Source organism: Rhineura floridana, chromosome 15 (genome assembly GCF_030035675.1).
Source record: "Rhineura floridana isolate rRhiFlo1 chromosome 15, rRhiFlo1.hap2, whole genome shotgun sequence".
NCBI lineage: Eukaryota > Metazoa > Chordata > Lepidosauria > Squamata > Rhineuridae > Rhineura > Rhineura floridana.
The window spans coordinates 35,954,326-36,068,123 of record NC_084494.1 but is presented as its reverse complement, the minus strand read 5'-3'; the positions used below and the strand labels follow the sequence as shown (position 1 = coordinate 36,068,123).

The following is a 113,798-nucleotide window of genomic DNA, read 5'->3' as shown; positions in this document are numbered from 1 at the left end:
TAAAGATAAAATGGAAAGGTGAGGGGAATCACATGTATCACCTTGAGCAATTTGGGGGAAAGGTGGGATATAAATGCAATAATAATTAAATAAATATATTTCTGCTGCTGCAATGCCAGGACCCCAGCCAACATGCTGAGCTTTTTTTAAAAAAAAATGATAATCAACAAGCAGCAATGTGGTGGTGATGGGAATGCTGGATTGTGCACTGCAGACAACAGGGTGGATGGATTGAAGGAGGCGGTTAGTGCTTTTAGGCCATGGTATGATAATCAGAACGGATGACTTGGTTAGCATGCACTTGGGGAATGAGAGCGGAGCAGAAGACATTAGCGCATGGCACACACACACCTGCCCCTCTTGCAAGCATCTGCAAGCGTGCATGCATTCAGGCACATGGGAGGGGGGAAGCCGTCAACTACCACAGGGTCTTGGAGAGAGAGATTGGGGTGGCAGAGTGAAGGTGGAAGAAAGGGGGAGATGCTGGCACACATATTTAGCCTCAGAGATGTGGGGCGAGCAAGTCCTGGGCTTCTTCACTGCTCCTTGGCTCCGTCTGGGCCGAAGGTGAGATCTGGGTGATCTCGCAAATAAGAATAATTTTTAAAAGGAGATGACAGTGAATCAGGAGCCAATAAAGGCAGGCAGGTTGGCTGCAGGAAGGAAGGGGGAAAGCAGCCTTTCCTTGCAGCCTTGCTTTTTTTTGCTTCATGAAAAGCCCTCTCTTATTCTGAGTAAGGGCATCAGCATCAGCAGCAGTGCGAGGAGACAGGAGTCGATGATAGCAAGCCCCTCTTCTTCTTGGTAGCTCTACCCTCAGCCACTTTTGGCATATGCTATGTGTTTTATAGGCAGATGCCTGCCCTCAGCACTCTTAAACACTTAAGGCGAACACCTTGAATTGGGTTCGGAAGCCAGCAGGCAACCAGTGCAGTTGCTTTAGGACACGTGTTATGCTTGTTCTGATAGATGTCCCTGCTGCTGCATTCTGCACAAGTTGCAGCCTCCAGCCCATCTTCAAGGGCTGCCCCATGTAGAGCACACTGCAACAGTCTAATCTGGAGGCTACCAGAGCATGAAGTAAAGTGGCAAAGTAATTTCTGTCCAGAAAGGCCACAGCTGGAAATAGACACTCTGGGTCTTAAGTGACAAGATCCAAGAGTCTTACCCACCCCCAAGCTACACTAGGGATGGGAGAAAAATGTCATTTTGTTTGCATTTAATGAGAAAGCTATTTAATATGCACTTTCCAAAGCAACACGCAAACTGAAACATAGCCGTCTTGTGACATTCATACTTGTCCAGATTTTGCAATGTAATTCTCCAACCAGTGTGTGCAAAAATGCTTAGAGAAAAAAGCACACACTAACGCATTCTATTAGGGGGAATGCGTGTCTTAGTCAAAACAGCACACAAAGCATGTGTTTATTCACAGAAATCTGCACTAAAATGTTGGTTTTTAAAATTGCAAACTGCTACGGAAATGTGAAGGGAACTGAAAATGGAAAAAAATAAAAAAAGAAAGGGAGAGAACCGAAATGGCCACTTTTATACACTCCTAAATAACGCAACGCAGTTGTTCCTTCCAGGAGAGCGCATCCCATCCAGGACAGACTGTCTCTCCACCTCACAGACCTGAGACCTTGGCACATGTAGCAGCTCCATCTTCTCTGAATTCAGTCGCAATTTAAATAAATGGCTTAATGCCATTTGATCCTAAGGCCCTTGGAGGCTTGCTGCGACAGTTTTGCTCGGTACTTTAGGGATCTGTGAATCTAGGTGTCTGTGAGAAAGAGCATAGGTCAGACTGCAGTTTTATGTGACGCAGAGGAAGAGAGACAACAGCTGAGATTTGGGGAGCTGTAGAAGACTGGGTGGGGGTGGAAATGGTCCAAAGCCATTAAATGAAATTGTAAACAACGAAATAATGTAATGTTTTCATTAGAGAAAGCTTTAGTTATTAATACATAATTTCATTTGGTGATGTAAATGAAACATGTAACAAATGCATATAAGATACAACAAACAGTGTTCATTACTATCCTCCCACATGTTTGGGATTTTTGGTTTAAATACTCGCAGAAAAATGGTGGTTGAGCCAATCATCTCTTAGAACAACCTTCATCGAGCTGGTGCCCTCCAGATGTTTTGGATTACCATACTGGCTGGGGATGATGGGAGTTGTAGCCCAAAACATCTGGAGGGGCCCAGCTTGGCAAAGCCTGACTAAAATCCTCAACCATATCTATTTTCGAACTGCTGGGACCTCTTGAATTATCCTCCACTGTTCTTCTCAGCAGACGATGACTCATCGGTCATACGATTTAGGCCCCGCAGCAACTCAAACCGCCTTTTCAAAGAGAAGTCCAAATTTATGAGAAGGTCAGAAAAATATTTGGCCTGCTCCACAGTAAAATGGCTCTTATTCAAGAAGACTCTGAAAAGGTCAGGATCTCCATCCAGCTCCAGGAGTTCTCTGATGTTATTCTTAATCTTGTCTAACTCCAAAGCATTGTCCTCGTAAAAGTCCAGTAACGTTTTCTCATCTCTTGCTGGCACTTCGCACTGTTGGTTTCCTTCTCTGCTTTCGCTGTTGCCCTCCTCCAGCTTCTTGAGCTTCTTGAGCTCTTCCTGCTGCCGCTTGTCTTCCTCACACTGGAAAATCCAGCTCAATCGGCAAGGCCAAAAGTGGGCAAGAATAACCCAATCTGTCACCTCTCGGATCACCTTACTGTCCTCTTCCACAGTCAACCCCCCTAGTTTGGGTATAAATCCCAGCTTGAGCATATACAGGATAGTCAGCACTGAGTTGACAACCCGGATCATTTGGACAGAATTCCCAGGAATGTAGTCGTCAAATTCCTCTTCGAATATTTTTTTAAAGTCACAAAGAATGCTCTCTCTGCTCAGTGAGTCTATCTTGCCATACTGTGTTCCTTTATCAGGAAGAGGCTTCACTTCCTTTTTCACAGTCTCTTTGAGCAGCTGCTTCTTGGCCTTAAAACTCATCGGGGGCAAGGAGAAGGGCAGGGACACAATTTGATCTAAGTATAAGTAGCCGTTGCTCCAGGTGTTACTTGACCGCTGGATACTGTCCACGAGGATTTTTGGATCAGCAGCCAAGATGGTGATAAACGGAGCATCTTTGTCCGAAAGAAGGATCTTCATGGCATCCAGAACTGCCACCACTTTGTCTGGAGTGCATAGGTCCAAATTGATGATCTTCAGGACCACCCGGATCTCCTGATTCTCCTCGAAAGCCATGAAACGGAGGAAATCAGTTATTGTTTTCACCTCTTGCTTCACAAGGTGCATGAAGCCCAGCTGGTCACTGAGATTCTTTCTGTTCATTTCTTTCTCAAGCTCCTTTTTCAGTGTGAATAAAAGGTTTTTCATGCAGCATATAAAAGGCAAAGAAAAGAGGCCAAACAGTGATGTTACTGTGTATGCCATGTTTTCCCATAAATGGCCTCCCATTTTTTCCCTCATCAGCACAATAATTAGAGATAAGCCAAGAAGCAGACATGCAAGACAAGACAAGAAGACTTTAGTCCATCCTTTCAAAACCCATTTCTTTTTCTTCCCAGTCTCTTTAGGGAATTCCGCACCAAAAACCCTAAAAGCGCTGAATGAGATTTTGTTCTTCCCTTCAGTCTCATCAAGCAGTGTTGTAACGAGGCCGGCCCAGGTACAATCGCATCCTACATATTCCCAGGCATCAAAGTTGATGAAAATATATCGGATGCTTTTAGGCTTTCCCGGGGTCAAACCAGGGCATGCAAAAATTATGTGGAGGATGAACAAGAAGATGAACACGGGTCTTGCATCTTCGGTTCCATTGTTGCTTTGGTTGCTTTTCTCGCTCATGTGATCTGCAATGGAAAGCAGAATGCCTTGCATTCACACCCATTCCCACTTTGTGAGCATGTTGCGATCGCTGCAGGCCACGGAGTTGGGAAAGGGATATTACATTGGCCTGAACAGATCATCACCTAGTCTTTTATTTTAAAAGGTCAACCACAGAGATTCTGCTGCTCGTTACAATCTGAAAATTCTGCATGATTTCCCAGATTCAGCCAGACCAACAATTTATTTCGTGGTCTTGGGCCAATATCTGCTGGCCGTGACAGTTTCAGCTCATTCGAATCATGATAAAACTGACCGTCATAAACAAAACGTTGTGGCGGCAGCTCAGTCTGGGAACAGCAGATGCTGCGTGATTCTTGGTTCAGCAGCTGTGGAGCTGCAGGTAAGAGATCCAGTTGAAACATCGCTGGGAGCCCCCATATAAGAGCAGTGTATCTGTATATCACTAAATGTGTCTTGAGGAAATATATCCACAGTTTGGAGCATTAGGGTGCTTATAGCTAAAGGTGGGGATATAGTACACTAATGCAAAACTAGGCTAAAGACAGAAAACCTAAAGTAAAGCCTTACATGGCTTGGCCTCCATTACCTGAAGGATTATGCCTCTCCTCCTGTGAGCCTAACTGGGCCCTCAGGTCACTCAAGGAGGCCCACCTCTGATTGCCCCTTCTGCGGAAATCTGGCTAGAGGCAACAAGAGAGAGGGCGTTTGGGGGCAGTGACCCTCCCCTTCTGTGCAGTGCTCTGCCCAAGGAGACTTTCCTGGCACCCACGTCACACTCCTTTCAGGGCCAGGTCTTTCTTTTCTCTCAGGCCTTTGAAGAATTTTCACATCTTTATTAGCCATGGTGTTTTTAGCGTAATTTATTTGGGTTTCCTCAATCTGATGGGGTTTGGGATTGTGCTTGAGAGAGGAGTCCCATTGCTGGTTGTTGGTTTATTAAGGTTGGGTATGTTGAGCTTACTTTGGAGGCTGTGTTTCTTTATACTGGAATGGAGGCTTTCAATTATTTTTATTGCAAGTTGCCCAGAGACTTTGGTGTAGGCAGCTCGCAAACCCAATACATAATTAATAATGCTAACAATGTAAGTTATTTAATGCATTCAATATTTGAATAAGCATTTGGCAGTTGTTTTGTGAATCATCGGTGTACCTTGGCACTTATTGGCCAGGAGTGGGTAGAGCACTGTGGCAGTCAGGTCCTGCTTTGGGCTTCCCATTGGGGCATCTGACTGGCCGCTGAGAGGACAGGATGGTGGATTCTGATGGGCCCTTGGCCTGATCTAGCTACAGGGCTCTTCTGATTTTCTTAACATTGGAAGGCAGGATCGTGATAACTTCTAACTGAGCAGTTGGTTAGAACATGGGAACGCAGGAAGCTGCCAAAGCTGCCCAGCATTGGTTTGCCTAGCCCAATATTGTCAGCACCACCGTTCTTCAACCTTGGGTCCCCAGAGTTTGTCGGACTACAACTGCCATCATCCTTGGCCATTGGCTGTGGTGGCCGGGGATGATGGGAGTTATAGTCCGACAACCTCTGGGGACCCAAGGTTGAAGAGCAATGGTCTGCACTGACTAGCAGTGGTTTAGGCAGAAAAAGGACTTTCTTTGCCCTACCTAGCAATGCTGCCAGGGATTGCAGCAGGGACCTTCTGCATGCAAAGCAGGTGCTCTGCCACTGAGCTACGGCCCTTCCAATGCAGCCTGCATGTCTTTCTTTGTATCCCTGTAAGTGAAAGGGGTCAGATAATCTTTTAAACAGAAATTCAGGAAGGAAATCTTGAATATTCCAGTGAGGCAGCCTGCTCACGGCAGCATGCACATTATAGTAGTCATTTTTCTAGACAGCTTCTCATAATGGTTGGCCACATTGTATGGCAACAAGAACCCATGTTGGTGCTCGAGCTCGATCCAGCCAGACCCACAAGGGAAACAGATTTTAGGTGCTCTAACTGCATCGTAGGGTCCTTACCCACCAGAGAGAGAGGAGGAAGGCAGAGTCTCTGGCAGTCAGCAGGTCCTCCTTTAAGACCTAGAGCAGCCTTTGCGAATCAGATCCCCTCTAAATGTTTTGGACTACAGCTCCCATCAGCCCCTGCCAGCTGTGCGGTCTGGGGCTGATAGGAGTTGTAGTCCAAAACATCTAGAGGGAACTGTTTTGCGGAAGGCTAGCATACACACTGGGGTTGACAAAACAGGGAAAGATCCTTTCCCTGTAACATAATTCAATGCACACTGCATTCTGCCTCTGCACCTCACATTTGATGACTCACATGAGGAGCGATGGTGCTTACTTTCTATGTTGTTTATAAGCATTTTCTTGTTTCGCCCCCACGGGGCAAAAAATCCCACCGTCACAGGCAGGGTAATTTCGTGTAGAGTCTCAGCCAAGGCTCTGCAGTAAATGGTTTCATTTGTTGGAGATTCTTCTGTAAAACCAAAAGGAAGATTAAATGATTAAATAACAACCGCCACCAGACTGTGAGTAGCAGCAGCAAGAAGAAGGAGCAAAGAGAACTGAAATCTAGAGGAATGATTTGGAAAGAATCTTACACACCTGGATTTGCCTTATCTGTTGCTTTGTTTCCCATCTCCTGGACTGGAATGTAGACTGGTCTACTCATCCTGGCATTTGAAAAGTCCCAAGCACAAAGGCTGCTTAACTCTGCCAAAGAAGTGTAGAAAAACTAGTAGAGTGCCCTCCCTCTCCTACTGGTTGCTGCTTTAAAGCAAAGTTGCATTCAGTGGTGTCTGGTGGCCATCTGGGGCTGGTGGGGCGGAAGGCAGGGAACCCAACATAAGGTGGAGCCAGAGCCAATGACAAGCAGAGGCAACTCCTGCTACTTCTGTCCCCATCCTCCTCCTCCTCCTCCCTGTTGACTTCCCCAAGGGCAACACTGAGACTTAAGGGGGAAGAGAAGGTGGCAGGCAGGGCCGCTGTCTGGAGTGGCTGTAAGTAAGGCAGCAGGTAGATGGAAGCTGGCTGAAGGCAGACTGAGGTTGGTGGGGCAGCACCCCTTTCCCAGAAATGGACAAGCCTCCTATGGAAGAAGAACAAGCTTCCTGTTGTGTTTAGTTCAGATCAGCTAGAAACACCTTTATTTTGTTCAAACAGCTGTTTGGAAAGGACATGGAAATTCCTAAGTTCTCTCCCCTTGAAATTTTACAGCACATATTTATACCATTCCCCAAAGGTCATGGAAGAAATTACAATATCATTTTAAAATTTTATTTTAGCCTGTCAGCTTCACATGTTCTGCTGTCTTTCACATAATGGAGAAAACATAGTGCAGATAAAATTAAACTTTAAACAGAGTGAACACTTTACAGTCTCAAGTTTACGTACACACAGCCTGCAAATGCTTTCCTCCCCTGTTTGCTCTTATTGTTTACACTACTTGCAGTTTGGCATAAGCATTTTCCTAGGAATCTCAGTAGGCATCATCATTCTTAGCAACTGATTAAGGACTGCCTAAATTGGATTATAACAAGATATAACTATCTTAGTTCTTTAAATTTCTGTGGTTCTTTTCAGCACATATTTTGAAATTCCTCTGCCAACTTTTGCAAATCTGTAGCAGACCAAGGTGCATGCACAACTTCTAAACCTTGGAGGTCCAGGGAGCTCCCTTAAGGGGTTCAGCCCAGCACATGTGGATGTAAGAGGCTTTTGTCTTCTGGTGTTAAATGCTGGTGCAGAATTGGACATATTTAATGAAGCCTCCTCTATTTCACTCAATGTCTGTCTTATTCCAGACAGTTGAGGTTGGACTTCACAGAGTGGGACATTTGGGATTGTCCTTCAGAGTCTGAATAAGGTGAATGTTGTTGACCAATCTCTGTAATGGGCGAAGAAGGGGCAATAGTACCAGAACGATTAAACCCCTGGGGAGACTGAGGTACAATAGTCTCTACCGATGGAGGAGGACACCCACTTCAGGATGGTATGGTGCAGGCTTACTAGTAAACAAACCTATAATATCTTCTGGGGTCTTTTCCTCTTTCCTTTTCTTGGGTTTTAATTGAGGATACAAATGTACCTTGGGAGCAGTTGGTGGGCATGCCCGGGTTGGTGCACATTTTCCTTTTAACTCCTTTAACTAAGACTTCAGTTTCTCATTGGAGTCCTTAAGACTCCGAGTTTGAGATTCTTGGTGACTTTTTGACATTTCTGAATACCAGCCAAAAAACACTTCCCATTGGGTCTGTGGTGTTTTACTGCCTCTTGATTCAAGGACCCCACAGAGATGAACAATGTTATCTAAATCAGAACTTCCCTGGACTGTCTAGTGTAGAAATTCCATTGTTCCAAAAATCTACAACTTCTGTATCCATCATTATTATACATATAGAAGGCAAGTATTCCTTTTCTCCATTCCCCATTCTCTCAATTCTGATTCTCCACTCCCCATTCTCTCAGTTTACACAGGGAAAGGGTCCACTGCGTTATGACGTTCAGCTTTTAAGCCTAGTCCCAGACCTGATCAGCAGCTCATATACAAAGGAAAAATTAGTTCACATCTGTCTCAATTCACACAGGTCTTTCACACAAGGAAAGGCTTATTTCAGAAGTCCAGTCTGGTCATGGGATCTGCTCACAGCACAACATTGCCACCTAGTGCCCTAAGACAAAACTGTGATGGTGGCACGAAATAGATTTCCCCACAATTAGGGCTTGTCCACATGGGAGCAAAACATTGTATTAAAGACACTGCTTTTATCTCCATTTTCTGCTTGCACAGTCCACATAGGGGGCTCAAAGCCAGGTGCAAACCCGTTGCTTTTCATTCACACTGAAGGGAAAGGATTAATCACACAGCTTCCTAATGACCATGCCCTCTTAAGCTCAAAATTACACTTCCTCTGGTTACTTTGGCAACTGAGAATGCTCAGTTTGTTCCAGAGTTTCATAAAGTGCGATTATTTGTATTTTCACTGCTACAATCCAGCTGGAATGCAAATATTTGCTTGAACAGTGTTATGCTTTTGTGCACAAATTAGGGGAGAAAGAAGTTTTCAGGAGGCTTGCAGAACAGGAGCCAGCAGCCAGACAGGAAATGAAATGAAAGAAGGGAGGAGGAGGGAGTGGGCGTGAGCACACCCACCTAAAGCATCAGAGTAAAGCATCTGCAAGAAGAACTCAGAGACAGGAACTGAAGTCATTTTTACCTTCCCTTTTCGGATTAAAAGAGCATTGATATACTACAAATTTAAAGGGGAAAACTGCGATCTAGCTTCTGATCACTGTGTGAATCAGCCCTTAGATCTGGCTCATGAACTGGTGGGTCACCGGGGAAATGGGGAAGGCAAAGGTCTCCTTTAGGTTTTGTCCTATCAAGCACCCTTGAGTTCAACTGGATCAGACTTTCCCCAGGTGATTACTCAATTCACTCAAGAGCACAGTGCTCATTAACTCAGTTTACACAAGGGTCCATTCGCTAACACCACTTTAAATCCTTAATGCTTTGATTTGGATTCCTGCATTGAGCAGGGGGTTGGACTCGATGGCCTTGTAGGCCCCTTCCAACTCTACTATTCTATGATTCTATGATCATTCTCCCTTCCTAACAAAAAAATACTTCAGACCATTTACATGGTGGATCTAACAGATATGGTGGCTAAAAGGTTGGATAGTGCTGTCCCAACAAGAGATGGCCAGGCAGCGCAGACAATCCCTCACTGACAATCCCCAATATAGAGATTTTAATAAGGTCTCTTACCTCTATTTGTGGCCCCAGGGAGTCGGTGGTGGACAGCCAGTACTCCGGGGAACGTGACCTTCCGAGTCAGGGCACCAGTACTGTGGACAAAAACCAAGCTTCCCGTTGTGTTTAGTTCAGATCAGTTGGAGACACCTTTATTTTGTTCAAACAGCTGTTTGGAGAGTACATGGAAATTCCGAAGTTCTCTCCCCTTGAATGTTTACAGCACATATTTATACCATCCTCCAAAGCTCAGGAAACAAATTACAATACGTCATAATTTTAAAACGTCATTCACATAATACAGGAGGCATAATGCAGAGAAAATTAAACATTAATCAAGGTGAACACTTTACAAGTCTAAAGTTTCAGGATTTCATCCATGTAGCCTGCAAATGTTTTCCTAACCTGATGGTTCTTCTTCTTTACACTACTTGCGGTTCTGGCACAAGCATTTTCCTAGGAACACCTTTGTTGCATCTTTATTAGTAGATTAAACAGAACCACTCTATGTGACATTCTTTGCTTTCACAATTCTGATCCAAAGCTAGAAATCTGAAACCTCTGATACATCTACGTGAGCTTAAAGAACATAAGAACATAAGAAGAGCCTGCTGGATCAGGCCAGTGGCCCATCTAGTCCAGCATCCTGTTCTCACAGTGGCCAACCAGGTGCCTGGGGGAAGCCCGCAAGCAGGACCTGAGTGCAAGAACACTCTCCCCTCCTGAGGCTTCCGGCAACTGGTTTTCAGAAGCATGCTGCCTCTGACTAGGGTGGCACAGCACAGCCATCACGGCTAGTAGCCATTGATAGCCCTGTCCTCCATGAATTGGTCTAATCTTCTTTTAAAGCCGTCCAAGCTGGTGGCCATTACTGCATCTTGTGGGAGCAAATTCCATAGTTTAACTATGCGCTGAGTAAAGAAGTACTTCCTTTTGTCTGTCCTGAATCTTCCAACATTCAGCTTCTTTGAATGTCCACGAGTTCTAGTATTATGAGAGAGGGAGAAGAACTTTTCTCTATCCACTTTCTCAATGCCATGCATAATTTTATACACTTCTATCATGTCTCCTCTGACCCGCCTTTTCTCTAAACTAAAAAGCCCCAAATGCTGCAACCTTTCCTCATAAGGGAGTCGCTCCATCCCCTTGATCATTCTGGTTGCCCTCTTCTGAACCTTCTCCAACTCTATAATATCCTTTTTGAGATGAGGAGACCAGAACTGTACACAGTATTCCAAATGCGGCTGCACCATAGATTTATACAACGGCATTATGATATCGGCTGTTTTATTTTCAATACCTTTCCTAATTATCGCTAGCATGGAATTTGCCTTTTTCACAGCTGCCGCACACTGGGTCGACATTTTCATCGTGCTGTCCACTACAACCCCGAGGTCTCTCTCCTGGTCGGTCACCGCCAGTTCAGACCCCATGAGCGTATATGTGAAATTCAGATTTTTTGCTCCAATATGCATAATTTTACACTTGTTTATATTGAATTGCATTTGCCATTTTTCCGCCCATTCACTCAGTTTGGAGAGATCTTTTTGGAGCTCTTCACAATCCCTTTTTGTTTTAACAACCCTGAACAATTTAGTGTCGTCAGCAAACTTGGCCACTTCACTGCTCACTCCTAATTCTAGTCATTAATGAACAAGTTGAAAAGTACAGGTCCCAATACCGATCCTTGAGGGACTCCACTTTCTACCGCCCTCCATTGGGAGAACTGTCCGTTTATTCCTACTCTCTGCTTTCTGCTTCTTAACCAATTCCTTATCCACAAGAGGACCTCTCCTCTTATTCCATGACTGCTAAGCTTCCTCAGAAGTCTTTGGTGAGGTACCTTGTCAAACGCTTTTTGAAAGTCTAAGTACACTATGTCCACTGGATCACCTCTATCTATATGCTTGTTGACACTCTCAAAGAATTCTAATAGGTTACTGAGACAGGACTTTCCCTTGCAGAAGCCATGCTGGCTCTGCTTCAGCAAGGCTTGTTCTTCTATGTGCTTAGTTAATCTAGCTTTAATAATACTTTCTACCAGTTTTCCAGGGACAGAAGTTAAGCTAACTGGCCTGTAATTTCCGGGATCCCCTCTGGATCCCTTTTTGAATATTGGCGTTACATTTGCCACTTTCCAGTCCTCAGGCACAGAGGAGGACCCGAGGGACAAGTTACATATTTTAGTTAGTAGATCAGCAATTTCACATTTGAGTTCTTTGAGAACTCTCGGGTGGATGCCATCCGGGCCCGGTGATTTGTCAGTTTTTATATTGTCCATTAAGCCTAGAACTTCCTCTCTCGTTACCACTATTTGTCTCAGTTCCTCAGAATCCCTTCCTGCAAATGTTAGTTCAGGTTCAGGGATCTGCCCTACATCTTCCACTGTGAAGACAGATGCAAAGAATTCATTTAGCTTCTCTGCAATCTCCTTATCGTTCTTTAGTACACCTTGGCTCCCTTATCATCCAAGTGTCCAATCGCCTCCCTAGATGGTCTCCTGCTTTGAATGTATTTATAGAATTTTTTGTTGTTGGTTTTTATGTTCTTAGCAATGTGCTCCTCAAATTCTTTTTTAGCATCCCTTATTGTCTTCTTGCATTTCTTTTGCCAGAGTTTGTGTTCTTTTTTATTTTCTTCATTTGGACAAGACTTCCATTTTCTGAAGGAAGACTTTTTGCCTCTAAGAGCTTCCTTGACTTTGCTCGTTAACCATGCTGGCATCTTCTTGGCCCTGGCGGTACCTTTTCTGATCTGCGGTATGCACTCCAGTTGAGCTTCTAATATAGTGTTTTTAAACAATTTCCAAGCATTTTCGAGTGATGTGATCCTCTGGACTTTGTTTTTCAGCTTTCTTTTTACCAATCCCCTCATTTTTGTGAAGTTTCCTCTTTTGAAGTCAAATGTGACCGTGTTGGATTTTCTTGGCAATTGGCCATTCACATGTATGTTTAATTTAATAGCACTGTGGTCACTGCTCCCAATCGGTTCAACAACACTTACATCTCGCACCAGGTCCCAGTCCCCACTGAGGATTAAGTCCAGGGTTGCCGTCCCTCTGGTCGGTTCCATGACCAACTGGTCTAGGGAATAGTCATTTAGAATATCTAGAAACTTTGCTTCTTTGTCATGACTGGAACACATATGCGGCCAGTCTATGTCCGGGTAGTTGAAGTCACCCATTACTACCACATTTCCTAGTTTGGACGCTTCCTCAATTTCATATCTCATCTCAAGGTCTCCCTGAGCATTTTGATCAGGGGGACGATAGATCGTTCCCAGTATTAAGTCCCTCCTGGGGCATGGTATCACCACCCACAAAGATTCTGTGGAGGAGTCTGCCTCTTTTGAGGTTTCGAGCTTGCTGGATTTAATGCCTTCTTTCACGTATAGAGCGACTCCGCCACCAATACGTCCTTCCCTGTCCTTCCGATATAGTTTATATCCAGGGATAACCGTATCCCACTGGTTTTCTCCATTCCACCAGGTCTCCGTTATGCTCACTATATCAATGCTGTCCTCTAAGACCAAGCACTCCAGTTCTCCCATCTTGGTTCGGAGGCTCCTAGCATTAGCGTACAGGCACTTGTAAGCAGTGTCTCTCTTCAAGTGTCTTTGGCACTTGTGTTTTGGCCTGTGGTAATTTTGCTCTTCTGAATTTATATCCTGTGCCCCTGCTCTCACAATGCCTACTTCTAGGCCTACCCCTTTTAAAATTTCATCATTTCTTTGGTTTTTATCCCAGGGGGGAGGTTTATTCCGAACCGGACCTTTCTCAGCTCCTGTCGGGTTTACCCCCTCAGTCAGTTTAAAAGCTGCTCTGCTACCTTTTTAATTTTAAGTGCCAGCAGTCTGGTTCCATTCTGGTTCAAGTGGAGCCCGTCCCTTTTGTACAGGCCCGGCTTGTCCCAAAATGTTCCCCAGTGCCTAACAAATCTAAACCCTTCCACCCGACACCATCGTCTCATCCACGCATTGAAACTGCAAAGCTGGGCCTGTCTGGCTGGTCCTGCGCATGGAACCGGCAGCATTTCAGAGAAAGCCACCTTGGAGGTCCTGGCTTTCAGCATCCTACCTAGCAACCTAAATTTTGCTTCCAGGACCTCACGGCTGCATTTCCCCATGTCGTTGGTGCCAACGTGCACCACGACCACTGACTCCTCCCCAGCACTGTCTACCAAACTATCTAAATGACGGGCGATATCCGCAACCTTCGCACCAGGCAGGCAAAACACCTTGCAGTCTACACGCCCATCACACACCCCACTGTCTATGTTCCTAATGATCGAATCACCCACTACAAGGATCCCTCCACCCCCTGGAGATATATCCTCGGCACGAGAGGATAGCTGCTCATCCCCCAAGGAATGGGTCCCTTCTAAGGGATCGTTTCCCTCTTCCTCAGCTGGATGCTCTCCTTCCCCGAGACCATCATTCTCCATGATAGCAGGAGAGTTATCATCGCTGGAGTGGGACACAGCTATAACGTCCCTGAAGGCCTCCTCCACACACCTCTCTGCCTCTCTCAGCTTTTCCAAGTCTGCCACCTTGGCCTCAAGGAAATGAAGTCGTTCCCGGAGAGCCAGGAGCTCATTGCACCGAGAGCACACCCACGACTTCTGTCCAACAGGCAGATAGTCGTACATGCTGCAGGCTGTGCAAAACACTGGAAAGCCCCCACACGCCTGCTGGCTTCTTACCTGCATAGTTTTGTTTGAGGTTTATTACGTCAATGGGTTGGAGACTGTGGTTTAGTTGAGGTCAGGGAACTGAAGGGCAGAGTGGGGGGCCCTGGCCTCCTCGCCCTGCTGCCAAACTCGCTTGATGAAGAAAGCTGAGAAACCGCAGGATTACAAAGGAACAGGCTGTAAATACCTGGCAACCTTTCTCTGGCATCTCCTCCTCTAAGGGGTATGAGAAGGTATTTCTCATGAAATCTTTACTACCTACCTTATCAAGTCTACTCTGCTTCCAAGGAAAAGAGGTTTGTCAAATGCTGTCAACATTTGTAGCATATGCCCTAGGTTCCCTGATTTAGATTACTTTAGTTTTTATTGCATTTCCTGTGGTTTCCTTCGATATATGACGGGCACTCAGTGTTGTCTTCCCCCCTCGAGAGAGACCTGTAACAAAAGGGGCAAAAAAGTGAAATTAATAAAGGAAGGGAAGGGAGCGCCTTCAAGTCGATTCCGACTTATGGCGACCCTATGAATAGGGTTTTCTTGGTAAGGGTTATTCAGAGGGGGTTTACCATTGCCTTCCTCTGAGGCTGAGAGGCAGTGACTGGCCCCAGGTCACCCAGTGAGCTTCATGGCTGTGTGGGGATTCCAACCCTGGTCTTCCAGGTCGTAGTCCAACACTCTAACCACTACACCACACTAGCTCTTGAAATTAATAAAAGGTTTGTACAAAAAAGAAAACCAGAAAAGTATGTCAGTTCCTCACTGTATCTCAAGCAGTGACAGGATCTGGAGAAAATCTTTGGCAGGGTTGAGAAGCTGTACTTGTGCCCCCCCCCAAGTTGTTGGGACTACAACTTCCATCATCCTTGACCATTGGCCACATTGGCTGTGGTGATGGGAGGTGCAGTCCAACAAGTCTGGAGGGCCACACATGTTCCCCAGCCCTGCCTTAAAGTATCAATCAGTTTCTACGGGAGAAGGTGTGCCTGCAGGGAATGGTTGCAAATCTTAAACGCACTTACTGGGAGGGTAGAGACACATGCACTCTTCTGCGGAGTCCAGTGCAGTTCTACCTCTCTCTTCTGAAAATGGGGGCACACAATGCTAGTCAAACCCTGCCCCTTTCTACCATAAAACCTGCAGGGATCAGCTTCAGAGCATTTTTAAAAAATTCACAACTGATTCACAGATTTTGCAACTGATTGGCAGATCAACATGTCCCCTCCGGGTGTAGCCAATGGAAACACTTTGCTATAGGTAACTAGTGTGCTCACAGCTGTAGATCCCAAGAACTTTTAAGAGGCTGGCCAACCTTATGTAACAACTGGAGGGCCACAGGTTCTCCATCTGTGGACTAGAGATATCTCAGTTCCATCTTGCAAAGGGTGTACCTCACCCTCAGCTGCTCCTTTGCATACTCATAACACTTATTTTATTGCCTTCCTCGAATTAGAAGGGGAAAAAATACCAGCTGACATACCAGTCTGAGATGACGAAAAGCACTCTTGGACGCTACCACCATCTGGGCTCCCAGGAGAAGCACCAGACTGACGGATACACTCAAGCTGCAAAACCAGACCTCAGAAGGACTTCAACCCCATCCAAAACAGGATTTAGACCTACACCAGAATCAGCAATATTCCCAACCCGCAGTATTTCATTTTAGGAACATAGGGAACTGTCTTCTACTGAGTCAGACCATTGGTTCATCTAGTTCACTATCATCTTCTGCACTGATTGGCAGCAGCTCTCCAGGATTTCAAGCAGGGAGTCTCTCCCAGCCGTTCCTGGAAATGCCAGGGGTTGAACCTGGGACCTTCTGCATGCAAAGCAGATGCCCTATCACAGAGCTATGACCATTCCCAATCTGGTCAGGATTACTGTTCTGCTTCACCCTCACCTGTTCCGTCATGTACTCAAAACACTTATTTTATTGCCTCCCTCAAATTAGATTTCTTCAGAGACACACAGTCGGGTTTATCTTGGAGTAGAAACTTTCCTAAAGACAGTAGCAAATGCTGAAAATGGGACATTTATACATATCTTCCTTAATAGTACTGGGAAGAGATGAAGTCTACCCAAAAATGTACTTCCCCATCACTTGCAAAGCTGGCATTTGGTACTACATTCCAAGCTTAAGACCACCTCATTACTAGAAGACTTTTACAATGGAATATTTTAATATTAACCAGTCAAACTTCAGGATGTAAAGTTTACGCCATCGCAGGGGCTAGCACTCCTGTTCAGAGGTGTTGGAGGGGTCTGTACATGCAAACCATAAAGGCTTCCTCTTCTCCTTGCTCCTCCTTGCTCATGGGGCAAAGTAAGCCCTTGCTTCCGTCTCCATGGTTGTATTTGGGCTGATTCACATGGAGGTTTAATGTCATACCCGTTAAATTTTCATGGTTCACATGACACTGCAGGCAGTTAGAATGCAGTTTCCCCCTTTAAATCCATAGTAACTCAGTCAAAAAAGGGAAGGGAAAAAAATCTCCATTTCATATCTCTAGTGCTTCAGCTGGTAAGTCAGCTGCAGCCTTTTCTGGACTAGGATAGCCTGTTGTCCATGCACTGGTAACCTCCAGGCTGGATTACTGTAATGCGCTCTATGTGGGGCTGCCCTTGAGGTTGGTCCAGAAGCTGCAGTTGGTGCAAAATGCAGTGGCGAGACTGCTCACTGGGGCAGGGTATTGCCAACATGTCACCCAGCTGCTGAAAGAATTGCACTTGCTGCCCATTTGCTACAGGGCCAAGTTCAAGGTTCTAGCTTTGGTGTACAGAGCCCTATACAGCTTGGGACCAGGATACCTCAAAGACTGTCTTATCCCTTATAGACCCAGTTGATCACTGAGCTCTGCAGGTGAGGACCTCCTGCAGATACCATCTTATCAGGAGTTTGATTCCGCACAACATAGGAAGCAGACCTTTAGTGTAGTGGCACCGATCCTTTGGAATTCCCTCCTTTTAAATATTAGACAGGTGCCATCTGTGTTATCTTTTTGGTGTCTATTGAAGATCTTCCTCTTTCAACAAGCCTTTTAAGTTGAGACCTTATCCCAATATGTTTGTGATTTTATTATTATGATGTATGTATTTTATCCTGTTCTGTTTACCGCCCTGAGAGCTACTTGCTATGGGCGGTATATAAATGCAACAAAATAAATAAATAAATAAATAAAATAAATCTGTGTTTGTGTTGGAATTGCTTTTTAATATATTTTTAAATCTTCTCTTTTTATTTTTTTAAAATGTTTTTAATCTTTTTTTAAAGATGTTTTGTTTTAAAGTATTTTAAAGTCTGTTTTTATGATGTTATAAAGTGTTTTTAGTGCTTTGTTTGCCTGGGCTCCTGCTGAGAGGAAGGGCGGGATATAAATCAAACAATAAATAAATAAAATACTTGCAAGAGACCTGGTGAGTTTAAGTGTGCCTAACTCTGCACAAGATTGCCCTGAATGCCCCACAATGCTCTCATCTGGGCCTGAAGATTCTTATGCACCAGGATGAAAACTGTACATGCTGCACATTGTAATGGGAAGCCCCGATTATGGCTTAAAATATGCATATAATGTGCTGAAATCATTTACATATGCGTAGATTTGCTTAGAAGATGCTTAAGATTTATACAAATAGCTGATGAAGTCTGCCATATGTATAAAAGCCAAACAGTAAAACAGTAGTTTGAAACTGCCCCCCTTTTCCCCCTCCTTCTCCTGACTAAAACTGTCATTTTCCTGAGAAACAACTGGAATAGACTCCAAAATGTCAGCCGCTGCCTCCACAAGTTTGACATACATGTATGGAATCCAAAATCCTTGTCAGGTCAATGAGAAGTGTCCAGTTCAGTCTAGCATTGTTTCAAGACAATAGCATCATTCTCACAAGTGTGTCCAGAGATTTCCCATGCTTTGGAAGACGGGTGCTTTGTAAAAGTATCCTGTGAAGTGTAATCAATAAAAGTATGCCAAATCAGATGACATGAGTCCGGGTCTCCTTTCCCTGTCTGAGTGTCAGTCTGTGCATGGGTTTTTCCATCATAACTATGTTCCAAAGAGAATTAAACCACTGTTCCCAGGAGAAGCCACAATAAAAGTTTTACATCGGATTGAGTCTTTTCAAGAGTGACATCAAGGCCTTGGGACTCCATCCGGGGGGGGGGCCTTTTTGCCGTCTCCCTCCCTGCTGGTATTTCAGAATCAGGCAAAAGCACCACTGCCTCGCACCCCCTTTTCTGGCTCTGTGAGTTGAAGGGATGCCCGCTGGCTCTTCCCCCACCCCCGCTTACTGCTGATGAATTTGACTTTATGAATTGCTAGTTTGTCATTTGTAGATTATGTTTTTATTGGGTATTGAGATCTTCTCATTGTCATAGGTCCTTCTGATTCCAAAAGTCTGGACAGAAATATTTAAATTGATACATAAAAAACTGCATTTGTATCAGGAATTAAAACTCGAAAAATTGCCAATAATCCCTTAAAGCAGAACAAAATGGAAGCATTTGTAGCTGCTGCTTTCGGCTTACCCAACCCCTGATTTCATATAGCCCCGTTTAGATAGAACCACAAACAAAACCTGCTTTCTGCTTATTACACCTTCACTGGTCAAGCAGCCTTGCTGAAATAGCTAGCAATTCCTGAAGGATGTTTGGCTCGCTGACAGCATTTGACAAACCTCTTTTCCTTGGAAGCAGAGTAGACTTGATAAGGTAGGTAGCAAAGATTTCATGAGAAATACCTTCTCATACCCCTTAGAGGAGATGCCAGAGAAAGGTTGCCAGGTATTTACAGCCATTTGTCTATTCCTTTGTAATCCTGCGGTTTCTCAGCTTTCTTCATCAAGCTCACGTAGATGTATCAGAGGTTTTGGATGGGAGGTGCTGAAGAAATATAGTGACCAGCCTGGTAAATGATGCCATGTGTATCCTAAAACAGCATGGCCAGAAACGAAAGGAAAACGTCTAAGCCTCTAGTCCCTAGCACGATCCTCCAGGCCAATCTTAACCAGCCTAGTATCTTCCAGATGTTTTGGGGTCACATCCACCACACACCATACATTTGAAGCACATGGCTTCCCTCACCCAAGAGTCCTGGGAAATGTAGTTTACCTCTCTCAGAGCTACAATGTCCAGCACCATTAGCAAACCACCACTTCCTCACAACTCTTATTTTTCTAGTCCAGCTGCAACTGCTACTAAATGGGAACTTCACAGGGAGAGGAACTGACCCACTGTGATTTGGCCCATGGCTAATTAAAGACTACCTCCTTGCTGTCAAATGATTAAAATTCAGCCATGGATCTGAGATGCACCTGCTGGATCTTACCAGCTATTGGGGGGGGGGGACTGCATTCAGTGGGAGAGCATCTGCTTTGCATGCAGAAGGTCCCAGGTTCAATCTCCAGCATCTTCAGGTTAGACTGAGAATACCTGCCAGTCAGAGTAGGCAATACTAAGCTTGATGGACCAGTGTTCTGACTCAGTATAAAGGACCCTCTTAGGTTATTAAAAAGGTGTTCACCTTGCTTGGGTTTTAATATGATAGCACTCTTCAAGCACTTGAAAGGTTGTCGCACAGAGGAGGGCCAGGATCTCTTCTCAGCCATCTCAGAGTGCAGGACATGGAATAATGGGCTCAAGTTGCAGGAAGCCAGATTTCGACTGGACATCAGGAAAAAATTCCTAACTGTTAGGGTGGCATGCCAGCGGAACCAATGACCAAGGGTGGTCGTGGGCTCTCCAACCCTGGAGGCATTCAAGAGGCAGCTGGACAGCCACCTGTCAGGGATGATTTAACTTGGATTCCCACATTGAGCAGGTGGTTGGACTCAGTGGCCTTATAGGACGCTTCCAACTTTACTATTCTGTGATTCTAGTGCCATCCCTAGTACTGGGGAGATGGTATAGGAAGAGTCTCTCCACTCAAAGATGTTGCATTTGTGGAGCTGAACAGGTTGCAGATACCCTTCACATTCTCTCCTGCTTACAAGAAACCAAACTCCAAGATTCAGCCGCTGCAGTTGAGTACGGGACAAGATAATAGGTCTGGGCAGACAGCCAGTGTGTCATGTAAACAGGCAAAATAGAGAACATTCTTATATGGAGAGGTTAAGGTGACTACTTGGGAGCAGAAGACCCTTCTGGAGCATCTGATGAGAACCTGATTAGAAATAGCAAAAAGCAGGTAAGAACCTGGGAACACGCCTTCTCATAAAGAAAGGGTATAAAAAGGCTCTCAGGGCCCCTCAGAAAGCAGGAGAGAACCATCCATCTATCTATCTATTTATATATTGGTGCTTGCATATCTCACAGTGATGCTCTACGATGCCCTCCACATGTTTTGGACTCCCATCAACCTGGGCTGGCTGGGGCTGATGGGGTCTGTAGTCCAAAACATATGGTGAGTGCCAATTTTCAGAAAGGCTGCTATAAAAAAAATAGGTCTGGAAACACCCTTGTACTCTGTGTATATTGATGTTGCTCTATAAGAATTGTAAATCACAGAGGTGAAGCTTTATCAGTCCTAAATAAAACAGGAAACGTGGAGATATCACTTGTGACTCTACATTCTGTCTGTAGTTATATATCCCTACATGGAGTACAAAGAAACTACATGTCCCAGAATGCAAATGTGCTCTCGGACCAATGAGGCGCAAGCCCCTGCCTGCTACCTCTCCCGAAGCGGGGAGGTACACCAAAGAGCCTATCCCGAGGAGTAGCCGCCACATTAGATCCGCCTCATCTCAGAACGACAAGCGTCTCCACCAATCTCTTTAGAAGGAACGGCTTTTCCTCTTTCCCGCGAAGGGGCGGAGCTACCTATCTGCGCTAACCCCGCCTTCCGTGGCTGCCTGCGGTCTTTCCACAGACCGGTCCCTTCAGACTTGGGCCTTCCCTGGCGCCGCTATGGCGCTGAGCGGAGGCTGTTGGGCCTGGGCCATGGCGCGGGCGAGAGGGGCGAGCGGGCTGCTGAGGGGAGAGGCCTGGCCGTGGAGAGGGAGGGCGGCGAGGCACAGCTCCGGGCGGGGCCCAGGGCGCCCCGTCGTCTCGGAGCTGGACAAGGCGGACGCTTGGCTCCTCAGGAAGGCTCACGAGACCGGTGAGGGCGTGGCGGGAGGGAGGCGGTGACTGACGCGTGCGCAGGGGGCGGGGCTCCTGGGCGGGTACTAGGGGCGGGGCTCCTGGGCGGGTACTAGGGGCGGGGCTTCTGCGACGGGGCGGGGCACTGAGGCTTAGCTCTGTATTGGGTGCACTGACTGTCAGCAATGGCTCTCCAGGGTTCCAGGCAGGCGTCACTCCCGGCCCTCCCCGGAGAAGCCGGGGATTGCACCTGGGACCTTCTGCGTGCACAGCAGATGCTCGCCACGGAGCCGCGGTGGCGGCCCTTTAGGCAATACAGTGGGCAGTACCTTTATTAGGACCAACCAAAATGTTGCAAAGTATTTTCACTGTCCAGTGGCAGAGAGGGGGGAGACCGGTGAAGCAGCTATGGCTCGGGTGAGCTCTTGCGCAACGGTCTCGATTCAACCTTACAAACGGCCCTGTAAGGCTGGCCAATATTTATCTGTTTATTTAATAGCAACAAGAGTATTTCAGTGTTCAAAACACTTCATTTAGTGCCTCAGTTCTTCCTTACAAACAGCCCTGTAAGGTTGGCTAATATTTGTGTTTCTGTTTGTTATTATTGTTTGTTAAATTTCAGTCCCACCTCTCCTTCCAAGGGAGCGCAGGGTGGCAAACAGCAAAGGAGCAAAATTCAATAAAAAATAAAATAAAAAGGAAAACATTTAAAATATTAACAACACCAGCAAAATTAAAAATATTAAGAACTAAATCAAATAACAGTAGCACTTTTATGTACACCTTTTGAGTGTTCAGAGAGCTTCATGAGTATTAGTTAATCTTTGTAACAAACAGCCCTGTAGGGAAGGCCAAAGTTATGTTTATTATCATTAGTATTAGGCTGCAGTCCTATGCACACTTACCTGTGAGTTAGTTGCATCAAACTCAGTGGGGTTTTCTTCTGTATAAGGTGCACCATTAGTGTTATTAAGATGTACTGCAGATTTGGAAATGCTGCAGGCGTTGTCCCCTAAGTAATGCACTGTATATAGTAAGCAGCTTTCATTACAATGCAGAACCCCTATAACGCAGGGCATCCTTTGGCCCGTGACCCCCATGCTATAACGAGCTTTCACACTATTAGTTTAATGTGATAAATCGATGCCTGGTTAAATATAGAGGAGTTGGTTATCATTTACCCTCCCTCTGCTCTCCTTTCTCACCAGGGTTCCTTTCCTGGTTTAGGAATGGCTTGCTGGCTACTGGAGTTGGAGTGATTTCTTACGTTCAGAGTGACATGGGGCGCGAAGCAGCTTATGGTACGTAACATGGTTATAACCAGGGGAGACAGGACAGGATACAGGCAGAAGAACATAAAGCTGGCTGCAGTAACTAAAGTAATCCACTGATAGAATTGTTGTTTCTAAAAGGATAGATGTCCTAGAAGGAATTACCTGGATCCATCAGGCTAACAGCCTTTGCAAAAGCAGGGTGCAAAAGGCACAAGCAATGAACTAGACGCCCCTGTTTAATTTGCAGGGTATGCTTAGACAGGCCACAATTGCCTCAGCTCTCATTTGTAACATGCAGGGATGTGGGATGGAAAAACTTCCAGTGCTTTATTCTTCTGTGGAAACTGTTACAGTTAATAATAAACACAAATGGATGCAAATTGAAAATACTATATTAGGCCAGCTTGACCATTTCAAAGTTTGTTTATTAAATACAGGTAAAATAAATACACTAAAGTTCGTCACTCAGGGTGTCAGAAAATTTCACTATGCAAGTTTCCCTACTAAGCATAGGAATTTTTTCTAATTCAAAATATTTCAGAAAACCCACTGGTAACATGGGAATAAATGACAGGCCTACCTTTCAGGGCTCTGTGGTACAGATTATTAAGACTAAGGGTGGATCTGCATGGGTCACTTTATGAGAATTGGCCAAGCTCTCTTCTAGTAGGGATGATGAATTGGAAGGCACCCACCCTCCAGTCTTCTGCATATCTGTGTTGTGGAGGTGGGATTTTATTTATTAATTAATTACATTTACATCCCACCTTTCTTCCAAGTTGCTCAAGGTGGCATACGTGGTTCTCCTTCTCCATTTTATCTTCACACGATCCTACGAGGTAGGTTAGGCTGAGAGACTGACTGGCTCAAGATCACCTAGTGAACTTCGTGGCCTCCTAGGTCCCAGTCCGAAATTCACAGGCTTCATAGTCTGCATGCCTGTCAGGAAAGAGTTCCTGTGCCATGTTGCCGTGCCTAGTTCTCTCACTTCCTCTTTGGTGCTGAAGCTCTAGATTTCAGGAAGCACCCCAAGGTGGGCACCAATTTAGCAGCCTGTAGCGCCTCCTTATAAGAGCCGTGTAAATGGTTATTTGCCTGGTCACAGATGGGGAGTCAAAATGGCTTTGAAGCGACTGGATTGAGAAGAGTTTGCAAACTGGGAAAGAGCGGGTGGTTCTTTCGGGTTGTTGCTGTATAGCAAATGACCTGTGTAGATGTGTGAGGCACGAGGGCGGAGGGAACCTACTTGAGATGTGCCTTGTGCACCATTTGTATGTAGACATTGTACTGCCTAGGAGTGGGACAGTCATTCTTACAATGTTTGGAAGAGCTAATTGGTGGTTAGACCCAGAAACAGCCTTTCTGAATGAGTCAGTCAATAGACGAGAAGAACTGGAAGAAGCTTCAGTTGGCATTTCAGAAACGAATAGCTCTTGTGATGTCATCTTCTGTAAATGAAATGATTCTACAGCCTTGAGAGTCAAACAGGGACAGTTTCAATTGGTGTCTTTATGTGGTGACCTTGGACAGTTGGCTTGTCCCCAGGAAGCAAGAGGGGCAGGGGGAGTCCGCTTTAAAGTCTTGAGTGCAGCCACCAATGGCAGTTGGAGGCTGAGCCTGAAGTTGTGCAATCCCTTTGCCCACGTTGAATGCACAGGAGGAGGTAGCTGGTGCGCAAAGGAGGAAGCTAGCTGCATAAGCAGAGCCTATGCTCCTGAAATGTGTGACCACAGACTGAAAACCACTGTTTTAGGCATAGCCTCCTCTTGAATTGCACCAGCTCTGGAGCTTGGCATACATACATATAGTGTGTCAGTAGCAGTACTACAGCAAAAACAATATTGTTGTGATACTTGGTGTCCAATAAGAGAGAGAGGCTTGCCCTCATCTGTCACTGTGGGCAAACGCTTAAATCTATCTACCGACTCCAAAACAGTGTTTCTCACTTATGCCATAATGGGGCAGTGTTTCCTCACACTTGAAACTAAGCTGTAGTTGTGTGTTGGTGTCGCCCTAATTTATAACCAGTGCTTTTGTTGTGGAGAAATAACATCGCCGTGCAGGTGCAAAGGGGTGGTGGTGGTGAGGAATAGTTCTGGCTGATCTTTAGTTTTGGAGGAGCCAATGAAATGGGCACGATTGATCCTTTTGTGGGTTCATCACTGCTGGAAATGGGAAGTTACCAGTGCAAAATACAGTGTACGCTTCAAAAAACTGGATAGGAGGTAGGCAGGAGTATCTTCTCGGATAAACATAGAAATATGCAAGTTTTAGACTTTTATAGAACTTTTCATCAATTTCTTTTACCACATAAAGACCTCAGCATATCTTCAAAGCATGTATACTCCTGGACTTACCTTAGTTGGTCTAATATATTTCATGTCAGCTCACCGAGCTGAATTTATAAAGAAGAATTGAAGGGATATCTCGCCTCTGCTGTGAGCTTGTACCATAAGGTGTTTGAGTTTTATAGATGGGCATAATCACTGCTTACTACTGTCCCAATTCCAGTAGGCTGACTGTTGTATCTCCGCACAGGTTTCTTCATTCTTGGCGGAATCTGCGTGTCGTATGGCAGCGCCTCCTACCTCATCAGCCTCTTTCTCCTCCGTCGCACCATGATGCTGTCCTTCTCCACAGCTCTGCTGAGCTGTGCTGCAGTCACAACTGTGGCCCTGTTCTGGCTGTGCGCCATCTCTCTCTACATTGGCCGCTTGGAGGTAGAGATCATCCAAGATGAGACCAACGACAAATACCAGGATAAGAAAAAGGATGGGAAGTCAGATAAGTGAAGGCCAAGTTAGCTTTTGCAGACACATGACTGTATTCCATGGACTGAGGCTTAAGGCCACCCACGTGGCATGTCTGGGCCCTTCCGCCAGTTGGGCCAAAGGGCAAGAAGGATGGGTGGCTTTCTTGCAAAAGAGAGACAAAGGGATATGTTGGCTGCTTTGTATTTATTTCAGGTTTTCCAGATGGACTCTGGGAAGCGACAGTAGCAAAAATCAGATCACTGGGAAAGACAAATAAGGGATGCTCTGCTGAGCTAGCAAGCCAGCCTCCAAACTGGGAGTAGGCATTCTGGCTGAGCCGGGATCTCTGGTGCTTTTAACAAGTGAGCCTTCTGCTCTGCTCTGCTCTGCTGTTCCCACCCCCTGCTTCAACCAGTTAATTGATATTCTAGTTGATATTTATCAACTAAAATCTTTTAAGAAATTGTCAGTTCTGTCAGCAGCCCCTCTAAAGGTTTGCCTCTGCTTTTCCAGAGTTGCTTATGCTTCAAAATCATCATCAGAAGTGTATCTCTTCTGCCACGGGGCCTTGCATTTTTTTGTTCCACCTGTCTAGATCAGTTGACATTTGTATTAAAAGACACCAAAACCAAATCTCCTCTCTTTCTCTGGTGCTGGGCGGGTGGATGTGAAGGAAATATAGCCGCGCTCTTTCCCCCAACACTGGCAAGTGCTCCTTTTTCAGCTTTAGCTGGGGAGACTTATTTCTACATACAAAAATGATTTTGTACATTCTGCCAGTTGGCAGCAAGACCACCTTCTCTCTTCATAGCTTACCACACTTTTCACGCCAAGGTGCAGGAAGGGTTCTGGTGGGAATCCTGAGGCATGGAATCCAGATCCCTCCTTGAGATGTTGACAGACTCCTACCCCACACATGGTAGATAGGCACCCCAGGGAAGCTGCCAGGGCCCACCAGCGCTGAAGCCCACCCTTTGACAAGTAGCTGGGTCTACAAGCCGCCGTTTAAACGTGCAGGAACGCCCTGGAGAAGCGCCACAGTGGGCACTCTGGAGCACTGGAGAAAACTAGAACCATCCCGCAGCCATCCTTGGAGCCCTGCTGCCAGTGCCACCCCTTCAGGTATGCCCAAGGGGTAAGGGGAGCCAGCAGGGGGCACTGGCCAAGGCAGCCTCAAGTTTGGAGGCAACCCTGGATAAGAGTGATGCCCGTGTTGGCAGGCCTTCCCCCAAAGAGCCTCATTTGGGCTGTGATGCACACTTGACTCTTGCAGGCAGCGGCTTTGCCATCCACTTATAGTAGGGGAAGATGAGGGCGCTTTCAAGGATCCCCTTAAAAACCAGCCAACTGCTGTCTCAAGGTAACTGATGTAGATTGGAAGGGCTATACTCTGACTTCATTCCTCCTTCCTGGACATAAGAGCATCCTGGTTGGAGGAAGCCAAAGGGCCACCTAGTCAAGCAGCCTGTTCTCCCCAGATGCCTACAAGCAGAACTTGAATGGAACAGCAATAACCAGCAACTGGTTATTCAGGGCACGTTGGTAGAGCAAAGCAATTGCAGCTAGTAGCCATTGATAGCCTTACCCTCCATGAATTTGTCTAACCCTTTTTTAAACCCATCCAAGTTGGTGATCATCGCTGCCTGGTGTGGGAGCGAATTCCAGAGTTTAACTATGTGCTGTGTGAAGTCCTTGCTTTCGTCTGTCCTGAATCTTCCAACATTCAGCTCCATTCCATGTACCCGAGTTCTAATATGAGGGAGAAAACCACCTGCCTATCCTCTTCTCCATGCCATGCCTAATTTTATACACACCTGATGTGTTCCACTTTACTGACTTATGTGTTCCGACCCTATTTGAATACTTGTCCTGGTAATGAGGAAGGCAGTAACTTGTCAGTTACGCCTGTTCTGCACTTTTGCCTACATCCAGCACTGAATTTCCTTCTATTCCAGTTCACCGTTTACTAAGGCTGCTTTGAATGTCATGTCTATCCTTTATAGCACTTGCCAGCCACTCCTGCTTTTGTAGCAAATCTGAGGAAACTCACTTTGGGATTTCTGACCCAAATCACTAACGAACACTTCAGGGGGAGACCAGACTGCAGAGGAATGATGCTTGTTCAGGCTGGTGCATGTGCTCTGAAGATCACCACCACACTCTCATTTCAAGGACTTTCAAATACGTTTGGAATTTCTTTTGGCGGCAGGAGAGGGGTGTGCGTTTTTGTTACTTAACTCAAAATTAGGATACGCAAGCCCATAATTAGGACAAGATCTTGCTGCTCTCAAGCCTACAAGAAAAAAATTGTCAAGCATATTACAATCCTTTTAGGCAGAAACAGAGTCCATTTATTTTTATTTCCTCTGAAACCTCAGATCGCCAAAAGAAGCAGCAAAATGTCAAGAACAAGTGAACAGTGGAAACAACATTCATCTATCCAACGAGAACAGTAGATTAATGAAAGAAAAACTGTGCGCACACACGCGCACACACCTTTAGCAATGAGTTACACAGAAAAATATCACATCATCCAAGTGCTACTGTCTTGCTGTGGGTTTCCCCCACCCACCCCTTTCCCACTGAACTGTACAAGCCTTTATTTTGGATAAGTGCTAGACGTTAGGGCATAACATTTTTACCTTTTTAAGTGCTGTCATCACACATGTTGACGACCTGTCTCACCCCTTTTCCAGCCTGCATTCTTGGCTCTGGATGGAAAAGGTCCTGCCATGTGCCAGTGAGTCTCAACTACAGAAGTTTTCTGTCGGTTACGGGATTGAAACGAGAGCTGAGTTTTCATAATGGGAGGAATAAGCAACCTTGCTGAATCAGACCACCATGCTTTTTTCCCCAATAGCAGCCAGGCAGTCCCTTCCAGAAAACTCAGGAACACAGTGTGACAGTGATGGTGTCCGGTAGATATCTGGTGCTCTGGTAGACTGCCACTGCACATGGAATTTCCATTTTGTTGCAATGGCTAATAGCCATATGTAGATAAATGGATGGATGAGAAGCCTAATAACACCCGGTAATTAGAGGTGACAACGCATTCAGCACTCTCTGAACTGCCCATGCTCAATTACTGGCTCATCCGTACAGCATCTTTTATCACTTTCATAAGTGCTTTTAACCACTAGGAAATTAGCCCTCACGTGCTGTCACCACATTTCACTTAAGACTGTTAAGCTAGTGGCAGGACCTTCAGCAATAAGGCAATAAAGACTAGTTTCAGCAACTTTTCTTTCTGTCTTTACCCCTCTATCTGGGCACTACAGAAGAAAAAGGGATGAGCTGTTAATCCATTGTTTGCAGGAGGGGAAAGCGTGACCAGAGTAAGACATTATTAGATAAGGGTGTGTGATAATGGGGCACTTTGATTTCTTGTTTCTCTATAACGCAGCGCTGAACATTTGAACAACTGCTATGCTGTATTGCAAGGGACAGTGCAGTGTGCATAACACAAGCAAAAAAATTGTTAACTGCTAGTGTGATACACAGATACAAATCACACTGGGGGAGAGGCATTAAAGGAGGTGGAATCCTGCTTTTCAAATGCAAATTTCTGCAAATACACTTGCTTTGGCTAGCAGGCAGGTGGTCCTGTCAACAGACAAATCTGCAGGGCCTAAATATACCCCCCCCCAGCACACACCCAAAGTCCCCAGCAAAAATGGTGGTAGAAGTAAGTCAACTTGTAGCAGCAGGAAGACAGGCGAGAACAAGAAACAAATGTTTCTTCTGACTTTCATCTTTCCCAGAAAGGCTGTGCCGACTCTACACTCTGTTTACATCGAGTTACCTCCTGAACTCTCTCTACAAACAACATCAGTTTAAAACAGCAGCATCTGGGTGGCCAGGCAAGGAGCAGGAGTGGAACGCAGAGTGAGGAGGAGATGGCCCCTCTACTGACCTGCACCGAAGCTTAGAAAGGGGTGCTGAGGAGAGAGGAGATGCCCAGGGATTTGTTCCAGAAGAAAGATTTCTTCCCCGGGTGGTGAGAATGGTGGCACCAAGCTTTCCTATAAAAGGCCACACAGCACCTTTTATCAATCGCTCTGCCCAACACGGACTTTGGCCACGGTTTGGGGAGCAGAAGAAGATGCTAACTTGGTCACAGACTCAGTCCTCCTTGCGTTCCAAAGCCGAAGTGCCGTGGACTCCACTGCCAGCCACCGGGAAGGGTAGTGGGGAAAACAAGGCGTCCGTAGCAGCAAATGCTCCCCCTGAAATCTGGGCCAAGCCACCAGAATTTCCAAACGGCACAACCATGTTCAGCCGTTGCAGGTGGTGGTACATGAGTTCTCGGGACGTCTTGGCCTCGGCACTGCTGATGTCCATGAGGTTGATAGGATGGGAGGGTGGCAGCACGTTGCTCGGCATGGCTAGTGTCACATCAGCAGGGGCGTACCTGATGGTGCTGGTGGCATAGAGGCCCTGGGAGCCGGACGTGCTGGCATGGGGGCTGCCCAGCTGGTGCACCAGTGGCACGACAACATTGCCTGCATGGAACCGCTGCAGCACCTCCATATCAGCAGGGTAGACCAGCGGGGTGAACGGCGTTGATGCGGCCCTCTCCTCACACGGAGAGCCCGAGAGCGGGGGCGAGAGAGTGTCCGCCGAAGAGGAGGCCACCGGGATGGTCCGGGGAGAGGCACCAAAAGGTCCTTTCGAGGTGCTGTTGTCCATCTCGGGCGGTGTGAGCACAGAGTCTGGGATGGAGACGTACAGATGAGAAGAGGCTTGTCTCAAAGTGGGCTTCTCTAAGCTAAGTGCTTTGTTCACAGTGTAAGGACTGCCCTTTCGGGCGGCAGGACAGGGCCATGGTGCTGCTTTGGCACCAGGGACTTGCTCCGATTTAACACTAAGTGCTGGGTTGGCTTTCAGAGCTGAGCTCTTTTGGGTTTGGATGACAGAGGCAAACTCTGACGTGCAGGGGCGGCTGGGCCCTGCGCTCCTCCGCCCACCAGCCTTGCAGCCATTTGCTTTTGCAACCAGAGGCCCCTTCTGCTGGGGGAGGAGACCCAGCTCTGATTCACTGCCACTGTCCGACTCCTCGGAGCTGGTGAGTGAGGCGTCCTTTGCCTCCTGCATGGGGCTCTCTGGCCGGAACTCCAGCTTGATACGCTTGCGGGGAGGTCCCTCCGTGTCAGTCCCACCGCCGTCCTCCGACACCTCCTCGTCTCGGTAGCTCCTGCCGGGGCCACTTGAGTCAGTCTCCGCCACGTGGCACTGGGCCACGGTCTCCACCACACTCCTGGGGTAGGCTTTGGCTATGGAGCCAGGTTTGTTGGGGGAGTAAAGCTTCCCTTGGCTGTTCTCTTTGGCAAGGCTGTTCTCTGAAAAGAAGAAGGAGAGAGGGAATTCAGCTGGGCAAGGCAGCAAGAGTTATGCACCTTCGCGTGGCTGGGAGAGGGGCAGGCTTATTTCGTTGAATGAAATATTTATCCACAGAAGACCTGGGTGCAATGGCAGGTGGTGGCTCCATTTCAGGGACAGAGGAGTCCGCTTTGGATTTAAGTTTGGACTAAAACCCAGAGCAGATTCTACTGCTCCACTGACGTGCAGCCACTACTGCCTGGGGGAGATTTTAAATCTTACTTCAGAGTGGCTTCCTACCAGCAGTGCAGCTAATCATCACTACCACAAGGCAAACTCACAGCGAAAAGCACTGAAGTGGATTTGGACACAGCAGGAACATAAAAGCCAGCATGGCAGTGTTTCTACTTTAGAGGGAGGAAAAACCCACTTGGGAAGGCTTCGTATCCTCTCTTTACTTTATTTACTTACTTATTTCTTTATTTTAAAAATCCTTGCCTGATTTTCAAAGGAACTCAAGGTGGTTTACAATCCAGAACACAAAAGACGATAATAATATACGTAACAATCCCGGATTAAAAATCACACAAGAATCGACCTCAAGGCCAAGCCCCCACAACACCCAAAACAGCCACTGAAACTGGGACGACAAAGACAGCCCAGCAGAAAGCCTTTCCAAAAAGCCATGCTTTCACTGGCCACCTAAAACAATACAGTGGCCAGATTCAGACGACCTGGTAAGCCATTAACCAGGGACCCCATTCCTTCAACAGCAACCTTCCGGGGGCCACGTGGCAGTGGTGGGCAGGGCCAACAGCAAAAGTGACTGTGGCTAGACGGGAAGCCTATGCAGAGCAAAACCTTTGTTCAGCAGCCTCTATTCCAGCCAGCCACGCCAAAGGTGGAGGTTGCTACAAATGTGCTAACAGGCCTCTCCATCCAGAGAAGCAAGAAGCATCAGCACAGTGTCAGGCGACAGCCCAGCCTGGCAAAAGCGCTTGAGAGGGGCGTGTAGCAGGGCGGTGAAAGTGTGGTCTGGGCTGAGCACTGAGGTCCACGTAGAGAGGCCTGGAGGGCCAAATGGAGCCCCCAGCTTGAGGTTCCCTGAAACGAATCTTGACTTCGGGTTATGGGTTGTTTGGGAGAAACACGCCACGAGCGCTGGTTTGGAGGCTACAGTAAGGCACCCTTCTCCAACTTGATGCCCTCCAGATATTTTGGACTACACCTTCCATCACCCTCAGCCAGCTGTGGGGCTGATGGGTGTTGTAGGCCAAAATACCTGGAAAGTGCCAAGCTGGGGACAGCTATGGTAAGCCAAGACTCATGATTTGTTGCTCCTGCTTACACCACAGACACATTCGCACCACCCATTTCAAGCGCTGTTATTCTACTTTAAACAGTGATGGCTTCCCCCAAAGAATCCTGGCAAGTGTAGTTTAAGGGTGCTGAGAGTTGTTAGGAGAGCCCTAACATCCTCCTCGTGGAGCTACAATTCCCAGAGTGGTTTAACACTTAAACCCTCTTCTCAGGGTTGTGTGAGCTGTGTGAGGGGAACAGGGATCTCCGAACAACTCTTGGCACCCTTAACAAACTACACTTCCCAGAATCCTTTGGGGAAGCGATGACCGTTTAAAGTGGCACAATAGTGCTTTAAATGTATAGCGTGAATGCAGCCCAGGTGAGGAGCACAGCGAGAGTGATCTGGCAGCATGCACTGACGTGTCTTGTGCACAGTAAACCATGGCTTTGGGCTGACCATCTTGTCCAGATGGGGCTTGAGGCACCCCAGTTGGCTAGGCATTCCACAAGGTTGGCACCGCAACAGGAAAGGCCCTTCTCTTTGTTTTGCCAGCCGTGCTTCACGGGGCTGAGGGATCTGGAGTGAGGCCTCAGATGATGACTGGAGCATTGTGATGATTGGCAGGAACATACAGAAGAAGGTGGCCATAATGATCCCCGGGTCCCCAATTCATTAAGGTTCAAAGCACCTTGAATTTCATTGACTTATAAAAGTACTTCTACCCTGCCATATCATAAAATATCAGGGTGGTGTACAACCATAAAGAATACGTAGCCATTAAAGTGACTTGCTAATTCAAGTGCAGGGCACTCTTCAATTTAAACAGCTGCAAAGGCCTGTTGGCATAGAAATGTCTTCAAGAGATGCCTGAAAGTCAAAAGTGAGGATGCCTGCCGAATCTCTGCTCCGCAAAACGGGGCAATGATATTCAGTGTGCATCTTCTAGTAGAGGCCAGTCAGGCGGCCTCCGTGACACGGGGCAGAACTAACACCGCTCCTCCAGATGAGCTCAGGGATCAAGCTCAGATATAATCCTATCAATGTTGGAATTGATTTTTAATATGTTTTTAAACCTTTTTTTAAACAATGTCTTTAACCTTTTTTAAAGATGTCTTGAAAGCTTTTAAAATTGTTTTTAAAGATGTTTTGTTTTAATGTATTGTAAAGTCTGTTTTTATGATGTTTTAAAGTGTTTTTAGTGCTTTTGTTTGTCGCCCTCTTGCCAGAAGCCCTCTTTTGCTAGCCATGCAGGGTGGTAAGCTTGTCTGCTTGGCTAGCAAACTCCCTCACTGTTTGAGGCTTCATTTTATTCACCTTTGAAATCTGGCCCTGCCTCCGGGGCCTCCGTCTGCCTTGCAGGGATCCCAGGTAGTTGGAATATGTCCAGCGCTGTGGTTTTATACTCAGGCTTGCTGGAAAGGGTGTAAAAAAAGAGGAAAAGGTTAAACAAGCACACATAAACGCTCAGAGATCATTCCAAAGCTCCGATGGTGGTCAGGATGCAGAAGATAGCAGAACTGGTACTAAGGTGCAAAAGCAGATGCATGCACTTCACACACACTGCCGTTTTCATCTCTTAAGGCTCCGCTCTTCACCATCTCTTGTGAAGGAGCCCCTGATCTGAGAGGCCTTTGAAAAGCTACAGGGGACCGCTGCATGCCAGCGTTGCCTTTGGCGCTGGAAAGGATCATGGCTGGATCTGGCAGCGTGGCCACTTGGGGGCCGCAAGGAAGCAGCGGAAGGGACTCCCTGATTTAGCAACCATGTGGCAATGCTGAGAGGCCAGTGATGGAAATAACCATAGCCACTCTCTCCACCGCCTGTGAGCCCCTCCCTCCCACACCCTCACAAATCAGAAGGGGACTGAAGAAAGCCAAGTTGAATATGAGCTGACATATCTAGCCACCTGCAGGCTAGATCAGCAGAACGGCAGCACAACTGCAGAGAGCCATTGGCGCTTCATTGTCCAAGAACAAACAAGGACAGATTGAAATCACAATCTCTAACACCAAAAACAGTCGGGTTGGGGTTTTCATTGTCAAGCAAGCAAAGCTGGAACCAGCTCAAGTTACACTCCCCGCTCTCTCCCCACAAAGCCCGTTATTGCAGGAGAGCAGGGGCAAGGGGAGGGGCAATTCTCATCCCAGAGGTGGGTCTTCCTTTGAGCCCCAGGACCTATTTGGAATGCCAGGGACATGTGAAATAAGAGGACTTGTGTGCTTCTGTCCCTGCGCAGTGAACGTGACAGTCCAAACACATCGGGCTGGGGGGGATTGAGCTCTAAGGACGGCTGCCACCCAATTAAAGAAGTCTTACTTGGCTGGCATATGAGCTTTAGGCAGTTCATTGATTAAGATATCAATTACATTTGCAGATGGGTAGAAATCAAAGTTCTGAAGCAAGACACATGTTTGGTTTCGAGATGGTGCACAGACGAGGAGGGGGAGGATGCCTCCTCTTGTAAGATGTCTGCAATTTTTATATATACTTACAATACTATTTTTAAAAAGAGCCTGTTGGGGGCACCTTTAAATTGATTAAATCAATTCCTTGAAATGTAGGAATTACACTTTACTATGGGGTTGGACTTGATGGCCTTATAGGCCCCTTCCAACTCTACTATTGTATAAGCTGTTGCCCACCAGATGTTTGGAACGGCAGCTCCCATCAGCCCCAGCTAGCAGAGCCATGAGTTGTCCTTCAAAATACCTGGAGGCCATCAGGTTGGAAAGGCTGCTCTCATTAACTGATTGATTAAACGTTGAAGCCAGGCTTCTCAGTCAAAGGGCAGGCCCATGGTGCTCTTGAGCTCTGGGACTTCTGGATTTCCAGGAGCAACTGTGGCCAGTAGGGCAGGTGGACCCACAAGACAAAGATCTTGGGAGGGGTCACTTAATGATCGTACTCGTCATCCCCAAACCTCCTCGCCCCATGGAGTGGAGGGCAGATGGGGACGGTGTGAATTGGTTCTATTTACATTTTAGTACTGCCCTGGAGTCTTGCGTAAAAGGGCGGTTAAAGCAACTTGCACATTAAACAATGGCAGTCTAAACGCAATCAACACAACAGCCTTGTGAGGCCAGGCTAGGCTGGGAGATGGCCCAGGTCATGCAAAGTGTTTTGCCAACTTGAAATGGGCGAAGTAAATCCAAAGCATGGTAGTTGCGTAAAGCACAGCCAAAAAGGTTCTCTATGGAGATAACGTTTCCCTTTAAATTTGGTGTGTTTGCGTGTTGGGGAGCGGGAGATCCTTGAAACCATTGCTCACCTTTTTTCAAAATAAGCTGAGTTGCCCTTCACCAGGAGGGGCAGCATTATCATTAAGTTTAGCTGGTGTTGCTCCCCAAAACTACTGAAATGACCCACACCCGCACCCACACCACACTTTGCCACTTGCAAATGGGGTGACCAATCTGTGCATGTTTCAGCTCAGCACCGCTTCACTGTCACTGTTGCTCAGATCCCTGGAGCTCAATTACTTGTTCTCCTGCGTGCCCCCACCCCCACCCCAAGCAGGCCAGGGAAGAATTCCACGCTGTCCCACTTTGCAAAGTGGAGTTGGGGGGAGAGGAGGAGAGGGAAGCAAGCAAGTTTGCAGGGAGGCTGCAAGAAAGTTAATTAGCCTCTAATTACAGAACTAATTAACTAAAATACTAATCACCCTGACAAATCATACATTAGTATCGGCAATTGCTTACAGGATTAGCATAATAATGCTTCCCTTTGCTTTATCGGGAGGGAGAAGGGGGGAGAAGTGGTCATTAATAGCCATCTGCAGTAGCCATTCAGATATTTCTTTTATCTGCTTGGAAGAGTGCGCAGAGGGTGGGGGTGAGAGAGAAAGACTTCAACAGAGAATATTTTGTAGTTCTTAAGTAGATTTTAAATGTTGCATGCTTGGGGGGGGGAACCAGACTAGAGATTCAGGGGTAGGGTTGATTTGAACAGCAGCAGAGGGCTGAGTGGCCAGATCGGGGGGGGGGTACCCACACTCCAGCGAGGCTGCATGTACCCCTGGAGACTGCAGGCAGTGGGAGGGCTGGATGTCTGAACGCTCTCACATTGAAAAAGAAAGACGACCAGGCACCTGGACACATGCGGCTAACCCTGTGGAAAACTCCCCGGCGTGCCCTGTTTCTGTGTTTGGGGAGGTCCCCCCCCCAACACCACCACATGTGGGTGCACCGAAGTCAAGCCCAAAGAGATCCATGTCCATGCCTTCTGCAGTTACTTGTTCATCTACTCTACATGATGGAAAGAAGTGCAGGCATAGTCTTCCACTTAGCAAAAAAGTCCATCATTTGTGCCACACCAAGTGATGGGGGCAGGGGGCCGGAGGAGATTTCACACCTGATACAATATCCTGTGTTCCCTGCAGAACAGAAATCTGCACATGCGCACACTCCTGGCTTTGCAGGCCCTCAGTGGGACTCCATCACTGCCCACTCCCTCGGGGCGCGTATAAAGGGGCAGGGGGGGGCGGAGCAGCTCCTCCTCCTGGTGCCCATTTTCCTTCTCATAAAGAGAGGGGGCCATAAAGCCAGGGACCTCCAGTAGTTCCCACCACCAGCTAGGATATGCACCTTGGGAAGGCCCCACCAACGCTACCCCTCCCCTGGTGTTGACTCTGGGCACACCCACACACCAGCAGCAGCTGGTGGTTCCATGTCAGTGGGGCAGTGGAATCCACTCCGGGGTTTGGTGCAAACTTTCAAGGAGCTGTCCAAGGTGCAGCCCTGTGAAAATTCAGACTAAAACCCAGAATGGATTTCACTGCCCCACTGACATGGAACTACCAGTCTCCGCTACCACACACAGCCTCAGTGATTTCTGTTGCAGCTGCAAGTGACTGGAAGGGATGCGCCAGCATGCTGTGGATTTTGTACAAACCAGGATGGAAGGCCTCACCTGAGGATGTAGTTCACCCAGACCATGTTCTTCTCACTGGGGTTCTTGACGTTGACCGAGATGGTCGCGCAGGACTGGATCCATACAAAGCCCCCGTTCTTTTGCAGCCAGCGGTAATATTGGGTCACCACCTGCCCCTTGTTTAACACTAAAGGGGGAGAGGAAGAGGGACAACAGCTGTTAAGTTTTAAGGGAGGGGAAAACAACGTTAACTGAGTCTACCCAAATTGCTTAGGAATAGTTTGCACCATCTGCACAATCAAATGGCGAAGCCTTTCCCGGGTTGTACCACTTCAGGCTGCCAGGGGAGGTGCAAGTCTGAATGCTCCATGCAGATGAGCCTGTCAGAGAGATGGCTCAGGCAGCAGAGGTTGGTGGCTCTGATGTCTGTGGGGCAGTGAGTCCGCTCTGGGTTTTAGTCCGAACTTTCAAGGTGCTGTCCAAGGTGAAAGCCACAGCCCTCACCGGCCTTCCCTTGCACCCCTGGTGTTTCCGCCTGGCTAGAATAAGTCCTTGAACACCAATAATGCCTCTTTCCTGTCTGGATGGGGAATGGAGAGGGGGGTGAGTGTGTGTAGAAAGTAGCCTGCGATACAAAGGTAAAATTTTTGCTTGTTGCTCTGCCCTCTTTGCCCCCTCCACACCTTCTCTAACATGTGGCCCTCGGAAGGTTGAGCAGAAGGGGATGTGGCCCTTGGGATGAAAAAGGTTCGCTGCCCCAGGACTACAGTGGACCTCTGGCTGCTATCCAGGAAAGTGCCTCAGACATTCTGAAGCACTGCAAAACACCATCAGTTAGGAAGCCAACGTACAGTCCAGATGGCTTTGCCGGATTCCCTCCACATCCTCGCCGTGAATGAACCGGTAACAGCTTTTGCCAACGAGCTCAGAAGGGCAGAAGTCCATATAATCGCTGATCCTGGGGAGGGTGGGGGGAGAGCAGGAAAAAAAGAGAAGAAAATGAAGGTAGATTAAAGGAGGGCCAAGCAGGGGATCTGTTGATCCGTAGGGAGCAGCCTGCATTCACCGTGCCTTACAAGGGAGCGGTGTGAGAAGACCCTGCCCCAAGGGGCTTACAACCTAAAATAGACAAGAGGAAAAGAACAGAAGTGAGGGCAAGGACTGAGGAAAGGGGAGACTATGAAATTAACTACGTGCACTTTGGCTTAGTCACAAGAAGGGATTTTGGGGGACCAGAGAGTGGCAAATTCAGGGAGAAGAGCAGCAGGGGAGAGGGAGGGGTGGGGGTAAATGGATAAAAACAACAGAAAGCCAAGGAATCACACGTTCCCATCCGGGTAAATCCCGTAGAAACAGAACACCGGGTGAAAGCATGGCTGTTCATGCAGGCTTTTAAGAGCGTTTAGCACTTTTAAGTGCATTTTTTCCTTCAAGTTTTAAATGTTTCATGGCTGCCATATATATATGTGGTGTGTGTGTGTGTTTTCCATCTTTTCTTTGGTTTCCTAGCTTCCAATCGTCATATTTTTTACTTTGTATAACTACAGATTTTAATAATGTTGAGAGTTGGGATATAAATATTTTAATTAAAAAAATACACACCAGTGAACAAAGAGCAGCTTGTGTAACTTCAGGGGAGGGCTTTGTGGAAGAGGAGCTACTTGGCGGATGGTGCCCTGTACTAATCAGAGAGAGTTTGGGTGTGTGCATGTGCAGGTGTCTGTGTGGGCTTATTCCTTTTTAAAAAAAACTATATGCTGCTTTTTCACATGGATTTTGAAAGTGGTTCATGAGTCAGAAGAACAATAAGCTATCCATGCAATGGGTGACATCTGACTAAGTCTTACCCAGAGTGGACCCATTCTTCTCTGAACATGACTAACACTGGATATCACTCAATTTAAATAAACCACACAAATATAGACAAAAAAGGAAGCGGAAAAGACAGCATAGCAATGAAATTCCATGTCAGGGCCACAAGTAGTCAATTTTCAAAGGCTAACGCAAAGAAGAAGAAGAAAAGGTTTTGCCCACTTTTCAAAATGTTAGCAGCAAGGAACTGTCTTGTAGAGAGTTGGACAGCACAGGGGCCCCTACGAAGAAGGCCCTGCTCCTAAGGAAGGCTAACCTAATTAGCCTCATAGGCTGAAATTCAGAGCAGGGTCTCATCAAAAACTCTCAACTGCTCTCTCTCTGTGTGCATGTGTGTGCATGCATACATGCGTGCTTGTGTAGTTCTGATTTCCAACTTAGGCACTGCAACATTTTCAGCTGGCTCTGCAACTGGCCAACCGGACCACCCTTGCAACCCACCTGCTCTCACAGTACACGATCTGCAAGTCCATGTTGACCCGGAAGACAAACATGTGGCACTCAATGCGCACCTCGCTGAGGGTGGAAGGGGGCAGAGTGTGGGCCAGCGCCACCAGCCCCATCACACGGCCCAGGATGGAGTGGGAGTGGGAGAAGGACGGCAGTCGGGGGCGAAGGCGGCCCGTCACATGAATCACCTGGGGAAGGGGAGGAAGAGTGTGAGTAAGGAGTGGGTCGGGGTGGATTGACGGGATCCACTCTCGCTTCTTGCTTCTAAGAGTGGCAATTTGGGACAAGGAGAAAACCCTCCATGGAGCTATGGGGGAATCTTGCAAGGAAAGGACCAAACATTTTAGTTTAAGAATGTTTTAGTTATGAGGGGGGACAATTTGGGGGGGGGGAGGTTATAAACATCATGAGTTGTATCCAGCATTAGCCACACTCAGAGCAGACCCATTAACTGTGGTCCATTCATTTCAACAGCTCCACGATGAGCATAACTAATGTTGGATACAGTCTGAAAGCTGCTCCTTGAAAGTTGGGACTAAGACCACTGCCCCACTGACACGGAGCCATCAGCTGGATACAACCCTACAAGCAGTGTGGAGAAAAAAACTTCTTCTTTCTCCCATAATACTAGATCAGCAGTTCCCAAACCTTTTTCCCCCCCACGGACCACTTGAAAATTGCTAAGGGTCTTGGCAGAACCCTTAATTATTTTTATGCCTGTTGTTCCAATTGTAATGCCACTGGAGAGGCAGTTTGGTGTAGCAGTTAGAGGGCTGGACTGGGACCTGGGTGACCAGGATTCAAATGCCCGCTCGACCATGAAGCTCGCTGGGTGATCTTGGGCCAGTCACTGCCTCTCAGCCTAACCTACCTCACAGAATTGTTGTGAGGATTAATTCTGGAGGGGGAGAACTATGTTTGTACGCCACCTCAAGCACCTCGGAGGAAAGGAGGGATATAAATGTAATAAATAATAATAATGTGCTGTGCTAGGTGCTGTCTGATTTGTACTTGTATTTTCCCTGCTTCTTTTATGGCTTCTTTCAGATATTATTGTATTACATTTTGCATTCCGCAGAATTCAAACGGTAATACCATAAAATGCAGCATAAGAAATAAAAGGAGCACTCAGTGTCAGTGTGAATATTTTGATGTTGCAGACCTCCTGAATGAAGCTTGTGGGCCACTGGCAGCCCACGGGCCACAGTTTGGGAATCCCCATACTAGAACTTGCAATCGCCCAGTGAAGGAAATTAGATTCATGACAGACAGATGTGGAAGACACAGTCAGAGTAGCAGCCACTTTACCTTGTAGCCAGAGGTCTTCACATGAAGCCCCCTCTTAGTGAGGGTGGATTTCAGGCGGATGAAAAAGGAGCGTTCCAAAGCATCGCTCTCAGCAGGACGGGAGCTGGCTGCATCTACGACACAAGGACAGGTAAGTGTCACACCTTCTAGGAGAGCCAACATGGCATAGTGGTTAAGAGTGTTGGGGCTATGAAGCTCACTGGGTGATCTTGGGCCGGTCACTGTCTTTCAGCCTATCCTACCTCACAGGGTTGTTGTAAGGATAAAATGGAGAGGGGAGAACCACCTACACTACCTTGAGCTTCTTGGGGGAAAAGGTGGTATATAGTTGTGAGAAATACATAAGAACTAAAAATAGATTAGGAGCTGTCACCCCTAAGCGAGGGGAGGATCTCACCAGCCCCGCCACAGTGAGGTGAGGTTTCATCCTGCTCCAAAATGAGGCTGACCATAAGTTAAGTGGAAAGCTACAGCTAGACATTAAGACAGAAGGAAGAAAATTCAGGATTCTGAAATTTAAAAGGAAATGTGCCCAGGAATTCTTTGCAGTACTGCAGCCTTTGCAGCCTTTTTTTATTCCAGCAGGCATTTTAAACTGAATTCTGATTTTATAGTTTTCACTTTGCAGAAGGCCTGCAGCTCAGGGGCAGAGCATCTGCCTTGCTTGCAGAAGGTCCCAGATTCAATCCCAAGTATCTCTGGGTGGGGCTGGGACTGTCCGCTGACTGAAACCCTGGAGAGCCTCTGCCAGTCTGAGTTGACAATATTGAGCTAGATGGACCGATGCTCTGACTGGGTATAAGGAAGACTTCCTATGTTACTCACTGATTTGTATCTTTGCATCGAGTTACTCATACACCACTGAGAGACTATAGTAATTAAGCTGTATATAAATGGCTGAAACAAACAAATAAATAAAATAATCCCAGAAGGCAGGAAATTAGGTACTTATCTGTTGCAGTACACCGCTGCCTGTAACCTTTGCTCCGCTAGTCCCACCACCCTAAGCCATCCAAGGGTCTCCTGGCCTCCGTGGCGGATGGTGGCTCCATGTCAGTGGGGCAGTGGAATCAGCTCCAGGTTTTAGTCTGAACTTTCAAGGAACTGTCCAAGGTGCCACCAGTCACCACCGCTTGGCCTATCACACATCTCCACTGTTTCTCCCTCATTTCCTCTCACGCCTGGAACTCCTTCCCCAAACACCCACAGGCTCCTGACTCTCTTGCTTCAAATCCTTCCTTAAAACTTATCTTCTCTTGACACAACCCCTTCATACTCATGCTTGGCGTGCAACTTGATTTAGCACCAAATCTAACTAATGTAATTAGGAACATAGGACATTATACCAAGTCAGGCCATTGGTTGATCTTCTTCAGTATCGTCCACACTGGCTGGCAGCGACTCTCCAAAATTTCAGACAGGAGACTCTCCCAGGCCTACATGGAGATCCCAGGAATTGAACCTGGGACTTCCTGCATACAAAGCAGATGCTCCACCACTGAGCCATGGCCCTTCCCCAGACAGCTTGGAAACAGTGATCACAGTGATGATATGTATGCCGCCAATCAGTAATCACATGAACAAGCCCAGGAGAATGCCAGTGTGGCTAAATAGTTGCGTCAAGACAAAAGGACTTCCTTTAAGAAGTCAAAGTTTTGCCAATCGCCAATTTTCCAATTGGAAAAAAAATAGAAAAGGAGCCCAGACTCCAGCAAAAGAAATGCAGGGTAATGGTAAGCAAGCAAAGAAGGAATTTCTGGCAGAAATTGCTAGTGGTGTAAAATATGAACATCTTTAAACAAGTTAGGAACAGGAAACCAGGGAGGTGAAAGACTTTTAGATGGCTACAGTGTGAACAGAGTACTGAAGGATGGCAGATTGCAGAAAGGCCTTTTTATTTTATTTTTCCATTGGCCCTCACTGTAGAAGGCATCCATATGTGGACCATTGTTTTCAAAGAGGGTGTTTGGAAGCCAAATAGCAGTGACAAAGGGTGAACTTTTAAAGAGTTAATTGACAAATTACAAACTAACAAGAAGTCAGGACCAGTCAAGAAGTCAAATGTGAAACTGCTGATCAATTAACATAAATATTCAACACTGAAAACCAGTCTCCTTCTTACTAGAGGATTGGAAGAGAATCTGTGTAACATCAATTTTTTTTTAAAAAGGAGATGAGGAGGGAAGAATATTAGATATTACAGACTCACCAGCTTAACTTCTGTCCTAGGCAGATTTGTAGGAACCATGAATAAAGCTAGTGTTGTTAAGCACTTAGAAAAGCAAGCCTTGCTGAGGAAGAATCAGGACAGTTTCTGCAAAGGGCAGTCTTGCCTCATCCACCTTTTCTAACTCTATGAGAGTGTCAATAAGCACATGGACAGGAGGGATGTGGTGGACGTTATCTATCTGGACGTCCCAAAAGCTTTTGACAAAAGGCCCTCATCAAAGGCTCCTAAGTAAACCTGGCAGTGATGGGACAGGAAGATAGGTCCTTGTATGGATCAGCAACGGGTAACTGTGTTGGAGTTGCTTTTTAAGATGTTTTTAAAGCTTTTCTTTTAAATATGATTTGTTTTAATATATTTTAATGTCTGTTTCTAAGATGTTTTTACAATGTTTTGTTTGCTGCCCTGGGCTCCTTCCAGCTACGTTGGACTACAACCCCCATCAGCCCGAGCATCATACAGCCATACTGGCTGGGGCTGATGGGAGTGGTAGTCCAACTGGAGGGCCCTAGGCTGGCGAACAGGCTATCTTTGAGGAATCTGGCTGGCTAGTCCTTGTTGAGAACAGGATGCTGGATGGGATGGACCCCTGATCTAATCCTGCAGGGCTTTTTTCTCTGTCCTTTTGAGAACACACTCAGGGCAGAATGCTGATCTTGTATTCTCTTTTACTTTCCAGCCTGGTATAAATCTTTCACAAGGTTTCCCAGATAAAAGCCGAGCAGGAGGATATCAACTGAAGAGGAAGGAGGCAGCTCACGATTCAGCTTTGTTCCTCTCCCTCTGTGTCCTTCGCTGGCCCAAGTGGGCAGAGGAGGAGGAGGAGGAGCCCAGCACCCGATGGCAGCATCTGACCCTAGATCAGTTTCGGGGATAGCAGCAGCAGCAACTGCAGCTCCTGGAGACTGGCTGCCTGATTCTAGGCAGCATGTGGATGCAAATTCCAAACAGCCCAGCAGGGCTTAGTCCCAAGTATGTATGCAATAGGGTTCATGGCAGTATGAGAACAACACAGGGCAGAGCCAAACCACTAACTGCATCCAGTTGCAATGCGCTCTACGTGGGACCTCTCTTGAGGTTGTCCAGAGGCTACAGCTCGTGCAAAACAGGGCGGCTAGGTTGGGAGGCAAACTACCACCAGCATCTAACACCTTGCTTGCACTGTTTGCACTGGCTGCCAGTCTGCTACTGGGGCAAGCACAAGATGTTGGTTCAACATATAAGGCCCTTTACAGCTCAGGAGCAGGTTATTTGAGAGAGTGACTTATCCCATATATACCCAGTAGGTCATTGTGGTCTGCGGGTCTTGCTTCTCCTGCAAGTTCCAAAGGGATCAGAAGCTCACTCCCCAGTGACTCAGAGCAGGGCTTTCAGTGTGGCCGCCCCTGTACTATGGAACAGCATTCCTGCCGAGATACAGCAGGCGCCCCCTATTTGCACTTTCTGGAAACTACTGAAGATATTTTTATTCTGACCGGCTTTCCCAGCTGGATGAATGGATCTCTTATTTTATTGGTTTGTTTATTTATTTATTTATTTTATTACATTTGTATACCGCCCCATAGCCAAAGCTCTCTGGGCGGTTTACAACAATTAAAACATTAAAAACAAATGTACAAATTTAAAAACACATATTTAAAAGCCAATTAAAACACATGCTAAAATGCCTGGGAGAAGAGGAAAGTCTTGACCTGGCGCCAAAAAGATTACAGTGTTGGTGCCAGGCGCGCCTTGTCAGGGAGAGCATTCTATAATTTGCATCTGCTGTTATTTTCTGTGTTGTTTTCAACTGTTTTCCAGCTGCTTTTATTGTGTTTTGTACATTGCCTTGAGATGTGTGTGGAAGGTAAAATAATAATAATAACAACAACAACAACAACAATAAATAGCAGCAGTAGCAGCAGCAGTTCAGTACACACAATTGATTGTGATGCCATCTGGTCCTAAGAGCCCAAGTTGGAAATCCCGGGTTCAAACATTGTCTCTGACATAAGTGCACACCATCATAGACAGGTTCTTAGACTCAGTCCCCCATTTGCAACATTGAGACTGCAACAGTGGCCTACCTCACAGAGCTCTTGTGAGGATTGTTGGGATAACACAGGTGAAGCACTATATAAATATGAAACAGTGTTATGGAAGAGGAGGAGAGGGTGTGAAAGGTGACAAAGAAAAAGAGACAGGGATGTTTTGGGCCAAAGTTTAGTTGATTTTTAAAGGCTCGTCTACACTAACATTTAAACTAGCTGAACCACCCCATGGCTCTCAGCTAAGGAACTTCTGCTAAGGACTAGGAGCCTCAAATAAAATTCTCCACCCACAGTTCCTTGGAGCCACAAGACCTTGGCTAGCTTCCCAAATCTCCTAGTTGCAATGGATGGCTTTGTTCTAGCCCTACAGGCTGGCTGGGGGGGGAGAGGGCACCTCTGAGCATGTGCAGAGGCCCTGTTCCTCATGACCTGAGTGGTCATAGCTTCCAGGGCTACAAGGCCATGCTTCTGATAGGCCGATTTCCAGGTATGCTTGAAGCTGGACGCAAAAGTGCCCACCAATTAAGTTAACAAGATGGCGTACCAGATTCGGAAGCCTCTGACAGTCCGGAAGAAGAGGAGGCAGCCACTAGACTGGATGCTTTCTGACGACTGGAACGGGACGTGTCAGAGGGTGACTTTAAGCCCAGCTGTTCAGCAACTTCAGGGTGGTCCCCTGGGTGGACGTAATCGAAGATACTGCTGCCAGTTAGCTCTACCTGGAAGGCAAAGAACACATGGATCCATCAGAGATAAGAGCATGGTTGAATCTTTCAGGATTTCAAGCTATCCTGCATTTTGCCTCTCCCCTTCCTGCTCCTTGCCTACTTTTCTTTAAATGCTGCTGACGGTTATTTAATAGCAAGGTAACAGATTCCTCTCACACAGCACAATAGATCCTCTTGGCAATTCACAGCATGACAAGGGTTTTTTTTAATCTGTGTACTGTAATTCCAGAGACGGCGGAAATCGCAGAATGCAGTGTTGGCTGCAGAATTCAGCGTCCTAAGAATCTCAGCTTTCATTTAAAAACAATAAAAAGCAAGCTTCTACCCCTCATGGTTGCAAAGGCAGGCTTGAAAGTGCACAGGTAACACTTGGCAAAATCTAGAGGAATGGCTGAACCAGGTTGTCATAGAGCAGGGCATAGGTCTTCAATGCCCTGCTTAGAGATTTTTATACTAAGTGGTATACTTTTTAAATAAATAGTTCTCTGCCCTTTTCTCGAGATCAGCAGAAAACAGAATCATGCAACATATTCAACACTGCAATAAAATTATGCAAAGTAGGAGGGGCATGCACAATTGATCTGCATGATTTATGCACATCCGGAATCCAGATTTTTCTGGCTGCAGAATTTCATTTTTATAAAAAAGAAGACTCGCAAATGTGAAGCTGCTGTCTACAAAATTGGACCATTAGCTAATTAGCGCAGTATTGTCTTTACTCTGACTGGCAGTGACTCTTTGGGGCATGAGAGGAAGGACCTTCCATCACCTGATTTCTGGTCCTGTTAACTGGAGATGGTGTTGGGGACTGAACCAGGGACCTTCCGCATGCAGAGCAGGGGCCCTTGCACCACTGAGCTACAGCCCTCCTTTAAAACAGGATTCATAACGGGGAGTCAGTCCCACAGTAGTTATATGGGGAGGACCATAGCTCAGGGGTAGAGCACCTCCTTTGCGCACAGAAGGTCCCGGGTTCAATCTCCAGGTAGGGCTGGGAAGGGCACTCTTTTGCCTGAAACTCTGAAGAGCTGCTGCCAGTCAGGGAAAAGCTAGACAGGCTCCGTAGAAAGCAGCTTCCTATTTCAACCAGCGCTTTCATTCAGAGCCATGAGGACTGGAATCTTTGCTCAATGGCAGAGCACCTTCCGAGCATGCAGAAAGGCCTGGTTCCACATCAGCATCTCTGAAAACCTGGACAACGGCTGCCAGTCAGTGTAGACAACACTGAGCCATTAGGGCCAAGAGTCTGATTCGGTGTGAAGGCACCTCCCTAGGTTCCTATTGCAAATCCACTCAGCAGCCGAGCCACTGCTTTCCTGCCCATAGTATGTTCCTTGTTTTGTGGATTTGGGTGTGCTGACACATCTGCATGCATCAGGGCTTGCCCCTGCGCAAACAGAGAAGTGGGGCTGTGTTCAGCTGCTGTCATGAAGCCCCCCCCCAATGATGCTTGGAACAGACAAGCCAGCCCTCGCTCTTAGCACTAACCTCTCCCCAGGAAAAAAAAGTTACACCACCACCCCCGCGCCGCTGCCGTGACCTCCCCTCCACCCTGCCTGTCGACCCAACGGCACCTCATTAGCATGCAGACAGCTGGGGAACTACATTGCCTGCTTTGAATACTAAAGGTCATCGCTTCAGGTTAACGTTTCCCACATCATAATGAAGGAGTGGGGGGAGGAAGAAGAGATCAATAAATAATAATGCAGAGGTATTGGCTTCCCCTCACGCAGGGTCAGGTGCATTTTAAAGGAGCTGGTCCTCATTAAAGATGTGTCAGTTTGACTGAAAGAGGCAAGAAAGAAGAAAGGGAAGGGGCTGGAGGGAGAGCAGACCAAGGAAAGACAAGATATTTGCTTCTCCCTCATGCAGGGTCAAATACTTCTACAGAACTGGGGTTCCTGGGAAAAGCACCTTGCTTCTAAATTCTGTACAGCACCTAGTCTCCATCTTCAGCTCTGGACCCCCAGGTGCAACAACCGTCCCAGGCTATGGTCTGAAGGCACATGAGGCCACCGCCTTGCTGAAGCTAAGCAGATCTGGGTCTGGTCAGTGCCTGAATGGGAGACTGCCTGGGAACCACATGTATGCCACCTTGGGTTCCAGGGTGAAAGAAAGGCAGGGTATAAATGTAACAAGAGAGCCAGTGTGGTGTAGTGGTTAAGGCAGCCTTTCCCAACCAGTGTCCCTCCAGATGTTGTTGGACCACAATTCCCATCTTTCCTGACCACTGGCAATGCTGGCTGAGGCTGATGGGAGTTGTAGTCCAACAACATCTGGAGGCACACTGGTTGGCAAAGGCTGGGTTAAAGTGTTGGACTACAACCTGGGAGACCAGGGTTCGAATCCCCACACAGCCACGAAGCTCACTGGGTGACCTTGGGCCAGTCACTGCCTCTCAGCCTCAGAGGGAGGCAATGGGAAACCCCCTCTGAATACCGCTTACCATGAAAACCCTATTCGTAGAGTCACCGTAAGTCGGGATCGACTTGAAGACAGTCCATTTCCATTTTCAAATGTAACAAACAATAAGAAATCAGGGGGTGGATACAACCTCACACTTTGCTTGCGTGAACTCCCCTGGGGCGGTGGGGCGAGGGTCAGAAGACGAATGGCTGAGCAAGACACTTTGCGACCTGAGAAAAACGCCAAGGTCACACCCTCCTCCTCCTCCGTACAGAAGCTGACCAGACTGTGAGCTGAATCTTACTTCAACCCTGGCGACTGGACCGCACCCTCTACCGCACCAGAGGGCCTCAGCAGGACAGACCCTGTGGCACATACAACTTTGCCTCCCCCCACCTTAGGGGCACTGCCTGCCCCACCAGCACCTGCCCTCTGAAGCAGCCGCCTCACTCCACCTAGTGGCTGGCCGGGCCCTGGTGAGCTAGGGGGACCATCTTGGTCCAGCCCAGCCAGAGAGTTGCAATGTTTTGGAAAATGTAAAGGTTAGGTTGCTCTTGCCCTGAGACAAGCAGGGATGGGGGCAAAATCAAGGACACGGCAGAGATCATGGAAAGGAGTCTGCAGCGCGCAGAAGCTGCTGTTTGAAAAGGAAGCTTGGAAAGATGGAAGGATTAATGGACATTCAAGCTGACTCCATGCCAGGCCCAGAATGGTATTCACAGCTGGTCCTACTCAGAATAGACCCACTGAAGTTAATAGACATGACTAGCTTGTTGTGATATGCCTTCAAGTCGATTACGACTTACGGCGACCCTATGAATCAGCGACCTCCAAGAGCATCTGTCATGAACCACCCTGTTCAGATCTTGTAAGTTCAGGTCTGTGGCTTCCTTTATGGAATCAATCCATCTCTTGTTTGGCCTTCCTCTTTTCCTACTTCCTTCTGTTTTCCCCAGCATTATTGTCTTTTCTAGTGAATCCTGTCTTTCCATGATGTGTCCAAAGTATGATAACCTCAGTTTCACCATTTTAGCTTCTAGTGATCATTCTGGTTTAATCTGTATGACTAGCTTAGGGTAATTAATTTCAGTGGGTCTACTCAGAGCAGGACGAATACAGAGCAGGACTGAATACAGCCCCCAGTATAAGGACAGGTTGCTCAGCAGGCCTGATAAAATGTACAATGGGATGCAAGAGCCACCTTCCTCCTCGACACAGACACATGACCTGCACTGCCTTCCTCCCCCACCCTCTCTGCCTTTCTCCTACGGCCTACGGCAAGGTCCTCTCTATCACAATTTAACGCTGGATCAAAGGGTCCCTTTTCCTTGCCTGGGGTTTGCTCCAGGTCTGGAATCTTTGCCAGAGAACAGGGTTGTAAGTGGGGGCCTTCGGGAGCAAAAAATCAGCTTGAAAAGTGGAGCAGTCATTCCTCCTCTTCCCATCTCCATCCCCACCCCAACTAGATTTTTTTTGGGGGGGGGTAGTGCAGGAAGCTATCTAAAGAGAGAGAAGGGGAAGTGGATGAACCAGACTCAAAATCCATTCATCTGCATTTGGCATCTCCAATTATTCCACTAAGCAAGAGGATGAAAAGTGTCTGGTGTGTACACACTCTAAAATCCCTCAATTCCTGCCCATTTAGATATGTGCGTTGGCTTGCAGGATCTCTCAAGATATTCCCAGCAGACGTTCCCAAAAGACATTCCAAAGGGCATGCACCACCTTGCATTGCTGGCAAAGGGCGCACTTGCACTGGTGTTCCCACTGTCCTTTGCAACGCACATGGAAGCAGAGGCCTGATCCTGGCCTAATTTCTCAGTGGTGGCCCCCAAGTTATGGAATGGTCTACTTGACGAGGTGCGCCTGGCACCAACACTGTTATCTTTTCGGCGCCAGGTCAAGACTTTCCTCTTCTCCCAGGCATTTTAGCACGTGTTTTTAAATGGTTTTTTAAAAGTGTTTTTAAATTTGTTTTTAATGTTTTTAATTGTTGTAACCGCCCAGAGAGCTTCGGCTATGGGGCGGTATACAAATGTAATAAATAATAATTTCCTCCACTGTGCATTTTGCCAAGAAAAGGGGCTTATGCCATTTGCAACCACCCTGAGGTCCTCAGTGCTACAACCTTTAGCTGTCTTCCAAACTCTTTGAAGTTTGCTTTCAGTGGGTAAGAGAAAAGGGTCTTCAGAGCCAGAACACCATCGCCTACAGTCCAGGGCTGGAGCTGGCTTTGACAGACTGCAGTAGCTCACATTCCAACTCTGAGAGGGGACTGGAGCACTAAATCCAGAGCCCCTGCACAAAAGGTTTTCTGCACTCAGACCCCCTCCTTCTGCGCCTCAGTTTCCTTGGGAATCCTTGGGAATAGATGGAATGTTGCAAACAGCATCCTCCAACAGGGAGGTGCACTGATGGAAGAAGGCAGCTGTCACTCATGCAGCTTAAACTAGCATTCCTGGGCCGAGTGCCAGCCAACTGACACCTCCTAACAACGCAGCTCCGCTCGTGAGGGTGTCCCTTGTCTCTCCCTACCCCTTCATCCAGCTCTAATTGCTTAAGGGGAAATGGAAAACTGAAAGGCAGAAAGGTCTCTGTTCAGCACTGCACAGAGAGAAACTGGCGCTATTGATTGGTTGGACGGGCGCACGTTCCCCTCTGCTGATATTCAAATCCCACCATTGCCCCCCCCCTTGCTTGCACATTCTTGCCTTGTTGTCAAGGTGAAAATGAAAAATAAGGAAGCTTTAAAAGAAAAAAAGGGGGGAGAACATGCCATTAAGTGACTTTCTTGCACAGGAAGCGGCACTGTCTCTCAAGAGAAATGGCCATAATCATTTTATGCGTTATCCGTGGTCACTAATCTCTTCCATTGTCTAATGGAGAATTCCCTCACAAGATGTCTTAATAAGGGAGCAGGCGACTGGGTGGCTGAGTAGGGCCCTGAAACCGTTGCAACTTGTTTGTAACCTTTGGCTCTCCCTCAGCTATCACCTGGCAGCTGCCATTCCATCAGGCTGCACAGCAGAAGGAGAGAAGGGAAGCAGGCCCACTCCGTCAGCTCATCTCAAGAGCCCAACTCCTTTGGGCTCCTCCTCTCCCTGAACAGCTGGTTGTCATAAAAGATTCAAAACTTAAAGAACTTAGTTTGTTTCCCTCTCCCCCTCCCTCTCCCTCTCCCCAGATCCCTTTTTCTTTTTGTGCCACATCTTTTAGATTGTAAGCCTGAGAGTCTGGGATCCTTTTTGGCTGTATAGTCAAGAACAAAATGCTTTACATAAATAGCACCCATTGGAATCAACCTAATGCAAAATAAAAGTGAGTTTACTGCTGCAAGCTCACTCATCAGTCAGGATTTCTCCAACTTGGTAGGGATGTCCCAGTGATGTTGCCTTGTGGATTCGACTCTTTCCCAAGCATACCGGTGTGTTCTAGTCTTCCCACTTAGTAAGTATTGATTAAGAACGGAAGAATTTTCCAGCTGGATTGGGCCAAAAGCCAGCATCTAGTCCAGCATCCTACTTTCCATGGCGGCCGACCAGATGCCTCTGAGTAGCCCGCAAACAGCACTCGACAGGAATGGGCCTCTCTTGTGGCACTCCCACCAGCTGATACTCACAGATAGACTGCCCCTGTAAATGGAGGGGCTGCAGCAGTGGTACAGCATCTGTACTGTGCAGCATTTGCATGCAGAAGGCCCAGGTTCAATCCCCAGCGCCTCCAGGTAGGGCTGGGAGAGCTGCTGCCAGTCAGTGTAGGCCAGAAGTCACAAACGTCATGCCCTCCAGACACTGTTGGACTACAGTTCTGATCGCCCCTGACTGTGGACCACGCTGGCTGCTGCTAGTCAGCAAGGCCGGCGCCAGACATGTGGGGGCCCTTGGGCACCAACTTACCCCAGGCCCCAGCACACGTGCACACACACACACACACAGGCGCGCCTATCTGTATCTTGCAGGGAGGGAGTTTTTTCTGCCTGCCCGTTCGCTGGCTCCGTCTCTCTTGTCTTTTGCGGCTGCACAGGCTGCTATGCATGCGCATTGCTGCCATAAACCAAAATGGCGCCGGAGGCTTCAGCCCCTTAGGGAAACCTAAGGCCGCCATCTTGGTTAATGGCAGTCCTGCGCACGTAGCCGCAAAGACAAGAGAGACGGGTAGGTGGAGCCAGCGAATGGGCAGGCAGAAGAAGCTCCCTCCCTGCGATCCACGGCAGCTACTTTTCTGTGGATCGCAGAAAAGGAGTGCTACTCCTCCCCCACCCTATCAAGAGCCCCCTCAGGGGCCTCTGTGGCTCCAGGGGTCTTCAACCAGGGCCCGACCTGGCCGCCCTCTGGGACCGGCCCTGCTAGTCAGTGTAGACAGCACTGCACTAGATGAACCAAAGGCCTGACTCAGGATAAGACACCTCCCTATATTCTTATGGAGGCTCCATAAACTCATCTTTTTTTATTCCTTCTCCTGTCCATTTTTTAAATGCTTTACCTTACTGTTGTAAGCCGCTTTGGACAAGCACAGCTCAGGAAAGCGGCCTAGAATTATTTTAAAATAAATTAAAATCTTGGCTAGCGATCTTGAGGACACCGCTTCTCCTCCGCAAATTCTTTATTAAAAGCTTCAGAGCCAGTGACTGTCTCTGCATCTTGTAGCTGCAAACTCTGTCAGTTAATTACCCATGGTAGGAAAAGGGGCTTTGGAGAGTGGTGGAGGGCCTGTATGAAAGCTCCTGCCAATCGTTCCCTGGATGGCCCCATTAGGTTCTAATATTAGAAGAGAGATTTGGGGGGGGGGATTTATGTGACCTCATGCCACAAACTCCCTAAGACAGAAGTGTGTGAGTAGCAGAGTCTCCAAATGTGCCTAGGGCACAGAATCTGAGCCGGAAGGGACTACCAGAGATCATCAAGTCTGGCTCCCAAGCCAGCCACAGAACCCCGACTTAGATCTGAGGAGCAAACGGCATGTCAGGCTGCAGCCATGTGTAGCAAAGAGCCCAAGAGGCCCATCTCCACCCTCTAGAGGACCTGGATTGCATCAAAAAAGGGAGGGACAGCAAAAACATTTGACCTTAATAAAAGAACAGCCTTGCAGCTGGGCCAGACCAAAGGTCCATCTAGACCTGCACTCTGCTCTCACAGTGGCCACCCAGATGCCTCTTTTGGGACGCTCGTAAGCAGGACCTGAACACAACAGCACTCTCCCCACTTGTGATTCCCAGCAATGGGTATTCAGAAGCACGCTGCCTCTGACAGAGGAGGCAGAACGCAGCCATCGTGACTGCTAGCCATGGATAGCCTCTCCTCCACGAATTTGTCTCATCCTCTAAAAGTCGTCCAAGTTGATGGCCACCAGGGCCTCTTGCTGAGGGGCCAAATTCTATAGTTTTCACTCTGCGCTGCATGAAAAAGTCCTCCCTTTTGTCTGTCTTGACTCTTCCAACGTTCAGCTTCAGTGGATGAACCCACTGGGTTCTAGAATGACCTTGCTCTCTGCTTTCTCCACACCACGTGTAAGTTTTCACTGCTCATTCACGTCCCTCATCCTTAATGCTATCCTTCCAACTGGTTGCTCCATGTGAATGTGATGGAACAGAGTATCGTTCACTGGGAAAGGTTTTACCCCACCAGTGCTCCAGATCTGTGCTTATCTTGCTGATGTGGGCCTGGGGCAGTGGAGTGTGTAAAAGCAACTGCAGGGGGATGTTCCAGTGGAAAGCAACCAGCACAGATAGGGTTAAGCACTCCTTTCCCTTATGCAAATGCCTTTTGCAAAACAAGAAGGGGACACACATGGGCTGCAGAGTGATAGGTGGCTTGCAATTTGCTCCTTGATCCCTCCTAAAAAGCGGAGTGGGGGCATTTGGTCCCCAAAAGGATGCATCTCGCTTCTCTTTGCTGCAATCAATCAATCCCCGCTCAGAAGGAAAGCCGATCAATTATCACACAAAGCATGTTTAAAGCGCTTCGTTTGTAGCAGAGATAATTACTACAATTAATTATTCATGCAGCAAGGGCCGCAAGAGAAAAACCAGGGACACCAGAAATGAGAGAGCGGTGCTCTCCGTGGGTAGGTGAGACCCACAGCGCTCAAGCACACAGCGAGCGCACCTCACCAGGAGGCAAAAGATGTCACTTGGGCTGGGTTAAGGCTCTGCTGAAAAGTTTCTCATACAGCCAAGCCCAAGGAAGTGCCCTGTGGAGCTTGGAAGCTTGCACCCTGAAGTTTTAACCCATTTCAAGACAGAGAGAGATGCCAGAATGCATAATAAACACCCCCAAGGGAATGGAGTTATAACAACTAAGGACACTTACAGATGACCTGTCTATTGAGTCCTCATTGTGATTTACTTGCAAGGGGTTAGATGACGTTGCATCAAAACAAGTGTTATCTCACACTTTCCAGTGCACTTTCCTGTCACTTTCCTTATGGCAAAAAGTCTGATCTTCAGGCAAGCAGGTTTGTTGCACAAGAGCTTCCAATCTACTATATATTTGGGAAAGTCGTCTGTCTGTTTGCTACATATCTGGACCCTTCTTAAGACAGCATAACCAATTTTGCACAACAGCTCCCGAGATCAAGCAGCAGGCTGTCCTCTACGTTTTTAAATGTTGCAAACATGTTTTTATTTGATTTAAAGTTGTACCGTTTAAACATTTTGATGTTTGCCGCCCTGGGCTCCTTTGGGAGGAAGGGCAGGATACAAATTTAATAATAAATAATAAAATAAAATAAATGCTTGCATACAGTTGTATGCCATTTTGAATCAAGAAGGTGGACTGAACCTTTTAAAACGGCACTGATTTTTTGGTTTCCTACAGTTCCCAAGCGACGGCAAGTACAAGGCTATACCATAACTGTGCAAACTGAACCAATGACCTAGAGAGGTGGTGGGCTCTCCGACACTGGAGGCATTCAAGAGGCAGCAGCCATCTGTTGGGAATGCTTTGATTTGGATTCCTGCATTGAGCAGGGGTTGGACTGGATGGCCTTATAGGCCCCTTCCAACTCTACTATTCTATGATTCTATGAAGTTCCCAGTATGTGATTGAATTCCATCTGAAGTTACTGACTGTATGGAAGTGCTTGAAGTGTAGCAACTAAATTAGTAGCTAGTCATGTCCATTAATGCCAGTGGGTCTACCTCAAGGAGGATTAACATTAGTACAACCCCTGAGTATGTAGAAAGGCCTGCCGTGTGTTTGAAAATCATGGACATTCCAGCGAGGCATACTTCACAGGCAGTGGCGGCTGGTGGCTCCATGTCAGTGGGGCAGCAGAATCCACTCCGGGTTTTAGTCCAAAGTTTCAAGGAGCTGTCCAAAGTGCTGAAAGACTAAAGAGTAAATCTGGAGCAGATTCACTGCCCCACTGACATCGGAGCCACCAGCCTCCACTGCAGCGAAGGGAGCCCTCTAAGGCATGGACATAGGTAGAGGCCTTCCTGTCTAGAGATATTGATAGGTAGGGACTCCATGCCCAAATCCTTCACCGAGATGGGACAACTTGTTTGTTTCGTTTCACATATTTATAGGCTGCCTTTCTGAATAAAGTCCTCAAGACAGTGAACAACAACACAAATAATATAGATGTTACCCTGGCAGTCCTATGGTCCCTAGGAAGGCATTCCAGGAATCACAGAAACATCAGATCTCCCTCTCCGAGAGAAGACATAAGGAGTCCAATCTTCAGAGAGGGAGATTTGACGTCAGATGCCACCTTGCCATGGCTTTGGAAACTTCTACAGACTTTGGCCTACTGATTTCAGAACTCCCAACACTGGTAGAGACAGAAGGGGTGCGAGCTGTGGCCAGACTGGGAATGGAGATTGGGGGAGACCAGAGGAAGGGGCTTTGACTACCCTCTAAGTCCTGGTTTCAACTCAAGAAGCTTATTTGTTGGACAGCCCACTGTTCACAGAGAGACAAAAAGACGTGTGGCGCATGCTGTGGTCTGACTCTCTCAAAAACACTTCTGACACTCTTCAAAGTTCCGCCAAGGCCTCCTCTCTTGTGACTTCTAAGTGGTCCCTGTTCCGCCAAAGTCTTTTATTGATTTTGTTGCTGGCTCCCTATATAGGTTTTTAATCCTATGTTTGTTTTTATTATGTTTATTCAGGTGTTTTTGTTTTTAACATTACTATTTTAAGCTGCCTCGTGATGACTTGCTCTAAAAGGACTTTATTTACATTAATACATTTTAAAAATATGTAGACTGTTGCTTGTCTCCAGCCTAAGAAATCATTGCATTTCATTGATTCCTCCCCAGAGCAGACCCACTGAAATTAATAAAGCTAAGTTAGTTATGTCCATTAGCTTCAATGGGTCTACTCTGAGGAGAGCATTGAATACCACCTGGTGCAATCCTAACTATCTCTACTCAGAAGTAAGTCCCACTGAATTCAAGGAGGCTTTCTCCCAGGTAAGTGGAGCTGGGATTGCATTCTTAGTCTCTGGTTCATTCTCCCCACATTGCTCATTATACCCTAAACCTCTAGCAAAGCCTTTGCAAGCCTGATGCTCTCCAGACTTTTTGAACTACAACTCCCATCAGTCCCAGCCAGCAAGACTGATGGGAGTTGTAGTCCAAAACACTTGGAGTGGACGTGGTTGGCAATGGCTGCTCTAGCATGTCCAGTCGCTAAGCTAAAAAAAAAGCAAAGGGTTATCTCCAACTAAGCCCTACTCAGAGTAGACCCACTGAAATTAATGAAGTTAAGTGAGTCGTGTCCATCAGCTTCAATGGGTCTACTCTGAGTAGGCCTAACACTGGGTAGTCTTTTATGGATGGATAAAGATGACTGTCCTCATGAGGACTACATGCACGCTCCCTCTCTATCAAAATGGCAGCAGGAATTCATGGAATTCTGCAGAAGCTCCCAGATGTGCATGATTTAGAAGGTCATATTAAGCAAATTAGATCCGTGGTGCAGAGTGGTAAGCGGCGGTAATGCAGCCGACGCTCTGCTCACGGCCGGAGTTCGATTCCAACGGAAGTCCAATCTCTGATAAAAGGGGTCAAGGTCCACTCAGCCTTCCATCCATCTGTGGTCGGTGAAATGAGTACCCGGCCTATGCTGGGGGGTAAAGAAAGGCCGGGGAAGGAACTGGCAATCCCGCCCCATATATACGGTCTGCCTAGTAAACGTCGCAAGACGTCAGCCTAAGAGTCGGAAACGACTCGCACTACAAGTACGGGGACACCTTTACCTTTATTAAGCAAATTATGGGCCAGATGCAACCATTCCTGCCTGTCCCAGTTGTCCAATAGCTTCTGGCTGAGGGTGAAGGAAGTTTTTTGAAGACTGCAGGCCCTGTGCCTTGCAAGCACTGCAGACAATCATCTTGTCTATTCTCAGCACAACCCGCCTAGCAGCATTACTCATGCGCTATACATGACTGGGATTTTTTTTCCAGTCTGCGCATGTATTATTCACGTTTTAGTACACAGCTCACACAACTCCTACCTGCGAGAGCCCGAGGTAAATAGACACTGTCTCGGAGATGTAAAGGAATTTTCCCTCTTGGTTCAGTGCAAACACAAACCCATCCAGAGACTGTGGGGAGAAAGAACAGAAATGAAATGTGTATTATATAGCAATATATTTTCAAATAATACAAGGTCACTTCTTTTCCCAAGCAGAGGGAGGCGATGGGAGGGAAATTACATGTCAACACAAACACCGTTTGAGGGAAGGGGGAGATTCCAAAATCTTGCTATGAAACTCATGGGGCATTTTGTCATACAGACTAGAAACTCCATACCAAATGAAGTCTTGGTAAATCTAGTTCCTAATTCAGTTAGTATTTCCCTGCCCAATCCCAAAGGATCCATGGTAGCTACCAATGAACTAAAAACAGGGCAGCAAGCTTTAAAACAATTAATTGATATAAGCATTAACTGCAGTTTGAAATTAGCCCTTTAATAAATTGGTGGGACTAACAGCAATCACAGACTCAGGGTCCTAGATCAACTAAAGGCCTTTCCTTCCCCCTAGAAGGGAATAATTTTCCCTTATTAAACGGTCACCTACCTCACATTTAAAGGGGGGGGACTTACCTGACATCAGAGAGCTCCTCTAGGAAGGATTTGCAACAAGCAATTTTAATTTATGCAATTCAAATCAACTAAGCAAAAGCAAAATAAATAAATTTAAAACAAGAACCGCCTTGAGATTGGTTGACAGCCCTGGTTAAAAATGTATGTACAGAAAAACCAGCACTCATAGGCTATGAACATAGGATGTTGTTTTATAGCCAGCCAGACCATGGGTCCATCTGGCCCAGGTTTGTGTGCTCTGACTGGCAGCAGCTTTCCAAGGTTTCAGGCAGAGGGGTCTCTCCTTCTTTCTCCTTTTTCACTAGAGAGGCGGGGACTGAACCTGGGGCCTTGTGCATGCCAAGCAGATGGCTGACCAATGAGCTACCGGCCCTCCCCAGCGTGGTGTGAACACACATCCCTGACATACGCATCAGTCTGGTGCAGTGGTTAGAGCGCTGGGCGACGCAGGATCCCCACTCAGCTACAAAGCCTACTGGGCGACCTTGGGCCTGCCTCTATCTCTCAGCCTGAGCCTACTTCACTAGGTTGTTGTGAAGATGAACAGTGGGAGGTATGCTGCCTGGAGCTCCTTGGAGGGACAATGGGATAAGAAAGAAAGACAGACAGAAGCTGCCTTCTGTTGAACTGGTGTTTTTTGGCTTATTTCATGGGTCACGTTTGCATGTACCACTCCCGTTACTGTCCAAGGCCTGTTGGGCTTCAGACTCTTTCCACCTGAGAAGTGGCTGCTCTGGCGCAAGCGACAGCCTCTGACCCAAGGCAAAAGTCCAAATTCCAACCAGAAGACCAAAGCGAGGGAAAGTAGGGCAACTCCCAGCCATGTTGCTGTGGGCTGTTCTAGGTTTTGGCAAGGCCAGAGAAGACTTTCAGGATGCAATGGCACCCTAGACACCTCTGTGTAGGTCTCAGGCTGGAGACTTCAAGGAGCACAGCCCAAACATTGTTTCAGCACCAGTCAGAGTGAGGCTTAAATATGAGCTGCAGTTCTTGCGTGAGTAGCTGACAGTCTCCAGGAAGAGGCACCTCCTCATGGTAAAGAGGTCCAGCCTGCTTGAACAGTCCTCAGGTACAAGCAGTGGAGGCCAGTGGCTCCATGTCAAGTCCAGACTTGACCAAACTTCCACGGTGAAGTCTGACAGCACAGCCGTCAGGCTTAACAGCCACCGATAGCCTTATCCTCCACGAATCTGTCTAATCCTCTTTTAAAGGCATCCACGTTGGTGGCCATCACTGCCTCCTGTGGCAGTGAGTTCCACAGTTTAACTATGTGCTGTGTGAAGAAGTTCTTCCTTTCACCTCTCTCCTGAATCCTCCAACATTCCACTTCATTGGATGGTCCTGAGTTCTAACGTTACAGGGGGGGGGAGAGAAAAACATCTTGCTAGCCACTTCCTCCACAGCGTGCATAATTTTATACACCTCTGTGTGGGTTTAAAACCTGCACAGGCCCAAAGAGGCACCCAGAAGCAGCTGTTTAAAAATACAGAAACATCTGGAAATTCCCTTGGCAAACGAGCAGAGACTCCCCACTGCCCCAAAAATAAGAGAGAGAAATTCCTACACACATGCAGCAATTTATTTATTTATTTATTACATTTGTATACCGCCCCATAGCCAAAGCTCTCTGGGCGGTTTACAACAATTAAAACATTAAAAACAAATGTACAAATTTAAAAGCACATATTTAAAAGCCAATTAAAACACGTGCTAAAATGCCTGGGAGAAGAGGAAAGTCTTGACCTGGTGCCAAAAAGATTACAGTGTTGGTGCCAGGCGCGCCTTGTCAGAGAGATCATTCCACAATTTGGGGGCCACCACTGAGAAGGCCCTCTCCCTTGTCGCCTTCCTCCCAGCTTCCCTCGGAGTAGGCACCCAGAGGAGGGCCTTTGATGTTGAGCGTAGTGTACGGGTGGGTTCATGTCGGATGAGGCGTTCCATCAGGTATTGTGGTCCCAAGCCGTGTAAGGCTTTATTGGTTAAAACCAGCACCTTGAATTGGGCTTGGAGACATACAGGCAGCCAATGCAAGCGGGCCAGAATCGGTTTTATATGTTCGAACCGTCTGGGCCCTGTTACAATTCTGGCCGCTACATTTTGCACAAGCTGCACTTTCCGAACCATCTTCAAAGGTAATGGCAGATGATGAGCAGAGAGCAGACAGAGAGCAATCTCTTCAGGGTACATACAGGAAGGACAGCCAACTGAAGCTGAAGGGGGGAGGTGGGTGAAGAGCCACAGCCAAAAGACCCCCCCTCTTCACCCCACCCCAAACTGTTCCAGAAAACAGGAAACTGCTCCCTGAAGAGACACAGGACGGAAGCCTCAACAGGCCCCTTTGAATCTTACCATGGCAAATGTTAACAAATGCCAAAAAATGCCCGTTTTGGGTTCCTGGCCAAATCTCTTTAAAGTTGGGTGACGATCACAATGCCCCTGCCCTCCCAAGGCAACATTTAAGGCAGTTATGAAATCAGCCCCCCCAGCAGTTAAGGGAGAATGGCTGCCACAATGCTAAGTTTGCCCCGTGTTCCTTTTGCAAAATCTGGGCAACCAATCCCTGCTAGCTCACCGCAGGAAGTGCACGTCTCTGGTTGCAACAACATCCAGGTGTGGAAAAAGGCACTGAACCCCAAAGATGCCACCCCAAGGGCCAAAGTACATGTTACGTGCCAACATGTGTATTGGTAGTATGGTGGGCCCAGGGAACGGGGGGGGCAACTTCAGAAGGGGGTGCACTAAAAATCACCCCAAGATGTTTCTTTTCCTCCTGAGGTTCAAATCACATATATACCCTCACAAACACGCATTTTAAAAGCTGTGTGTGCGATCACCATTTGGTTAGGAAGGGGTTAAACACCCCCTTGCTTCTCCACTCTTGATTGCCTGTTCCTGAAGTAACTTCTCTTGAAAAATAAAGAGGCGAAATATTAGGCTACAATTGCATGCACTTGCTTTTCATGTATAGTTCCACCCTAAAAACCTAAACTTTCTTTAAACAAAGAAACCCACAAGTTTCTAGTCCTTAGGATGGCTGGCATAAGGTGAAAAATGAAACGTTTTGCTGGCCTAATTAAATCTTAGGAGCCCAGAGAGAAAGTGTGAAGGGCCTTTTAACCAGCTTGTGTTATCCTGGTGCACAATTTGGATTTTAATGATGAGAAAAAACAGCACAGTGTGAGCTGCAGGTACTAAACAATTCCACAAACAGGGATTCCAAGCACTGAAACAGCCACAAGCTAAAACAGCCTTTGCCAAAACTCCCAGCAGTCCCAGCCCGCACAGTACTCTACCTTTGGTGTCAGAGTCAAGGTGCCTCTGAATACCAGTTGCTGAGGAACAACCACCGGTGAGTCCTCACAGCAGGGGTTGGGAATCCTTTTCAATCTGAGGGCCATATTCCCTTCTGGGTAATCTTCCAGGAGCCACATGCAAATGGTGGGCGGGGCCAGAGACAAAAGTGGGCAGAGCCCCTCTTTACCCTCCCGTCCTGGCAAGCATCCAGCCAAAAACATTCAAAGGGTGTGTGAAGCAGGGATGGCAAAGGATGGAGCCTGGGGAGAGTTCTGAGGGCCAGACAGAGAGGCCTGCAGGGCCGCATCTGAGGTTTCCCAGCTCTGCCTTGCAGCATGTGCCAGACCAAAGGGGCCGGGGCAGCAGAGACTGGTGGCTCTAAAGTCAGTGGGGGAGGGGAATCCGCTCCGGGTTTTAGCCTGACCTTTTGAGGCTCAGCACCTTGGACAGCTCCTTGAGAGTTCAGCCTAAAACCCAGAGCGGATTTCCCTGCCCCACTGACATCGGAGCCAACAGTCTGCACTGGCCCACTGCCTCCCAAGTCCCATGTTGCTCTGCACCTAAAATAAGCCAGAGGTGCTTTCAGTTGGCACAGCCTGCTTCTCTCGGACAAGGACAGCCACAAAGGGTGTCTTGTCCAGCGCCCTCCCTCAAATTCTGGAGCTCACATGGCCAGCCTCCATCCTAGCAGCGCCTGCGCTAGGGGCACGGGAGCTCCCAACAGCCCCTTGACCCCCCTCCCACCCATCCCCTGCCTCTCCCAAGGCTCGCCCTGCAGTAACAATGCCTCTTTATACTGACGGAATATATTTGCACAATTACAGAGTTCCCCCACGAAGGAACTCGGCGGAGGGCAGCGGGAGGGAGGAGAGAGAAAGGAACAGCAGGAGATGAATGGAACCGACAGTCACGTTAACGTTCCAGTGCGTTAATTACTGCTGACAGATAAAATTGCTTTTTTTAAAAAAAAAATCATCAAGTGGTTTCGATGTGGTGCTCGGAGGTCACTGCCGTGGCAATTAAACGGTTGACACCACATGACGGGGACGTCTCCATGGGGGTAAACGAGGAGAAAAGGAGGTCTCCACGAAGCGAAGCCTAGATTTTATTTCACTGGGTTTAATGTGCGCACCCAGAGCATGAAGTATTCTGAGCGCAGGTAGCAAAAGTAGCTGAACCTTCTCAAAGAGCAGAATCGGATCCCAACACATTTCAAAGAGATAGAGAGAGAATGAACAAAAGAACCAGTGTCAACTCCAGGTTTTGGAGGGCCCTCCATGGGTTCGCTGCCCCCTCAGTCAGTGAACTAACCTCCCCACTATGCTCATCACCAGTTGATGAGCAAGCAGACAGCGGCATCTCTTTCTGCTGGCTAGATCCTTAACCCAAAAACCAGCCCCCAAAGGTAGGTCTGTTTTAAGACCTCGGGGAAAAAGACTCCGGCTTGGATGTTGGCAAACCTTCACCCAAACCCCAGAAGGGGCCAACCACAAGCAACACCTGCAGATCATGATTCTTGGTTTTCTTTACACAAACCCCAAGAGGAAAGGTCTCTGCCCTGTGGAGCCTACACACCTATAATTAAACTCAGGGAAGACCACAGAGTGAGGGGAAAGAAATGAAGGCTGGGGCCAATGGGCAAGGGCACGACTTATTTCAGTTGCAGAGTTAGGCTCAGTTACACAAGGAGCAGCCTTCCCTAGCCTGGTACACTCCAGATGGCTGGGGCTCGTGGGAGCTGTAGTCCAAAACATCTGGAGGGCACCAGGTTGGAGAAGTCTGCCCTAGGGCATGAGGATTAAGGGGCTGTGCCAAAGCCTTCATAGAAAGTGTGGGTTTTGAGGAGGGAGTTGAAGTTGCTAAGAGGGGTGGACTCTTGCAGTGTTGCATTCAGTCTGATGCGGGTCAGAAGTGAGCAACTTGCCCCAATAAAGGTTGGGAGCAATCAGAGAGTATTTTTAAGCTTCTGCATCCCAGACACTCTCTCTCCCAGGCCCCTTCAGATTCTTAAAGGGCAAAGCACTTAGAAGTTTTGTTTACAATTAGGCGGCTCACACATGTGGCTAAATAAAATAAAGCCTCTGGCCTGAAGCCTTTGTTCTACAGCCTCCTGCATTCCCTATGCCGCTGGACCAGTGAGGTCCCAAGGGAAGAACCCACTTCCTTATGCTCTGGGGTCCATGAGGGTCCAGGCTCTGGCCCAACAGGCCTTGGAGGGACAGGAGGTTCTTCCTGAGGCTCTCCAGTCTCCCTCTCTCCAGCAGCCGGCTCAGAGCTCTGCACATGGCCTAGCAACTTATCCGGAGACTCCGCGGCCTCTGACTCTTGATTGCAGTTGCGTATTGACATGCAGGTGTTTGGGGAGGCAGTTCCAGATGCAGCAAGGGGGCTTCATAGGTTAAAACCAGCATCTTGAATCGAGCTCAGAAACATACAGGCAGCCAATGCAAGCAGGCCAGAATTGGTTTTATACGTTCGAATTGTCTGGTCCCTGTTACGAATCTGGCCGCAGCATCTTGCACAAGCTGCAGTTTCTGAACTGTCTTCAAAGGAGGGGCTACAGTGTTCCCTTCATTCCCCCCCCCAGTTGCACACGGAGGGGTGCTCTCCCCGCCCAGCATCACTTTCTGCCACCCAGCTGTTGGCACAACATCAGCACCCCCCTTTATACAGAGCCCCACTGTACACAAACTGCCAAATCAGATTGCTTCCAAATAAACACGAATTAGCCCCACGAAAAAAACAAGGCCTGGGCTGGAGAAAAACCTCAGGAGATGCAGAGGTGGCAAGAGAAGAAATAGATTTTGGAAAGGAAACAGTCACACCTGGCCAAGGAGCCAAATGAGGTTAACACCTCAGCTCCCCTTTGCGCAGGAGCTCATCGCCTCTAACTCAATTGATCCAGTTGCTCGCCTCGACTCCTGGCTCTTAACACCTGCTCTGATCACTGGCAAAATTAGGTTGATTTTGAGGCAGCAGACCCAGGAAAGCCAACTTACATTACCTGCCTGGTCTTAGGGAAAGAAAGTGGGGCATGCTATTTTGGCCTCTGTTTCAAGCGGGGGGAAGGAAGGCTGTAGATCAGAGGCAGAGCATCCGCTCCGGTCTCAGGTTCAATCTCCGGCAACATCTCCATGTAGGGCTGGGAAAGAACCCAATATGAATTCTTGGAAAGTTGCTGCCAGTCATTGTAGACTCTATTGGGCTACATGGACCCCAATGATCTGGGTCTACATATGGCAGCTTCCTCTGTTCTTAAATAAGCAGTTATAGCAAGCAAGACTGTGTGGCAGCTCTCCTTCATAATAATTATTTATTATTATTTATTAAATTTGTATTTAATTAATACAAAGGAGCCCAGGGCAGCAAACATCAAAACATCAAAACAATACTATCTGAAGTAAAACCAAAACATATTTAACACATTTTAAGGCCATCCAAAACATTTAAAAGCAATTTTGTTGTGATATGCCTTCAAGTCGATCATGACTTATGGCGACCCTATGAATCAGTGACCTCCAAGAGCATCTGTTGTGAACCACCCTGTTCAGATCTTGTAAGTTCAGGTCTGTGGCTTCCTTTATGGAATCAATCCATCTCTTGTTTGGCCTTCCTCTTTTTCTACTCCCTTCTGTTTTTCCCAGCATTATTGTCTTTTCTAGCGAATTGTGTCTTCTCATTACGTGTCCAACGTATGATAACCTCAGTTTCATCATTTTAGCTTCTAGTGATAGTTCTGGTTTAAATTGTTCAAACACCCAATTATTTGTCTTTTTCACAGTCCATGGTATGAGCAAAGCTCTCCTCCAACACCACATTTCAAATGAGTTGATTTTTCTCTTATCTGCTTTTTTCACTGTCCAACTTTCACATCCATACATAGAAATTGGGAATACCATGGACTGAATGATCCTGACTTTGGTGTTCAGTGATACATCTTTGCATTTGAGGACCTTTTCTAGTTCTCTCACAGCTGCCCTCCCCAGTCCTAGCCTTCTTCTGATTTCTTGACTATTGTCTCCATTTGGGTTAATGACTGTGCCGAGGTATTGATAATCCTTGACAAGTTCAATGTCCTCATTGTCAACTTTAAAGTTACGTAAACTTCTGTTGTCATTACTTTAGTCTTCTTGACTTTCAGCTGTAGTCCTGCTTTTCTACTTTCCTCTAACTTTCATCAGCATTTGTTTCAGATCATTACTGGTTTCTGCTAGTAGTATGGTATCATCTGCATATCTTAAATTATTGATATTTCTCCTCCAATTTTCCCGTCCATTTTAATTCACTCATGCCAAGTACTGTAATGTTGACGCATTCCATTTCTTGCTTGACAATTTCTAACTTTCCTGGTTCATGCTTCTCACATTCCATGCCAACCCACTGCCCACGCCATGTTCAGATGCTGACTGGGTTCAAGTAGTTGAAACCTACTTCAACACTGACAATGAGACAGCAACCCCCATGACCCCCACGGACAGCTGGATATCTTGGGGGTGTGTGAGAGAGGTCTGTGGCATGTACAGCTCTGATCTGGAAGGCCTGTGGCACACTCAGCTCTGGGAATGGGCAGGGGCTCAAAAGTAATGGCTGGGGGGGGTGCTGCTGCCCCCCCAGCACCAGTTGCCTGAAGCTACTGCCTCAGTCTGCCTAATGGCAGGGCCATCCCAGTGGACTGAGGACCTTACTGGAGCGGATTCCACTGCCCTGTTGACATGGAGCCACCAGCCGTCACTGATGCATGGAGTATGGGATTTGACAGTGATCTTAAAAGCTGCAGATTAAACTGCACCAGGGCTTGGAAAATGCATTGGAAACTGACAAGAAAAGTCTCAGAGACCCTTTTTGTGTGTGGGACTGGCAGGGCACAAATGCAATGCAAGGTCCGTTCCCACTTCCCCCGGCCCGCCTCAGCTGTCACCAGCCTGGCTGAGCAACAAGGGCGGGCATCGGCTGGCAATTGATAAATTGCTGTTTAAAATATTACCATATGCCACTTCTGATAATTAGCCAATCACCCCAGGAGACAGCTGTAATGAGAGTTCTCAAGAAATAATTAGCCCGATCCATCCGCTTCACTGGTGTTTGCCCTCAAATGTCAAGGCTCGCAAGCAAGCTGCGTGGATAGTGTCATTATATAGTTTAGTCACTTGGGGGCACTGGACTTAGTTGTGTCAGAGCGGAAATCAGGAGTTGCCTGCTGCCCTCCTATCCTTGCTGGAGAGAAATAATAAAAAGTTGTGGTATAGCTTCCTGACCAGTTTGTCCTGTAAGCCAAGGATGAGTGATTTCTGCAGCCCTCCAGCTGTTGTTGGACTACAACTCCAACACGGAATGTGGTGGGTCTGGGGTGGATGTAGGCAGAGCCAGCACGAAACATGGTGGCTCAGAGGGAGTGGGTGGAGCCAGCATGGAATGCAGTGATTCGGGGAGGTGGGCGGAGCCAGCATGGAATGTGATGATTCAGGGAGGTGGGCGGACCTTGGAGAAGAGTAGGCGGAGCTAGCACAGAAACCGAAGGAGAATAATCTTATGGGCAAAGGAGGGAACTTGGATAGAATCTGGAGTTCATGGGCTCTTCACACCATTAAGAGATGGGCAGCTCAAAGGAGACACACTCACCTGCAGGATGTGGCCGCCTAAGTGCTGTTCAAAGAGCTCTGTTAACAGCGTGCTCCCATTCCTCCGGCTAGAAGCTGTAAACAAAACAAAACAAAAACCATCAGGGAGGTCATGCTTTGGAGACTCCCTCCACCCTCCATCCCACCCTGTATTTGGCACTCCAGTCTCCACAATTCCTGGGGACACATTGCTGCTGGTGCCACAGTGATATTCTCCCTCCGACCACCGGAAGCATCAAGCAGTGGCGCCGAGTCTCATGACATGATTTGGGCAGCATTGGGGGGGGGGCGCAGTAGGCTGAGAAACGTTACAGTTGGGGAGGGGGGAATTTGCCAGCCATGATAAACTGTTCTTGGCAACGGCCCAACAATGTCCATAACATCTATTCTGGGCCCTCAGTTTGACTACGACAGAGATTTTCCTTATTGCAAAACAAAAGTTGGAATTGCCAACCTGAAGTTCTCCCTTGTTAGTGGGAGACTTGTTCTAAGAGGGTTTAATTCCCAAATCCACAAGTTACCAGCTACTTCCTGCTTAGCTTGTAAAGGAGAAAGTACTTCTGAACATGCATAGCTCCCTTGCTGCTTCATAAGTGGATCCCCTCTCACATTTCTGAGGTCAAGCAGCTTTTTCCAAGAATGCCAAACAGCAGCTCTCTTTTATCATACGTTTGTTAAGTGTAGAGGGCAATTCACAGGGACCTGGAGCCAGACTTTCAGCCTCCCTGCGCCCCAAAATAAACAAAATGTAGAAATGATCATTGCCACATACACACCTCCTCAATTTTCTAAGTATGAAAGGCGCTTTTTCGCTCAGCAATAAGTAGCTTGAACATGCCATGACATCACAGCAGCACAGCCAGTGGTTGAGGAGGGCTTATAGACCATGAGCTGTCAAGTGTTTTAATATCTATGTATAATTATGTGAATCCTAAACCTCATTCACCTTGCTCAAAGGCAGGAAAACACTTTCAAGGGGAACCCATCACCTGGTCTCAGGGTCAGAGCTGTTGAACCACAGGGTCAAAGGTCACCTGCAGGCACAGACCCTCCTCCCCGTAACTGTTCCTGGTCACCAAAGAGCAAAGTCTTAAGCCTTGAACACATTATTTTTTAATTGAGAAAGAGGAAGATTTGGGAGGGGGGAGGGATAGAAAGGCTGGGATTTTCCCCCCAGAAGTATTTTAAGGGCAGAAGTGAAGCTTTGGGGAGAGGAGAGAAGCATACAGAGGGGAATCTTTTACAAGAAAGACTTACAAAAGCTATTACTAAGAGTGGTGTTTGCATCTCAATTCTAAGAAATTTTTATACAGAAAAATGCAATAAAATAAAAACAAACAAGAAATGCCACCCACATGCATGCACAAGTATATATACACACAAACCCAAATCTGGAATGAAGCACACACAAGGAATGGGTGCAAGACACTACACAAACAAGCACAGGGCACTCACTTTGGGGGAAGATAAGGGGGGTTTCAAGAGGGAAGCATGGGGGGGTGAAAGAGAGAGGACATGCCATTGTGCTCTGCGCATTCCTGGGAGATGGGATTAGAATATTTATCAGCTCCGTATTCACAGCTCCCCAGCAAAGCTGAAAAGCTCACAAGACCCCAGCTTAACCTTTCTTTCAGCCCCTTCACTCGTTGATGGCAAAGTTCCCTGGCTCAGGGGGCCAAGAGAGAGAACGAAAGAGAGAGCTTGGGGGGGGGGGGGACACACAATCGAGAGGAACAAGGTACCCGAGATGGCAAGATGAGAAGCCATAGAAAAATCTGCACCAAGAGGTGTTAGAAAGCTCCGCGCTCTCGCTCTCTCTTTTTGCATGGGTGGCTCACCCCTTGAACAGCTCCTTGCACAAGGGTGGCAAGCCCTGGCTCAGTCCAACACGCACGCTCCTTGGTTCCCCCACGCCTGAACTCTGCCCATTCCAGAGCCATTTTAAAATATGTCCACGGTTTGTCTGGGCAAAGGCAGATAATTCGGTGCTTTGAGGTGGGGGTATGAAAATGGCACCCGCCAATCCACACTAAATTAACCCCGGGCACAACTCACCAGGAAATCCTCCTGTGGCAGTCCTGTGCAAATAGACTGGGGGAGGGGAGAACTGTGCAAAACACTGGCCTCCCTGTTAGCGTCAATGGTGCAGGGGGGCAGGGAGCCGAGGCGACCGCCTGCCGCTTTTGCTCCCAACCCCCCACCTGAGGCAGCCGCCTCTTTGAGCCTCCGAGTAAGGGTGCCCCTCTGGGATGTGGCTACTTCTTCACTGCATGCAAGTTTGCAATTCCACCTGAATCTACTAGTTCATCATTTGACTTAATCTCACCGTCTAATTGGTGGTGGTGGTAGGGACGGAAAGAGCTGTCAGTTTCGGTTCTCTCAGTTCTCTCGTTTTTCCAATGTTAAATTTAGTTCTCCACATTTCTGCAGCAATCTGCGATTTCTTTTTTAAATCCTCATGAAAATTCTTCCCCATTTTAGTGCAAATTCCCCCAAATAAATACATTTTTGTAGGCAGTGTGGACAAAGGTATACATTTTTGGAAGCCATGTCTCATCATATAATACTTTTTGCATGTTATTTTCACTCATATATTCATTTTTATGCACACTTTTCCGTAATATGTGCATTTTGGTAAATATGGTTTAGCTGGCGAACTGCATCCCAAACTTCTCATAAATGCGGATTTCGAAGGATGGCTGTGTTTCGGTTCTCATATTGTTTCAGAAAGTGCGAATTTGATAAATTCTGCTTGAAATGTGAACAGAATCAAAATTCTCACCCATCCCTAGGTGGTGACGGGTTCTATGGAAAAAACTAGGCCATGGATTTGAGCTTCCAGTCTGTGGCAAGCTGCTCACTTGCACCCAGCGCCACAAGCATGATTCAGCTCTGCAAACTTTGTGGGGGGGAAACTCACCCTCACCTGTGGGTGACTGGCAGGGTTTTAAAGCAAGTGTGGGGAACTTGTGACCCTCCAGATGTTGCTGAACTACAACTCCCATCATCCCTAGCGATTGGCCACGCTTGCTGGGGCTGATGTGAGTTGTAGTTAAGCAGCATCTGGAGGGCCACAGGTTCCCCACACCTCGTTTTAAAGAATCACAGATCAAAGGGAAGGGCCATGGCTCTGTGGCGAAGCATCCTCTTTGCATGCAGAAGGCCCCAGATTCAATGCCCAGAATCTCCAGGCAGAGGTGGGAAAAGACCCTTGTCTGAAACCTGGAGAGCCACTGCCAGCCAGTGCAGGCAATCCTGAGCTAGAGGGACCACCGGATGCACTCAGTAAAAGGCAGCTTCCAATGTAACCTTTCAGAAACAAGATTCTGGAGCGCAGACCAACTGCCAGTTTTGAAAGCCCTCATCTCCAACTCCCAATTATACAGCCGCTGCCACTTGCAGTTATCAAGGCACTCTGCAAATGCCAAGAGGCACCACTTAGCCACCATGTGTGTTTCAGAACAATTCTAACCATACTTCAATTTTGTTTTACGGTGGTCATACATGCATGTGAAGTTGCCTTACACAAAGTCAAGCCATTATCCGGTCTAGTCCAGAGCTTGGAAAAGTTACTTTTTTTGAACTACAACTCCCATCAGCCCCAGCCACCATGGCCACTGGATTGGGCTGATGGGAGTTATAGTTCAAAAAAGGTAACTTTTCCGAGCTCTGGTCTAGTCTAGCATGCTGTGCTCTGACTGGCAGCGCCTCTGCAGGGCCCCTGGCAGAAGAGCCTTTCCTAACACCTCCTACCTCATACTTACGGAGCCTTAAGAACCTAAGAAGAGCCTGGCTGCTGGACCCGGCCAAAGGAGGCCCATCCAGTTCAGCATCCTGTTCTCATAGTGGCCAACCTGATGCCCCAATGGGAAGCCCGTGAGCAGGGCCTGAGCGCAAGAGCACCCTTCCCTCCTGCAGTTTCCAGCAACTGGCATTCGGAAGCATACTGCCTCAGACAGTGGCAGAGCAGCGGCTAGTAGCCATCGATAGCCTTCTCCTCCATGAAATGGTCTAACCCTGTTCCAAAGGCATCCAGGTTGGTAGTTGTTAATGCCTCTTGTGGGAGCGTCTTCTGCCTCTTCTATGGCTGCGCATACACCATACGTTTAAAGCACATTTCCTGCCCTCACAAAGAACCCTGGGAATTGTAGTTTACCCCTCACAGAGCTACAGTTCCCAACACCCATAACAAGCTGCAGTTTCCAGGATTCATCGGAGAAAATAACGCGCTTTGAATGTACTTTAAATGTATAGTGCGCACACAGCCATATGCAAAGAAAGCACTCCTTCGTTGTGGGGCTAAGCCCTGGTGAAAGCCTACCGCAAATGAAGCCCCTGGGTTTTTGGCCAGAGTGTAAGGCAGCCTTTCCCAACCAGTGCGCCTCCAGATGTTGCTGGACCACAACTCCCGTCAGCCTCAGCCAGCATTGCCAATGGCTGAGGCTGATGGGAGTTGTGGTCCAACAACATCTGGAGGCACACCGGTTGGGAAAGGCTGGTGTAAGGGGTCGGGCCAGAAGTTAAGGAGTTCCAAGCACCTGAAAGAAAACCAGGTGGCTCCCTTTACCATCTGCCACACTGTGTCAATCTGATGTCTGACTAGACCGAACAAAGAAAAAAAAATCCACCATCCTGGACTTCCCAGGGCAAAAGGGGGTAGAACGGAGAAACCAATTCTCCTTTGGAGTTCACTTACAAGGAGAATTATTATTTTTACTAAGAGAAATATTATTTTTATGAAGAAGTTTTTTTCCCCTCTCCCTCTCTCTTTAAAGGAAAAATAGCTGCAGCACCAGGCAGCCTCAGAGATGGCATTTATAATGGCTGTCTCCGTTATCTGTACGAATTTACTTGTAACTAACAAACAGAGAACTCCCTTGACAGACACTCGGAACAATACCAGCACCACTAATTGCCGCAATTTGCTCTGTCATTTTCTTTAATTCCTTCATTTTTCTCTCTTGAAATAACCCCGCAGGTCAGACAGAATGCTCCTATAATTAAAAGCATTTAATGTAAGAATTAGAAAGCTGCTAGGATTACGGGAAAGGGAAGGGGGAGGAAGGAAATATACATGGGTTGGGGGCAAAATACAACCTTCCCCCCACATTTGCAATGTTGCCAGCATTTAAAGCCATAAAGCTGGAAAAAAATGACAACAGCCACCCTGAAAACACGAGCATCTTATTTTTTTTATTAGCTGAAACTTCTGAAAGGCAAAGAGAGAGAGAGAGAGAGAGAGAGAGAGGAATGGGAGGTGCAGGCAGAGTGAACTTGGAGAGTTGAACGTGGACCAGGAAGAGACCTGGGTTCAAATGTGATCAGTACATACACAAAGCGGCAATTCTGGTAAATGGTTCAGGACAAGGGTGCAAGACCATTGGCTCTACAGGTGAAGGTAAAGCAAATGCATCAGGTTATCTGCAAATTCTGTAAACACACAAATTCTGTAATCAAAATTAAGCATTCTGGATTGATCTGCAAAGAGGCTGAGCTCATCATTTCATTTCTTTTGCAAAACGCAAGGAAGATATTGGATCAGGGATGGAGAAAGAGATGAGACATTTCTAATTATTTCTATTACTGTTGTTTTTATTGTTTTTATTAGTTAATAATGTTTATCTCCTCCTCTTAATAAATAACCATAATAACAATAAATAATAATAGTTTATATCCTGCTCTTCCTCTTAAAGAAGCTCAGAGTAGCAAGCACACCAACAATAAAAAAAAATCTAAAAACAAACATCTAAAAACAATTCCAATTCAGATGCAGATTGGGATAAGGATCTCCACTTAAAGTCTTGTTGGAAGGGGAAGGTCTTCAGTAAGTGCCAAAAAGACAACAGAGATGGAGAGGGAATTCCAAAGGGTAGACACCACTACACTAAAGGCCTAGTTCCTGTACTGTGCAGGGATTGACCTCCCATTGAGATGGTATCTGCAGTAGGATCTCACCTGCAAAGTGCAGTGATTGATTGGATATATAAGGCATGAGACCATCTTTCTAGAGAATTGTAATTTTAGTAATTCATGTGCCCATTTTACAGATGAAGGAAAACTAAAGCCCAAGAGTGACTTGGCCTGAGAGTCCCTGAAGAGTGCCTAATTTTTGATAGACTTGAATCCAGAGCTGATATAGAATAGTGATGTAAATCTAGTTCTCACTGAGGTCATCAATCTACGCCTAGGCTGCACTATTTTTGAGATGGCAACAAAATGCTTCTGCAAATAACCAAATTCCCTCCACACAGAAAAGCAGCATATCAGAGAGGAGCGTATTCTAGCCTGACCTTCTCCCTGACCTGCTGATTTTCTACATGCAGGGAATTTGTTTATATGGAGGAGCATTCTGACAAGCAAGTACTCACTGGCACACCCCCAGCAGTTAGTGAGAACTAGGCCTAAACTAGAACTGAGGTGGCTGCGGGCATGGACTCCTCTGTCTCATCCCCCATCTGCCATAATGGTGATAATAATAATACCAGTCTACCTTGCAGGGCTGTTGTAAGGATGACTGACCTAGTGTTGGCCACCAAAGTCCCATCAGTCCTAGCCAACACAGCCAACGGTCAGGGTTGATGGGAGCTGAAATTCAGCCACACAGGTTTCTCACCCCTGAGCTACAGGTCACAGGCAGGTACGCCTCAGGATGTAGGAATGAAAGGAGGCAGCAGCATGGCTGTGGGAGAACCTGTATGATGTGAACAAGCATGTTTGGTGCCCTTCACACTTTGCATTTTTGGTGTAAGTTTCAAACATCTCCGGTGCACCCCTAAAAAATGTGATGTGTTCAACGGACCATCCTGGGCCATGGGCAGGCTCCAATTAGCCGCCTGCAGATTGTCCAGGGGGCCCCAGTGAAACGACCCTCTTTTCCAGCAAAATGGCAAAAGCCAGCCTCCATTTTTCTCATGGGTGTTTCAGGAAGCCGCCCACAAGCTCCCTGTTCTTGTAGGCTCTTATGAGATTTAGTTTTTTTTGCTTTATAAATCTTACTCTATTTGTTCTAAATTGTTGCACTTCTAGGATACTGACCTTGGGCTTCCATTTCCCCCCCCCTTTTGTAGCTTCTGAGTTGAAAAAAAGTGGATTCAAGAACTGAAGTGCACAAGTAACTGTCAAATATCTGACCGTCATGAGGTCTAGGAACTTGCTCTTTGTTAGAAAAGTACATGTGAGGCTAAATACACATTTGTTGCCCTTCACACTTTGCATGCTCCAAGTTACGGAACAGCAGCCCAGAGACACCTAGAGCTGTACCTGAGGGAGGGGAGCAACCGAAGAATTGATTCTGTTATGTGCATTGTGCAAAAACAAGGCCCATAGCGGGGGAGGAAGATGGAGGCGGACAGCAGGCACACACCATCACACGGCAATCCACGTAGTAATTTTGTCCTGTCATTGTGCAATAATCATAATATTTCACCCTCCACTGAACAATGGTTTTTAATCTCGTAAAACATGTTATTTCCCCCTCCTTCCTTCCATGGCAAGAGGGAGCTTTATTTAAATAAATTAATTTTTCTGTGCCTAAGCGGGGACCTGCAAGCACAGGGCTAGTTCAAATCTTGGTGCTCCTGCTGATTTCCAAGGTGCCCAGGTCAAGTGACTAAATCCAAATACAGGAGAACAGCCACCATTCACTTCTAGAGGGAGGGGGGAAATAAGGGGGTATACTCAAGGGACACTCTTATGTTGGGGTACAGCCAGATTCCTGCCCCCAGAGACCTCCCCCAGCCATTTAGAATCGCTGCCTCTTCCCATCTGCACAGCTCCACCTGGGGTCCTACTGCTTACAGCACCTCCTCCCCCTCCTCCCACCTTGTATGAGCCCGCCCACTTTCTGAGGTCATCATCATCCAAGGCCCAGTTCCTGGCGCCCATACCTTTCGCAGGCCTGGCAGGCAGGGACCAAACATGGGCCTGACCAGTGGTGGCACCCAAGCTGCTGAAAAGCCTCACTAGAGCTACATTTGCTGGGCACCTGCTAGGGTTGTGCTAGAATTCCACCCAATTTGGATTTGGCATCGAATTTTCCATCAATTTGCTTATTCGCTCTCATTGCGGATAGGATTTTTACGTAGCAATTTTCTGCTGCTATTTTTGGAAACTTTTTTTAAAAATCCACATCTAAGATATTGATATTAATATCAATACTTTTATTGATATTTGACATTGAACTTGTCAAGGAGAAAGGAGAGCTACATTTCTTAGATCAAAACAAAATATTTTTGCAAGATCATTCCTTTGGTATCAAGAGGAGTGGTAACTGAGGGGCAGTAGTTGATGTATAGATGGCTGAACCTAACTGGAGGCCAAGAAAAAGCAAGCTCTTCATCCTCTGACTTCTGTAGGCCTTTATACCTTCATGAGGGTTAGAATCTTGCTTTAAAATGCTAATTCTGAGCAGCAAAATTCAACAGATTCAAGGTGGAATCCTGCAAAACCCCGCCAAATGAAGAAGCTCTGCCTTCCAAACTCCACTCTTGAATGTTGCCAGAATATTGTTCAGTCTCTCTCTCTCTATATATATATCCTGATTGACACTGCTTTTTCCTTGCTGCCATCCAGGGCTCAGGTGCTCTCCTTTCTGCAACTCTGATTCTAAAAAAAATGTGTAAAGCAAAAACTAATTTTTGCATCCTGTAAAAATTAGGCAATTTGCATATATTTCCTCATTTGTACTAATGGGCAAACTCCTCGGCAAACCACAAAATCCATTCATTCCCACAGCGCTCTCCTGGAAAATGATTTTTTAAAAAATTAAGAAAAACACCCACTTTGTTGGGAGAAAGCTCTTTTTAAAGAAATGGGTGAAGTGAGCCCTCCTTCCCCTACCAGTTCCCTGCCATCCTTCTTAAGGGGAAAAAAACCCACCTTCCCCTTCCCCGCTCTTTTCAAAAGTAAGCTTTTTGGTTTGGACAGAAAGGAACCCCCATTTTAAGTGGGGCCAAACCGTGGAGTGATTTGGTCCCAACTCTAAATGGGGAGAGGCTTTTCCATTTCAAATGGGGAAGGGCTGTAGCTCAGTGTTAGAGCACTTGCTTTGCATGCAGAAGGTCCCAGGCACAATCCTCAGCGATCCCTGTCTGAAACCCTGGGCAGCCACTGCCAGTCAGTGTAGACAGTATTGAGCTAGTTGGACTAACAATAGACTCAAAAGAAGGCAGCTTGCTATGAATGTTTAAGTTTGGCGTAATTCATTCTGCTTTGAGGGGGTGGCAAGGAGCCAGGGAGAATACTGTTATAGGTTTGGGGGTTGAGATAGATGATTTCTATGAGTCCCCTTCCAGCCTCTGATTTGGAACCCTGCACCCGGAGGTGAGAAACCTGCTCTGCTGGTCAGATGAGTCTCTTCTGTTAATCTAATAAAGTGGCCAGGTAAGTTAATGGGCCTATCAAGTGCCCATTAACTGGCGAATGGGTCAGGGAGATCCTATTGTTACTGAAACTCTTCAGCAGAGCTCCCCCCCCCCATCCTGAGGCCAAGAAGAGGCTTGTGTTTTTAGTTGAGTCTGAGGAAAGGCTGGGAACTGGAGGCAGGCAGAGAGGCTGGATCTCTGCACCATGGCTTTAGGATGCCTCCTGTAAGCCTGATGGAAAATGCAATCTGTTGGACTGCTGATGCTTTGAACTCCATCTCAAGCTCAGGCTGGAATGTGTGTAAATAAATAAGCCATATTTCATAAAGACACCACAGACTCCGCTGACCTTCTTTCCAAGGAAACCAAACCCCTGGGTAAGCATAGGGACCCTTGGAGATAACTCACTGCTCCAAGATTGCGGTGGCACACAACAATACTAAAGCCCATCCTGGTTTACTGCAAATCCCACTCAGCACCATCCCTGTAAATTTCAAGAGATAGCTGCCCACACATTTGCAAACTTCTCTTTGCACCCTGAAGGGCTGAAACCATCTTCTGTTGTAAACAAAAAAAACAACCCAGAAAATTTGAGATTGTCTGGATGCCGGATTTTGGATGCAAAGGGAGATATTCAATGCTAGCCCTGCTCAGAGTAGACCCACTGAGGTTAATAGGCAGAGCTAACTTAGGTTCATTAATTTCAGTGGATCTACTGCCTTCAAGTCAATTCCGACTTATGGCAACCCTATGAATAGGGTTTTCATGAGGCTGAGAGGCAGTGACTGAGTAGGACTCAGTTGAATACAACCCAATACTAACTGCCAAACATGTTTGGGTGGTGGGGTATTGTCCTGCCCTAATCCCAAGGATTGTCTTCAGCAAACGTAAAACAGAAAAGGATGCGCACCCCCTCCCCAAAAGCCTCGAGGGGGTTAATGTCAAAATCTGGCGGGATTATTGGAGTCACAAAACAGCGCACCGTCCAGATCTGGAGCAATCACTGAATTCTTCCCCCAAGTGTGTAATTATGTGGGAGAATAAAGCCAGTGGAATCGCAGATTACGGTGGCGCAGCTGCCAACACCCCCCCTCTTTTGCACAGTTGGAGCAACGGGAGAATTAGCTGCAGCTGAAAGGCAAAGAGCAAGCCAGTCTCTTGGCTCCTTGCTGGCAAAGTTAGCCAGGGAGGGGACCAGGCAACACAGGAGGAAAGCTGTGTGATTTGGAGATGGGGACAATGGCCCGGGGGCGGGCGGGGGGGGGGGCAGGAGAAGGAACAAAATTCTGTACTGCCTATCCAAGAGATCCTGCGATTGGTTCCTGGAACTCTGTGGTTTGTTGTGAAAAACACCTCTAGGGGATACTGAAAAGTATTTCCAGGGGAGACCAGCTGCAAAAATCCTAAGGGTTTATACACAGCTTTGGAATGTTTGAAGCACCTTTGCATACGTCCTGAGTAATCCTTACAACAACATGGCAAGGTGGGTCTGTATCCTCCAGTTGGTAGACGGGGATTTGATGCAGAGCGGGAGAGAGAAGATGGGGCAGGCGAAAGAGCCAAACCAGGGACAGTGGGGTGCAGTGGTGAGAGTGTCAGAGTAGAACTGGGGAGACCTGGTTCAAATCTGTGCTCAGTCGTGAAGCTCAATGGATGGCCTTGGGCCAGTCATTTATCTCTCACTTTAGCCTACATCACAGGGTTGGTGCGAAGATAAAGTGTGGTGCAGAACTATGTCCACTGCTCTGAGCTCCGTGGAGAATGGCCAGGATAGAAATATTGCACTGCGCCAGCCAACATCAGCAGCCCCAGAAGGGCACATCAGCTCAAGGTGGGCAGCGTCGCACCAGGACGCTTTTGTACAGTCTTTGCACCGTCCCGTTGTCCACGCCCCAGTCAGCACTTGCACCTCTTTTGCCCGTTCTGGTTCTCCTTCTTTGCAAGCCAGACGCATCCCGTCCTCCGCTGACCCCAGAGCCAGCTTGGGGCACGGGGAACGAAGGGTCTCTGTGCGTGCTGCCAATGTGAGGCAATCTAGGTCAATTAGACTGAGTGGCCAGCGCAATCACCGCCTGGAGGGCGGCCAAAAGTGGGCGAGTCACCTTTACAAGGGGAAAGCAAGGTGGCAGTCGTCACAGCACCTCCCTTCCGACAATGTAATGACATTGGGCTGGGTGGGGGCGGGAGAAGTGCAGATAGGCTGGGTTTCAACTGATGGGTTTGGGGCTGGGCCTTGACTCTCTGCCAGACTGAGGGGAATTCAACACCCGTTGGAAAGAAAGAGGACAGGGTGTGCAGCCAGAGGCTTGATGGCAAAAACTGGGTGCCTAAATCATCCAGCACCAAGGTCTAGCCATCCATCCATCTCTCTGTCTGCCTCTCATACGTGCAGCTTTAGTCCACTTACCTGGGCAGAGAGCAAGGACATTAGAAGGTCCCTTCGTTAACAGATATCCCATCAACCCATCCGGAATGTGGTTAAGGGCAATAAATGTTCAAGACGCAAAAGCCACCGTCATGAGAGATAATGAGGAATAGGAACCTACGACGCTACCTTACGCTTCCAGGCCATTCCCCATCCAGCTCAATATTGCCTACAGCCAGTAGAGCAGTGGCAAATTCAGACATGCAGGGTCCCTTCATGATAGCCACACCAGGCCCCCCTCACAGCCACGCCCCCTTGCTCTCTGTGTCATCTCCAAGTCCACACTCCTCTACAACAGTCGTCTTTAGGAGCCAATAAGCATGAAAGCGGAGGCTGTGTGTTAGCTACTGAAAAGAGTCTTCTCAGTGGACGACTCACCTCCTTTCACTCTGATTGGCTCCAATCAGCACAAAAGGGCAAGGCCCCTTCTCAGTGGCTAAGACACTCCCCTTTCATGATGACTGGCTCCTACATAGGAACCTGGTTGGGACCCTGCTCTGAAACCCCCCATGACCATGGGCAACTATGCTCCTGGTCTTCAGTGACTAGCAGCGGCTTTCAGGCAGGGGACATTCTCAGTCCGAACCTGGGACCTAATCATGCAAAGCAAGTGCTCTACCACGGAACTACAGGCCTTCTCCAATTCAGGCAGAGAGAGAAGGTGGAGAACCTAACACTGGTGAAGAAGTTTATGCTGAATCTGGAAAAGGCTGGAGAGAGGAGGCTATGACATGGTCTGCCACACAGCATCCCCCCATACACCTCCATCCCCAGTTGTCTACTGCTCATGATTAGGGATGGGGGGGGATTTGCTATGGTCTGCATTTTGACAAAAGTGTATATATTAGAGGGAACGTGTGCATGAAAAATGTATACATTAGTGAACATAACATACAAAAATGAATGCTGTAAGGGAGAACTGATTGCGAAAATGTGTGTATTTTTAGGCGAAACTGCACACAAAAAGAGTGTGGGTCTATCAGGAGAAATGCACACTAAAACACCAATGGATTTTCACACGGAATTAAGAAATTGCTGATGTGGAAATGTGGCAAATGGAGAGTAAGAATGAGAAACTGAATCTGGCAGATTTGTCCATCCCTGCTCAGAATGGCTATAGGCAACCTCCAAGATCAGAGGCAGCAACATGGCCCTTGACTCCATGTCAGTGGGGCAGTGGAATCTGCTCTAGGTTTTAGTCTGAACTTTCAAGGGGCTGTCCAAGCACTGCTGGATCTGGCCAGTGGCCAACCAGATGCCCTAATGAGAAGGCCAGAAGCAGGCCCTAAGCAGAACAGCACTCTCCCCACTTGCCATTCCCAGCAACCGGCATGCAGAGGAATACTGCCTCCGAGACAGGAGGAAGAAACAAGCCATCATGACTAGTAGTCACAGATAGCCTTACCCTCCATGAATCTGTCTAATCCTTTTTTTTAAGACATCCAAGTGGGTGGCCATCACTACATCTCGCCCTCTCTCTCTCCTACCCACCCACCAAACTTTTGACAACAGGGAGACACAGCGAAAGGGTCTCGAAACCAGACAAAAATCTTGGAGGGATGCATATGGAAGGAGGTGGCTCCTCTGGTCCCAGGCTGTGCAGGATTTTAAAGGATAAATGCAGCACCTTGAATTAAGCCTGGAAACGAACCGGCAACAAGGAAGTCAGCAGAGGATCAGCTTGCCCTAGACAAAATACCTTTGCGGCTGCTTTCTGGATCAATCAATGTTTCCAGGCTGTCTTCAAGATCAGGCCTCCCATAAAGCGCATTGTGGTTATGCTCCATAACTGCAAGGGGAAGGGCAACAGCTCACTGGTTAGAGCATCTGCCTTGCTTGCGGAAGATCCCAGGTTCCATTCCCAATGGCATCTCCAGGTAGGTCCCCTGCCTGAAATCCTGGAGAGCTGCTGCCAGTCAGCGCAGACACTACTGAGCTAGATGGCCCAATGGTCTGATTCAGTATAAGAGACCTGTCTCTGTTGCTATGAAGCTCCTTGACTGCTCGATGGGGCCAGCCTTATCGCGGAGCCTGACCACTCGTGAGGGGTGGAGGTTCAGTATGTCGCAAAACAAACTTCCAATCCTCAGGCTGCTTTCTCAAAAACCCAACAGCCAAAAGCCCAGAAGCTGGGCGCCTTCCCGTTTTACCCCCTGCCTCCATCTCCCTCCCTCGTTTCCATTCCTGTTTCCCCTAGGTCAAATTTTAGATTGTAAGTGCCTAGAGGAAGGGACCTGCCCTTTTGTGCTCTGCAAAGCAACGTGAACACTGATGGGAGCGATAAAATAATCATAAGCAGATTCAGCGTTAGGCCTGCAGTTCCCCGCTCCCCACCCCTTTGTATGGCTCGCCTTTCTCTTCATGTCTTCCACATGGGCTGAGTGACTCAGGGAAAAGAGAAATGAAAAAGCAGCCTCCATTCTCCTTGTCAAATTAGGGGCAATTTAAACAATTGGTCCCCCTCCAGATGCTTTAACAAACCGCTGATTGATTAATCAACATGACCTTAATATTTTTCCCTGGCTAAGCCCTGGGAAGATACTTGCTGTCGGCATTAAAAACCGCTGCTAATTGCACTAATGTGATTGATTAGGAAATTGGCCCCAGGTCAAAGATGGTAATTAGTACAGGGGAAATTGCTGGCCAACAGCCTCTTTCAGAGATGTGCAGGGAGAGGATAATTTGCCAGTCAGGCAAGGTGCTGTGAGTCAGGATTCCTGGGTTCCAGTTGCATCTGCCCCAGAGATGGCGTTTGCAAGTGGTTAGAGTTTTATGGGTTGTTATTTGTGTTTTACAACAGGGATGGGCAGACTTCAGGCTTCGTTGATCTATATTGGTGTTTTACTAGAACTCCAAGGTCCCCTCAGGGCTGCCCCTACCATAAGGCAGAGTGAGGCCATTGCCTCAGGCACACGACTTTAAGGCTTTCAAATTTCAGACAAAAACCCGGAGCGGATTCCATTGCGCCACTGACATGGGGCCACCAGCCACCACTGCGACTAAGATGAGGGAAAGAGGAACCTGTAGTCCTCCAGAAGTTGTTGGCCTCCAACTCCAATTAACCCCGACAATGAGCCATGCTGGCTGGGGCTGATGGGAGATGTCATCCAGCAACATCTAGATGCTCATCCTTGGTCTCAACATTTCTGTCCCATTTAACACAACATCCTTAAGAATTTAAGAAGCGGCCCCTCTAGTTCTGCATCCTGTTTCCAAGAGTGGTCAACCAGATGCCCCCAAAAGGCACAGAAGTCCCACAACCAAGATGTGAAGGCAACAGCCCTCCTCCACATGGTTCACAGATATATTGCTCCTGAACACAGAGGTTCCATCCAGCTATCTAACAGTGATCAACAGACGTTCCCTCATCCAAGAATTAGACTAATCCTTAAAAAAAAGAAGGGGGGGAGACATCCAAGGTAGTGGTCATCACCCACATCTTGAGGCAGTGGGTTCCACACGTTAACTGTGTGTTGTTGTGTGACAAACATTTTCTTTTGTCCACCCTGAACCAACTGCCAGTCTGTTTCATTAGATCAGTTGTGGGGAACCTTTGGCCCTCCAGATATTGCTGAACTACACCCATCAATCCTAGCAAGCATGGCCAACAGCCAAGGATGATGGGAGATGTAGTTTAACAACATCCTGGAGAGCCAAAGATGGAACCCACCCACTCACCCCCAACAGAATATTACCCTCTCCACAGCTCGGAGGCCAAACTTACTTCTCTACGCCACCTTCTATACAAGCCACTAGTCCTCATTGCAAAAAGCTTGCTCATGCCACGCTAGGCACACTCCCTGCCTCTCCGTGGGGCTAAGCCAAATACTTGAGCACCCTAACGCTTAGACTCCACCCTGTTCTGACCCCCAGTGGCCCCCTGAACCAGCCTCTGTTTTTAAACGCTCTTTCCAGGACACAGCTGCAGAAATACAATAAAGGAAAAACCTCTTCCATAGTTTTCAAAAGTTTTCAGCTGCCTCAGTTGCTCATTTTTTCAAAGCTGGTCATTATTAGAATTCGCTCTCTACAGACTTTGGCTTCTCTTGCAAACCTCAGGGTGGGCAGGGGGGATGCAGATTGGACTGAAGGGCAAGGCGTACCAACAGTGAGATGCCCCCTTCCCAGTGCTGGAATCTGCTTACGGGGCAGGGGGGACAGGGAAGAAAGGCAACCAACGGGGGGGGGGGAGAGAGAGAAACGGACAGCCCCTTGCCCACCCTTCCCAAACAATAGGCAGATGTTTATCCCTATTTCATGGAACACTTGTTATTTGGCTGATAATTACCCCACGGGTAATGATAGTAATCAGAAATTGCTGCAAGCCTGTATTCTTCCAAGGCAGTTAATTTATTTAATTACACACTTTGAAGCTGCATTATTTAAATGGTGATTTATTGCATGGCTAATCAATGCTATTTTATCTGGGCAAGTGCCTGCGCTCGCCTGTGCCTGCCTGTGTATGTGTGTGTTGGAATGAAGCAGCAGCCTGGCCCTTTTCTGAGAGGAATTAGGAAGTGGGGGTCGGATGAGACAATGGACAGACTCTGGAAGAGAGAAGATTAACTGTCTCACAGCAGGCACACCAAACAGGGCGATTATCTTGCGAGAAACACAGCTCAGTGGTGGCAAGTTCAGTCCCCCACATCTCCAGTTAAAAAGGTCTCAGGTAACAGAGGACAGAAAAGACGTTCCTCTAACAGAGAGCCTACTGACGGTCAGAGTAGACAATACTGGGATACATGGGCTGTCTGTCTGTCCTGATCTAAAGCAGCTTCCTAACCCTCAGCTTTGATTTCCTTTCAGAAGTTAGTCACGGTCTTCAGAGGTCCTTGCAACTGTTACAGCTGAGTTACTTTGCACATATTAATTGCAAAAAATTGCTTACAAGAGCAGCAACAACATTAACTCGCATCCCACTCTTCCTCCAAGGAGCTGGTGGAGACTGCATGGTTTCCTTTAGGGGAAGGGCATAGCTCAGTGGCACAGCACCTGCTTGGCATGCAAAAGGCTGCAGGTTGACTCCCCAATGGCATCTGCAGGTAGGGCTGAGGGAAAAACTCCTGCCTGGAACTGCTGCCAGTCAGTGCAGACAATACTGAGGTCAATGGTCTGACTCAGTATAAAGCAGTTTCCTGTGTTCCCTCTTTTTATCCTCACAATCTCTATGAGAGGGTACTGGACAGAGATAGGTTTTTGTCCTTCTCAGTTGACAGCAGTTTGAAAGAGAAGGTGAGACTATCATAGCTGCTGGATCACACCAAAGGCCCAGATGTTCCAGCATCTTGTTCTCACAGTGGCCAACCAGACGCCTCTTTCAGGAAACACACAAGCAGGACGTGAACACAACATCCCCTCTCCCACTCCATAAAGTGGTGGCTGTTCAGCCAACTCGTCCTCACTTTTGCTTCCAGTAAAAAGGGTTGGAAGGTTTTTGTGTTGTTTCCAAAGCCTGCTAAGTTTGTTTATGCAGAGGCAACAATGGGACAGGAGAAACATGTGCTTACATCAGGGGATGCAACCACTGAGAGGGAGTAATTCACCCAAGATCACCTAGGGACCTTCATGGCCGGGTGGGGATTTGAACCTGGGTTCAGTGGAGACTGGTGGCTCCGATGTCAGTGGGGCCATGAATCTGCTCTGGTCTTAGGCCGAACTTTCAAGGAAAGGACTAAAACCCAGAGCGGATTCATGCCCCCCCTGACATCAGAGCCACCAATCTCCACTGAACCCGGGTCTTCTCAGTCCTAGTCTGGGATTTAAATCGTTAACACCACACTAACTCAAAGATCACAATTCCACAAAAGGAAGACTATAACAATTAAATATGGGCATTAGAATATAATTATTTGAGATTCCCATCTTCCTTTTTTCCTTTTTTTCAACCACACAAAAAAATAAGATCAAGTGTCTCTTTAAATTGTGTTTTAAATTGTTTTTAAAAGATGTGTTTTTAAATTTGTATATTTGTTTTTAATGTTTTTAGTTATTGTAAACCGCCCAGAGAGCTTCAGCTATGGGGTGGTATATAAATACAATAAATAAGTAAAATAAATAATAAATAACCCTCATGGCTCTTTTAAGAAAAGATGTATCTAGAAGCTTGCGGCTTCAATGCCTGTTGAAATGTCAGGAGCCAGAGTGATGGTTAAATAAGGTTTCCTGGTGGTTGGGGACAGGACTTCAGTGCCCTGCAGGGGTTCTTGACCTCCTCACCCCCACCATGACTAGTAGAAGCAGGACGGGGGGGGCACTACAGAATTAATGCTGCCCTGGGCTCCTACCGGGAGAAAAGGCGGGATATAAATCTAATAAATAAATAAATAAAATAATCATGCGAAGTTGCTCAGGTTGCAGAATCTGGGTTTTTATTGGCACATAATTTAATCAACAATGGTGCACACAATGATGGAAGGGCACAGTTTATAACCATCCCTGACCACAATCCTGTTGAACATGATGTTTACATTCAGCTCGCAAATAGGGATGCCACAGCCTTGGCCTAGCTGGCTCCCAAGAGATACCCATGCATCCCTCAAGCGATCAGCACAGCAAAGGCCAAGCGGACTGGCAACTGGCCTGTGACGCCTAAAAAGATCAAGCCATCGTCACTCATGGCACATCGCCATTTCACTCAGTCAGGTCTACCAAGATGGCTGCTGCGTGCCATTGACACATAGGAGCATTTCCTGCAAGCCCCTACCACCACCACCACCACCACCACCACCACACATTTAGCACCCACCTTTGCCAGCCGGGGAAGGCCCGTCAGCTCGCAGGCTCCAGGGCGGGTCGCCGTGGTTGGCAAAGTCACGCATCTTGAGGTAACTGATGGTAAGGCGGACGATGGAGGCCTTGTCCAGCTGGCTGGTGATGGCTCCGGGCAGCGGCAACATCTTGGCCAGTTCGTAGAACTCAAAGTTCTCCTTGCCTCGGCGGGAGCGAGCCGCGTTGCGGGACTTCTCCTTACGCAGGGCCTGTAGGCTGGGGTGGGGTGGGGTGGGGAGGAAAACGGAATGGGACAAGGTTAGGACGGGGGCGCTGGGGGAGCCAACAGAGCCAACACCATCCAGCAAGGTACAACTAGCTTCCTGTGTCTGCCATTTAACAGCTCACAGGAACAGGCTACCCATCAGCAGAATAAACAACTTCTGCAAAGAGAGAAGGACAAGAGTGTTTCAGTCAGTTCTTCCCAAGGGCCTCCTTTCCACAGAGGTTCTTGCTAAAAACAAGGGAACAGAGATGCTGTCTGTATCATTTGAACTGGCTCTGAGGCTCCATCCGCACAATACATTTAAAGCACTATTATACCACTTTAAACAGTCATAGCTTCCCCCAAAGAATCTTGGGAAGTGTAGTTCGTTAAGGGTGCCGAGAGTGGTCGGGACACTCCCTACGCCCCTCCCAGAGCTACAATTCCCAGAGTGGTTTAACAGTCAAACTCTCTTTCTGGGGAATTCTGGAAACTGTAGTTCTGTGAAGGGGCCTCCTAACAACTCTCAGCACCCTTCACAAACTACAATTCCCAGGATGCTTTGGGGGAAGACATGACTGTTAAAGTGGTATAACAGCACTTTAATATATGGTGGAGATGTGGCCTGTCTACATTCAATTGGTGATTCACACACACAACATGGCCATAATCTTTATAGTTCAACACAACTCCCGTGTCTGACTCTGTGATAACCTGAAGATATTTTTTTTAAAAATGAGGAGCGCTATGAATGAACAAAAGGAATTGAAGAAGACACTTCAGCAACAAGCATCAGAATGCAGTCTGTAACCATCCACCCAGACCAGTAGTTAGTTTGTTTCTGTCATTATCTAGATCAGCCTTTGCCAGATGCTGATGGGGCTCATGGGAGTTGTAGCCAAAAATGTCTGGAGGGCACTACGTTGGAGAAAGCTGATGGAGAACAATAAATGGTCATCAGAAACCAGGGAGGAGAACCTACAACCAAAATTAGAACAGAGGTGGTATATGTGTGCGCGTAACAGCATCCCTTTGGGTGGTACAAAATTACTGAGAAGAGGCTTCTAACCATCTAGTCTGCAGTCTGAGGCGTCCCAGGAATGACTGAAAATACAGTCTCCTGCTTCCAGTCACAGAAGATAAGGAACAATATAGGCGAAGATAAGTGGGAAGGGGAGGGATGAGGTACGCTTGTATGTGCGAATCAGATTGAATACCAGGGACACAATTTGAGGAATGGACCCAATTTGGGACCTACTTTTGGGGGGCAGTGTTAGGAATAGAGTTCATTGTGATGAAATGTGGCAAGCCAACATATTCACAGTACAACAAATCCTTCTCTGGGGCAACTGCAGAGAAGAGAAACCCAAAAGAACCTAAGAAGTGCCTTCATTTCTTTACTTTGTCTCAAAATTGCGCTGGATGAACAAACAGGAGGACTTTTTTATATCAACTATTTGTTTCATTATGTTATTTGGACCATGTGTAAAATAATAATTTTTAAAAATTAAAGTCCTATTGGTTCAGACAAAAGGCTTATGTAGTCCAACAACCCATTTCCCACAATAGCCAAACAAACGCCTCACGGGAAGCCCTCAAGCAGGATCTGATCGCAACAGGCCGCTCCTCAGTGACCGGATTTCAGAGGCATGGAACCTCTTGATACTGGGAATGCACAAGGTTGAGGGTTCTTACTTTCTCCCTTCCTCCATTACATAAAGTCCTTTTATGTCGAACATTAGTACACCTAAGCTCACAGGTTATCAACAGCTGTCGTCCAGGGCAGGCGGAGGACAGAGGAGGCCCCACTCAAGAACTATTCAATCTTGGGAGGTACCAGAAATTTTCTATTTCGCAGTCAGACTTAAGACAGTACAACAGTCTTTATAATATGTGCTATTTTTTCATATCTTGTGTACTACAACTAATAAAATGCATTCTAGGTGGTCGTGGCCAACATTGCACAAACAGAAAAACAGAAAAATATATCAGCAAGAAAGACATTGCTGGATATCCATTTAACATCAAAGTATAAGACTTTGAAGGCACATCTTAGTTAAAACAAGTTACAATAGATGAAGGACTGAATTAAACTCTAAGTTATATTACAGAGCCAAAGTTGCAAAGTACATGGAAATGCATGTCATGATACATCACCCATCAGATGCCATGGATGGAACAGATGGATGGTTTTCCTGCTTTCTTCGACCCCCCACTCCAGCCGGAGCTGAGGGGTCCAGGGTGCTATAAAACCTGGCCTTTTATACACTTTCTTATCAAAGGGAAGATGTGTACCCATGGCTGCTTCTCCTTTCTGTGCCTCTTCATGCAATCTTTTCAGGCTCTTCATCAGGTCCTTAACCAGACGCTCCTAGCGGGACTTCTCTCCACAACTAGTGAGCTTAACTTCGCCATATAAGGAACTTCCTTTTACTTTTCTGTTGATATTTTCCAGAGCACATTGGCTGTCTGCCCAGACATCTTATCTTATACTATGGTTCATAATAAAACATTGCTTTATTCAGACTGGAGGGCAAGCCCATTTTTAAGATGAACCTTTTTTTACTTTTTGCCTCTCATGCATCAATAAGCTATAAGCTAAGCAAAATAAGCAAATGTAAATGATTTCAGCACATTTTATGCATATTTTAAGCCATTATCTGGGCTGGCCCATGACACTCTGATCCTGGACATAACCTATAGCAATCATGACTAGTAGCCACTGATAGCCTTTTCTTCCATCCACTTGGCTAATCCTCTTTTAACAGCAGCCCAAATTGGTTGCCATCACCACATATTGTGGAAGCAAATTCCGGAGTTTAAACTGTGCTGTGTGAAGAATTTCCTTTTGTCTGCGCTGCTTCTCCCACTGTTCAGCTTCACAGGATGACTCTGCTCAGATCTCATACGGTCAAAGAGCGATAAAAACTCACAATCCGCTGTCTCCACACCCTGCATAATTTTGTGCACCTGCACTTTCTCCCCACTCAACCTGCTAAACTAAAAAGCCCCAAAGGGTGCAAGCTTTCCTGCTCGGAGAGCTGCCCCGACACCCACCCACTCCTGAACAATTTGGTCGCCCTTTGCTAGACCCTCTCCCATGCGAATGCTGATTCCGTAACAATGCTGCCATTCTGTGGGAAATTATTATTTGATCACCGTTCCCAAAGACGCCGTATAAGATGTTTTCGCAGTCTGTTTAAAATTAAACCAGCTAACAAACTGGGCTTAAATCTACTAACAGTTTTGAGCCCTTATGATTGCCAAATATTAGCCTGAAGGATGTTGCTTTCTGCCAAAATGTGGGGGACAGGTTTCAAAAAATTACACACGTGTGTTTAGAAAGAACTTTCCTCCTCCACCAAAAAGGAAAGATTATGATCATTGTTAGTGGCAATATGTGTGGCCCAACATGCGACCCTCTAAGGCAGTTTTTACCAACCCAGTAGCCTCCAGATCTTTTGGATTACAACTCCCATCAGCCCCAGCTAGCACAGCTGATGGGAACTGTAAACCAAAACCTCTAGAGAGCACTAGGTTGGCACAGACTCCTCTATTTGTTTTATTTATTTATTAGATTCATATCCCGTCCTTCCTCCCAGTAGGAGCCCAGGGTGGCAAACAAAAGCACTAAAAACACTTTAAAATATTGTATTAAAAACAAAATATCCTTAAAAACATATTAAAACAAAACACCTTTAACATTTTTTTTAAAAAGCCTTAAAAACATCTTTTTTAAAAAAAGCCTTAAAACATATTATTTATTTATTTATTTATTTTATTTTGTTGCATTTATATACCGCCCATAGCAAGTAGCTCTCAGGGCGGTAAACATAATAGGATAAAATACATACATCATAATAATAAAATCACAAAACATATAAGACACAATGAAAAGAAAATACAATTAAACAAAATATAAGATGATAAAAGGATTAGTATTATAAGATTAAAAAGATAAAAAGATTAAAATGATTAAAATGCTTGGGAGCATAAGAAGGTCTTTACCTGGCGCCGGAAAGATAATAATGTAGGCGCCAGGCGTACCTCTTCAGGGAGGCTATTCCACAACTCGGGGGCCACCACAGAAAAGGCCCTAGATCTAGTAACCACCCTCCGGGCTTCACGATGGGTTGGTACCCAGAGGAGGGCCTTAGATGCTGAACGAAGTGAGAGGGTAGGTTCATAGCGGGAGAGGCGTTCCACCAGGTATTGCGGTCCCACGCCATGTAAGGCTTTATAGGTCATAACCAGCACCTTGAATCTCGCCCGGAAGCAAATAGGTAGCCAGTGCAAGCGAGCCAGAACAGGAGTTATGTGCGAAGACCGACTGGTCCTCGTCAATAGTCTAGCTGCCGCATTCTGCACTAGCTGAAGCTTCCGAACTGTCTTCAAGGGCAGCCCTATGTAGAGCGCATTACAGTAATCCAATCTCGAAGTTACCAGAGCATGAACAACTGAGGCGAGGTCGTCGCCATCCAGATAGGGGCGTAGTTGGGCTACCAAACGGAGATGGTAAAACACATTCCGTGCCACCGAGGCCACTTGAGCCTCAAGAGACAAGGAAGGGTCAAAAAGGACCCCCAAACTACGGACCTGTTCTTTCAGGGGGAGTGTAACCCCATCCAGAACAGGATGCACATCCACCATCTGAGCGGGGAAGGCGTTCACCAACAGTGTCTCAGTCTTGTCTGGATTGAGTCTCAGTTTATTAGCTCTCATCCAGTCCATTATCGCGGTCAGGCAACGGTTCAGCAATTAAAAAGTAATTCCAACACAATTCTAAGGAGTTCAGGGTGGCTTGCATAGGGGGGTTGCCCCAAATGATCCTCAAAACAACCGTGCAAGGAAAGCTCAGGCTGCAAGAGCACAACTAGCTCAAGTGCACCCCAAAGAGCTTCAAATCCGAGCAAAGATCTGGGCTCAAGGGCCACATCCAAACCAGACATTTATTCCACTGTAAACAGTCCTGGCTTCACCCAAAGAATCCTGGGAAGTGTAGTTCGTGAAGGGCACTGAGTGTTATTAGGAGACTCTCATTCCCCTGACAGAGCTCCAATGGCCACAGTAGTTTTAACAGTCAGGCCCTCTTTCCAGAGAATTTTGGTGATTGTAGCTCTGTGAGGGGAAGGTTAGAGGTCTCCTCACAACTCTCAGAACGCTTCACAAACTATACTTCCCAGGATTCTTTGGGGGAAGCCATGACAGTTTAAAGTGGAATAAATGTCTGGGGTGGATGTGGCAGTCCAGGCTACACTGCCTATGGATATGATGACAAATGGCCAACTGGAGGCAGTAAATGTTGCCATCTTACCAGGGCACTGGCTGGTTCTTCACTAGTAAGCCCTGCAGGAAATCCCATTCAACGCTGACACACTTCACCTCGCTGCCATACAGAGCCGCCATCTCAAGGCCGGAACCATCCAATTACGGGGCAGCCTCACTGTGTCCTCCGACTGCTGCCTTCGGTTCGGGAAGGCCGCACCCTTCTGGAAAAGAAGACGACAGGTTAGAGTTGGCCCCCCTCACCTCGTCTGTCTTCTCTCCCCCTCCCGCATTTTTCATTCCCATTCAACTCCCCAAAGGAAGATAATGCTTTCATTTATCTGTGGATGTATTGCCTCCTCCTCTGAAGGTGCAGCGGGTGATAAGACACAATTGATCAGCAACTACATTTTTTAAAAAGTCATTATAAATTAACCAAATCTCGGCACATCAATATCAAAAGCAGCAGCTCTGAATTGCTGTCCTGAACATCTTCCAAGACAGAAAAGATTTCCACAGCCCTGTTTGGACCAAACAGATTTGTGAGGGAATTCTACAGTGGAGCCATCACTGAAAAAGTCCCGTTAGTATATATGAAGCAGCCTTATCCTCTTGGTCCATCCAAGCCAGTATTGCCTGCTCTGAAAGTCAGCAGCTCTCCTGGACCTCCAGCAGAGAGAGGCCTTCCCTATCACCTGCAACCTAATCCTCCAGCCGGAGACGGAACTTGAGACCTCTGCATGCAAAGGAGGGTGCCCTGCCACCGAACTACGGTCTCCCTCAGAGTGGGCAGACTCACTTCAGGATGCAAGCAGATAACCCGACGCAGGTTCAAGTGAAATCTGCTAAGCTTTAAAGCAAGGGGTGGGACAATTTTTCATCCCAAGGGCCGCATTCTCTTCTGGACAACCTTCCGAGGGCCATATGCCAGTGATGGAAGCAAAGTGGGCAGAGCAACACATGCAAATTTTACCTTTGCATACCTCTACACACGCACACACTTCTTTATCCTCCATCCAGACAACCAAGAGGCATTATAAGACACATTCTAGCCTGGCAAAAACACTCGACGGGTTGCCTGGGAAGAGATCCAAGGGCCACAGAGAGAGTGGCTTGGGAGGCTGCATTTGTACACCAGGCCTGAAGATCCCCCCCTCTGCTTTAAGGTGAGGGCCCAGTGGATGGTCTGGGGATACCGGCTAAACAGGTGTGGACTTGGTCAGTAATCTGGACAGCAGACCACCAGGAGCCACATGGAAGAAGAAAATGGGCATATGATAAGAAAGTCAGTGGGGCAGTGAATCTGGCCTGGGTTTTAGTCCAAACTTTCCAGGAGCTGCTGAAGCACTTTGGATAGCTCCTTGAAAGGTTGGGCTGAAACCCAAACCAGATTTACTGCCCCACTGACATCTGAGCCCCCAGTCTCCACTGAAGATACGTTTTTTTAAAAAAAAATCCACAAAAGCTTATTTGTTTAGCACATTCATTTGCCACTCTTTAGCAAAAGCTCTCAGTGCAGACAATAAAATCACAATCTTATTAAGCAATAAAATTGTAAGTATACCACACCAAAACCAGATTAAGTCACAGCCCAGCAGTAAAATTAAAATACCAGCACAAAACCCAAACACCTAAAAGGCCAGGATAAATAATAAAGGGATTTATTTAACCTGGTGCCAAAAACACACACACTCATAGTTATCTCCATGTTTGCCCTCCCTGCCAAGAAAGATAGTGTGGACTAGTAACTTGCGGATGCATTTGCAAGGCTGCGCCACACACGGCCGGCAGGCACCATGGCGAGATGAACTTTGTGGCTCCTGCTCTCTGCATAGAGGTTTCCCAGGCTGCGAAACAGTTCTCACCACTCAGCCTTTTGGTCCCATTTCAAGCCCCAAGTAAAGAGGGGGCATCTTGCCTCTGCATGCATCTTCCTCAGACACCTTGACATGCCATTTGCTTTCCTTCCTTTTCACTCACAATTTTCTCCAGTCAATTTCAGCATCTGCTGAGCAACAATCAGAACCAGTCAAGCAGAAAAGGCATCCCAAGATCCGTTTGGGGGGAAGAACAGTGAGCAGAACCAGAACCAGCATCACCACTACCCCACTACTGCAACTGCCACAGACCTGTACATATTAACTTTTCCAACTTGACTCAGAAAGCCTAAACACACACACAAATTTTAAGGACTCAGCCTCAGAATCTGTTTTGAATACCAGGTACTGTCTGCAGTGAATAAATTGTGAGAGGATCTCTGATTTTCTTTATCACGTTTCAGGGTGGCAGACGTGGTTCTCCACCACCTGACTTAGTATTCACAACAACCCTGTGAGGTAGTCCAGGCCAAGAAATAATGAGCTTCACAGCTGGGCAAGGTTTCCAAGCTGGGTCTTCATAATCCTCGTTCAACTCTCTAAAGTAAACTCTTAAGCCACAGCTCTCTCCACAACCAGACCCATAGATCTGGGGTTTGAGCCTGGGCTTCCAGAAAGGCCCAAACCCAGCACTTTTATGAGCCATTAATACCTGCCTTCCCAGAGGATTAAAAGTAATATCACTGGTAGGCTGTACACTTGATCTACTGCTAAGCAAAGAGGAGCTGTGGATAGGACACACAGGCCTGGACTTGAAAGGTTTTGTGTGTCTTTTTTAAATCTCCCTCCCAACACACTTTGAGCAAGCGGACCTAAAGCATAGGTTACAGGGGAATGCAAAGGCCATGCTCAGCACCCCTGGAAGTCTGAATACTTTTTACTCCTCTCTGCACTCAGTTTTCCCATTGCAGTCACTTAGAGCCAAGGCTGTGTTCAACTTTGAAATGGACTGCTTTCAAGACGATCCCGACTTATGGCCACCCTAGGAACAGGGTTTTCATGGCAAGTGGTATTCAGAGGGGGTTTCCCATTGCCTCCCTCTCAGGCTGAGAGGCAGTGACTGGCCCAAGATCACCCAGTGAGCTTTGTGGCTGTGTGGGGATTCGAACCCTGGTCCCCCAGGTCCTAGTCTAACCACAAAAACAGCTGGCAAGTGAAGAACTGGGAGTTCAGAATCTATGAGCCTTCACGTTTCCAATTTTTTTTTACTTTTATTGCTTATTTTACAGAGAACAGGAAGTCAGCCAACAAGCAAACCCTTCCCAACCCTCCCCAGGGCCATCCAGATGTTGCCAGACAACTACTCCCGCCATCCCTGACCATTGGGCATGCTGGCTGGGGTAGATAGGAGTTGAAGTCCAATAGCGTTTGGAGGGCCAGAGGTTCCCCATGCCTCCTTTAGTCAATCAAGCAGCAAGGCTGAGAGTGAAGGGCATCCACAATCATTATCTGAACATGTTCTGGTTCTGGCATGGTAATGGCCAGACAGAATTTTTAAAAAACAAAATATTTTCTCTTGACAGTGACTGGTAGCAGCCTGCCTCTTACTTCCCTTCCATTATCTCGAGAAGGCACCTACGCCGACATTCCAGAAATGGAAAAATGGCTTTGAAATTTAGGCAACACACTCATCAGTTAAAAAGCAAGTGGTTAGTAAATTCAAAACCCAAATTTCTATACATTTCAGAGCCTGCTCTGCGGCAGCAAGATGTACTCACTTCTCAGACACCACCATTGCATCTGCTCAGCCTTGAACAGCAGGATTGCTCCAAGTCATATGTGGCTGAGTACATTCTGATCCTTTTGTGGACTGCTCAGTCACCTGCTGTGACTTGTTTGTTAAATGCTTCGCAGATAAAAACTCTTGCGTCTGATCCGACTTGGGCTCTCTGTGACAACAGCATCCAAATTGGAGATGTTCTCTGCCTCCTCGACATTCCTGCTATGCCAATGAATTTCCGTGGTTGCCATTGCCAAAGCTCCCAGGCCACGCTTGCTTACTTTATGGTGGGGTGGGGCGTCTTTTTCAGTGCAAGGGCAGCATTCCCTTCTGGGCACCAATTACAGCAGCCTTTCCCAACCAGTGTGCCTCCAGATGTTGTTGGACCAGAACTCCCATCAGCCTCCCATTGGCAATGCTAGCTGAGGCTGATGGGAGTTGTGGTCCAACAACATCTGGAGGCACACTGGTTGGGAAAGGCTGCCTTAGAGGGCCGTGTGCCAATAATGGGTGGGGCCAAAGGCAAATGTGGGTGGAGTAATGGATGCAAATTTTACCTTTGCGCAGTAGGGTAGTTTCTACACACCCTCCCACACCCTCCTCTCTATCCACCATCCAACAAGCAAGAGGCAAGATCACTTCCAACTAGGCAAAAACTCTTGGGGTACAAATCACAGTCAGTGCAGGGTGTGGGCTGGGGAAAGGGCCAAGCAGAGAGGCCTGGAGGGCCGCATTGCCTGAGGCTCCCCAATTCCATTGTATGGAATCTGACAGTCGCAATCTTGGATGGCTTCAATAGTGGATGCAACAAATTCCCGGAGCGAGAACAGAGGTGTATGGGTGGCTAATAGCCACAAATGGAGCCTGCACATTCAGAGGCAGCCTACCTCTAAATACCAGGCGCTGGGAAGCAACAGTGGGGAAGCAAGAGCTGCCTTTATCCCTGGGGTTGTGGGTTTCCCATTGGGGCACCTGGCTGACCAATGTGGAAGGGAGATGCTGGACTCGGCTGGCTTTTCATCCGATCCAGAAGGGCTCTTTGTAAGTTATTAGCTACGCTAGTTTTAAGAATGGAGCCTCCACAATCAGAGGCAGTGTGCTGTAAGAACATTTGCTGGGGATAAACTGTGGAAGAGGGCTGTCTTCTTCACACTCTGCTTGGGGGCTTCCCAGAAGCATCTGATGGTCCCGTTGTGGGAGGCAGGGAACTGACCCAGCCGGAACTGAGGTCTGACCCAGAAGAGAAACGTTATGTGCTTAAATTATGGAGCCATCCAGCCTGTCCTCTAAACTAGCCTTCCCTAATCGAGAGCCCTCGTGATGTTTTGGACTCCCATCAGCCCCAGCAAGAACTAAACTGGTAGCCTATTCTGTTCCACAGAATCATATAACAGTGGGGTTGGAAGGGGCCTATAAGGCCATCAAGTCGAACCTCCTGCTCAATGCAGGAATCCAAATTAAAGCATCCCCAACAGGTGGCTCTCTAGCTGCCTCTTGAATGCCACCCTCTTTTGCCTCCCTAGGTCATGAGTTCCATTGTCACACCGCTGTACATGTCTGATCCAAGGCACTGGTGCTGATTTTCAGAGGTCCGTTACAGCCTGGGCCTTGGGAGTCCGTAGGAACAGGAACGCTGCTTCCCATATCTCCCACCTCATGCCTTGAGAATTTGTGTGCGCCTCTGTGGCAGGCATAGGAAATCAAGGGAAGTCCTTGAACATTTGGACTAAACCCCAGAGCGAATTCGCGGCTGTCTTGACATCAGAGCCACCAGTCTCCAGTGAGCCCAACAACATTAGGAGGCCTCTCTACCTTGTTCAGGGACACCGTAATCATGCCTGAATTGAGAGATTGAGAAGGGGGGGGTTAGAAACCTCTAACTTTTGTGTGGCTTCATTGCCCAAAGATAACAGCCCACACCTATTGCTCCACCCTCTTTTGCCTCTGGCCTCGCCCACCACTTGCAGGCAGCCCCTGGGCAACGGAATACGGCCCTTGGGCTGAAGAACCTTCCCCATCCCTAGTTAAGACCAGCCCAGCCCAAAGGGGGCCCATCCAGTCCAGCCTCCAGGGGGCCAACCGGATGCCCCAGTGAGAAGCCCACCAGCGAGGCATGAGGGCCCCAGTTTAAGCTGGAGACGTGATCGTTTCAATCCCAGCCTGGGCACAACTTGAATTTCGGACCTGAGATTCTGTTACTTGCTGGGAAACCGTTCAGAGAGTTCTGCTAATGAGCTGTATATAAATGCAATCTTTAAAATGCACATGTGTACACACTCACATTAATGTAGGTGAAATACCCTGTATAAAAAACATATGACATACAAAATGGGAGGGGGGTGTATGAGGACATTCTGCCTTTTGGGGCCCATGAAAATGGTGCCCCGAAATAGCTCTCCATTTGCATTGAGAGCTCTCTCCAAGAAATCAAGTTTGTAAAGGGGGGGGGGAGAAAAAGAAAAGAAAGGAAAATGCAGGCTGACAACTCTCCCACAGCGGCAAGAATCTGAGCTCAAGAGAGGAATCTTGCTAAAAAGCCACTAATTGCAAAAAAAATATTAGCATAAACTATGACACAAATTTAGCTCAATTATCGCTGACTCCTTTGCTGGAGTTATAATTAAAAATCCACAGCGCTTGCAGTACAACTCCAGAGAGAGAGAGAGAGAAGAAACCTTCCTAAAAAAATTAAAAATTGAACACACACATCTCCATCAAGGAAGCAACAGTTATTTAAGGCAATATGACAAAGGGGCACGAGGGCTTTCAACCTGGGCACAGGAGACTAGAGTTCAAACCTCTGCTGTGGTTTCACTGCCCGGTAAGCCACTAGCTCTCAAGCTCAGTTTCCCACAGTAAAATACATACAAATATATTAGTGGACTTCCCTTACCCACTATAGCAGGTGTAGGGTACCGTTGGCCCTCAAGATGTAACCGAACAACTCCTTCCATCATCCCTGGTCACTGGCTATGCTGGCTATGCAGCAACATCTGGAAGGCCCAAGGTTCACCACATCTGCACTATCATTTCTGAAGCATCTTCAAGGGCAGCTCCACACAGAGCATGTCGCAGCATCCAAGCTACGAGGTTACAAAAGCATGAGACACAATCCTAGTCCTCAGGGACAGCAGTGATGAACAAGATAAGGATTGTCAAACACTTCAAATAATAACAAAAGTGACTAATAAAAGTGATGCCAACAGGAGCAACTGCCTCTTTCTTCCAGTTTCCCTTACAAACCTCAAACTGCATGGCTAAGTAAGAGTAGACAGTTCCAAGTAGGGGAGAAATTTGTTTCAATTTGCATTTAAAGCCAAATTTATCAAAGTTACACTTTCTGCAACAACATGAGAACCAAAACACAATTGTCCTTCGAAATTCGCACTTATCTGAATTTTGCAGTGCAGTTCAAGAATGTTTGCAAAAAATGCATATATCACAGGGAAATGTACATAAAAATGAATATATTAGTGAAAATAACATACAAAATGCATGATAATAGGAGAAACTGCTTGCCAAAGTATGTACATTAGTCACAACTACACACAAAAATGTGTTTGGCAGAAGAATTTCTCACTGAAATGCTAGAGAATTTTCACGAGGAAATTTTTGTAAAAAAAAAAAAGAAGAATCAAATTTCTGCAGAAATGTGGAGAACCAACTTTAAGATTGGAAAAATGAGAAACTGAGGGAACCAAAATAGATTCATCCTTTCATCCCTAGTCTCAAGTAATGGCACAGCACAGGGGCAGGAAGCCTGTGGGGCACTCTACGTGTGTTTGGACTCCAGCTCCGACAGCTCAAGCCAAAGATCAGGGAGGATGGAAACTAGAGTCCAGTTCCCCATGCCTGGATTATTGTGAACTGCTTCTGTGCATGTGCAAAGGGCCTTGCCCTCACAACTGAGCAGCTACAGCCTGTTCCACACTACCTCACACATCAGGCACAGGGGCTTCCATCCTGGAAAGATGGCAGGGGCTCCACACAGGCCTTAGCCCAGGTGCATATTTTTAAATTTTATTTTAAAAACGAAATACTGCCTTCGCCAGCCTGGCACCCTCCCAATGTTTCCGACTACAACTCCCATTAGCCCCAGCCAGCATGTGATGGCGCCCTCCCGATGTTTTGGACTACAGGTTGGCAAAGGCTGGTTTAAATGGACTGGGCATACTTAACCTTTCCTGCTTAACCTTGGCAAACCTCTTTTTTTAAAAAAAGGAAACATTCAAAGGATCACTATGATGAAGTTTAAAGCCCCTTGTACTGTGGCAAAGAAACTTCTTTCTGACATCCAGAGAGAGATTTGCCAAAGGGGATGGCTGCCTTGCTCGGCAGGGCTGTAGAGCACTGTTTGAGATCATCACAATAAGCTAAAGAGATGAAAATATTATCTGCAATGTCTGGGAAGGAAAAAGCAAAAAGGAAAAGCCACTCTTTTTAAACACCAGCATAAACAGAATCCTACAAGCAGATTCTTGCCAGAGAATGCGCACTCACATGGTCCCCCCGCCCTGCGCATCAAACGCGTGAGCGCCCACGCATACCGATCCGGAGGCACACACAACCGCACTCACACCCTCTCACACATACCAATACAAAACCCACACCTCTCACGCATATAAAATTGAGATCATCAATAGACAAGCTGCCTTGCGCATACAAATGTCCACCTGCACGGAGACAGCCCGGCCCTCCGTTAACACCTTTGCAAGCTGCGGACAATATAAAAGGGTGGGGGTATCAGGGCACTTCAGAGCAGTGGGGAGGGCGGGGGTGTGGTGGAGAAGAGACACACTCCGTCAAGGTTTGTGAACGCCTGAAACTTTCAGCCCAGGAAGAAGGGTTTTGAAAATGTACATCTGCTCAGTGTGCAAACGACAGCCACAACAACAAAAGGGGTCGACCTGGGGAAATGACTAACTACAAGAAAAAGCTCTGCCGTTTCAGAACAAGAGTGGAAGAAGACCAGAAGATTCACAGCCAGAGGCTGGAAGGGGATCACCTCACAAAGGGGACGTGGGAAGAGAGGAAGGGGACACAAATGATAGGACAGGTAGGCAGGCTGAAGGGTCACAAGCATGAAGACAGCAAACGCTTCACTGCACCAAAAACATGAGACAAAGTCTCAAAGATCAGAAGGGCTGTAAAAAAGATTTCAGAGGCTTTTTAAAAAGACCAATATCAAATTCCTAAGAGCAGCCAAAGGCCCAGAATTCCCCCAAATCTATGAAGAAATCCAGGGGCACCAAAATGACTTGGGCAAGCCAAGGTTTTTTGCGGTGCAAAGAAGCAGGGCATGATCCCAGGAGTGGAACCTTGCAAAGCCACAGAGAATGCCAAATGCAACCCAAGCAGTTTTAAAAACATAACCAAGATCACTTTTTGGAAAGCACTTGTGGTATAAAATCAGGATGTCAAAGGAATAGTTTTAAACAAGTGAGCCCTGCAACAAAATGTTGCAGTAGAGAGTGCTCCTGTTCAGGGTTCCACCCAGTCAGTCATGCTCTCTTCCAGGACACCCCAATCCATTTCCCTTCCCCACTGCTTTTCAGTCTGCTGTCCTCCCCCCTCCATCAAGTCAGTCAGCATTCCACACCCAATTAACATACTCGGCCCTCACTGGGCTATTGCTGTTGGGGTTTTGGGGGGGGAAGGTTACCCTGCTTAGAATTATTGTTCTAAAGGTTTGTGTGTGTTTCTGCAAACCTTTAAACCTGATGTTACTTCCGTCTTATGTACAGAGAGAACCAAATTCACCATTAGTAAAATGGGTTGAAATAAAGGAACAGAAAGTATCCTTTTGCCTAGAAGCACATCCAAGATTGATTGATTGATTGACTGATTGATTGCATTTGTATACCGCCCCATAGTCGAAGCTCTCTGGGCGGTTTATAACAATTAAAACTTTAAAAACAAATATACAAATTTAAAAACACATTTTAAAAAAGCAATTTAAAAACACATGCTAAAATGAGAGAGAAGACACTCCACTGACTGAGAATGAGGGATTATGATGCAGTGGTAAGGACTATGCAGAAATCAGTAACAACAGCACCTCTTACACCAGCAGAAATGAATGGGAGTCACTCAGGAACAATGTCCTGCCACTCATTACAACAGACAGTGGCGGCTGGAAGGTCCATGTCAGTGGGGCAGTGGAATCCGCTTTGGATTTTAGTTCAAACTTTCAAGGAGTTCAAAGCACCTTGGACAGCTCTTTGAACATTTGGACTTAAACCCGGATCGGATTCCACTGCCCCGCTGTCATGGGGCCACCAGCCACCACTGACATCAGAGCAGGGGGCGTCAGAGCAGCAGAAACCTCCAGATTTAATCCAGGTTGTCTGCGGATTGGATGGCTCTGCAGAAAAGGACTGGTGCTTATCACAGAAGTATGTCCTACTAGGCTGAATTGGGCCCTGAAAGGTAAATCTGTTGCTTCACTGCTTGCTCGAAGCTGGTTTTGGAGTTCAGGTTTACAGAGCAGGGCATCTCTGGGCCTAAGGAATTTCCAAGCGTTTAAAGCTCCTGAAGAAGGAGGTTTGTACTCTGATATATGCAGAGCAAGAACAATGAATATCTCTGATCAGTAAGCACTGGAGCTGGCCTCCTCTGTCTGATTAATTGGGATCACAACCAGAATAGCTCAATGGACCCTCCATGTTCAGAGGCAGTTTACCTCTCAATAATGCTGGGGACAAGCTATTTGGGGATGGCTGCTGCCTTCCAGCCCTGCTTGTGAACTTTCCAGAGATATCCACAGCCTTCCTAGCCGTTGCTGCTGGACTACATGGGGCTGTTGGCCTGATCTAACCAGGCTCTAGAGAAGCAGTTCCTAAAAGGATGCTCCCTTGTACCTTGTCGGCCTCTTTGTCCATCCAGGCCAATACCAATACACTCCATTGCTTGTGGCAGACGAACCAGCGCCTTCCAGCCACACCAGATCAGTATCACCAGCTCTAACACAACCAGGATTTGAATTTAAGTTCTTGGGGCCTTGCAACTGGATACAAAGATTTCCCCACAGGACGGCAGGCCCTTGCCAGTCATCCTTTCTGCCTTCACCCTTTCAGATTATTCTGAGCCATTCAGCTTCCTGCTGGGGCCACGGGGAGCTGGTACCCTGCAGCCCATATAGAGGTTTGATCCCAGAGATGTTGAGGTCCACCTCCCCACAGAGAATGAGAGAGGCTTTGAGAAAAAAGGTTGGTAGGTTTTGATGTCTTTCAAAAGCCTGCTAAACCTGTTAAATCAGCAGCGAGGAAAGAGAAACAGGTATATATACACACTGGAAAGCAAAGCCTCTCTCAATCTACATCCAGCTCTTGGAAGCATAGGAAGGGGTCTTAGACCCGTGGGCCCATCTAGCTCAGTATTGCGTACACTGACCAGCAGCAGTTCTCCAGGGTTAAGAAAAGGTTCTCTTCCAGTCCTCCCTGCAGATACTGGGACTTGAACCGGGGACCTTCCGGGCGGAAGGCAGATACTCTGCCACTGAGCTACAACCCGTCTTCAGCCTTAGCAATTTGATCGCCCGAACATAACCTTTGCCAATTCTCACCACCAGCTGGCACTGGGCTCGACAGTACAGAGTCCAAGAAAAAGCCTGCCACCTGTGCACTTTGCCAGGCAGGGTAAACTCGGCACCCTCTCCTTCTACGCCCAACACGAAAGGGACAAATCAGTAAAATGCACACAACTCATCCACATTCTGCAGCCAGAGTTAAAATGGGGGGGGGTAGACGAGAGAGGCTTTCCACAGTTCTGCTGGATCCTCAAACAACAGAGCATTTTTCACAGGTGAGACGCTTCAGTTAGAAGTGCCGTCTTGCACAGGAGCCGGGACTACCTGCCCTCAAACACACGGCGTTAGTCGCTCCTGCCGTATCTCAGGGTCTGAAAGAAAGGCGGGGGATTTCTCCTTTTCCCCTACCCCAATTTGCAAGAGATTCGGGGGAAGGGTTGTAGCGCAGTGTAGAACATCTCCTTTGCATGCAGAAAGCCCTCAGTTCAGTCCCCAGGTGGGAAAGAAAGTCTCCTGCCTGAAAGCCTGGAGAGCCGCTGCCAGTCAGTGTAGACAGTACTGAACGAAATGGACCGATGGGTCTGACTCCGTATCAGGCAGCTTCCCAAAGGCAGTGTTAACTTGCAAAAAAGGAGTCTGCAAAGGGGATGTTTACAAGCCCGGCAACAGGTGGGAAAGGGAGGCAAACAGACACCCACCTGCATTGCCACCCATCCCTGAAAATCAGAGCCAGACCCACAGAGCACCACGGACAGCTCCTTGGAAGTTCAGACTAAAACCAGGATCGGATTCCACTGCCCCGCTGACATGGAGCCACCACTGTTGCTCTGCGCCCAGGGAACCCGACATACGATATCATGGTTTGAAGCTTCACAATTCAACCACCTTTGGACATCTACGTTTCTTCCACACTACAAAAAATCCAACCAAATCGGGAGAACTCCCAGGGATCTGGGGCGGTCATTTCCAAATCTCACCTTTTTATTTCAGAATGCGTTTCACACATTTCTTCTCGTTGCTTCTGCCCTACAAAAAGGCATCCTTCCCCAACGCTGGGAACTCTGCTAGAAGAGACACTTAACCAGAGGATCACGGGTGGGACCCTCTCCCTCCCTCGTGCTCACAGAAGTCCAACCAACTCAACCGAGACCCCATTCAAGCCTAAAGCTCTGCAATTCTAGCCAGGCTCTGGGAAACCTGCGTAGCCCCCACTGTTGCAGCCCTTCTGCAGTGGGACATGAGGTGGAGCTGGGCACTCCTTCGGCCTCAGAGCTCAAAACTGGGAACCTGTTTTCTGTGGCCAGCCCTCTGGCGGGCAAAGCTATAGCTAGCAGAGGCTGTGACCTCTGGCCATGTACAGAGTGCCTTTTCCTTACCACTCAGGACAGCCAGCCGGCTCCTGGGCATCAGCAGTTGAGAGTGGAAAAAACAACCAGAACAGACGGAGAGGGGGGGTCCTCGCCAACCCTTCCACGGAATTATCCAATACTTCACTCAGCACGCAGAAGATATAACCTTATGGATCGAAGAGGGGAGAGGCACTCCTTGGTCACTCCCAATTACAGCAGAATGGTTACCGTTCAGTTGTGTTTTGATTATATGATTGATTTGTTCATTCCGGCCCAAGCTTGGCTGTGGGTGGCGCAAAAACAAGCAACTTTCCCCCACCCCACCCCAAACAAGCTCTCAGAGTGGGGCTAGGGACACGTAAATAAAAGTCATTAAAGGAGGAGGATGTGGTGGGTGAAGAGAGCGAAGACTCCCCCACCCCAGACATCTGCTTTGCCCCTCCCACCCCAGAAAGGCAAGGAGGGGGGAGCCCCCCAGGGCAGGATTTACAGCAAGCCAGTGTTCCACTTACCTTCTCCTGGTGCTGGAGAAAATGCCTGAGAGAGAACCTGTTCGCCTCACCGAACCCACAACCCGACTCCCCAGTTTTGGGGTCAAGCAGCATAAGGGGCCTCCTTCTTTGAAAGGGGGACAGTCATCTCAGAAACCCCCCTGGCCCCCAAAGAAGGGGGAAAAGGAGGGCTGGATGGACAAGAGACCCACACTGGGGGAATGGGAGACCGGGGGTGGCGTGCTGATGGATCAAGGCCAAGCTCCACCTCGCCCCCCGCCCCGATTCCAGCATGACGGGGAGGGCGTCAGCAAGCCCGTCCCGCTCTCAGGCAGGCCCTGTGCTGTCCAAGGGGGCTGGATGGCAGTCCCTAGGCGGTGGCTTCACCTTGACCCCCAACCCCACTCCTCTGCTGCACCCAGGCACCCCAACACAAAGCCCAGCCACACCAGACATACCCTCCCCCCACTGTCCCCCTCCTGTCCCCACGTCTCGCCTGACCCAGGTCACATGACCCCAGGAATCGCTCCTCAGGATGCAGAGTGAAGGAAGATTCCCCCCCTCGCCACCCCCAACTCCAAAGGAACTTCAGGCCCCATTACTAGGGTTGCCTCCCCTCCCCCGCCTTCCTCAGTTTAATACTTTTGCTGCCGCCCCCCCTTTATAGGAGCCACTACCACAGTCCAGATGATGCAGCACCCCCATTCAGGGTTCCTACCCACCCCCGGTGTCGCCCACCACTCCTCACCCCCTCCCTGTAGAAAAGGGGGGGTTGGACCCTCTCTCCATCCAGGCCCATACTGAATAAACCCCAACCCCCCACTTCTAAGATCTCGCTCTGTTCTGCCCCCCCAATCGGCCCCCTCTTTGGCTTCCAAGCCCCCCCCCCGCTCCGTTTTGAGGCTCATCCAGAATCCTCCGGTCTTCGGGCAGACTCTAAACTACCGCAAGCGCCTCTGTCTAATCTCCCTCCCCCTCAACAAAAAATGCCTCAGCAACACACTCCCCTCTCCCATATCCCCCCACAAACACTGCTCTATGACCCCCCCTAACTTTCTCCTCTAAGACTTCTCTATCTCTCAGGGTCCTCCCCACACTCTCCCCGTGGGTGCCCCCCCAGCTCTCCTGCGATGTTCCCAAGTCACCCCCCCAGGGACCCCCAACGCTCCGCCCGCGAGGGAGCTCTGAAGACCCCCCCAGCCCCCTTCCATCCAGCCCCTAAACTTTCCCCGCGCCCCCCCATCCTTTTCACGCGCGCCGTTCCCAACCTCCCCCCCCCCGGCTGCACGCACGTGCTCGACCCCGGCGGCTCTCCAGCCCCAGATGGGGCGGGGGGGCGATCTCATCCCGGACGCCGCCCCGCGCCCGCTCCACTCACCCGGCGCGCATGGCAGGCAGCCCCCGCCCGGGACGCCTCTGCCGCTGCTGTTGCCGCCGCCTGGGGCTGACCGTCCACCGCGGCCTCTGGGTGGCCCGGCGGGGCGCTTCCGCCATAGATCGGGGCGCCGGAGCACGCGAGCGAAGGGGCGGGCCGGATGGCCAGCCCGGCGTGGAGCGGCGAGGCGCGCACGAGGCAGGCAGGCAGGCAGGCGGACGGACGGAAGAGCGGGCCGGCGGGCGAAGGCGCTCCCCGCCAGCCCACCCGAGCCAGCCTCCACACCGCCTCGCCGGAGCTGGAGGAGCAGCAGCCGCCGCCGCCGGCGCGGCTCCCTTTCACATGGTGATGAGCGGGCGCGGCGCTACGCATACTGATGCCGCCGCCGCCGCCGCCGCTCAATGGACTGGACGGGGCGCCGGCGAGAGGGGGCGGACGCGGGGAGCCGGAGTCCCCCTCCCTCCCTCCGAAGAGGGGCCAACCTGAGCGCCCCTTGTGCTCCCCCACGGTCCAAGACCAGAAGGAAAGTCACTCTGCACACGCTCAGAAAGAGTGGCTTGTTGACTTTGGGCTGGAAGATCTATAGGGTCGATGAACATCCTGGCCTTCAGAGACAGCGTCAGGGCAGGTAAGATGAAATACTGAACACGTACAAAAAACAAACCCCAATGCATTGAAACAAGAACTGCAACTCCATATAAACCAGATCAACTATAAATTAAAAACTAAACTAAACTAAAAAGTGGGGGGGGAAGCATCTAAAACGTCTTTGCCTGGCACTGGGAAGACATCAAGGTTGTTGCCAGGTGGGCCTCCGTGGGGAGAGTTTGCTTTTTGAATCAGAGGGAGGAAATCTGTTCGTTGTTGATAAATGAATATTCACTGCATATTCCATTTCTACATTTGCCTTAGCAGCTCAACCGATCAGACAGAATTTCACTGTACAACACAGGGTCCTCGGTGCTGTGGATCAATGGACGTCTGTCCTATTTTTATGATGACCAACGGTTTTTAACAAATCAGTTTGACTGACTGACCTCATGGGTAGTAGCCATTGATCGCCTCACTCTCCGTGAATTTGTCTAAAGCCCTTTAAAAGCCACCCCAGCCGATGGCTGTAATCAGCACATCTCGCAGCAGTGAATTCCACAGATCACCTATATGCCATGCGTCTGCATGCCACAGTCTGTGTCTGTGTTGGAATTGCTTTTTAATATTTTTTTAAAACTTTTTTTCCTAAACAATGTTTTTTTCACGCTTTTAAATGTTTTTAAAGCTTTTTAAAAAAATGTTTTTAAATACATTAAAAAAGTTGTTTTAATGTATTTTAAGGTCTGTTTTTATGCTATTTTAAAGTGTTTTAGCTCTTTTGTTTGCCGCCCTGGGGTCCTGCTACGAAGAAGGGTGGGACATAAATCAAATAATAAATAAATGTGAAGAAGCACTTTCTTTCGTTTGCCCTGAATTTCCCACCATTCAATTTCATTGCATGGCCCTAACTTCTAGTATTGCAAGAGAGGGAGAAAAATGTCTCTCTGTCCACTTCTCCACACTGTGCATCATTTTACACACCTCGCCGTCCCTTGATGATGATGATGGACTCCCTTCAAGTCGATCCTGACTTATGGCGACCCTATGAATAGGGTTTTTGTGGTAAGGGTTATTCAGAGGGGGTTTACCATTGCCTCCCTCTGAGGCTGAGAGGCAGTGACTGGCTCAAGGTCACCCAGCGAGCTTCATGGCTGTGTGGGGATTCGAACCCTGGTCTCCCAGGTCGTAGCCCAACACTCTAACCGCTATGCCACACTGGCCCTCTCTTAACGCTACAATAAAGAAAAAAGCCATACAAGTTTGTAACTTTCTTCTTGCCAGGAGAGTTGCCATTGTTCAGCGTCACAGCATCTGTTCTGCATGCAGAAGGGCCCAGGTTCGACCCCCAATGTAGGACTGGGAATGTCCCCTGCCTGAAACCCTGGAGAGCTGCTGCCAGCCAGTGTAGACAGTAGGGAGCTAGATAGAGTAGTGGTCTGACTCAGTTCAAGGCAGCTGCCTGTGACCCCATGCTGCAGCCTTCTAATAGTTTGGCTGCCCTTTTCCATGCTTTACGAGACAACCAGAATTTGTCACAATATTCCAAGTGTGATTGCACCATACAGCTGTATAGGCACATAAACAATATTGGCAAGGTGTTTTTGTTTTCCAGTTTCTTTCCTAATTATCCCTAAGCATGAAAGTTGCTTTTTGTACAACACAGGGATGACATTTTCATTGAGCTATCCACCCTGTCTCCAAGGCCTCACTCCTGGTCAGTCACTGTCAGTTCAATCACCATCAGTGTATCTGTGATAGTAGGATGTTGTTTTGTACCAACATGCATTACCTGACACTTTCTTACACTCAGATGCATTTCCCAGTTTTGAGACCTCCTGCTGCAGGGCCTTGAAATCCTGGTTCTGTTTTTCCCACCCGGAACAATTTGATGTCATTAACAAACTCGGTCACCTCACAGCTCACCTCTACCACCAGATGGTTTGTGACAGGCCTGAAAAACCTTTCTGGCCCAATGGGCCAGATCTTTATCGCCCCCCCCCCCGGCCAACTTTGACAGATGGATGGAACAACCCACTTGTCAATTACCTGATCTCACATGGTCCTCAGGTGGGTTGCTCCACCCACCTGTCAAACTCCCTTACACAGCGCTTCCCAAGCATCTGACGGCTGGCTGTTTGTCAGGTATTTGCAGGCTGCAGCACAAGGGGCTTTGCCGGCCCTGTGCGTGGCAAAGCACCTACCACAGTCCTGGCAAAGCTGCTTTCTGCAGGAATTGGCTATGCAGTTGAATTCCTCGTTGAGAACTCAGTTTCGCAGCTGGTCCAGCTATGTCCATGCTTACCCTGTGCCTGATGGGACAGGTGGGCATGGTTTCAGGAAAATGGCCTTGCAGGCCAAATTGGGTTCTATGGACTGGAGGTTCCTCACCCCGATTATGAACAAGTTAAAAATTTACCAGTCCCAATTTAGATCCTTGGAGAGCCCTCCATTGTGAGAGCTGCCAATATATTCCTTCCTTGTGCTTCCTGTTCTTTAACCAGTTATTGATCCATAAGAGGGCCTGTCCTCTTATCCCATGAGTGTTAAGCTTACTCAGATGTCTATGGAGAGGAACTTTATCAAATGGTTTTGAAAGTCCAAGTGCACAATGTTTACTGAATCACCTTTATCCACACACTTGTTGACATTTACATAACTCTAAAAAGTGAGGCTTATCTTTGTGTTAGCCATGCTGCTGCTTCTTCAGCAAGACTTGTTCTTCTACATGCTTGCTAATTTTATCTTTAATAACACTTTCCATCAATTTACCTGGAACAGACTTTAAGCTAACAAGCCTGTAACAGCCTGGATCACTTTTTAAAAACTACTGTTGAGGCTGAGTTTAGGGACAAGTGACATATTTTTGTGAGGAAAACAGCAATATCACATTTGAGTTCTTTATGGACTCTTACTTATTTATTAGATTTATATCCCACCCTTCCTCCCAGTAGGAGCCCAGGGCAGCATCTTGGGTAGATATCATCCAGATCCCTAGGAATTAATTCACCCTGGGCATTTTGGTCCCCAGTGCTAAATTACTTGTGGGACTTGGTATTGCCACCTGCAGCAATCCTTTGGAGGTGTCTGGAGGTTTCTAGTTTGTTTGATCTAAGTTCTCATTGATGTGCAGAGTGACCCCTCCATGTGCCCTTCTCTGTCCTGCCTCTAGAATCCGTATCCAGAAGTGATTGTGTCTTTTTCCCTCCATAGGAAGTCTTCTTCCTATTATGCCCACTATATCTGCATTGTTCTTTCAAACTAAGCACTCTACTTGCTCATCTTAGCTCAGAGGCTTCTAGTGCTGGAAACACCTATAAAGGTCTCTGGCATTAGCATTTTCTCCTCCACCCCTTTGGTCCCTGTGAAAGGCAACCAAGTCCTCCTGCCTGCTCATTCCCTAGTTTTACTCCATCCCTACTGGGATGATCAGAACATTTTCACCCTGATCCTCTAGGGATGCTTCATCCTGAACTGGCTGCTCCCCAGAGATGCTCTGCCACCGTTTTGATCTTGCCAGCAGTCTGGGTTTGCAGGCCATATTGGTTAAAGTGGAGCCCATCCCTTTTGTGCAGGCTCCACATCTCTCCAAGCATTATCCACCAGCACCTAACAAATCCCAAATCCTTCTCCCAACACCATCTAGACAGGGGATGCTGAGGGTCTCATCCACACACGGAAACCCTTCAGCTGTCTAGATGACCCTGCGGTTAGAAAAACTGGTAGGATTTCAGGTCCTAGATTGCAACTTCCTATGCAGCAACCCCATTTTTCTTCCAGGAAGACATGGCTGCGTTTCTCCACGTCCTTGGTGCCAACATGAATCATGGCTGCTGATTCCTCCCAAGCACCACTTCCCAGCCTCAAAGAGTGATATTTGCTATCTTTCCACCAGGAAGACAAGTCACTATGCAGTCTACACAACCCATTGCTCTGTGTATGTAATTTTCAACTCGGTCACTATAATAATCCCTCTCCTCCCCCAGGTCTAGAGGCATATCCTCAGCACAAGGCATGAAGCTCTGCCATCCTGTCCCAAAATACCTGCACAAATCTTGCTGCCTCTCTCAGCTTCTCCAGGTCAACTACCTTTGCTTCGAGAGACCCAACTTATACTCTGAGACACAAGAGGTTCACTGCACTGAACATACACACCCTGCCTTCTTTCCAGCAGGCAGATAGTTTTAGAGTTTCAGCAGCGGCTTAAAACTTTTTGTTTAGGCAGGCTTAGCCAGACACATAGATGTTGATATTTTTAATTTTTTGTGGTCGGTAGCTGTTTAGATTTAAATGTTTTTTTATTACTTGCTTTCATTGTTTTATTTATTTTCTAAAAGAAATTATAAACTGATTAGAAGTCTTTACATTCAAGCAGTACATAAATTTTGTTAAAATAAAATAAATGAATAAATAGTTGTACCTGTGACACTCTGTGCAATACACTGAACAGTCCCCACACCACTGCTGGCTTTTTGCCTTCATAACTTTTTGTAAATTGGACTTATTAACTCAGAAAGCTGGGGCTTGTTAAATCAAGAAAAAGAAGGCTTGACTGTCCTGGTCTCCTCATTTTTCTGCTAACTTCACACAGGTGCTTAACTCACTTATTTGAACTGTTTATCTCAATGCTTTGTCAATGAGGCTGAGGACTCTTTTCAGCTGCCCCCATTGGAATTAATTTCAATGGGTTTACTCTGCCTAATGTTGGATACAACTAAGATTTGCCTGTCGGTAGGGCCTGTCATTATTTTAAAATATTTTTGTACAGTACCTTGTCGTTGGTGCAATATAAGGGATAAATTATTTTGGGGGAGTAAGTAAACAGGAATAATAATTATTTTTCTATAAACCTTTATGTTCTCTGCTTCAATTTGATACCTCAATACAGTATACCTCTAAAACCATAGCAAATCCCCTGAACTCCCCTAAATATCCTGAATAGTTTTGCCTTCACAAAGAAATCTATTGATAATCACTTATTTCAATAGCATAAGCCCATCTGAATCCTGAGGTCACCTTTGATGGCCATTCTCCAGGTGCTTCCCTCCCCACGTGAGGTGTAGCAGGACAGACAGAAGGCCTTTTCGGTGGTGACACCCTTTCTCTCTGGAAAGACCTGCCTGGCACCTACTCTAAAGTCTCTTCAGCCCTAGGCAAAGACTTATGTTTTCCCCCAGGTCTTTTAAACTTGCTGCAGCCTTTTAAATCTAAATTAGCTGTTAAGTTTTATTCTCCACTCTTTTAGTTTTTGATTTGACTTTTAAATCCATTTTATTGTGCATCATACTTTTATTGCATGGCGTTTTGGCTGTTTTTAATTTGGTTTAGTTTATTTTATAAAAAAACACACTGGGACCCTCTGTTATAGAGTGGTTTATAAATACAATAATAAACCTGGGGTGGTGGTTGATGTTTTAGTCCTCTAGATTCTCTGGGACTCCAACTCCCAACAGCCCCCTTAGCCAGCAAAGCCAGTAGTCAGGGATGATGGGAACTGTAGTCCGTCAATGTCTGGCAGGCACCAGGTTGGCTACCCTTACCATAGGTCATCACATTTTAAAACAGGGGAGGCAGACATTATGAAATGAATGAGATGAGAAGTAGAACAAAAATTAAGCATAAATCAATAAAAATAACAAGTGAAACCTGACAGCTGAGCCAACAAATGAAATAATTGCTAAGCCATGGTCAACCAGTTAGATTTAAAATTCCATTATACCAGTTTCCAGTTTTACTTTTATACGTACCTCCTAACTATAACGAGAAACACAACATGAAAAAACTGAAATACTCAAGCTTTTCCAGAAGAATCTGGTTGAGTCTAATGCTAGTCCTATGCTAGGTAGACCCATGGAAAATAACGGACGTGACTAACTTAAGTATATTAATTTCAGTAGGCCTACTCTGAGTATAACTTAGTTGAATATCATGCGCTTCTATGTTTTCCTTGTAAAATTTGACATGTGCCTTGGTTAGTTCAAGGCAGAGACTTTTTTCCAATGTTGTGATTTCCTTATTAGAAAGCTAGAAAAAAGAAAATAAATCCATCTTTTGACCGTCTTCTCTCATGCTTTGTGCCAACAAACAACTAATTAGAATATAACAGCATTTAATAGGCAATAAGCAATGGCATTTCGTATTTGACAGCTGAAAGTATATGACATTTCAAATTTCATTTAATAAACTGAATCAAAGGTTGAGTAACCCTTCCCCACCTCACAGACACACACCCCAAAAGCCCGCCCTGAGTTCAACAAGGCTCAAGCACTTGCATTTCAAATCTTGAGGGGCAATGCCACACGCTGTATTAAAGTGAAACCTCACAATACGGCAGCTTTCAAATCATTGCGAGAATCCTCTGTTCCGTTGCAAGCTCCTCTTCCTGGATAGACAGACCTGCCAGCCTCTCCCCACCAGAGCTACTTCCATCCCTTCTCTCTGCCCGCCAGGCCTTGATTTAAATTGAGAAACCAGAGACCAGCAACCAATGGAGCTTGGGCCAATATGAGTTGTCTAAGGCAAGCTTTGCCAACCAGGTGCCCTCCAGCTCTTTTGGACTACAACTCCCATCAGCCCCAGTCTGGAGGGCACCCGGTTGGCTAAGTCCAGCCTAAAAGAAACTACCTCCCCATGTGTACCACCATTGCTGGGCCAAATGAGGACAAGGAGCAGCATCTCACTTTGGGAAGTGGATTCGGGCCCTCCTCCCTCCAGCCTCTTGAGCAATGGCACTGCCCTTTCCAGAGCAAGTGGCTCCAGGTGAAATCCCTTCAGAGAAACCAACTGAAGGAAAGCAAGAGAGAGAGGAAGGAAGATGAAATATATGAGAGGGAGAGGGAGGGAGAGAGAGAGAAGCTTTTATCTGTGCAGCAGTAATTGGGCCTGACAGATGCAAATAAATACACATCTTCCCCAGCAAATGTGATTGGCAGCAAACACCTTATTAATGCAGAGAGATTAGGAGATAATGGACATCTGTCAGCCGTAATGACCAAGGACGGCCTGCCATGTCACCCTGTTTGTGACTGACAGGCTGGCAACATCCAGGTTGGGGATAGGGAGAAAGAGGCAGCAAGCCACGTGGGTGTGGGGGATGCCACATGCTGGAAGCCACAGTGTGGCATGGTGCGCTGATTGACTCCCCTGTAGAGGCTGTTTCCAAATGTGGTGCTCACGGCCTTTTCAACCACATCCAGGTCATTCCCTCTCTCCTCACTGCCCCCCTCCTCACTGCCCCCTCCCACCCTAAATTCTCTGATAACTCCTTCTTCCAAAATCAACTTGTCAGATGTGGTGCTGTCATTTTCTAATTATGGGGGGGGGATTTCAACCATCTCTTGGCGCTACATGTCCCAGAATGAACAAGGCAGGCATTTATCTCTGTTCATCCAGAGTTTCTTTTTGTCACCAAATAGAATTTTCCATTTAGAATGAAGTCACCTTCAGCCTGATGATGTGAACAAAACAGGGTGTAGATCAGTTAAAGGGCTGAAGGCACATCTGGTTGGGCAAAACGCCAAGAGACCCAGATTTGAGACCCAGGTCTTAGACACTTCGATATATTTTAGGACCAGCCCTATTCTCAAGATATTAAATTTGTTTTAAATTATTCCAAATGTTTTATTTTAAATGATTGTGACCCACCCGGGGACCTTATGGTGAAGAGCGGAAAATATATCAAATTTATTGTTGTTAATATTATTATTAAAGCTCAGTTTAAATCTAATTATCAAATGGTCATGACTGTGGAAGGTTCGTGTTTCACTAGGGCGCACTGCCCGAGTCTACTTTAGTTGCCTAGGGTGGAGGGTCTCTCCCGTAAGCCCCTCGAAAATTCACCCCCTCCACTTTAATTTCAGTTCCTGGGGAAAACCCTGTCCCCACCCCAAATGTAACTGTCCCTGATTATGCTTCCCAACAACTGGAATTCAGGGTAGGGTTGCCAGGTTCCTGGCCTGAGATTGATCCTGTATCTTTAGGAGAAGAGAAAGTCAGCCAAGTGCAGGTGTTCT

General features: G+C 47.4%; 3 protein-coding genes across 6 annotated transcripts; 1 reads left to right on the top strand and 2 right to left on the bottom strand.

Moving 5' to 3' along the window:
• Window positions 1–2,110: 2,110 nt before the first annotated feature.
• LOC133370692 (NTPase KAP family P-loop domain-containing protein 1-like) lies at window positions 2,111–6,482 on the bottom strand. Its single transcript, XM_061597346.1, has 3 exons — window positions 6,425–6,482; window positions 6,162–6,296; window positions 2,111–3,872 (listed from the first exon to the last, which is right to left on the bottom strand). Exons 1-3 carry the CDS (start codon window positions 6,456–6,458, stop codon window positions 2,275–2,277), a joined length of 1,767 nt encoding a protein of 588 aa, XP_061453330.1. The 5' UTR covers window positions 6,459–6,482; the 3' UTR covers window positions 2,111–2,274.
• A 14,569-nt stretch (window positions 6,483–21,051) lies between these two features.
• TMEM160 (transmembrane protein 160) lies at window positions 21,052–25,989 on the top strand. Its single transcript, XM_061596784.1, has 3 exons — window positions 21,052–21,348; window positions 22,538–22,630; window positions 25,142–25,989. The coding sequence occupies exons 1-3, from the start codon at window positions 21,156–21,158 to the stop codon at window positions 25,393–25,395; spliced, it is 540 nt and encodes a 179-aa protein (XP_061452768.1). The 5' UTR covers window positions 21,052–21,155; the 3' UTR covers window positions 25,396–25,989.
• Window positions 25,990–27,696: 1,707 nt separating this feature from the next.
• Window positions 27,697–112,568, bottom strand: NPAS1 (neuronal PAS domain protein 1). Of its 4 annotated transcripts, none has more exons than XM_061596782.1 (12): window positions 112,467–112,568; window positions 90,908–91,082; window positions 85,366–85,604; window positions 66,835–66,908; window positions 57,329–57,418; window positions 45,279–45,453; window positions 40,478–40,590; window positions 39,161–39,357; window positions 37,699–37,805; window positions 36,887–37,034; window positions 33,293–33,390; window positions 27,697–30,695 (listed from the first exon to the last, which is right to left on the bottom strand). In XM_061596782.1, the coding sequence occupies exons 2-12, from the start codon at window positions 90,997–90,999 to the stop codon at window positions 29,479–29,481; spliced, it is 2,550 nt and encodes an 849-aa protein (XP_061452766.1). In that variant the 5' UTR covers window positions 91,000–91,082; window positions 112,467–112,568; the 3' UTR covers window positions 27,697–29,478. The 4 variants fall into 4 exon arrangements, with proteins under 4 accessions (XP_061452766.1, XP_061452767.1, XP_061452765.1 ...); XM_061596783.1 differs by lacking the exon at window positions 112,467–112,568 and adding an exon at window positions 112,111–112,131; XM_061596781.1 differs by lacking the exon at window positions 112,467–112,568 and adding an exon at window positions 110,207–110,300.
• Between the last annotated feature and the right edge of the window lie 1,230 nt (window positions 112,569–113,798).

Excerpts from the sequence above, each read along its gene's own strand:
- LOC133370692 (XM_061597346.1), bottom strand. The coding sequence starts at position 6,458 with ATGGGAAACAAAGCAACAGATAAGGCAAATCCAG. Across the intron at positions 6,297-6,424 it reads AACAGATAAGGCAAATCCAG|AAGAATCTCCAACAAATGAA; the intron begins GTGTGTAAGATT and ends TTGGTTTTACAG. Across the intron at positions 3,873-6,161 it reads GCTTATAAACAACATAGAAA|ATCACATGAGCGAGAAAAGC; the intron begins GTAAGCACCATC and ends TTTCCATTGCAG.
- TMEM160 (XM_061596784.1), top strand. The coding sequence starts at position 21,156 with ATGGCGCTGAGCGGAGGCTGTTGGGCCTGGGCCATGGCGCGGGCGAGA. Across the intron at positions 21,349-22,537 it reads CAGGAAGGCTCACGAGACCG|GGTTCCTTTCCTGGTTTAGG; the intron begins GTGAGGGCGTGG and ends CTTTCTCACCAG. Across the intron at positions 22,631-25,141 it reads GGGGCGCGAAGCAGCTTATG|GTTTCTTCATTCTTGGCGGA; the intron begins GTACGTAACATG and ends ATCTCCGCACAG.
- NPAS1 (XM_061596782.1), bottom strand. The coding sequence starts at position 90,999 with ATGGCGGCTCTGTATGGCAGCGAGGTGAAGTGTGTCAGCGTTGAATGG. Across the intron at positions 57,419-66,834 it reads TAGGCGGCCACATCCTGCAG|TCTCTGGATGGGTTTGTGTT; the intron begins GTGAGTGTGTCT and ends TTCTCCCCACAG. Across the intron at positions 33,391-36,886 it reads TGGGTGAACTACATCCTCAG|CAAGCCTGAGTATAAAACCA; the intron begins GTGAGGCCTTCC and ends CACCCTTTCCAG.